The sequence below is a fragment of the Brassica napus genome, chromosome C7, assembly GCF_020379485.1.
Source record: "Brassica napus cultivar Da-Ae chromosome C7, Da-Ae, whole genome shotgun sequence".
Taxonomy (NCBI): domain Eukaryota; kingdom Viridiplantae; phylum Streptophyta; class Magnoliopsida; order Brassicales; family Brassicaceae; genus Brassica; species Brassica napus.
The window spans coordinates 51,815,933-51,941,399 of NC_063450.1; the positions used below are offsets into that span (position 1 = coordinate 51,815,933).

The following is a 125,467-nucleotide window of genomic DNA, read 5'->3' on the forward strand; positions in this document are numbered from 1 at the left end:
AATAATATATTAGCCTAGCCATAGTCTTCTTTCAGACTGGCAATACCTGCTTTAGTACTTATATTGGCGTTTTTCAGTGTACTCATATAGAAAAATCATTCATTCATTTAATCTAATCAGACAATGTAATAGAAATAAATTCAAGGAGATAAAAATCAGAGAAAGCATACAAGCAAAGCAATCACACAAGTTTGATGTCGAAATTAGATTATCAACTTGATTCTTTTAGGCAATCATAAGTTTCATATTCTGTAGGATCATCTCTTTCATGATCAAAAATCATCCTTTGTCATCTTTATATACCAAGTGGGCTTCAAGATTCTTCCCTTTTAGTCTCTCTTGATAGAGGTGTTTGGGAGTCCTTCATATCTTAGCCCAATGGTTCCCCATTCCACATCTATGGCACACTGATTTCGTCGAACTTTGTGGTTTAAAGGATATACCACGGCCACTGCCTTGACCATGGCTCAAATTAGGTTGACACCCACGGCATATGCCATAGTGATTCCCACTGCCAAATGTGTTATAGTGGCCATGGCCACGTCCTTTCCACCCTCCACGGCCATGACCGTGTGGTCTATCATTCTGGAAGTGGTTACCTCTTTTTTTTTTCTTCTGCGGCCTTATTGGTATCAGGTAATGGGGTTAATGCAGGAGGTCTCAATTCACTGTTTCTCATCAGTAATCCATTATTTTTGCCCAGCTAGCAATAGACTCATCCACAGACTTATAGTTATAGTCCTGGATTATGGGATTCCTCCCATCAAATAGGGCATTTGGTAATAACAACGTTCTTTGGTGATCATATCTCGATTTTTAACTCTGTCCAAAGGTCTAGAGGATTCTCTCTATAGTCAGATACTGATCTTTGAGACTCTTAATAAGATGATGGCTAATAATTAATATTGTCATGTATCAATCTTTCTCATTGGCATTATTGCCTTATATGATACATTCACCAAGTCTTTTTGACTTTAGGATAATATTTGTATCCAATGCTCACCGTAAATAATTATCTCCAGAGAGATTTAGGGCAACAAAATCCAGGTTGATTTTCGACATCTCAAATCATATATCACTCAACATTTAGGTATAATTTTCATGCGGCCTTACTCTTAAAAACAATCAATTCAGATTCCAATTTTGTGAGGACAATGAGACTATCAATCTTAAAGGTATTTAATCAATTAGTCAATTTCTAGCAAGTCTCAGCAATACTATTTCTATGTGCTCATAATATTATGGTTTATCAAGACTAGCAAAAACGGATTCAATTAATCATGCAATTAGGGTTTAACAATTAATGGATTTAGCAAGACTAGTAAAAAGATTTATTAATCACTCAATCAGTTTCAAGGCTGATTTTAGCAATACTTTCAAGCATGAGTTTCAATGAATCAGTTTCAAGGCTGATTTTCGCAATACTAGAATATAGATTTCAAGCATGAATTTCAATGAATCAGTTTCAAGGCTGATTGGTATTTAGCATAAACCATGTGTAAATAATTTATCTAGTATCCGAATTTATCAAACCTCAAAAACATATAATCAGATCAATCAATTTAATCGAACTTAGCATACAATCTTAAACCTCAAGACATTAGATTTTATCATGAATCTATCAACCTAGCATACGGATTCTCAATTCTCAAAGACATCCAAATCAGATCAATATAACCTATCATACGGATTATTTAGGGTTTCTATTTAAAACAGATCAGATTACAAAACTATCAATCCTAGCAGATGATATTAAACTTCAAGAATCATGCAATCAGATCATTTGGATTTTAAACAAGTAAACCTCAATCAATCTATCAACCTATCGGATTATATAAGCAAAGCAAGCTAGCAACCTATCGGATTCAATCAATGTTTTAACAGGCTGGTCGGTTTAAACAATTTTAAATCAGATGAACAATTAACCAAGCATGATGAGAAAATAAATCTATCAATCCTAACTGTGATTAAAGCATTAATAAAAACAAGCAGGTCAGATATAATCAAGACATAAACAGATCAGAACTATTAAACTAGCAGGATGAGAATAATAAATCTAGCAACTTAACGGTCAAACAATTCAAGCAACATAGCATCATATTCAATCAGAATTAAAACCTCAATGATCAAAACCGAAAACAATTTTGATTTCAAAAGATTCGATTAGGGTTTTAATATGTGATTTGATAATTATAGTATAATTAATTCTGATACGTATATTATTTAGGGTTTATAGATATAAGGTTAGGGTTTATCGGATTTTAACTTGTAAAAACCGATTTGGGGTTTTAATCATGTATGAACATGATTTAGGGTTTGGGGTATCGAACTTTTAGAGCTTCGATTCACTCAATTAGGATTTTTGATCTATTACTCTATGGTTTTGATTCATAAAGATTAGGGTTTTAGGGTTTCATTCTTTATCAATCAATCCATGTTCGATTATGGGTTCTTAGGTTTTGAATTACCTTTTAACCTTAGATAATTGTTGAATCGGACCACCAAAGGAGTTGAGCCGCGAGCTGGACACGAACGGGACGCGAGCTGGAATGGATCGAGTCGCTTCTATCGGGTCGCGGACGTCCTTTGTTGCTTGATCGGGAACGCCTTGATCGTAGGACGCGAGCTGTCTGATGCTGTCGCGAACAAGGAAGAGGTCGCGTGCTGGAGCTGCTCTCGGGTCGCGAACGTCTGAACTAGGATCAGGAACGCCTTGAGCTGAAGATGATCGGGGACGCGAGCTGGAACATATGCGGGAACAAGAGACGCGATCGGGGTTTAGGGTTCGTCGGATCGCCAGCTACGGTTAGGGTTTTTCGATTTGGGTATTAGCTTAGGGATTTAGAGTTTCGTGCTGATAACGTGTTATAAAAGTAATGGAAAAGTCTATGTTTATTCATAACATTGAAGTTCATTATATAAGAGATTACACTGTGATAGATAAATGGAAAGATTACAAATCATAATCTCTTGGTTATGAGCCATCCACAATCTGGTGCATAACATTTCAAGTTTTTTTTACATTTTTGATAAGCTCGAGAATTTTATTCTCTTGTAAACTTGAAATTAGTAGACTTAGATCTTGCTAAACCTAGCAAGATATCTGACAATAACCTCAATAGGTCGGGAAGGAAATGAAAAAAAGAAGTAAAAAACAGAAACAAGGGTAAAAAGATCAATCATATGTTTGGTTTGGTTTGTTCTTCTTTTTGTGACTAGACAGTGTAGTGGCCTGGAGTTTCAATGTCCAAGCCCTTTAGCTTCGCTACTGATTCCACATGTCCCTTGAGTGTGTGCAGCTCCCTTAGCCTATCGTTAACATATAAAACATGCAGTTAGTGTTTAGTTGCGGTCAAAGAATCGATAATACTTCAACACTGAGAGAAAGGTTTAGTATACCTAGCGATCTCAGCTCTTCTCTTGGCTTGCTCAGCAATCTCAGACAATTCTCTGTAAGTTCCTTGCTCAGGAATGATGTGAACAGGTTCTTTTGGCTGCAAACCGTGAAGTGTCCTCTGAGCAACAGCCCATTGAGCCTCCCTCTCTTCTTTTCCGAAATCTTTCTTGGTCGTTAAAGCCGTCCTGTTCTCAGTCATGTTGAGCCAAGCCTTTCCACTCAAGATGTAGCGAATGGCAAACTTGAGAATGTCCAGTGGGAAGTATGTTATAATACTGTATAGCCATATCACTCCAGCCCATCCCCATCCAATACCTCTAACCTCTGCGAACTCCCAGTTGGCGTAGACCGCAATCAAAGTGGCAACCTGATGTTTAAAAGTAACATAAAAACAGTGAGAAAAATCCCTCAAAATGTTTAGTATCGATCATGATCTTCTTACAAGTTGTGCAATGAGGAAAGCAATCATCAGCAATGCTCCAGGACGTTCAACAAAGGACCAACTCCTTGATCTTGTGACAAAGATTAGAGCTTGACTAATGATACTAACTTGTAAATACAATGCACTCATTAACTCGTGTTCATTACCCTTGATGGACCTCACACCAAACACGTTCTGCGAACCGAAAGTGAAGGTTAGTTTACAACTCTATACAATTAGCAAAGAAGACATATATATATTATATTATTACCGAGAAAAAGTCTGTCTCGTTTGCCAACCAGAAGAAAACAACAGTCATGACGGCTAGGTAGCTTCCAAGCACAACCCCAGTAGCAAAAATTTCTCTAAGTTTCCAGCTGTCAGGTGTGGGAGATGGCGTGACTCTGTCCTTTGAAATGGTCATGATGGTACCTATAAAAAACACATAAGATATATAAGTAACTTGTATAAATAAGAGATTCGATTTTTGTCAAAATAAATAAGAGTTTTGAGGATTTAAACAATAAGGGACAGTGTTGCTCACCATCGTTAAGAATGGCAATGATCAGAACCATAAATGCTGAGAAGTCAAACTTCCATATCAAAGCAATAAGCATGAAACCAAGCACGATACGGATTGTGATTGAGACCGCATATATAGTATAGTTCTTCATTCTCTGGAAAATAGCTCTGCTGGTGAGGACAGCACTGATGATAACGCTGAGTCCAGGCTCAGTGAGAACGATATCTGAAGCACCCCGAGCAGCGTCCGTAGCATCATCCACAGCGATACCAATATCAGCTTTCTTCAAAGCAGGAGCATCGTTGACACCATCACCAGTCATTCCAACAATATGCTTCCTCTCTTGCAGCTTCTTCACGATTTCGTATTTGTGCTCTATAGTGTCCAAAACAAAGAAGCTTAGATCTAAGCTTAGATCCCTAAGCATTGACATAATTAAAAAGAGAAAAGAAGAAGAAGATAATAACCTGGGAAGACTCCAGCAAAACCATCAGCCTGTTCGATCAAGTCCTCAACAGGAATGTTGGCAAGTGCTGGGTCCTTGTGATTGCCTAGAAGAGCCGAGGACGGGTACATGTTTGTTCCCATTCCAAGTCTGCGACCAGTTTCCTTTCCAATAGCAAGTTGGTCACCTGGTCACATACATCGTCCAAGAGAATATTAGTGGGGACGGGTTTCAGACTCAAAACCAATTGGTAATAAATATATTAACACATATTTTATAAGATTATTTCCAACTTTTTCTGATGTGAGATATTTTTTCCCTAATAAAAGATTGAAGAGTGAGGCGTGATTATTAGTATTACCAGTGATCATCTTGACGTTAACACCAAGATGCAAAGCCCTTCGAATGGTTTCGGCACTGTCATGCCTTGGGGGATCAAAAAGTGGCAACAAGCCAACAAACTCCCACCGTCCACCTGGGCTTTCCTTTGTTTTCTCTGGCACCGTCTAAAGAAGGAGACATGAACACAAACTAATGAATATATGTTACTTGAAAAAAACATGCATCATCAAAGCAAACAAGTTAAGTACCTGGCGAGAAACAGCCAAGGACCTGAGACCACGCTCGGCATACTTTTCGATAATATCGAGCACCCTCTTGCTAAGGTCATTGCTGGCTTTGCAAAGCTCGAGGATCTGCTCGGGAGCACCTTTACTGACTCTGTGCCAGTTACCACTAGAGTCGATGTAAGTTAAAGCAGTTCTCTTATCAGTAGGATTGAATGGAAGGAAGTGAACCTCCCTAATTCCAGCTCTGGCCTCCTTTGGATCAGCAAGCATCCCAACCATGGCTGCATCGATGGCGTCCTGGTTCTCAATTCTTGAAGCCATAGCCGCAAACAAAAGAACTTGGTCTTTCTCCACACCCTTGCAGAAAACCTCCACCAAGTTTTTATCCACACTCAGTTTGTTGAGAGTCAGCGTCCCGGTTTTGTCACTGCACAGCACATCCATTCCAGCCATTTCTTCAATGGCCGTCATACGTTTGGTGATGGCACCTTGCTGAGCAAGCTTGTGAGAGCCAATAGCCATGGTGACAGACAAGACCGTGGGCATAGCAATAGGGATACCACCGATCAATAGGACCAAGAGGTTATCAATACCGTCTCTGTACTTTCGGCGCTGGATAGGGTACATGACGAGAATCTCAATCACCATACCGATGGCAATGGAACAGATACAGAAGTTCCCAATGGCTGTAAGAACCTTCTGGAAATGTCCAACTTGGTTTGTGCTGTCCACAAGATGAGCAGCTTTACCAAAGAAGGTGTGGACACCTGTGGCGATTACGACGGCTTCGATCTCTCCTTGTTTACAGGTTGAGCCAGAGAAAACTCCTTGACCAGGGTGCTTGGTCACTGGGAGGGACTCTCCGGTAAGAGCAGACTGGTCCACCTTTAAAGGATCACCTTCGAGAAGACGAGCATCGGCAGGGATGATGTCTCCAAGTTTAATGCTAACGATATCTCCTGGGACAAGAATAGCAGCTTCTTGTTCACTCCATTTCCCATCCCTAAGAACCTGAAAACAGAGAAACATCACAATTATAAAGTTTCAAACCAATAGATAGTTGGAAAAATAATTAACTAATATATAAAATAATAGAACCAATCTAGTTATCGTAAATTGATTTTAAGTTGGACGTCCGTATAATAAGTTCGAATTTAATAATACCAACTTCACAAATAATTATCCTATGACAAACCTTGGTTTTAGGAGCAAGACCGGCCATGAGAGCAGCAGCGGCATTACCGGCGTTGTTCTCTTCGATGAAACTGATGGTAGAGTTGATGACAAGAAGACAGATGATACCGACAAAGTCTTGCCAATCCGGAGGCCTACCGTCACCGTTGGCCAAAGCAATAGCCATGATGGCAGCAGCTTCCATGACCCATGAAAGAGGATTCCACATAAACCCCAAAAACTTGAGAATCTTGCTTTCCTGTAAATATTCATTGTGCATAGACATTTTAGTAAGCAAACAAAGACTAAAATGAAAATAGCAAAAGAAAACAAAAAAGAAGTTAAAAGACCTTTTTCTCTTCGAGCTTGTTGTAGCCAAAGATCTGAACCCTGGCTTCCCCTTCCTGAGTCGTCAAACCTTCCTTAGTACATTTAAGCTGCTGGAAAACTTCCTCTATTGGACATTTCTCCTGCAAGAAAATCAAACAGTTTGAAGTTAGTCAGACATTCACGTGCACAAGAACATTGATAATATATCTTCAGAAAGAGAAATGTTTTGTCTTAAAAACAAAGAACTTGGTCGGAACTGATTCAAAATTTATAATAATGCCCCCAGTTAAAAAAAAAAAAAAAAAATCCATTGGGCATGATGATCATAAACAGAGAGATAAAAAATTGTTACCAGATCAACAGTCTCGTTCTTTATATTCTCAAGACTCGACATCTCTCCCTTCCTTCACTTCAAAAAAACCCTCCAAACGACGACGGATAAGTAGCACTTAAATGACAACTGTGACCACCGTTTCACTCAATCATACGGATTCCGGGGGAGAGAGGAGTAATAATAAGAAGGTATTAGGTGAAGCTGGCTGTGTGTTGCAAAGTCGATATGAGTCTTATTTATATACAACTGAAAACGACGAATTCCTCAGCCGTTTAGTTAATTAGTCTCCATTTGTCACCCCTTCTCTATAATGATAATATTTATTTGATATCGTTCATATTCATCATTAAACCCCAAATCAGTATAATAGTTGTAAGTCAAAGAGTGTTATTGGCGGAGGTGTTAAACTCTCTGTAGGATTTTAAATAATTGGCACGAAACAACATACTTCTTGCTGCTTACCGTATCCTCTTATTAATTCTTTTTATTACTCTTGCCACCTATTTGGTTCCATGTATTTTATTATTTACATAATTCATTATGAAAATTTCAACTAGAAATATATATTAATTTACAAATTCATTCTGCCACCTGTTTGCAAGATTTTTTTTTTTTTTCAAATTTCAGTTTGATAATATCTCTTTAAAAAGAAATTGTAAGTCAAAGAGTTATTCTCACCAATGAATAATTGTATCAGGAAAGAAAATATTGGTGGAGGTGCACTGCTATGGGATTTTAAATGAAGTTGACAAAGAATGCAATATGCTTCTTGCTGCTTAACATATATTCCTCTTACTTTTTTGTGTGCACAACTTCATTCAATAATATATTCCTCTTACTAACTATTGTATAAATAAATATATTTGTATTGTGCTCCCTATTGGTTCTATATGTTATATTCGGTGTATCATTCATTCTAAAAATTTCCAACTAGAAATCTCTTATATATTAATCGAAAAACATTACAACATTGTTTTGTAACCACGTGTCACCCTGAGAATGAAATTCAAAATTCTTAGAGAAATATGTTGGTTCATCTTAACTTATATTATACTTTTTATTAAACTAACTATTAAACTGATAAATAGTGTACAAAAGAATATTCTCGCACTTTCCTTAAATAAAAGCTACAGAATTGCCTAATTTGATTAACGTATATACGACAATCAATGATTATGAATAATAAATATTTGATAATATTTTTTTTGTATCTTAGCTCTTATTGTTTAATTTTATATTATTAAAATATATTAAACAACCACATTAATCATATAATAAAAAAAAAAATTTCTTATATGTTATATTTTGAATTTTTAAAACGACTATAAATTACTAAAAACGTTAAATATCTCACACTAAAATTTTGTGATCCAAGGTTTAACTTTTTTGGTAATAACAAAATACAAATGATCATAAATCATATAAATATGAAGTCTCATTTACTAGACATTCATATTATATATTAATATAGTTTAAAATTAAACTATATAACATAGAAAAATACTTAAATATGATAATTTCTAAATTTGTACTGAAAAAGTATTGAAACTTTAATATTTTAATTTTAAAATTTGCATTCAAAAAATCTCACATTGAAAATTTTGTGTTTATCATATGAGTATGAATTCTTAATAATAAATATTTATATTAAAATATACTATATATATATATATATATATATGTCCATGTCATTTTAATTTAGTTATATACCATATAAAATAAATAAAATGATTGTTTTGATTTATTTACAAGAAGTATCAAAAATAAACAAGATGTATTGTTTTAATTTACGTCTTTAGTCTAATTTAATTATATACATAATACGTAAATGAATACAAATACATAATAATAGATAAAATTTAGTTTTATATATAACATTCATTTCGCGCAATTGCGTGGGTCTTAATCTAGTATATGTTTATTTTACGAGGTTATTTTTAGTGATATATGTTCATTTTATGAGGTTTTAGTGATATTTAGCATATTAAATTCAAATTTCGGGCATCGATTTTTATGCGGGTATAATATGCTACTCAATATGTTGGATTGTCCCTTTCAAGGTGCATCATGACAAGGTCAGCAATGCAAATGAAGTCACATGTTGACATTTTCATAGCATCATGGAAATCTCTCTCATGCTTTTGACATTTTTCATTAATCATATTCGTTAATTTCTGGGAATTTCTGGGAAAGTCACTTTCGTGATCAAGGTGATGGTTAAACTATTTTGCATCATCATGTAATACGATATGCATCACAATTTATAATAACATTCTTGTACAAAGTGAAAATATGAGCACACTATTGTTGACATATTTATATGAGGAGAAATTATCTAATTTGTACTTGCGGTCACAAAAATCTGTTTCATCAGTCACTTGACGTATATATAGTTTTTTTGGAAAGAACGTCAAATTCACTCAGTTAAAAGGATTTTTCACATTTGAGTACTACATTTTTGAGATACTGAAGAAATAATCAAAAGAATTTCAAAAGATTAAAAATATTCAAGAATCATTTGGTTCCCGCGTTGCGAACCAGTACCGAAGGCAGTCCCCGTACTTGCCTCATGCAGCCTGCACCAAAGACCTATTACAATAACAATATTGGGGCTATAATTTTGAAAAGACAGAATTACTATCTTTTTTTCATCTCGGGTGAAATAAGATCGGAAGGGAGCTAGAGCTTGAAGAATACCTATAGATCGGAAACGTTGTCAGTGTTTTGCAGTATTTTTAAGTAGTGTTGGTAGTGACTCTACCTCGCCATGCTTTCTTCGATTTATTTCCCTCCAAATTGCGTAGACTGCTGTGGTTTGAAAGACGTACTGGATTATGAACAAAATTAAGCCTGACATGTCTTTTGTCTGCAGTAGATGTACAATACGATCCCAGTTGGTTGTGTATTTCTATGCAAGCGTTCCTTTGGTGAGATTTTTCCAAATGTGAACTGAATAAAGGCATGTGAGAATAGATGATCTCACGATGGGTTGAATGTTTGAGTCCATTTTGTTATTCGATCACTTGTGGCCAGACCGACGTTTCTTCATCGCAAGCCACCGGAGAAAAGAATATTTGGGCGTCACATACTGAAACCAGACTTCCTCTGACCAGCTACAGACTGGATGCTCCTCTCTAAGTAGTCCCTAAGTGTCCTTAGATGAGAACTTCTTATATTTATCATCATTAAATTTGACATATTTTAACTTGTTGAGAAATTAATCCTTGAATAAGTCCTGCAAATGAGAAAGAGAGACAATTAGAAGAAAAAAAAAACGTTAAATATGTGAAATTAGAAGAAACAAGTGATCATGAAGGTAGTGATTAAAAAAAAAAGTGATCATGAAGGAAGCAGTAAAGTAAAGTAAAGAAAAAAACACCAAAATAGAAGAAGGTTGAAGTTGTAACAAGTAGTTACATGAAAAGAAGAATAAGAATAGTTGACATTAGTTTGGTTAGTGAGCTAACTAAATTCAGATGTGATTAGAGAGTTTCTAAAAGAGTTGTTAGAATATTGACTGCATTAGTTTGTAAGAATATCCTAGATTCTAGATGTCTAAATTAGAGTAAGTGGGCAATTAAGCATGATGACATTTGATAGAAACGCTACTATAAATGTAAGAGAAATCTTTATAAGGTGTACAAAATGAATGAAAATGTGTTGAGAAACTTACACTTGCATTAAAAAAGACAGAAAAACAGGGAGAATCAAAGTGAGGAAGATAGAATAAGAAAAATTCACCAGATTTCACAAGAGTTGAGTATGGTTCAACAAACAGAGCCAGAAATTTGACATAACTTTCTTGTCTTTCATCTTTTGAAATAAAATTTCTGCAAAGGCTGATTATAGTAAAAATTTAGTGAACTAAAACGAAGGATGGTCCATCTAGTAACATGGCGAAAATGCTCGAATTTTTAATTTGTTATGCTAAACATCGAAGCTAATTAAGTTATTAGTCGAACGAGACAATCAATATATAACTTTTGAAAATGAATAGATACATTTACCCGAACATTTGATTCTCGAATATCCTCTAAACCGTCCAACAAAATAAGATGTCTCTGTTTACTTTAATGTTATGAAAGTAAACATTTTTTGGTAGCTGGGCTTAAAAAGTAAACATATTTAGACTAAATCAATGTCAATTTTTTTACCAAAAAAAAATTAATGTCAATTTACAGACATTTTTTTGTTGATTAATGTTATAGCTCTTCTTTCTTCAGACATCTGATTTTGTTTGCCAAATTTGCATTTTAAGATATAACTCTACTATGTTTTTGACTAAAACGTAAATATACAACGAATATTTTTTATGCATGAATTCATATAAATTGTGCTTGCGGTCAAGTAGAGCTAGTTTTTTTCTGGTTTCAAAATATATCTCTATTCCCTCCACATATGTTCAGAGAAAGTCGTTGTTTCCACTGATCCCAAATACATATATATTACTTTGTTATCCGACTGTAACAGCTAAAATTTTTGAACAATATATAACTGGGGTCCAAGTTCAACATGTCAGTTTTTTGAGAGACTTACATAAAGAGACACTTTTTGTCTTCTCTTTTCATCTGATGACACATTGTACATTTGAAACACATTATATGGACAGCTATCCTTTTTGAGATAAAATTAGTCTTGCTTTTATGTAAATAGAAAGATACAATTTTTGAAAAAAACAACGGTGAACTAACCAAATTTGGAAATGTGTTGAACCAGAGAACTACTATCGTTAGACTTTACTTATTTTTCAATAAATAATAATAATTTTATATTGTAATCAACTATTTATTTCCTTGATATATTTTAGTTATCATTATTTTATATTTCAATGTATAAATAGATATATAAATATACATAACAAAATACAGTTTTTTTTCTTTCTATTTTGATACCCATATATACATATGCATTTTAATATTTTAAAATTATAGAATTTGAGTTTATATTTTACGTGCAATGTTTTGTGGATACATTTTTATGGACAACATTTTGTTATCTGTGGATATGTGTTTTGTAGATACTTCTTCTAAGTTTTCATGGATGGACAATATTTGATTGTCCATAGATCTTTCAACATAAATTTTAATCAAATCCATATGATTGTGTCCATAAGACATGCTATACAACACTAGTTGTTGTAACACAATCCACGACATCCTAGAACACCATAATCTCAATGAAGAAATTGTTGTAATTTATCCACAAAAATCCAACCCATCTCCAAATAAATAATAACAAAGACACTAAAACCACGTTCAAGGATAAACAAAGATGTCGTGAAGTATGATTTCAAAAAACAAGTTACGAAACTACTGTGTAGACAAACCAGATACACTAAAAAAGATTTGTTCGTTAGACATAAAGAAGATATGAATATAAGGCAAACAACAAACCGACAAATACTGTGTTGTAGACACTTAACAGATACTTATGGATGGATATGTATGGACACAATGCTTGTGGTTACGGTGAACAGTTGACAGGGAATAAACTATTCTTCTCCGTTCTCTGCTAATTTTAGAACAAGGAGACGAAAGTTGAGATTTATCCTTAGAAACAAAACAAAGCTAAAATGGTTGCAGAAATTGCACCTTGCACCTTGCATGTCAAGTGTTTGTGGACAAGAAAAGTTGTGGACATGTTAGATATGAACATACACATTGTGGATGGTAAAATTATGGACACGGGAAAATGTGGACACATGAATCAAGGTTTTGTGGATGAAGATCTTGTGGACGAGGTCTTATGTTCAAGGTTTTGTGGATGAAGATTCGGCAGCCACCTCCACCAACCACGGCCATTATATCCATACTCACGTCTTCCACCATCGTCTCCATAACCACCACCGCCTCCACTGCGGTATCCACCGCTTCTTCCACCACTCCCTCCACCGCCACCGCCATCGTTTCCACGAGACTGTGCCTCGTTCATGGTGATGTTGCGACCGTCAAGATTATGTATGTTCCTCCCTTCAATAGCATCCATGTAGAAGATCATCTGGGAAACAACGGAAGAACAGTCGGCGGTGAGGGAGAAAAAGTGTTTGGAAAGACCACGAAAGGAAGATTAGGGGATTAGGGGCATTTCGGATCTAGAAGATTTTGGTTCAGTTTCTCTAACCTCTGATGTCGGAAGACCACAAAAGGAGGATTTTGGTTTCAAAAAGATGTCGAAGGAGAAATGGACAAAAGGTTCACTTTGTGAGTTTTTTTGTCAATTTAGGGATTTGAAGAGATAAGGTTATTATTTATTAGTTGGTAAGAAAAAAGAAGAATAATTGCTTTTGTTTTGAAAAGGCTAAAAGAAGATTGGTTATGTCTTAGTTAGAAATACCAACGAAAGAGATTATCCCATTAGTGATGGAGGTTATCTTGGTAATATTTCTAGAAGAAAGTGTGTCAACTAGAAATGTGTCTTTTAATGTAATTGAAAACTCAAATTGTGTCTTTCGGAGTAAAATTTTCCAGTTTTTTTAGAGAATGTTACATAAAAAGACACATTTCGTCTTTTCTTTGCAGCAAAAGACACATTATGGTTTTGGCACACTTTACTTGTACAATTTGGTAGATTCGAGACCAAAATGCTCATGTCTTATTTTTAGAAGGAAGCAACGATTAAAGTAGTTATTACATTTTATATTAATAAATTAAACGGTGTGTTTTGCTAGGATATGGTAGTTACAAAGTTGTGAATAGGAAATAGTGGTTAGGCGTATATGTTAAGGACGCATTGTTATTGTTGTGGACGTGATTGTTGTGGTTAGGGTACAAAAGATATGAAGTTTCTAGCACATATAGTATGGATGTGATACAGTGGATATGTCAAATATCTTAACTTGATAAGCATACATAATGTTTGATAATATAAAAGACCTAGAAACCGCATATATTACAAAAGCATACATAATGTTTGGAAAGAGGATATATGGACAGGCGTGATTTTTCCAAGTCCGTAACCACAAATTTCATATCCATAACCACACAACCTCATTTACGGTATCTATCGTCACCACAGTCTCCACCTATGTAACCACTTTCATATCCACCGCTTCTGTATCCATGACCACCATAACCTCCACTCCGGTATCAACCACCATCTCCACCTCCGTATCCCCCCTACTCTCCCGTCTTCCACCTCCACCGTATCCACCACCATCTCCTCATCTCGAGCAACCACTTTAGTATCCACCATCTTCATATCCATAACCACCTTCCTAAGTCACCATAGTTAGTCTCGTCAGAATTCAGATCTCCTCAGCGACTCCACTACAATCCCAGATCTCCGCTCAAGCTTCAAAAGCTCGCTGCTCTCAATTTTAGTCTCAATTCTAACTTTCTTGACGGATTAATTGCCTTAGTCACCGAAGCTGGATTTTGGAATTCACTCTCCTCTGTGACTTCACTGAACTCTCCAAATCTCCTCCACTCAAGCCCAGAAAACTCGCTGCTTTCCGCTTCTTCGATAACAACATATGAATACATCAAAAAAGGATAAGAGCTTTTCAGTTTGGTGAATTCAGTAACGGACCAAACACCTTTTCCTCATTTATCATTTTAATCTTCTCCATCATCACCTAAATCACTCTCCTAAACCGAGCTCCAATAGATCCCTCTTGATTCAAAAAAATGGATATGTGTTATCTTCCTTATCTCTTAAACCTATCTCTGAAATCTTCTTAGCTAATTCTAAATCTTCAATTCTTCTTACAATCTCATTGTTTGTTCTTTTTGAGATTTGGTTCACAAAAAAAAAACTTTTGATGGTTCATGATGACAAAGATACGAAATAAGTTTTGATTCTTCTTTTTTCTAATTGGTTTATTTATCTCAGAATTGGTAGATGTTGTAGTAAAGTAGACTAAATGTAAATTATGGTATTACACATATACTAAGTGTGTCAAAGACACAAAGTGCCTTATTGTATAATTGGAAAGTCAGATTGTGTCTCCCAGCATAATTTTCTCGTTTTTTCGCCATAAGTAATCAAAATTTTATAGTTTGTTATCTTTTTCATGTGAAAATTGCTTACATTTTAATAGATGAAAGTACTAAAACGTTAGAAAAATCAAGTGCGAAGGAAAATGTAACTTAATCCAGTAACTTTCAATCTAAGGAGTGTTCATGCCACTTGACCACAGGCCTGCTTGACCAATGCCGTTTCAGAAATAAAAAATGTACCTCTTTTTTTTTATAAATTTTTTTATAAAAAAAAAATGTATCTTTAAAGAGAAAAAGACAAAAATAGCACTAAATCAAGTTTTTGTTCCCAAACTAGCACTTAAGGTCAAAAGTCACAAAAATATCACTTAATGTTTTATCAAAAGTCACAAACTTAGGGTTTAAAGTTAAAGGGTGGGGTTTAGGATTTAGGGTTTAGGGTTTAGAGTTTAGGGTTTAGAGTTTAGAGTTTAGGGTTTAGGGTTTAGGGTTTAGAGTTTAGGGTTTAGGGTTTAGAGTTTAAGGTTTAGGGTTTAGGGTTTAGGGTTTACGGTTTAGGGTTTAGGGTTTAGAGTTTAGGATTTAGGGTTTAGAGTTGAGAAATGAGGTTTTGGGGATAAGATTTCAAATTTTGAAAAATAAAAAAATTAAAATTTTCAAAGGATAAACTTAGAAATGTGCTATTTTGGTCATTTTAGTTTTTGAGTGCTGTTTTTGTGATATAAACTTAGGAAGGTGCTATTTTGGAGATTTGCTCATCTTTAAAAGTCGAAGAAATAACAAAAAAAATGTTTATTTTGCTTTATTAAAAAATTTAACGTTCTTTTCCCCTGAGCCAGATATATTTAAAAAAAAGAGAGGGGGGGGGGGGCATGTAACTAGCACTACAAGAAAACACGCCGAATTCCGACGGAGGTTCCGACGGACTTCAATGTCGTCGGACGTTTGTGACGGATTGCCGACCAATTTCTGACGAAAACCAAAAATTTGAAGTCGTCGGAATTCCGTCGGCAATTTCCGACGGAATTCCGACGAAACATGGCTCGTCGGAATTTTCCGACGACATTCCGATAAAACATGTAACCGTTGTAGTCGTCGGAAATTCGTCGGAATATACCGACGAACTTCCGACAACATTCCGATTAATAGATATAACCGTTACAGTCGTCGGAATGTCGTCGGAATATTCCGACGAACCATGTGACCGTTGCCGACAAATATATATGACCGTTGTATAGCCGTTTGAGATTGGAAAATACCGACGGTATTCCGAGGGACTGCTTTACATCCGTCAGAATTTCGTCGGAAAGTCGTCGGAGGGCCGTAAGCAATTTCCTATAAATACAACCCCTCCTCATTCAACTCATTCACACTTCATTCTCTCTTCATTCTCTTTAGTCATAACAATTCCGTGAAAATCATGTCTTCAGAAATTTATTATCGTTCGTGGATGGATAAACCTCATTTGGATCGAACACCAATTTGCTTACGAAAGAATACGTTCAACAGCAAGCGGATGCAAAAAGTGGTATGTTATGATGTCCCTGCTCTACTTGCAATAATAATAAGGTTATAAAAAATTTTGATGTTTGGACTCATTTGTATATGAAAGGGTTTTCACGTAATTATAAAGTTTGGTACCTTCATGGGGAAACTGGTTATGAATATGGTAGTACTAGCGAACCTCAGCCTGTTAGTGAACTTCAGCCTGATATTAGGTTAGAAGAATCTAGAACAAATATAGATTATGGTGTAGGTACTGAGCAGATGGTACATGATCATTATAGAGGGGAAGAACCAAATCTCGAATCTAGGAGATTTTTTGACATGTTGGATGCAGGAAAACAGCCTTTGTATTAAAATTGTAGAGATGGCCATTCAGTCTTATCATCTGCAACTAGATTAATGGGTATTAAGACAGACTATAATTTGGCTGAAGAATGTATGGATGCGATTACTGATTTTGTCAAAGGTATTCTACCTGAGGATAACTTTGCACCGGGTTCATACTACGAGGTTCAGAAACTTGTTGCCGGTCTTCAACTACCATACGAAGTGATAGATGTATGTATTGACAACTGCATGATCTACTGGAGAGAGGATGAGACACGGAATGTATGCAAATTTTGTGGGAAACCTCGTAACAGGAGACGAGGGGAAGAGTTCCGATCCCGTTCAAAAGAATGTGGTATTTGCCTTTGACGGAAAGATTGAAGAGGTTGTATCAGTGTGAGCGCACAGCAAAAGCAATGAGATGGCATGCAGAGCATTCCACAAATGGTGAGATTAGACATCCTTCAGATGCGAAGGCTTGGAAACATTTCCAGTTAACATATCCAGAATTTGCGGAAGAGAGAAAAAATGTTTATCTTGGATTATCTACTGATGGTTTCAGCCCATTTGGAAAGCATGGAAGACAGTATTCTATATGGCCAGTTATTGTGACACCGTACAACTTACGGCCGAGCTTGTGCATGCGACGAGAGTTTTTGTTTCTCTCAATTCTCATCCCCGGGCCAGATCATCCTAAAAGATCACTAGATGTGTTTCTTCAACCACTGATATATGAGTTGCAACAAATATGGGCACATGGTTTTGAGACATACGATGTTTCGTGCAAAGAAAACTTTCAGATGCGGGCAGTACTTATGTGGACAATAAGTGACTTTCCAGCATATGGTATGTTATCTGAATGGACAACACATGGGAGGCTATCATGTCCATATTGTCAAGATGACATAGATGATTTCCAACTAAAGAACGGAAGGAAAACGTGTTGGTTTGACTGTCACAGACGATTTCTATCACCTGATCATCCATACCGCAGGAGTAAGACTTCGTTTACGAAGAACAAGCAGGTGTTTGATGGTCCACCTGAGGAAGTTAGTGGAAAAGATTTGTTGAAGCAGTTTAGATATTTTGATGCAGAAAAGACGCCAGATGTAGGTGGACATGAAAACATTCGAGTCAGTGCGGTTGGAGAGCTACATAACTGGCACAAAAAGAGTATTTTCTTGGATCTGCCATTTTGGGAGAGTCATCTATTGCGGCATAATTTAGATGTCATGCATATTGAGAAGAACTTCTTCGACAATCTGATGAACACAGTCCTTAACATCCAAGGTAAAGCGAAGGATAATTTGAAGTCAAGGTTGGATTTAGTCGATATCTGTGATCGTTCTGAACTTCACGTTGATGAGAATGGTACGGCCCCTTTTCCCATTTATCGGCTGGATGGTGCTAGAAAAGAAGAGTTCTTTGATTGGATTACAGATAAAGTAAAATTTCCTAACAGATATGCATCAAATTTGGGGAACTGCGTTGATAGAAGCGAAGGAAAGTTTACTGGCTTGAAGAGTCATGATTGTCATGTAATTATGCAGTGCCTCCTTCCGTTTGCTTTTTCAGCATTATTGCCACGTAATGTTCATAAAGCAATTGCAGGTATCTTATATTTTTACAATTTAATTTATTTTTATATTTAACAATTATGCTTATAAAAACTTAATACTTATGAAAATTATGTCTTTTATCTATGTAGGGATAAGTGTTTTCTTCCGCGACTTATGCAGCAGAGTAGTGACTGAAGAGGGTATTAATAATTTGAAGACAAACGCACCAGTCAGCATGTGCAACCTTGAGAAGATATTTCCTCCATCATTCTTTGATGTAATGGAACATCTTACAATTCATCTCGCAAGAGAATTGAAACTTGGTGGTCCTGTGCAGTACAGATGGATGTATATTTTTGAGCGTTATATGCATCATCTGAAGAAGATGGTCAAAAATCAAAGCAGGGTGGAAGGATCTATAGTGGCACAGGTGATCAATGAAGAAACTGTAATCTTTGCTGAAAATTATTTTCCACCAGAAGTGCATACAAAACACCGAAGACCTGCTCGGCATGATGATAGTTGGGTTGGCCCGCCGTGCTTCTTCGTATCCGGCATCTTCTTCGCAAGTTCCGTATGCCGATCCCATGATTCTCGAGGAGCTACATGACAAGGATGAACGGATTGGGGCATTGGAGGAGCAGAACACCACTATCCTTTCTGAGAATGCCACTATCCGTTCGGAGAATGCCACTATCCTTGCTAAGTTGGCATCCCAGAAGAAGTTCAACACCGAGATAATGCAGAAGCTAGATCGTTTGATGTCTTCGAGTTCTTAGTTTTTTTTTGCTTTTTAAAACTTTCTGAATATTTTTTTTTCTATTTCGGTTGTATGAATTTTAAACTTTCTGAATGTTTTTTTTTCTATTTCGGTTTGTATGAATTTAAATTCAATAATATTATTAGTTTTAAATTTCAGATTTTATTTATTTATTTATTAATTTTTAATATAAAAAAAATATAAAAATGCAAAATTTATTCGTTTTTAAAATTGATATATTCCGACGAATTATGGGCGTCGGAATATACCGACGGACTATGGTTCGTCGGAAAATACCGACGGAGAGGATTTCTCAAAAAATACCGACGGAGAGGATTCCTCGAAAAATACCGACGAACCATTGTCCGTCGGTATATTCCGACGAACCATAGTCCATCGGTATTTTACGAGGACTACGTTCGTCGGAATAGTCTGAGGAACGTTCTCCGTCGGTATATAGTTTTTCCGATGAACTCTGGTCTCGTGTGTCCGCATCGGAATATCGTCGGAAGTTCGTCAGAATGACGTTTCTCGGTATTCGTCAGAAAGTCGTCGGAAGGTCTGACGAAATTCCGACGAATATTTTTTTTTCCGACAAAAAGATACCGACGGATTTGTTCGTCAGAAAATCGTGAGAATCAGTCTATTCTGATGAATTTCTGACGATTTCGGCCATCAGAATCCCCCTGTTTTTTGTAGTGTAGCCTTTTTCAGTTTTTCTTATCTCGATAGAATCCAGGACGGCATGGTCGTACATGGTGCAGGATTATCTGGGTACGTCTTAATATGTTTACTTTCACAAAATTAAAGTAAACAGAGATATCTTATTTTGTTGGACTGTTTAGGGATATTCGAGAATCAAATGTTCGAGTACTATGTATTTCTTCATTTTCAAAAATTAATATATTGTTTCTCTCCTGGTTGACTAATAACTTTGTTAGTTTGATATTTAGCATATTAAATTCAAAATTCGGGCATTGTTTAACGTGCTACAAAATGGATCATCGATCCTCCGTTTTATTTTTTTTTAGCAACTAATAACTTTAATATAAAAAGAGCATAAAAGCCCAAGAGATAGTTCAAGCATAAAGCTGGGTTTTAGCAATTGAGTCAACTAACCCATTAAAGTCTCTAGGAAAAAACGAGAAACAACAGAATTGAAAAGATGAAGATAGATAAACGATATCCGACAGTACTCCAAAGAGCTCTGTAGGTCCCCGTTTCTGGTTGATTGCTCTCATGAGCACTTGTGAATCTGATCTAAGCCAGATTTTGGTGAAACCGAGGGAGGATGCGTGGAGAAGGGCTTCTCTAACAGCTAAAGCCTCGGCCATACATGCAGACGAGACGTGAAGTTGGTTAGATGAGCCTCTGTTGATCTCCATATCAGACGAGTCGAAGAAAATCCAGCCAAAGCCCGCCTTAGTTGATGATGCGATCCAGGCCGTGTCGGTATTACATGTGATTGTGTTTGGTGGTAGCTCTTTCTCCGGCGTTGATCTAAGATTCAGCTTCAGGGCCTTTTGGGGAGCGAGTTGTGCTGCTTCCCATTCTCGTGCTGCTTTGATGGCTTTGATTAGCGCTTCCTCCGGCGTCGAAATCCTTTTCTCGAAGAGTAGCCGGTTCCTTTCAACCCAGATGATCCAACAGATCCAGGGAAAGATGTTGATCGAGATACCAATCGGGGGAAGGTTTCTCCAATGTAGTTAGGCCAGGAGGTTCGCCGAAAGGGAATCACAACTAGAAGAATCGAAAGGAGTTTCCCATGGACCTAAGCTCCACAAATCCCGAGCGAACCGACATTGAAAGAGGAGGTGGTATGTAGTTTCAATGGCTCCACATCTGCAGCAAGCGGTATTCTCTCTCATTCCTCTTTTTTGTAGATTGAAGCCCGTGGGTAGGGCCTCATGTAGGCTCTTCCATAAGAACAACTTTATTTTTGGTGCTGTTCTGTTTGACCAAACTAACTTTCTCCAGTCGATACTGTTTGTTATTGCAGGAGACGAGACTTCAGCGATGTTTTGTGTCAGTGCCATGTACCCTGTTTTCGTCGTGTACTCCCCCGACGATTTGAGGTTCCATATGTAGGTGTCGTGTGTCCCCAGACGGCTCGGCCTTTTTTGGAGGATGCGCTCTGCGAGTTCCGGTAAGGTTCTATTTATCTTCGCGACATTCCATTCCTGTGTCTCTCTAGATAGGAGGTCAGCCACTAAGAGATCTTGGTCTTGTAGTGTAGATGGTCCAAATGGACGGGTGTTGCTGCCATTATCAATCCAAGAGTCCTTCCAAACCTTAGTACTCTCCCCGTCCCCAATAGATTTCCCTAGGTGGCTGATTAGAAGGTCTCTCCCCGCTATGATTCCCTTCCAGCCATGGGAGGAACCCCCTTGAGATGGAACTGATAGGAAAGATTTACTGTGACAGTATTTCCCTAGGAGAATACGAGAGAGTAGACAGTGTGGTTTAGTAAGAATCCGCCAAGCTATCTTCCCTAGTAGAGCGATGTAAAATAGCTCCACGTCTCTGAAGCCTAATCCACCCAAATTCTTAGGTTTCGTTAGCTTATCCCAAGAGATCCAACAAATTTTTTTGTTTCCTTTGTTGTCATCCCACCAAAACCGTGTGAGAACTGACTGAATCTTCTTGCATAGGCTTTTAGGGAGTTCAAAGCAAGACATAGCAAAGGTTGGAATAGGAGAAAGGACCGACCGGAGCATTGTCATTTTGCCGGCTGTGGAGAGGTAGCATGAAGACCATGATACTGCTTTTTGCTTCATACGATCCACTATGGAGAAGAACAAGTTCTTTTTTTTCCTTCCAAAATGTTCTGGTAAGTCCAAGTACTTCCCCACTCCTCCCTCTTTGTCTATTCCTAGTTGCAGTTTAATCATTGAGCGCACCTCCTGGGGAGTTTTTGATGAGAAAGAGATTGACGATTTAGCAGAATTGATCTTCTGTCCTAAGGCATACTCATAATCTTGTAGAATTTGAAGTAGAGTAGCACAGCATAGAGGATTAGTTTTAGTGAAAAACATTGTATCATCTGCAAACAGTAGATGATTAATCCTTGGGCTGTGGTTTGAGACTCTGATTCCTGCTAGCGTGCCTTTCTGTTGTGCTTTTTTGCAGAGGCCATACAGCACTTCCCCACATAGGATGAAGATATATGGGGAAAGCGGGTCCCCTTGGCATATTTCTCGCTGTGGGGTGACGGTCCCAACTGCTGTGTTGTCTACGAGAAAGGAGTAAGATACCGTTGTGATACATTGCATAACCCAACTGATCCAGACCTCGCAGAAACCCATCATTTCCAGTACCCGCTTGATGAAAGACCACTCGAGGCGATCGTACGCTTTGCTGATGTCGGTCTTTACTGCCATAGTGCAATGAATCTCCGCAGCCGAGATCTTCAGGTAATGTAATACTTCATGTGTAATAAGAACATTATCTGAGATAGCTCTTCCTGGTATGAATGCAGATTGATTTTCCGAGATTTAGTCTTGTAGAATAGGTTTGAGTCTTATAGACAGTAGCTTGGAGATCACTTTGTAATAGATGTTACAAAGAGCAATAGGCCTATAATCAGCTACACTTTTTGGCGCGTGTATCTTGGGTATAAGTCTCACATGAGTAGCATTGATCTTGTCTGGGAGACAGCCTGATGAAAAGAAACCTCTAATTTCGTGGACCAATGCAGGTCCCACCAGATCCCAGTTTGTTTGGAAGAAGCTAGCTGAGAAGCCATCTGGACCAGGAGCTTTATCTGGGTGGATTGCAAAGAGGGCTTCTTTGATCTCTAGTGGTGACGGCAAACCGGTGAGGGAGTTGTTCATTGCTTCAGAGATACAAGGTGTAAGGGCTCTTATTATTATATCTGAGGGATCCTGGTTTGAAGAGGTGAAGATATCTTGAAAATAAGAGGAGATAACCTCCACTATCTTGTCGTCCTCATAAACCGGGATACCTGCAGAATTCTCAATGACTGAAATCATGTTTCTTGCTCTGCGACCCTTTGTAGAAGCATGAAAAAACGCCGTGTTTTGATCTCCAAGGGCTAGCCAAAGTTGGCGGCTACGTTGTTTCCAGAACTCCTCCTCCGCTCTATACGCCTGCAGGAGCTTTTGGTTGATGTTTGAGATGAGGACATCATCTGCAGTTGAGCTTCCCATTGCTGTATCAAGAGCCGCTTTTAGATCTTCAATGGACTTCTGGCTGTTGATATAGTGAATTCTGCTCCAGTCCGCAATTGCCCTTCAAACTCGGGAGATCTTCATCATCACAGGGCTGTTGTCATCTCTGTTCCAGGCCTTCTCGACGAGTTTAAGTACCTATGGATTGTCTCGCAATCTCCTATCATACCGAAAGATTCGACGTCCTTTGCGGAGAGATGCGTTGAACACGGATAGAACAGGACGATGATCAGACCCTTCATATTGTAGATAGTGGCAACGTCCGTACGGGAAAAGGTCTGACCATGAGCTATTTGCCAAAGCCCTGTCCAATCTGCAGTGCACCGTGTGTGAGTGTCTAACTCCGTTTATAAGTTTACTAAATTTTACTATAAAGTCAATCAGCCTTTATGGAAATATTATTTGAAAAGATGAAAGACAAAAAGTTACAATATGTCAAGTCCATGATGAAACCGATTTATATATTCTTTTTTGCGACCGTACGAACTAATTAGGTCATTACTCCTCCAATAAATACCTCAACAGAATAATATATAGCATTACATAATGATATAAAACAGTTTTACTATCAACTTCATGATAGTGATATTTCTGGAAATTAACGAATGGTATTATATGATTAATGAAGAATGTTAAAAGCATGAGAGAGATTGCCATGATGCCATGAAAAATGTCAACATGTGACTTCGTTCCCACTGTTGACCTTGCCATGATGCACCTTGGAAGGGGACAGTTTTGCATTACCGCCCGTTAGGGCCACGGAAATTATAAACCCACAGTTTTTTTCATATAAAACTAAATTATTACACCTATCTCAGTAATTTCTTTTTTTTTTTTGTAAAAGCTATCTCAGTAATTTATATTTCTACAACCCAAGTTGAATCCAAGTGATCAATGCAGAATCAGACATAGTGAGTAGCACGATTTTCTTCCTAACCAGCCTAATAACATACGAACCTAAACCATTAAAACTGAATTTGTAAGGAGATTTATATATTTCTAGTTGAAATTTTCAGAATGAATTATGTATGGAATAAAATACGTGGAATCAAATAGGTGGCAGAGAATTAATATGAGGAATATACGTTAAGCAGCAAGAAGTTTGTTGCCTTTTTTGTCAACTTTAATTTAAAATCCCACAGCAGTGTAACACCTCTACTAATTATTTCCTTCCTGATATGATGATTTATTGGGAGCAATAACTCTTTGATTTACAAATTTTAAAAAGAGATTTTGCAAATATTTATTTTTCCCTATATGAGCTTCATCAAAATATCATAACAGAATTTTTTTTTAACCAAAACAGAAAATTTGCAACTCTTTATTTGTATGTGGTGTGTGTGTATAATACTACCAATTAATAACTAAAGAAAAAATATAATTCATCGTTGAAATATTTTACCACAGTGAAATCAAATAAGTTTCTCCATAATTTCAGTAGAAAGGAGACCCACAAGTATTACACTGGGGGTTAATGAATAGTAATTTGAACGATATCAAAGGCAATGATGTTACTAATCAGAAATTAAGGAAACAAGAAAACAAATATTAAATTCATTAAGGAGAAGGCGTGAGAAGTGGAGACTACTTATTGGGACCCAGAATAACTAAACGGCTGAGGAATTCGTCGTTTTCAGTTGTATATAAATAAGACTCATATCGACTTTGCAACACACAGCCAGCTTCACCTAATACCTTCTTATTATTACTCCTCTCTCCCCCGGAATCCGTATGATTGAGTGAAACGGTGGTCACAGTTGTCATTTAAGTGCTACTTATCCGTCGTCGTTTGGAGGGTTTTTTTGAAGTGAAGGAAGGGAGAGATGTCGAGTCTTGAGAATATAAAGAACGAGACTGTTGATCTGGTAACAATTTTTTATCTCTCTGTTTATGATCATCATGCCCAATGGATTTTTTTTTTTTTTTTTTAACTGGGGGCATTATTATAAATTTTGAATCAGTTCCGACCAAGTTCTTTGTTTTTAAGACAAAACATTTCTCTTTCTGAAGATATATTATCAATGTTCTTGTGCACGTGAATGTCTGACTAACTTCAAACTGTTTGATTTTCTTGCAGGAGAAATGTCCAATAGAGGAAGTTTTCCAGCAGCTTAAATGTACTAAGGAAGGTTTGACGACTCAGGAAGGGGAAGCCAGGGTTCAGATCTTTGGCTACAACAAGCTCGAAGAGAAAAAGGTCTTTTAACTTCTTTTTTGTTTTCTTTTGCTATTTTCATTTTAGTCTTTGTTTGCTTACTAAAATGTCTATGCACAATGAATATTTACAGGAAAGCAAGATTCTCAAGTTTTTGGGGTTTATGTGGAATCCTCTTTCATGGGTCATGGAAGCTGCTGCCATCATGGCTATTGCTTTGGCCAACGGTGACGGTAGGCCTCCGGATTGGCAAGACTTTGTCGGTATCATCTGTCTTCTTGTCATCAACTCTACCATCAGTTTCATCGAAGAGAACAACGCCGGTAATGCCGCTGCTGCTCTCATGGCCGGTCTTGCTCCTAAAACCAAGGTTTGTCATAGGATAATTATTTGTGAAGTTGGTATTATTAAATTCGAACTTATTATACGGACGTCCAACTTAAAATCAATTTACGATAACTAGATTGGTTCTATTATTTTATATATTAGTTAATTATTTTTCCAACTATCTATTGGTTTGAAACTTTATAATTGTGATGTTTCTCTGTTTTCAGGTTCTTAGGGATGGGAAATGGAGTGAACAAGAAGCTGCTATTCTTGTCCCAGGAGATATCGTTAGCATTAAACTTGGAGACATCATCCCTGCCGATGCTCGTCTTCTCGAAGGTGATCCTTTAAAGGTGGACCAGTCTGCTCTTACCGGAGAGTCCCTCCCAGTGACCAAGCACCCTGGTCAAGGAGTTTTCTCTGGCTCAACCTGTAAACAAGGAGAGATCGAAGCCGTCGTAATCGCCACAGGTGTCCACACCTTCTTTGGTAAAGCTGCTCATCTTGTGGACAGCACAAACCAAGTTGGACATTTCCAGAAGGTTCTTACAGCCATTGGGAACTTCTGTATCTGTTCCATTGCCATCGGTATGGTGATTGAGATTCTCGTCATGTACCCTATCCAGCGCCGAAAGTACAGAGACGGTATTGATAACCTCTTGGTCCTATTGATCGGTGGTATCCCTATTGCTATGCCCACGGTCTTGTCTGTCACCATGGCTATTGGCTCTCACAAGCTTGCTCAGCAAGGTGCCATCACCAAACGTATGACGGCCATTGAAGAAATGGCTGGAATGGATGTGCTGTGCAGTGACAAAACCGGGACGCTGACTCTCAACAAACTGAGTGTGGATAAAAACTTGGTGGAGGTTTTCTGCAAGGGTGTGGAGAAAGACCAAGTTCTTTTGTTTGCGGCTATGGCTTCAAGAATTGAGAACCAGGACGCCATCGATGCAGCCATGGTTGGGATGCTTGCTGATCCAAAGGAGGCCAGAGCTGGAATTAGGGAGGTTCACTTCCTTCCATTCAATCCTACTGATAAGAGAACTGCTTTAACTTACATCGACTCTAGTGGTAACTGGCACAGAGTCAGTAAAGGTGCTCCCGAGCAGATCCTCGAGCTTTGCAAAGCCAGCAATGACCTTAGCAAGAGGGTGCTCGATATTATCGAAAAGTATGCCGAGCGTGGTCTCAGGTCCTTGGCTGTTTCTCGCCAGGTACTTAACTTGTTTGCTTTGATGATGCATGTTTTTTTCAAGTAACATATATTCATTAGTTTGTGTTCATGTCTCCTTCTTTAGACGGTGCCAGAGAAAACAAAGGAAAGCCCAGGTGGACGGTGGGAGTTTGTTGGCTTGTTGCCACTTTTTGATCCCCCAAGGCATGACAGTGCCGAAACCATTCGAAGGGCTTTGCATCTTGGTGTTAACGTCAAGATGATCACTGGTAATACTAATAATCACGCCTCACTCTTCAATCTTTTATTAGGGAAAAAATATCTCACATCAGAAAAAGTTGGAAATAATCTTATAAAATATGTGTTAATATATTTATTACCAATTGGTTTTGAGTCTGAAACCCGTCCCCACTAATATTCTCTTGGACGATGTATGTGACCAGGTGACCAACTTGCTATTGGAAAGGAAACTGGTCGCAGACTTGGAATGGGAACAAACATGTACCCGTCCTCGGCTCTTCTAGGCAATCACAAGGACCCAGCACTTGCCAACATTCCTGTTGAGGACTTGATCGAACAGGCTGATGGTTTTGCTGGAGTCTTCCCAGGTTATTATCTTCTTCTTCTTTTTCTCTTTTTAATTATGTCAATGCTTAGGGATCTAAGCTTAGATCTAAGCTTCTTTGTTTTGGACACTATAGAGCACAAATACGAAATCGTGAAGAAGCTGCAAGAGAGGAAGCATATTGTTGGAATGACTGGTGATGGTGTCAACGATGCTCCTGCTTTGAAGAAAGCTGATATTGGTATCGCTGTGGATGATGCTACGGACGCTGCTCGGGGTGCTTCAGATATCGTTCTCACTGAGCCTGGACTCAGCGTTATCATCAGTGCTGTCCTCACCAGCAGAGCTATTTTCCAGAGAATGAAGAACTATACTATATATGCGGTCTCAATCACAATCCGTATCGTGCTTGGTTTCATGCTTATTGCTTTGATATGGAAGTTTGACTTCTCAGCATTTATGGTTCTGATCATTGCCATTCTTAACGATGGTGAGCAACACTGTCCCTTATTGTTTAAATCCTCAAAACTCTTATTTATTTTGACAAAAATCGAATCTCTTATTTATACAAGTTACTTATATATCTTATGTGTTTTTTATAGGTACCATCATGACCATTTCAAAGGACAGAGTCACGCCATCTCCCACACCTGACAGCTGGAAACTTAGAGAAATTTTTGCTACTGGGGTTGTGCTTGGAAGCTACCTAGCCGTCATGACTGTTGTTTTCTTCTGGTTGGCAAACGAGACAGACTTTTTCTCGGTAATAATATAATATATATATGTCTTCTTTGCTAATTGTATAGAGTTGTAAACTAACCTTCACTTTCGGTTCGCAGAACGTGTTTGGTGTGAGGTCCATCAAGGGTAATGAACACGAGTTAATGAGTGCATTGTATTTACAAGTTAGTATCATTAGTCAAGCTCTAATCTTTGTCACAAGATCAAGGAGTTGGTCCTTTGTTGAACGTCCTGGAGCATTGCTGATGATTGCTTTCCTCATTGCACAACTTGTAAGAAGATCATGATCGATACTAAACATTTTGAGGGATTTTTCTCACTGTTTTTATGTTACTTTTAAACATCAGGTTGCCACTTTGATTGCGGTCTACGCCAACTGGGAGTTCGCAGAGGTTAGAGGTATTGGATGGGGATGGGCTGGAGTGATATGGCTATACAGTATTATAACATACTTCCCACTGGACATTCTCAAGTTTGCCATTCGCTACATCTTGAGTGGAAAGGCTTGGCTCAACATGACTGAGAACAGGACGGCTTTAACGACCAAGAAAGATTTCGGAAAAGAAGAGAGGGAGGCTCAATGGGCTGTTGCTCAGAGGACACTTCACGGTTTGCAGCCAAAAGAACCTGTTCACATCATTCCTGAGCAAGGAACTTACAGAGAATTGTCTGAGATTGCTGAGCAAGCCAAGAGAAGAGCTGAGATCGCTAGGTATACTAAACTTTTTATCGTAACCTTTTTAAGTATTACCGATTCTTTGACTGGGACTAAACACTAACTGAATGTTTTTATATGTTAACAACAGGCTTAGGGAGCTGCACACACTCAAGGGACATGTGGAATCAGTAGCGAAGCTAAAGGGCTTGGACATTGAAACTCCAGGCCACTACACTGTCTAGTCACAAAAAGAAGAACAAACCAAACAAATGATTGATCTTTTTCCCTTGTTTCTGTTTTCTATATTTTTTATCCTTCTCTTCACGACCTCTTGAGGTTATTATGAGAGAGCTTGCTATGTTTAGCAAGAGCAAGTCTATTAATTTCAAGTTTGCAAGAGAATAAAATTCTTGAATCCACCAAAAAAGTAATATTTTGAAACTTTATAAATGAAAATGTTTTTTTTTATTTGTGTCTATTACATATCAGTATAAGCTCTTTATATATAAAGCTCAAAAGCATAAACGTACAAACCTATAAAATTAAAAGAAAACACCCAAAACATAAATATGTAAATCTGTTGAAAAAGAAAATAAAGATGAAATCTTTTTTTACAGTTTGTCACTTCCAAAGAAGAGCAAACCAAACAATTGATCTTTTTCCCGTGCATTTGTTTTTTTTTTTTTGCTTTTCCTTGAGGTTATTGTGTAAAATCTTGCTATGTTTAGCAAGAGCTAAGTCTTTTATTCAAGTTTGCAAGAATAAAATTCTTGAACCTACCCAAAAGTAAAATTTTCGAACCTTTTATTAATGAAAATCATTTCTAAAAATTTGTGTCTAGTACATCAAAAGCTATATACATAAATCTCAAAGTAAAAGATAAAAAAAAGAAGTAAATTCATAAATATAAAAACCTGTAAAATTAAAAGAAATAACCCAGTAACTTAAATGTGTAAATCTGTTGAAAACGAAAATAAATATGAAGTGACTGAACTTGCAAAAAGTAAAAAGACATGCACAATATTAGTCATCGATAATTCTGAATGCATGGTCAAATGACTTATATTGTACATGCGTCCTACTTTTTGCAAGTTTAGAATAGAAACTTTATTGGTTGAGATTTTTATTCTAATTTTATCATTTATTCTTATTTTTATTATAAATTTTTGCAAGTTAAGAGTAGAAACTTTATTGGTTGAGTTTTTTAATATTATCATTTATTCATATTGTTATTGTAATTTTTATAATCACAAATTGGTTGATATCTTTGAGTAAATAAATTCAAAAAATCGTGTTACTCCATATTCTTTTTTTTTTGTAACTGAACTCCATATTCTTCCAACTACATTAAGATAAAGTGATAGTGAAGCTGTAAAAAGTAATGGTAAGAATTATTATTACAACTGATATTCTTTACATTTGTTATAGATAGATGATATTATTAATATCTAGAAAACCCTTTATCAAAAAAAGATATGACAAAACAAAATATATAGATAGATAATTTTGCAAGAAGTTAATGGTACATAAACAAAACAAAATACATAGAATCATATATAGATACAAATCTGTTAATGTCTAGTTTACCAAACAAAAAACATCTGTTAGTGTAGATAAACTCAAATATAAACTCAAATATATTAATACTCTCTATATAAATACTTGGACATCATTCATAATGAATACAAACCTAAAGCTCACTCAATACCAACAAAAAAACAAAAAAACTCTCTCAATTCTTCACCACGGTGAGTCGATCAGTAATTCTAGCTTTTCTCTCAGCCTTCGCAGTAATGGCCGTTGTCTCCGGCACGGTGGAAGACACAATCCGAAGGGTTGTCGATGCCTTGGCTGACGCCTCTTTTGAAGAGTGGTCAGCTACTTTTATTGAAACTAGTGATAAAATCCGTGGCGACGTTCTCGGATCAACGCTCTTCATCCCAGACATCTCGGCCAACTTGTCCGGTCGCGAAGACAGACACAAGGTGGCTGCGTACCACATTGTCACAGAGAGACTTGATTATTTTGATCTTCTCTCCAAGCCAAATCAAACGCGACTACCGACTCTTCTCAAGGACTAGTAACCAACAATTCAGAGTTTGGTTTTAGTGTCAACAGCGTTCTCGTCACAGAAACTGAGGTCTTTGCCGATAGATACATTGCCATTCACCGCATTGCATCACCCCTGGATTTCAAAACTTACGGTCGCACTGACTCTAAGCCTAGTGGCCACCCTTGAACGCCACCTTGAACCTGAGAAACAATCTACTTCAAATGAGGGTAAAGAATTGGTACTTTTCTTGCAGGATATTCGATTCTTGTTCGCAACACAACTGAAAGTGGCTTAACTCTCGACTGTGTCAACGTGACGGAGCTAGACAAATTTGTTGTCATCCACTACATCATGTTTCCCCTCGATTTCACAACATACAGCTGGTTGTCATCAACTGAATAGATTTATTTATTGGAATTATTCATTGTCTTCGTTTTGTGCCGTTAAAAGAGGTGTCAGAATTAGATTTCATCTTTAAACATGGGGTCAATTGTACATGAATCAACCAATTTTTTTACACTAACAAACTCACATATAAACAAAAGAAAGAAAAAAAAAACTAAAAATCATGGGTTCATATGACCCCCTCCTCTTTAAATAATTCCTCCACTGTGTACAATAGATGTACCTTCAACTTTTGGTAAGTAATGTGACTATGACCAAGCATAATTGTGCTTTCAATTACTCTTAAAACAATAACTGAGAGGTGGAATGGATTTAGAATATGAAATGCGAGGAAGAGAATGAAATGAAGCTTATAAAAGTTACATAATTTCACATTTTGCCAATAATAGCTAGAGATAATTGAGATGTATATGGTGCATAAACATTAATTAAGGACTAACGCATTTGAAAAACTTAAACAAATACGTAAGACTGATGATATTTGAATTATTATTTTTAGCTGTTTGTATTTTTTTTATAACACTTTAGCTGGTTGTATAAACACAAAAAATATAGTATTAATGTTTAAGATATATATAGTATTGGGAAGATGAGGTTTTCATATTCTTTAGGACATTAACAAATAATATTGTTGGTAATAAAAAAAAAAAATTAAATTATTTTTAAAATAAATGTTTAATTAGATTACGAAACCATTCTTCTGAAAAAAAACATGATGTTCAAAAGATCATTCCCCAAACAAAATTATACTTACATAAATTGACTTATGGGGGGTTAGTGGGAGATGAATTTAGGTAGAGTTGATTGATTTTAAGAATCAAGATATTTGTTAAATTTATAAAAAGTTCTAATGAGTTTTTCATATTTAAAAAGTCTATGAAAGTGTTCTACTATAATGATTTTGAGAATCTTGAGTATATATGTAATATTTTGAAAATCTTGTGTTATGAGTTAAAAAGTTAAGAAGTCAAGTTCCAATAACACTAGATTTTGATTGAATTGAGAATCTTTAAAGTCCAAACTTTTTTAATAACAATGGATTTTATATGTCACTAAAGAATCATCAAACCAATAACACTTGATTTATTTTATAAGAATATTAGAATCCATTAGTCAACAACTATAGACTTTTAAAATTCTTACAATCATTATAAATGTTTCTCCCGATAACACCCCATTATAGTAGGTTTTTCTCTATTCATTTCTTCGGTAACTAGAGAAATGAATAATTTGGATAAATAAATTTCTTCAGTTAATTTAGTTGAAATCCAGCTTGCTAAAGTCTCAAATGAAAGGATATCTCCTTACATAACATAATTGGGAGGTCATTAAATAACATAATTGATAAGTCAATACAATTATGATTCAGGATAGTACTATTTATAACTGGATTTAAAATCCACTAAAATAAATAATCCCAACATTAAAAAAAAAACTATTTGATACCAATAGTACTTTCCTTGCATGGAAATGTTCCAATAATGCAAACTTCCCATTAAAAATAAATAAAGTCTTGAAAAGATTTGAGAAAACATAAAATAAACAGAACGCAGACGCACATCACTAGTGCCACAACTTCATGCAGAATCCAGACTTGACAACCGCAGACGCACCATCCCCAACCGCAGAACAACGCTTAGCCAAAACGCGGTCGTTGAAAGTATGAACAAGCTGCTCAGCTAAATCCACAGGATCATCAGCAAAAGTATCAATGAATATCTTCACAACTCTGATCTCTTGTGGCGTCGCTCTTAAACCATACCAAGTCAGAAACTTCTGTCTGAACTCTTTCTCAATGTGTCCTAAAGACTCAAGCTGTCTTATAACACTCACACAATGCTTAAAACCACTCTCTGATCCTCCGTTTGCTGAGTGATGATCACCGTTTTCTTTAACTGACTTCCCGTTTCTAGCTTGACGGTTCTTGGTTTGGTCTGACCTGAAGGGAGTGATAGGCAAACTAGCATCTGAACTGTTTCTGTTACTGACAAGAGTTGTCGTAGTAACCGGAACAGCAGCTTCTTGTTGTTCCTCATCCAACAACACACTCCCTTCAACGTTCTTCTCAGTCTCCACAACAACGTTAGAATCTTGTTTGTTGTGATTCTGAGGAGCAATGTAAACGTTGTTGGACTCAGCTTCAACGGAGGAAGGGTTAGAAGACAACGTGCTGCAGTTTGTTAGAGGGCTTTCGCTTCTTTCAACTACTTCTTCAGGACTACTACGAGTCAAGACATTGATCTCATCCACTCCCACTTCTCTAGTTCCGCTGAATGACACAACTTTGAAGCAATACTCAGACGCTGGAGCTAGGCCAGAGACAACGAATCTAGCGTTTGGAGTGAACAACGTGCAAGTAGACTTCTCCTGATACTCTTTCTCAGTGACCTTACGATGCCAGATACTGTAATGAACAATGTTTGCAGGTGAGGTGAGATCATTAGAGGCTAGAATCACAGTGAGTGAAGTGGCATTAACGTCCTCGAATCTGATCTTGGTTGGTGTATCTACAGACACCTCATTGCTCAAACCATAAGAAGGTTTAGTTTCAAGTGGTTGAAGAGAATCAAGAGCAGAAGAGCAAAGCTTCTGCACATCAGGTCCAGATCCTAGTCTGTTGACAATCCCTCTACCCATTTTCATAGGGAGACCAGAGAGAGGACCCACGTCAGCTTCAAGACTCTTCACAGCTTCATCCACCACCTCACAGACGTTTGAGAACTTAGTGGATCCCTTTATAAGCTTCTGGACTAGTAAAAGACGGTAGCAAAGAACGTCTACTCTTCTGGTTTCTTTAGCAATGGTCAGTTGCTTCTTCCAACACTCAAGCAAGCTGTTTGGTTTACCACAAGAGACGCAGTAGAAGCAGCAGCAACTCTCTTCACCTTCCTTGTCTTTAGCAAGACCGGACTTATCACTCTTGAAAGCACATTCAAGATGACAAGAGAATCCGCAAGATTCACCTTCAAACGGAGGATCAGAGCTGCAAGTTAACCAGAGACTAGGATCTTTATTATCATCATACTTAAGACAGATGCAACAAGAACACCTTCTGCAAAAGGAGTCTTCCTGTCTCATTACAGCCCTGCAAGCCAAATTGTTGCAGCTCCATGAGGCGTTGTTGTTGATGGTTGGAACAACATAACGAGTTGGGTTATCAACCTTCCTCGGCCTCTTTGAGTTTCTATGAAGAGGCAAAGAATCAGAAGAGCCTCTCTTGTTCCCATCATGGTCTCCGGAGTTTTTCTTGGATATGGTTTTTAGAAGAGTCTCTATGAGCTTGACTTTGGTCAAGCCGGTGTACTTTCTTTCTTTGCCCATTTCTGCGCAGAGGATCTGTAGAATGTCTTTGCGGCTCCATGCTTGCAACACTTCGGTGGCTAGATGTGGTTGCGTTGATAGTTCGTAGACAAGATGTATCTTCTCTTCAACACTCATTCCACTGGATTTAGATGAGTCACCTCCAGCTCCTGTTTATGGAAGAAGAAGAAAAGGGTGTGAACATTACAAGTTTTGACTCTTGAGTGAGGGTAGTTGAGAACAATGTTGTAATCAGAAACACACACAAAAGCATGCAAGACTATTATAGGAATCTGCCTTAAAAAGCTTGTTTCTGACTCTGATCTTGCACAAATGCTGATACTTTATGCAAACAAGATGCCAAAGCAAAAGACCATGTCCTTTAGAATACAATAAAAAAAAATGGACCAAGATCTCAAAAACAAAGAAGGATGAGAATAAGAGAACCAAAAGGATGATTCTTGTTAGGTCTAAGAACCCACATTCATCAAAGAATAAGAGAATCAAAGGATGACATATAATGGAATCTTATTCTATACAGAAGGAAAGCCATTTAGTCCTTTGACCCAACTATTAAACTAAAAAAAAAACAATTCATCAACCAATGATAGTGGAAACAAAACAAACAAAGAATATGGAGTTAGAACTTAGAACCAACCAAGAAGAAAAGTGAAAGACAACACCATCACTATCACCAATGAGAAAAACATATAAAAGCTTCACACTTTGATGAACAAACAAAAAAATTTAAGAACACAGTAATCTAAGATCAATAGCTATGTTAGTGAATACTACAGTCACATTCAAGAGAGAGAAAACAAAATAAAGTCTCCAACTTTCAAAATTAAAAAAAAAACACACACACAAATTTGAACAATACAAATCAGCATCCAAAGTTTCATAATTATTAGAACATTTTACATAGGGAACAACAACACAAAGAGACACAGATATCGATAAATCTTAAGCAACCAATGAAACCAAAAGTTATACTAAAACATTACATACCATAACCAGAAGAATCCATAGAGCCAAGAACGTTAAGACAAGTGATCAAACCCACATTACCATAAGAACCTGTGATGTCAAGAACATGAGTTAGAGAAACCCAAACAGAGAGATCGGTGAAAAGACAAGAAAGATGGGCTTACCAAACAAGAGAAGCTATACGTAGAGCAAAGAAACGTGTGTTTTCTCTCTCCCTCTTCGGAAGAAACAGAGAAGGGAGAGAGCCGATGTGTCCTGAGCAAAGGAAGAGAGAAGATGAGAGAACTATATGAGAAGAGGAAGGAGAGAGAGGTCTCTATAGAGAGATGAAGAGATTGAAGTTTATTGGTGGGACCCAAAAAAGGGTTAACATAAAATTTAATTTTTATAAATATTTTTTAAACCCTTTTGATTCACGTTACTTCTGTGGTTTCGTTTTGGGGTAAAGTTCTTTACTTTAATTTTGACCATATTATATCTTGACAAATGGTTATCACCACCAACTACTTCAAAGTTCAATCTAACTAAATTATTCAACCTTATACATTCAGTTTAAATTGTATACTAAATAAGTAAATATGAATACAGTGACCTATTTACGGATAATTAATAGCTAAAACGCTCACTAAAACCACTTCTAAAATATGTAGATCCACCAAAAACTGTATAAATATATTTAATAACATAATTTAGATGTTTAGAAAATAATCACTATTTTTACTAACTTTTCGAACAATTGTAATTTTTGGGGAAAATGTAGTTACTATATAAAAACAAAAATCAGTGTATGGATTTATTGTATGTATTTTGGAAACAGAAATTTGTTTCAAATAAAAATTTATATTTAACTAAACAAGAGTGGTCCACTGATAGGCAAATTTTTGAGAAGTTAAATTATTTGGGTTCCAAACAATTCCACGACATTGAATTTGAATAACCATGCAGATATGTTGATATGATTTATGTTTTTATCTGAATAATTGAACAAAAATTATTAGTGGACTGCATTTAAAAATAAAATAGTCTACGCTTTTTTATAAGTTTGAAATATCTCAGGTTAATAAAAAAACTTGTATTCTAAAACTTTTTTGGTTAAAGATCTATTCCAAAAATCTAAGAAATGAAAAAGTATTCTTGCTTGTCAATCATGACAAGATCATACAAATGCCATGGAGATTTTTCCTTGGATAAATAGTTTTGACTCATTTTCCACGAATAGTTATGTGACACTATCTTAACTTAATTTTTTTTATATTAAACACTATGACACATTTTAGATTATCATTGGCATCTCCAATGTATTGTATACGTGTGCGTGTTATGGGAACAGTGGCTATCATCACAAACTGGGAAGACTTGGTTTTGAAGCGGAGAACGACATGTGCCTAACAATGTACAATGGCAACAGCTATGGTAAATAATGAAATATAGTATCAATATATCATTTGCATTTATTTATTGGATCACAAGTGGTCTGGTCTAGAGAATGATAAACAATTTGGATTCTTTTGGGTGTACCATATCATACTTAGCGTTTCGTATATATTTAATTAGTCTGCAAGAACGCATTGAACTTATAATAAACGACTAACCGTTAATAAGTAATGATTTAGCCTTTCGCGAAAATAAAAAGATACCTGATCTATTTTCTTGGTTTCTTCTCTTGTGAATGCACGCCTGGCATAGTTGCAGACTTGTATAATATGATTAATAGGTTTTGGGTTTGTAAGTCCATACATTCTTCGAGTTTTGTATTTGAACCATGTAATTTTTAATTAAAAAAAAAGAATGCGAGTAAACCCTTTTCAACGCAAATGAAACTTATGACTTCTAAAACTCATATTTGGGGGGTTGGTGATTCCGTGTATGGATGATCACCTTGAACCACGAATTTAGTAACGTAAGGCGGCGGGCCTGTTTATTTCCATTGACAATTTTGAGTTTGATTATTCAAACAATAGCGATTAAGCTTAACTAAGAACATAAATATTATGCTGAGATTATTTGATTAAATATCTTAAACCTTTTTTTAAACTAAATCTTCTACAAATTCGAAATGTAACTTTTCTCTTAGTGGCATTATATGATATATCATCACAATAATATGAGTAAACAAATTTTTGGTTTTAATAAATACTTTCTGCTGAAATTACATCAAATAAAATAGACTATTTAAATATAACATTCTCTTCATCGTTATTAATGGTTGAAAAACAATTGACTCTGCTAAATAAGAGAGGAAGACAATAAACAGAGAAATGTCTATAAACTGTAATTGTACGTTGATTGGTAGAATGTAACTGCATACTTATATTCGTCGTCCATACAAGTATTAACATCAAATGAAGCATAGTATTCTATTACAAGCTGTAATATAAAGCACTTCATTTAAACAATGCCACATAAAAAATCAATTACATTTATTAATCGAGCGCGTAAGCGAGAGACTATTAATGAAGTATATGCTGGATCGGCTTGCATAGTCGTGAGTTGAAACAACCGTTTTCGTCTACTTTAAATCCAAAACTTTTACTACAGTTAAGTAATACTGTTATATAATACTTATGAATGTATTATATATGTATCAGGGCAACATTATTGCAGGAACTTTAATTTTAGTCCTTAGAATTTTTTATTATTATTATTATGGTAAGGACATTGTTAAGAAACTTTATGTAATGTGATGATTATTGGTGGGACTTTAACATATCCGACAACTTCTTCTTCTGCGTGTAAAATAAAAATTATCCTTGATCCTTGTACAATTTTTCCCGCAAAATAACAACAAAAATTGCTAGCAGACTAGAGACAAGTGTAACACAATGTCACCTTCTTGAGATAAAAATGGAACAGAAACAGCAACTCAAAAGTCTAGCAGACATCTAAAGATTGGTATCCTTCTGCAACATAACTTTACAATTTTGTTCACAATCAAATCTTTGTTGAGAGTACACGAATCATATAACCTAAAGTCAGCTTGCCCAGTTGAATATTAAAGAAAAGAGCTTACCCGTCGTTTGGACGCGGAGTTCTCTTGTACTTAGATTTTGTTGATCTTGAAGGCGCCATTAGCTAAGCCTCTTCTATACAACCTTTTCAAAACTGAAACCATGTTTAGTTTTACCAAAGATTCAAAACCCAATAGCACTATAAATCACAAAAGCTCAATCCTACATCTATCTGTTAATACAGCAAGCAGAAACCTAATTGATTCTACAATTGCTTCATCTATCAGTTTCAACAGTACTTCCGCTCAAACCCCGAAGAAATGATTAAGATATAGCTTTCTCCGAATTTGAAATCAATCTCCTTAAGCAACTCTAGGTTAGTTTATACTCGGCAAATTCGAATCACACGACCTGAAACCTCTCGATTTTAAGCTTCAAATTTCAAATCGAAAGCTCACAAATTCAAAGAAACAATGAATTGAGCTCAATTGTTTCAATATTTCATGAGAATAAACAAAAGTAGAAATCGAAACTAATTGATCAGAACAAAAATCAAACAAATTCGGTATACTGTTATCGTTTAGATGTATTCATCGACGAGGTAGATCAAAGATTCAACAAAAATTCAACGGAAAACAACATACCTTTTTTTATCGAAAACGGAGGAGAATCCAAGGATGTCGAGTCTGGAGACAACAGATCGGTCTTGTGTTGCGAACTAACCGAGAGGATTTCGTTTGCGGGATGAAATCGTCGGAACACCTATCTCCAAATGCTTCACCGTCGAGAGCGAAGCGAATCGGGAGAGGAAGAAGCACGACTTCAATCCATGCTCACAAGCTGCCAGCTAGCACGTAAGGACCAAAAAAAAAAGTTCTTAGTTAAGGTCGTCCTTCATTTTATTGCTTATTTTTTATTTTCTTTTCAGCCCAAAATATCTAAGGACGCGGCCCAAAGACAGCAATAATGTTGCCCTCAATGACCATCATCTGTATAGGTGCTATGCGGAAGTAATGCACAGTACATCGGTACGAGCTGGATATCACAAATTAAAGATCCTATATGTGCGAGAAAATGTTAGACTTAATGGTGGAAGAATTAAATACTATGGATTGGCAAGTGACAACATAACATATAAAGGAAAACATTAAAATATAACAATTTTAATGTTATCAGCCCATGTGGTCCTTAATGGTTTGCTTGTGAGTTGTGATTGCTTTGCCCCAAAAATCATAAATCATTGCATGGGGTAAGTACGAAAAGAGAGCTAGAGGTATCATTTACGTTTCATAATATTTAGTCTTTGAGCAAACTATAATATTATGTTCGAAAAATAGTTTTCATCTTATTAAACATCAAATGAAGCATAGTATTCTATTACACTAGGGATATATGGTTCTATTCTATATGTATCAAAAGCAAGAATGCGAATCCAAACCGGCTTTATTAAGTTTAGATCAGATTGGTTTTTACAAAATGATCAGTCTCAGGAACAACTCTGGTTGAGCCTATTTACGATCAGCATGACCTATTAATTTGTAAATTAATTATTAAATCTTCTCGCAAAGTTCCTGCAAATAAAGGCCCAGATTGATATATTATACTATATGCTTTTCAGTATTTTGATCTCACTAATATCATCATTTTTTTGAACGAATCATCATATTAAAATAGGAAATGTAGTTAAAATAGCCTAGTGGGTTTATTATATCAGGCTAGTGGTTCGTCATACCAAAGTTGGGAGGTGTGGAATTGTTTTAATTGAATACTAAAAGGTCGGGTATATTTTTTGTTTTACATCTTTTTAAGTCTTTTCAATTGGTAATTTAAATATAGGTCTAATGGCATAAAGCATAATAAATAATATTCTAAATAATGATAAAGATAAAAGAAATAATAGCTGGACCATACTTTTATCAATGGGTCACACTGCTATTTTAATAGAATAGATACAATCATCATAGATTTCATAAGTGGCGTGTGTTTTGGCATAACATACACTAGACAGTTTACTTACGTCGGTAGAAACTTGAAAGCCGAAAGTTTGCTCTTTATTTTCTTTTGATTGTGTTGAAGAAGAGTGTATAAAATATGCTTACAACAAATTCTTCAGCTTAATAATTAAAACTTTATCACAAAAGGGGCTCAGACTTGTAAATGGGTACATATATGGTCCATCCGATCAACATAATCATGCACTTTGTAGCACTTTTATGGCAATTTAAAGAAATCGCACCAACCGAAACATGCCACATTACTAATAAATGCATAAAATTAAAGAAAGTCAGATTTCTATAGCAAACTGTCGTGAAATCTTAGTGATCTTTAGTTTATTGCTTTCTCGGCAACAAATCCACTTATGTTATGGACACATAACACAAAGTTACAGAAAAATATGGTCGCAAAGAAGATTATCTATGTGCGGAAAGGTCAGATGATCATCTCTTTCTTTCCTAATCCATTTAATTTTTTTTAAACGTAGCTTCATATCGTATATTAATATGGAGAAGAAATGTTATTCTCGTAGAGGTTGTATACAAGACAATGAGGACGATACAAATAGCAAAGTTTGGAGTTTAAATATTTTGCTAGTGTATCTGCTGCTTTGCATCTTTTCTTGGAACCAAGTTGAATTGAACATTACAGTTTGAGTTCTCTTATTACATTTTTATTGAGACAATACAATCAACTAGGTTAAGATCCGCGCCTAGCGCGGAATGAATATTATATATAAAAATATATATTAAATAATTAAAAGTCAGTAACTATTAAATATATAATTAAATTAGTACGAATAAATAAATTAATTTTACTAATCCAAAAAATATTTTTTCTTATATTTTTTCTTATATTTAAATGATACTAACATGCATAGTATATTTTAGTATATTTTTAGTATTAATGTCTATTAAATGATGATCTCTAATCATATAGTTTTTTTTTATCATTTGTATCTTTTATAGAAAAAAATTTAAATTACTGATAACAAAATTTTCATTGTGGGATTAATAGTTTTAGTAACTTCTATATTTTTTTAAAATAAGTTGTCAATGTTCGTTCAAAAATTTTATCAAAAAAAAACTTTCAAAGTAAATTTTGAAACATATTTATGTATTTTATATGGTTTATAGTTTAATTTAAAACGATATATATATATATATATATATATATATATATATATTAATCTTAATAATTAACTAAATTAGACTTTTTACTTATATAATTTTGTAATCATTTGTATTTTGACATGACAAAAATTTTAAACCATGGATCACAAAATTTAAATGTGAGACTTTTAACAGTTTTAGTAATTTATAGTCGTTTTTAAAAATTCAAAATATAACATATACAGAAAAATCTAAATTTTTATTATATGGTTATTGTGGTTGTTTAATTTATTTAATAGTTTAAAATTAAACATAAACAAATATGATAGAAGATACACTAATTTTTATCAAATCTTTATTATTCAAAATCATTAATTGTCATATATACTTTAGCCACATTAGAAAATTCCGTAAATTTTATTTAAGGAAATAATAAAGTACAGTAATGATGAATTTATTGTTAGTTTAATAAAAAACTTATTATATAATTATGGACCAACATATTTCTCTAATGATTCTAAAAATCATCATCATAGTGATGACACGTAGTTACAAAAAAAAAATTGTAATGATTTTCAAATAATACACAGCGAAGTGTAAATTGATACTTACCCTCGTTTATAAATAGAAACAGAAACAAAAACTTTCACGTGATTATGTGAGGCCTTGCGAAACTACGAAATCTAGGCCTGCTTTAAAGAAAACAATTAAGGCCAACCAGCCCAATGAACTGATCTTGTTATTCCTAGAACAATGAGACTCTTTTTCTAATGCTCAAGTATTTGCCTCACCTCAAAAGCTCAAAAAAGCATGCCCAAGTTAACACACAAGTCTTAAAACTGTATGGTTATGTAATGTATAGCCCATTAGAAAATAGCATTTTCAATAAAAGTATAACAAACTAGTAATTTTGGGGATCGTTTCTGGCCAAAATATTTATAAATATGAACTTATAAATTTATAAAGAGACTAAGAGCCAATCAATTTCAGTCATTTACAAAGTACAAAAAAATTTATTGTGCATACAAATTTATTTCGTTGATAAGATACAAGCCGAACATATACGGGAAAAACTATATAAATTAATTATAATATTTTATTAACTTATAGAGTTACTCATTACAAAAAAAAAATATTTTTTTAGATCTTTTTTATTTTAGAATATATTTTTATAAAATAAAAAATAGTTGATTTTACCACATATATATAAATTAAATTGTAGAAAATTTTGAATTTTATATATTGTTTTTTTTCTAAAAGAATTTTTTTTTATTGTTTTTACTATATTATTTTTTTTAAATACTTAATATTATAAATCAACCAGAATTTTCCTAATTCAAACATTACAAGTTTAACTTCGCTCGCCCACTTAACCGACGCCATCCGCTAGACTGCTCCGAAATCTTTAGAAAATCAATCCCCGTTCTCAGCCGTTGATGTTTACCACAAGAAGGTGGAGTTTACCTTGTTGCCTCGGATGCCGGACTTCTCGTGACATCGCAGGAGTAGCTAGGTATTAATAATATCCTCAAACTTTTAACTGGCCATGAAGCTCTAGACTCGATGATTAGAGGAAGAAGGATAGCAAACCTTGCGGGAAGCCACCCATACCATACTAATCGAAGGACAGAGAGGAAAGGACACCATGAACCGCAAGCAGAAATAGCGCCACCCAACCTCCGACAAGGCGAGCTGTGGTGAAAGCGTAATCAGAACCCGAGACTCAGTACCTGCAAAAATGAGAGAGAGATCCTGCTAAGAAGACCAACGGCGGTCCAAACACTGGATGGCTACTCTCTAATTAAATCTCCCCGTCGAACAGAGACCCATAAGACTCGAATGGAGTCCCCCGTCCAATGCCATGACCCGAGACTAGAGAACCTAGCTCGGTCCTCTTTGCGCTACATCACTAAGCTTCGCTCTGGAAGCAAAGAGTAGTGAAGAGCAGCACCAAAACGCTCAGCAGCCATTCGCGAGATGGAACGAGCAACAACCGGGACTAGAGGATGGGGCGGACCAGCAAGTAAAGAGCATCAACGGAGGCCAAACTGTCACAGCCATAGACCACAAGACAAGCTCAAACCTCTAAAGATGCACGTGCAAAACCACAAAGAGACCGCAACCACACGGCCACGATGCTCATTGTGAACGCGCCAACGATGAACCACCGTCGTCTCCACTGAGAAGAAGCACATCCCAGAACCAAAGGCGAGACACCAAGCCTTGATTCTAAGAAGCCAAACACACACCACTCCACAAAAAGCTTCGAAAAAGACACACAATGAAGAACCGGAGGAGAGAGCAGGAGAACCACCACCACGCGCCATCACCGCCACGACAGTGACCGGATCTGCAAATGGAAAGAGAGATCCGCCACTGCCGCACTCTAAAACGCCGACTCCACTCCTCGAAAGACCTCACCGCCTCGTTGTAGTTCCAGGCGTTCACCACCTACCATCGGATCTAGATCCCCTCGAGGTAGATCTAGGGTTCCGGCGAGCGACGTTCCCCCATAAGCTCAAACATATCGACGACAAAGATGGATCCAAGGAAGAGAAGTAAAAGAAAGACAGAGTTGAGGGGAGAAGGGACCGCCGGCGCGGCGTCTAACACCACCGGCCGAAGGCAAACGACGATTTCTTTTTTTTTTGTGGCTAGGGAGGAGATATGGTAGAGAGAGTTTTTTTCCCCTGGTTGGATTTTTTGTGTTTTTTTCCTACTATATTATTTGTTGTATATGAAAATTGTTTCTATAATTTAAATGTTGTTTTGGATATAGTTTTATCAAATATTATCAAAATATATTGAAGCATTAAGACATAAAAATGAACTCCATTGTGAACATAAAAAAATATAATGTTTTATTTGCACTTATATAAATATTTATATATATATATATATATATAAATATATATTGTGATTTTATTGGGATCGTAAATTTATATGCAATTTTCTAAAAAACTATTATCTTAACGATTTGTGTCATACTTTTAATTATTCAATTCAAAACTTATAAATTTATTATGTTTACCAATTTTTGAAGTATTAGTTTATAGAATTTATATTGTAATAGTATTAACATACAAACCTTTAGTATTTGTTGGGTTCGTCTCTTGGATGGTAATCTGTTGTGTAGGCATCTACTTGTTTCTTCTCTATGGTGTGAGGTATCAAGACGAAGCTATGGGTTCGATCTTCGGCTCTTCTCTTGCGAGGACGTGACCACTCTCTTGCTTTGTAGATGGTTGAGTTTGGGTCCGCGAGGGTCCGCGTGCAAGAGCTGCTGATCCTTTTAGACGTTTTCCCCGCTTGGAGTTTCAAGGTTCGACCTTGTGCCTTTCCTCTCTTGGGTTGTTCGTGGTCTTATTGCAGACGCGGTAGTGGTTGTTATTGGCTTCTTTTGCGCCTCGGTTTTTGATTGTTTCCGCCGGTGTTGTTTCTCGTGAGGTTGTGGTTGTGACCTTGATGGATTGTGGTCTTCTCAAGTCTCTGTTTTTGAGTTCAACTCGTGTGTCTTCAGGTTCTTGGTTATGATTGGCGACCTGGTGCTGTTATGGATTTCGGTTCGAGTTCCTTTGATCTTTAAGTATTTCAAGTCATTATCCCTTGTTTGTGTTAGTCTCTAGAGTAAGGTTTCTATTTATGTTTTTAATATGGGTCTCTGGGATGTTCGATATGTAAAATCGCCGGCTATGGTCTTCGGAAGAGTTGCGACTCTTGTCGACTTTTGTCATGTAACGATGGTACTTCAGTTTTTAAATAAATTCAAAGATGACAAAAAAAAATGTGGTGGCTGAAGAGTGAAATGGATGAGCCAACTGGCTAAGCTTTGTCCACGTGGAAGTGTTAGATTCATATGATTCACAGTTGACTGTTACTCATCCACCAATGATATATTGGAAACCTATTGCCCATCAATTTCACTACGTGGGCTTTTTATTGCCTCTAATCTAACTTTGCATTTTTGGGCTTATCATAACTCCAACTAATTTTGTTTATAAACCACTTTGTAAAATAGCAAAAATGTTTGATGACAAGAAAAACTGAAATTATAATAGTAATATTATATTATTTGAATTTGTATTTATAGATTGAGAAATTAAGAAGTATAGGTGTAATCTATGCATCTTTTTTCTGGTGCAATAATCTATACATCTTCACAGTTCACACTTTTTATTTTTTGGATGTGTATTCGTAAAGGGAAAATTTGGTTAAGGAATGTTTAGCATGTGTTTTGGGATGAGAAGTTACTGCCATAATCATAAAATTTGGTTTGCCTGATCAGACGATCACAACAAAATAAGTCGTTATTTTTTTTCTTTGATACAATGACATATAGTATGATAATCTTGTTCACACTTATTGATCAATCGGTTTTCTTAGAAACGTGAAACAAAGAAAGAAAGAACACGTGTGATGTAATATTTCATTTGGTCTTGTTTTCTTTCTTCTTAGTGGTGAATGAATCTATGTGGAGATGTTATCAGTCGTCTTGGCACAATCACGATATTGACATCGTTTGGAACAAAGCGATGATAATTGAGTGGCGAATTATCATGTCTGTGTGGGTCTATGTACAAAAAAAAAATGGTTCTAGTAGCTGCTAGGGCATGTTGCAAACATTAATTTGGATTTCAGCATAACTTCATATTCGATTATCAAACAGAAAAACGTCACAAGACTATTTACCAACTTTATATTTTTGATCATCTCACGGTTTCTAAAATCTATATATAATAGCAAACTTGCTTTTTTTGTTTTTGTTGACATCATCATTTTTTTTATAGAAAAATAAAAATTTAATCTAACGATGGAAATTGCTTTGTTAAGTAATCTAATGGTCAAGGCTTGGTTACATTTAAATCTATGACATCATTGGTTATTATTTCAAACGGTGTGTCTTTGCGTTCTATTTTTTGGAAAGACGCAACGCTTCTCAAAAGATGCAACCGTTTCAAAATAAATTTTCTTAACAAATTTATATATTGTTTCTTTATCACTTTCCTTCGTCAACATTCTTACTATCATTCAGTTTTATTGTCCCACATAATTTTTTCAAAAAAAATTCTCTTATTTACCTTCTCATCAGAGACATTATTACAACTTGACACAGAAAGAAATAGAGAAAGCATTAGGAAACGTTAGGAAAACAGAGGGTGCGATTTGTAAGGCGATTCTAAAGGCCACTTTACCAAAAATATAGATAGTCTCTCGCGGCTCTGTCCGTAGGAGTTTTATTTTCATTGCTCCACATTCCTCTACACAACATGTCTAAGGCCATGATGATACTGCTATGGGAGATCGAGGGATTTTATCCTCTGGATTTTTTCATTTCCCTTGAAACTGGTTAGTTTCCTCTGATCTTGCCATTGGAAAGCTTGTGGCATCATCCTTATTGGCTTTTGATGGTGATTTTCGACATGGTGCTTCTCTCCTCTCGGGAGAGTTTTTTTCCGACACAAGTTTCCCGATTCCGGTGGGTTAGTGACGGTGTTTGTCAGCCAAGTTTCAAGTTTGGCGGTTTATCTCTCTCCCTTCAATCGGTTGTTGTCGTCTCATCCGTCTATTGTTATGACGGTTTGGTTCGTTTCCATTCGAAGGAATTTTTAAAACCGTTGTTGCCGTCATTTCGTAAGCCAATCATATTCATAGTCTTTTTGTTTTCGTTAAAGACCTACTTTAGTAGTTTCAACTTTCAAGAGATGTCTTGGGTTGATTACGTTTAGGTGTATGGGTTTGCCTGAAGTTAACAAGGTTTATGGAAGTTACTGCTATCGTTTCTCGACTTTGGGTTGAGTTCTTTAGTTTCATAAGAGCAGCATTATCGCTGACTCTTAGAGAGTTGTAAGGGGTGGAGGGCCCACAAAAATCAGAAAACTCACATTTTCTTCCTCTTCTCTCTGGTGAAGCTTTTTAACTGTTCGCAGGTCCCACTGACACGTGGTGGCCCGCGATTGGTTCACTTTTAATTTTTTTAATAATAAAAAAAAAATTAGAACCCACCTTCTCTCCCCTATGCGTTAATGCTGCTCTAAGTGTGCACAGGATGAAACCAAGGTGTATGACTGATAATTGGTCCTGATTGTGGTGGTTACCATATCATGGGCCCCAGTCATACTCTTATTGCATTTGTCAGCACATAGCATTATAGGATCTCAATAAATAGCTAGCATTATAGGATCTCAATAAATAGCTCCCTTAAGCACCACTATCACCGCAAAGATTTGACAATGACATTGGCAGGTCTTGGTTTTGGCAGAAGATATTGGATCTTCTCATGTTTATTGGTATGCCACGGTTGGAGACGAGTAGACTATGGCAGAATACGTGGGTTGTGATTATCTATATCACTTTCTCATCGTTGGCAAGCAAAAGGTGTTTGGATCAAATCAAGTTGAACGCTAAGAATACTTTATCATCAAAAGCTTGGTATCACGGTGCTTCCACAGAACGAGCATTAGAAGCAATGTGCCTGAGCTATGCGAATTGGATCGGAGAATTACAAAAAATGTATGCAAATTAGCATATCCATCACACAGTAGTAGGATGTATATTATCCTCAATAAATGGGCATAATAACAGCTTATGTAAAAATTTGTTTCTGGTTTTGTTAACATTTTGTAACTTGTTTTGATTGAATGAAATTTTTAATTGGCAAAAAAAGAAAAGAAAAAACGTTTGTGAAGCAGAAGTTAGAAGTCCAGATGATGATAAAGATAATTCACGGTTGGAACATGTCAAACCACTATGACAAGGAAGATTGAGGTGAGTGGCGATTTGATGGAGAGTTCATATTAACTTAGGGCATCTTCAACCCACAACATCATTTTAGTGTGAAAACCACAACATTTTAATTAGTGTAGTTTTGGCACAAAAAACTTTTCCTTCTCTAACCACAACTACACCAAAACTATATATTTGATTTTTTTTATATTATTAAGTTAGAAGCTTTATTATTACTTAATATATATAATAATAACATACATTATGTAACTATATTCACAAAATATATCACACTACAACCTCTATTTTTAAAATAAGTATTCTACTATTTTAACACATAATAATATTAAATAAGAAATTAAATATCAATAAATAATAGTCTTACTATTATATATTTTTATATATATCTTTTCACTTACATTTATTTAACTAATAAATATATTTACATTTATATACACTTACATTTTAAAATTTATCTTATTTATTAATTTTTACTGTTTTTAATTTTAATTTTTTTTATTTAATTTTTCATTGTTTAAATTAAACTTTGCTATGTATTTTTAAATTAATTTTATATTTGTTCTCAAATAAATGAATATTTGATATTAAATAAACTTTAATAATAACACAATAATTATGGTATATGCATTGTTATTTAAAATATCTAATCCAATTGCAAAACTATTTAAATAAACAGTTTTGAAAAGAAGAAAAAGTTTTACCCTTGCTACAGTGTAACACCAAATATAGTATAACATAGTAGCTGAAAAGAGAATCCCACTAAAATGAAATTGTTTATGCCGTGTGGTTGGAGAGAGAAGATATCAAATTTTACACTATTTTGGTGTTATGACGTCTGGTTGGACTTGACCTTAGACTGCAGTATCTTGATCAAAACCAAGGAGGAGAGCCCTGATTTGCAATTGTACTTCCTTGACAAGATCATGTGCCTGTTTTAGAACAGAGAAATGAAGACGGGTATTTCTCTCTCTCCATATAGAAAATAAATAACTCCCTGAAAATGATTTCAAAACGGGTTTAACTCCTCGCAGCTTAACAACCGCACCAGCGAGATGACTTCATCAAGGTTCCTACAGATTTTCTTCATCATGTACCGTGGAGTTTTATTTGGTATGGAAACAAGTTGTCTGTTTTCACCACCACCGTGGTCTTGATGTTTTCTCTCGCCATCTCTCCTTTTATGTGTATCCCCATCCTCTTTTCTGTATCCCCAACCCACTAATATCTTAATTTACCGTTCATATGTGGAGTTAATCTCAGAAAACATATCTTTCTCAAAAGCCCATTGATCCTTCTGGTACTATTTTCCATCTAGAGTTTTCGAGTCTGTATGTCTATAGTATCCATGATTTAAAACCACTTTTTCATTTCGTTTTGCAGTACCTCCAAATCAAAAGGGCAAATGTTGTGATGTTAGTAATAAAATAACTACTAAAACTAAAAAAACTAAAAAAACTTAAGCAAAAATTGAAAAAACATATCTCTAAATTGAAGAAAAAACATTTAGAATTGACTGGTTGTATGTTTTTTTTTTGTAACTTAACTGGTTGTATGTTGTACTTCCATATTGGTTCTTAGACAATTCTAAATTATCGGTTTAAGCTAATATTATAATTGGATTTTTATGTAGGGTTCATTTTGGGGATAAAAGGCATCAATTCATTGAAAATCTCTTCCAATTGTTACTTTATTTTTTTTATTCTGTAATATAGTGTTCTTAAAAACATCTTTTATTTTTGAGAACTCTATGCAACATATATTTGGCACTCTATTTCCATTAAATAATATTTCATGCACCTAGCATTTTCTACCTAATTTTAATTTAACTTTTTTCATATTTTTAGGTTAGAATAAGGAGGAAACTCACTTTTAATTTTCTTATATAACATTCGCTATAGTAATTTTTAACTAAATTTTTTAGATTAATTTATTTTAAATATGAATTTCTTACATAGGGTTGAGATTAGAAAGCATCCATTCATTCTTACATCTCTTAGATTAATTTATTCTGTTAAAGTTTTTTTTACAGTTGTGTCTTCAAAAATTGTCATTTTTCTTGACAACTATATCTTGATGAACCTAACAAATTGTATTGTGACTATGTATTTTGAAGATCAATAAAGTTCTAATTTCGTCGAAAAAAACCTAACAAATTGTTTAAAAACTATATACAATTTGTATGGCACTCAATTTTAAACATTATATATTTGCATCAGCCATCTGCTTTTTTCTAAATATATATAATATTAATTAATTCGACCCAGAAATGGGAAATCAGAACCATGCTTATTGGTTGCCCAGAAAAACATTAGTAACTAGCTTACAACGATTTAGAAAATATTTGTCTGCTATTTAATATTCGTTCAATCTTATATTATAGAGGTAAAGTTATATGCTGTAATAAAAAAATCTTCATATCTAAGAAGCTATTTTCCAGTAATAATAAGGTCAAGATTAATTTTTATTTACAATTGTAAATGGATTTGTTTACAAATTGCTATTTGTTCTAAAAGTTTTTTGGCAGATTATTAAAACACCTCTATGAATTTTTTGTTATTCTTTTGAGCATCTAACATTGTCAACATTTTATCTTCGTGTTTTCAAAAATTCCTTAATTGATCAGTATTTTAAAATAAAATGTAAAATAAAATAAACTTAAAACAACTCAAACTAATCTTTCATATCCGAATAATATATTTTGCAAATTTGTGTATGATAAAAAATATAGTTAATACATGTGGGAGAAAAATGAAACACAACTAATAATTTTATAAAGAAAAGATTTATAAAAGATATAAAAAATATAAAAAAATATATATTTATTAAAATTAAATAAATACAATTTTTAGTAAAGAATCCAATAGCCCGCGCGAACGCGTGGATTTGTTTCCTAGTGACCGTAAACTTAAATAGCTCGACCGAATAGTTGGGGGTGATCAGTGAACAACTTTGACATGCGAGTGGTTGACCATATATCTTATAACATGTCTGCGCTGTGAACCTTCTTACTAGACTTCGTTATAAATCTTTAAATAATATATTATTTCTTTGTCTTTTCGAATGATACATTACTCTATAGTATCTGGTATACAATATTATACTACAACGCTAACAAAAAAACAAAAGATTCAAAGTTCCCGTCACATTCGACCTAACAACGACTTGACCGGCTCAAAGATTTCCATGAGTCCCAAGCCTCCAATGCCATAGTGGTCGAGATATTTGACCTACCAATAGCTTGACCGGCTCGAGATATATGTATGACTCCTACTTAATTAAATTCATTTTGCTTTATCTTTTTTCCAAACATATAATTGGTAAGAACTTAAAACTTGAGAGTTGAGAGCATACGTAAAGTGTATATTCCTCAACTTGATAATATGCAACCAACAATAAACCTTTTTTGTTATTGTGTTCTCTTTTGTATTTAAACTATTAAATTAAAACCAGTATATAATTTTATTTGACATTTTTATAAAAAATGTCAAAAGCATGCGTAATGGGTAGGTTGATAACAAAACACGGGAGACAAATAACGTAAATCAAACCATGGTTAAAATCAAAACGCGGTAGGTCAATTTGACCGGTCTGGTTTGGTGAGCGCCCCTAATAAATTCCACCATCACGAAAATTAAAAAAAAAAAAAAATTGTATTTATAAAATCTCTCCTCTTCTTCTTCGTTCTCCATTGTACTTTCTCTCTCATAAGAGTCTCTCTCTCACCTTCACCACACCAACCTCCGATTTACACAGAGAGAGAGATCTTCTTCTTCTTCTTCAACGTAAACACCATGTCGTCCTCTTCCTCTTCTCCATTCGATCTCATGTCCGCCATCATCAAAGGAGAACCCGTCGTCGTCTCCGACCCGGCGAACGCCTCCGCCTACGAGTCCGTCGCCGCCGAATTGAGCTCCATGCTCATCGAGAATCGCCAATTCGCCATGATAATATCCACCTCCATTGCTGTCCTCATCGGCTGCATCGTCATGCTCCTCTGGCGGAGATCCGGCGGCTCCGGGAGCTCGAAACGCGCCGAGACGCTTAAGCCGCTGGTGCTCAAGCCGCCGCGCGAGGACGAGGTCGACGACGGGAGGAAGAAAGTCACGATCTTTTTCGGTACACAGACCGGAACCGCAGAAGGGTTCGCTAAAGTGAGTTGCTTTTGATTCAAAATTCAAATAATTTGAAGCTGATGATTGGATTCGATTTTTGACAGGCTTTGGGAGAAGAAGCTAGAGCGAGATACGAGAAGACCAGATTCAAGATCGTTGATTTGGTATTATTATACCCTTTTTAAAAAGTTTGATGCTTTTTTTTTTTTTTTTTTTTGATTCTGATTTAAATTTTTTGTTTGTTTAATAGGATGATTACGCGGCTGATGATGATGAGTATGAGGAGAAGTTGAAGAAGGAGGATGTTGCTTTCTTCTTCTTAGCCACGTTAGTTTTTTCTTTAGCGTCTCTGGTTGAAGTTGTTTTGTTCTCTCATTCTTGTGGCTGATCTTGTTTTTTGGTGTGTAGATACGGAGACGGTGAGCCTACGGACAATGCAGCGAGATTCTACAAATGGTTCACCGAGGTGAGTCTTTTTATTTTGCTTTGCGTGGTTTTGTTTAGTTTATGTTTTTACTTGTTTCTGAAGTTTTAGACATGTGTGTTACAGGGTGATGACAGAGGAGAGTGGCTTAAGAACTTGAAGTATGGAGTTTTTGGGTTAGGAAACAGACAATATGAGCATTTTAATAAGGTTTTTAAAATGGAATCCTTTTTTTTTTTTTCACGCTTATTCCAGTTTCCTTGGCTAATATTGGAATTGTTTTTGTAAATCTGTGTTGCAGGTTGCCAAAGTTGTAGATGACATCCTTGTAGAACAAGGTTTGTTTGTTTGTTTCTTTATTTCACCATTCCTCTTGATGTGTTTGTGTAGGCTTGTATTATAGTTTTCTAACTTGATGACTTTGTTTGTTTCAGGTGCACAGCGTCTTGTACATGTTGGTCTTGGAGATGATGACCAGTGTATTGAAGATGACTTTACCGCTTGGTATTTACTTCATCTGTACTCTCTCTTTTAACTGCTCTGGACATATCTGTTTTTTTGTTTTCTGAGCTCAATTTTTTCTATCTCTTGCAGGCGAGAAGCATTGTGGCCAGAGTTAGATACAATACTGAGGGAAGAAGGTGACACAGCTGTTACACCGTACACTGCAGCTGTGTTAGAATACAGAGTTTCTATCCACAACTCTGCAGACGCGTTGAATGAGAAAAACTTGGCCAACGGGAATGGTCATGCTGTGTTTGATGCTCAGCATCCTTACAGGGCAAATGTTGCTGTGAGAAGAGAGCTTCATACTCCGGAGTCTGACCGTTCCTGCACCCATCTTGAATTTGATATTGCAGGAAGTGGACTGACGTGAGTTTTACTGTTTGTACATAATCAGAGGAAACATACTTGAAATAATAACATGAATGTGTGTTGTCAGGTATGAAACTGGAGATCATGTTGGTGTACTGAGTGATAATCTAAATGAAACCGTAGAGGAAGCGCTTAGGTTGCTGGATATGTCTCCTGATACTTACTTCTCCCTTCACTCTGATAAAGAAGATGGAACACCAATCAGCAGCTCGCTTCCTCCTACATTCCCACCTTGCAGCTTGAGAACAGCGCTTACACGATATGCTTGTCTATTGAGTTCTCCTAAGAAGGTTGGTTTGAATTCACATCTTGATTTTGTCAGTCTCGTTTGTCTTCACAGAGGTTCGAACTCAATGGTTTTTTTTGTTTTCTTTCAGTCCGCTTTACTTGCTTTGGCTGCTCATGCTTCTGATCCTACCGAAGCAGAGCGATTGAAACACCTTGCTTCACCTGCTGGAAAGGTTTGTGCGACGCTGCTATTCTTGATTTTCCATTTGTAGAGTTTTCTCTGACCAGTATATTTATTGTAATCCTTTCAACACCAGGATGAGTATTCAAAGTGGGTAGTAGAGAGTCAAAGAAGTCTACTCGAGGTGATGGCAGAGTTTCCTTCAGCCAAGCCGCCACTTGGTGTCTTCTTTGCTGCTGTCGCTCCAAGGTTGCAGCCTAGGTTCTACTCAATATCATCATCTCCCAAGTGAGCACTTCTCTCTCATTGACTTGGTCTTTTGTCTTCAAATGGCTAACTTTGAGACGTATCTGGTACTGACTCATTGTCTTTGTTTACTTGCATAGGATTGCTGAAACTAGAATCCATGTCACATGTGCACTGGTCTATGAGAAGATGCCAACAGGAAGGATCCACAAGGGAGTGTGTTCAACTTGGATGAAGGTAAACATATCACATTGTGATCTTTTTGCCATTTTTTTATCGAAAATTTTGTTAAATTTGGGTGCTTTTGTGCATGTTGTAATGACAGAGTGCTGTGCCTTATGAGAAGAGTGAAAACTGCTGCTCAGCACCAATATTTGTTAGGCAATCCAACTTCAAGCTTCCTTCTGATTCGAAGGTACCGATCATCATGATCGGTCCAGGGACAGGATTGGCTCCTTTCAGAGGTTTCCTTCAGGAAAGGCTTGCGTTGGTAGAATCTGGTGTTGAACTTGGACCATCAGTTTTGTTCTTTGGATGCAGAAACCGCAGAATGGTAATAAAACCATTCTCAAAAACTCTTATCAAAATCATCTGTTAGTTCAGTTTCTCTAACTCTTCTTGTATTTGCAGGACTTCATCTACGAGGAAGAGCTCCAGAGGTTTCTAGAGAGTGGTGCACTCTCAGAGCTAAGCGTCGCCTTCTCTCGTGAAGGACCAACCAAAGAATATGTACAGCACAAGATGATGGACAAGGTATGATCCCTTTAATAACCAGATCTTTGCATATTTTATCAGATTCTTGAGCTGACAATTCATTCGCAATGCAGGCTTCTGATATATGGAACATGATCTCTCAAGGAGCTTATGTATATGTTTGTGGTGACGCCAAAGGCATGGCAAGAGACGTTCACAGGTCTCTTCACACAATAGCTCAAGAACAGGTGCGTATGAGACCCAAAACATGAGTTCTCATCACATCACAAACAGAGTGTTTATTGATTATGTATTGTCTTTGTTTTTCAGGGATCAATGGATTCGACGAAAGCAGAGAGCTTTGTGAAGAATCTGCAAATGAGTGGAAGGTATCTAAGAGATGTATGGTAACGAAGCTGTCGAAGCCCCCACACACACTCACTGTGTACTTTATTATAATTATGTATACGGCACAGAAATGCCACATTATGATGATCATGAAGTTTGTGATCCTCAGAGGAAATGAATGAACCTCCTTTTTCCAATTCTTAATTTAGTTTCTATATTTTTTTTCATTTACTTTTGATGATTTTATTTTTTGAACTCTTTGTTATATAGCCACCAGATAAAATAATGAAAAAAATTGCATAAGATTTGATGTGATCCTTTGGTATGAATATTTATTTATGTAGCAGCATACGTTGCACGGAAGCTTCATCGGACATCTGCTTCCCGCTTCGGAACCGGAATCGGAAGCTTGTGGAAGCTTACGGAATCTCGCTTCCAAAACGCTTCCAAAATATTCATTTTAAAAACACATTAGAAGCTTATGATTCCGTTTTGGAATTACGCTTTCGTTCTTTAAAAAAAATACAAGGTTGAATATCAATAAAAATATAATCGTAGTTATTAATTTCTGTAAAATCAAAATTTTAATAGTAATGAATAGAAAGGATATAAATATATAAATATTAAATTAATACTATAAATTATCTTTATGTATTGAAGTTTTTATTAAACATATATCATATATTCAAATATATTGTGTCTATTATTTATGAAGCATTAACAATAAGAGAAAAAGACAAAAATAGCAATAAATCAAGTTTTTGTTCTCAAACTATCACTCAAGGTCAAAAGTCACAAAAATAGCACTTAATGTTTTATCAAAAGTCACAAACTTAGGATTTAGAGTTAAAGAGTGGGGTTTAGGATTTAGGGTTTAGAGTTTAGAGTTTAAGGTTTAGGGTTTAGGGTTTAGAATTTAGGGTTTAAGGTTTAGGGTTTAGGGTTTAGGGTTTAGAGTTTAGGGTTTAGGGTTTAGATTTTAGGGTTTAGGGTTTAGGGTTTAGAGTTTAGGGTTTAGGGTTTAGAGTTGAGAAATGAGGTTTTGGGGATAAGATTTCAAATTTTAAAAATTAAAAAAATTAAAATTTTCAAAGGATAAACTTAGAAATGTGCTATTTTGGTCATTTTAGTTTTTGAGTGCTATTTTTGTGATATAAACTTAGAAAGGTGCTATTTTGGAGATTTACCCTAACAATAATTAATATAATAATTTCTTTTAAACTTAATTTATGTCTATTTTCACAGTTTTAATATGAAATCATTACAAAATTATTACAAATGAATAAATAATTTATTTAAATTTATAACATATAATTTTTAGTCCTAATTTTTTTAAAAAAAATCTTATATTTTAATATATATATATATATACATATATATACATACATATGGATATACGCTTCCAATACGTACCCGCTTCCTAATTTTTCAAAAAATCTCGCTTTTGCGCTTCTATACGCTTCCGCTTCCGCGTACCCGCTTCCGTTTCCATGTAACATAGGTAGCAGCAACATTTTGGACAAATACAATCTCTATGTTCTTATAGATTGCTCAATAAGCTTGTTTGAAATCAATTTGGCATAATATATATAGCGCAGGTGGCACACCATACATGTATGAGAACTTACATGATCTGCTATTTGCATGATATATTCTTGAAAATACACGTGCCTATACTACTAACACATGCATATAGCACACTGAATTTTTTTTCAAAAAAGGTTAATTGTTGTCATCGTCAAGACATGCCACTTGAAACCTTCTAGCTGGTTCGGAAGTGCTTTTTGGTAGTTGAGATGAATGGAATGGGATGGGATGGTATGGTAGGTGGTGAGCTGGGAGCATGTAGTTGAAGATATAATAGCACGTGATGTGAGTTACATTGATACGTGCGAAATTAAGTTGGTGGAGGATCCACTTTCCAACAATAAACAAACATGATGTTTCTCTTCCTCTTTCAACTACTTTTTTCTTCTCTTCTTGTTGTGTGTTTCTCTCCACCTCATAAATTAGTCTTTTTATTACTATTAAGTCAGGCTACAGAAATTACTAATCTTCGCAAAACTATTAAAGTGTAATAAATAAGGGATTATGAATTTCATAAACGAAAATATGCCACGTTATAGGAACCGATCATCGGCGTTCATTGACATGGTAGCTAGTAGTACCACCATTTTGTTGACAAAAAAAAAACTACCATTTTCGTTATTTTTTATTTTAGGAAAATTGCATGGTATAACATCAAAAAAATCCAAAATTCACTTACTAACCAAAATACACTCTCTCACATTTTTTCTCTCCTCATATCTCTCTCTACCTTCTTTCTACAAAACCAATTTTCCTTTTTTTTAGCTATCTCACAAATAACCTCTTTATTCACCAACAGTAATGATATTTTGATCGTCGGCAATACCCCTCTTACTTCTCCAAACTTATCTTAGTTCCAAGAATAATCTTTTCAGCGTTATGTTATTTCTTCTTGTTCTTTAAAATTGATTTATTAAAGTGTAAACATTCATTACAATATGATGTAGTCCTTAGAAATATACGAAATATCCATATATTTTGACTTGGAACAATTAAAGAGTTGAAATGTGAACTCTTCTTACTCAACGGCCGTAGTTTTTCTTGACCTTGTAAAATTGAAAACAAAATTCAACTCAAACAATTTTTCCTTTTTATTTAACCTTAACTTTTTCAATAACAAGTAGACAGTAGAATTTAATTATATACTGTAAACTATTTTCTACAATACTATATTCGTCATGGCTAAAGTAGCACGTGGGTTTTTAGCACTAATCGAAATGGGTCATTTAGTTTCTCTGAATGTGGCCAGCTTTACTCAAATGTGTTTTGGGCCGCAATTTGGGGGCCTGGAAATGATGGTTAGAAACGACAAGCATTCCCTCCCGGAAAACCGGCATGGAGTTTGGTTTCTCAAAGAAGTAAAGGGCTTGCGGCCTTCTTTAGTTTCGAGGTATCAAACGATTCAACAACAGCAAAGCTGAAATCTCACAAGTTGGGTTAAGATGCTCATAGAATACAACAAAACTGACGATTTCTAAGTCCACGGGCACAGGCTAGTCTTGTTCAGCGTCTCCGAATTCTACTTCATATTCTGGCACACCTCGGACATACAAAACGTTGTTGCATCTGTTTGAACAAAGGCAGTAAACTAAAACCAAGAGATCAAAAAAGTTAACACAACTAACAGAGGTTAAGATGATCAAAAAAGTTAGCACAACTAACAAAAGTTAACTTTCAAAATCTTGTAGAAACAAGTTCTCAAAAAAAAAAAACTGTGTACAAACTATACAATCTAGAATTGTATCCCGAGCCTCTTGGTGAACATTAATTGTTATTTGGTCAAACTATTAGATTAAGGAGTCTTCCACCATTTATGTTTTATAGACCATAGTGGAGAAAAACGAAATGAAAAGTTTCAAAAAGAGAGCATATAAATCAATGACCAAACAGAGCGGCTAGAGCAGGTTCATATGTTGTCTCATTTTCCTCCTTTGAGTGACTTTGTTTCTCCACTTAAAGCTTTATAAATCACTGATTGACTCTTAGTACTATTCTTTAATAGTTCTTCAAAACATATTTAATGTAATCCAAGGAAATATAAAAATAAAACTTGAAATTTCAATGTTGAAACGCTTACAGAATGAAAAGGGCTCTAGCTTAATTGAAAAGTTAACCGCTATTTCCCAACTCCTCAATACCAATAAACAAAAAAACTCTCCCTCAATTTTCCACTCGATGTGTCTCCACTCTCCGATTAATAAAAGTGTTTCTCTTCGCCATTGGTTAATGCACCCTTTTCGAAGAATGGTAAGGTTCTTAAAATGCAAGAGATCAAGCGTATAACTTTATGCCTCCACTTTCCGTATACGGCGCTAATTAGAGTAAGCATAATGAACATACCAAATCGATGAAGGAAACCTAACTTTGAACAATACAAAAGCAAACACAAGTAGTTTTAAAAGATCAAAACGTGTTCTAGAAAATTCAATATTAATCAACTTCATCATAAGTTTTTTTTTTGCTAAAAGGACTTCATCATAATTAATAAATTTGTGCATATGTTAACAAATATATTAATGCTGACCGTGTATTACAAATATATTTAGTGTAAAATTATTTGAATGATTATTAATACACGGTCAGCATTAATATATTTATTAACATATGCACAATATATTTGTTAACATATTGTGCATATGTTAACAAATATATTAATGTTGACCGTGTATTAATAATCATTCAAATAATTTTACACTAAATATATTATTTGAATGAATTTAGTGTATTAGAGATGCATAGGAGAACGAAACTGATTTGGATTGAGACTATATGAAATGATTTAGGATGCGGTTTTAGAAAATGCTACATGCACTTATATACCATAAAGGAGTTGTATTTTAATGATAAATGAAAGCGTCGTGAAGTTGAAGAAAGTGGAAGAAAAGCATGTGTCACCAATAAACGATGGAATAGGTGTGGGTTGTGTAAGTAGAAGTTAGGTAAAAAGTTAGTTTTGTATTGGTATGTATTCGGAAATAAATAATGATGCATTTTAAACGAAAAGATTGCATTACAATTCAACCATGGACATTCAGATTTCAGAGAAAACCACTATTTCAGTACAGTAAAGTTTGCCTTAGAATTCAATCATAGGACTTTCGTATATCATCACAATTTCAAATAACTAAAACTGGAAAATTTAATTATACTGTAAAAATATTCTACAGTACTGTCTGTATTCGTCATGGCTAAGGTGGCACGTGGGTTTTATTACACTAATCGAAAAGGGTCATTGGTTTCGAGGTATCAAAAGATTCAACAACAGCAAAGCTGAAATCTCACAAGTTGGGTTAAGATGCTCATAGAATACAACAAGATCTGGCGATTTCTAAGTCCACGGGCACAGGCTAGTCTTGTTCAGCGTCTCCGAGTTCTTCATCTTCTGGCACACCTCGGACATACAAAACGTTGTTGCTGTTGGGTTCCTTCTAGACGGAGGAAACCCATTGGGTTTGGTTGGTGATAACCAAACTTGGAAGTTGGGCCATTGGTATTAGTCCATGAGATTAGTATTAGGCCTTGGAGGTTCTTAGGGTTAGTGAGACACATATATATAGTCTCTTGACCTAATTTTTTATGTAGAGACTTACAAGAATCAAAAAGACAAAAGAGAGAAAAGAGGGAAGGAGGCAGAATTTCGTCTGGGTTTGTCAAGGCAGATTTGGAGGGTCCAACGGATCCTGATCGGTCTGATATTTTGTGGGAAGCTTCTTCAGTCAGTGAGTTAAAGGTTCACCGAAGGGATTTAGATTTCAACGGTTGGATCTTCTATTGTCTGGGTTTTAGTAAAGCTGGTAGTCACAGTTCTTCAGCAGTGCTGTCTTGAGTGTTTGGTAAATCTGACGGTGAGATCTTCTCTGATTGAGCTGAAATTTGGCAGAGGTGTTGTTGACTGGTTTATCTTGGATTTGTACGGTGGGATTAGTCTCTGGTTGCCGGAATCCTTGTGAGCTGAGGTCGTTTGGTTTCTGCTGGTTTTGAAGCTTTGTGTTGCTCTCTTGTTGTTGTTGTTCTTGTGTTGGAGATAGCTCTTTGTAGCTTGAGTCTCTGTTCTGTTCAGGTTGTTGAACAGGGAGGACGTGGTTGTACTCACATACATTTATATAGTGGATTGTTGAGTGGACTACGGTCCCGTGGTTTTTCCTTCTCACATCGAGGAGGTTTTCCACGTAAAAAGTGCTTGTCTCATTTAGTTATTGCTTATATTATATCCTGCTATCGCCGAAGTATTTTTCTCTCAGATTCTCACAAGGTCAGGGGAAACACGATTGTTACATTCCGCTGCGCCTCGTGTCCGCTTTCCCCAACAAAGTGGTATCAGAGCTTCTGGTTTTAGAGCTTTGGGTTTGATAACTTCGGGTTATTGTTGATTGTGAGAATGATGGAAAATACGAGCAGGATGATAAGCTTGAATGGTGCTAACTATCATCTATGGAAGGGCAAGATGGAGGATTTGCTCTTTGTTAAAGAATTCCATGTTCCAGTCTTCGAGGAGAAGAAACCTGAGAAGAAGACGGATGAAGAGTGGAAGCTGCTGCATCGCAAAGTGTGTGGGTTGATAAGGCAGTGGGTAGATGATAATGTGTTGCATCATACTGAGACTGAGACAGATGCTCGTTCTTTGTGGAAGAAGCTGGAGTAGTTGTATGCTAGGAAGACCAGAAACAACAAGATGTACATGATCAAGAAGTTGATTGAGCTGAGGTATTAGGAGGGAACTCCGATGACGGATCACTTGAATGCGTTTCAGGGATTGCTCAACAAGCTGTCTGATATGGGCATCAGGTTTGATGATGAGATTCACGGTATGTGGCTTCTCGGTACTTTACCGGATTCTTGGGAGGTTTTCAGGATGTCTCTTTGTAACTCCGCGTCAGAAGGTGTTATTTCGATGGATTCAGTGAAGAACAGTGTTCTTAATGAGGAAGCAAGAAGGCAGCCGAATGCTAGTAGTTCGCGTTCAGATGTCTTTGTTACTGAGTCAAGGGGGAGGAGTTTGAGTAGAGATCCCAAGAGAGATAAGAACAGGAGCAGGAGCAAATCTAATAAATTTGCTAACATGGAGTGCTATTTCTGTCACAAGAAAGGGCACATGAAGAAGGATTGCTGGAAGTTGAAAAACAAACAGCAAGGTAATCAAGAAGAAAAGGTGGATCGGGTGACTGTCACCGAAGATCAGTTTCTCATTCTTCTTGAGGGTGATGCCATTAATGTCGCATGCCAAGACACCAGTTGGGTGATTGATAGTGGAGCCACTACTCATGCAACATCACAACGGGATTTATTTTCTACCTATACTACGGGTAATTATGGTTCCGTGAAGATGGGAAATGATGCAATGGCCCAAGTTGCTGGCATTGGCGATATATGCTTGGAGACTAGTCTTGGGACTAGGTTGGTGCTTAAGGATGTTAAGCATGTTCCTGATATTAGGATAAATCTGATATCGACGGGACGACTTGATGATGAGGGTTATTTCAGTTTGCACGGTGGTGGTAAATGGAAGCTCTCTCGCGGTTCTTTGATTGTGGCTCGAAGTGAGAAGTCATCATCCTTCTATTGGATGCAGGCTAAGGTCTCCAAAGACGCTGTTAATGCGGTGGAGAATGATGGTGCCATGGAGTTATGGCATAAGAGACTCGGTCACATGAGTGAGAAGGGAATGTTTGTGTTGTCTAAGAATGAGGTGATTCCAGGAATCTCTGGTTTGCACCTGCAGAAGTGTTCGCATTGCTTTGCGGGAAAACAACACAGAGTGGCTTTCAAGTCTTCTGCGCCTTCTAGGAAACCCGAGGTACTGGATTTGGTACATTCAGATGTGTGTGGTCCAATGAGGACAAGATCTCTTGGTGGCGCATCATATTTTGTGACTTTCATTGATGATCATTCAAGGAAGTTGTGGGTATTTCCTATGAGGACGAAGGATCAGGTGTTGGGATATTTCAAGCATTTTGTGGTGTTGGTTGAGAGACAAACGGGGAAGAAGCTGAAGTGTATCCGCAGTGATAATGGTGGAGAATATTCTGGACCATTTGATGCTTATGCAAAGAGCATGGGATAAGGCATCAGTTCACGCCACCTAAGACTCCACAGTTGAATGGGTTGGCTGAAAGGATGAATAGGACAATTGTCGAGAGGATGAGATGTTTGATCTCACAGTCAGGCTTATCGATGACTTTCTGGGGAGAAGCTTTGAACATGGTGGTTCATGTACTGAATTTGTCACCGAGTGCTCCATTGGATGGTGATATTCCAGAGAGGGTTTGGACTGGTAAGGATGTCTCTTACAGTCACTTGAGGGTCTTTGGGTGTAAGGCATTTGTTCATATTCCCAAGGATGAGAGATCGAAGCTTGAGATGAAGTCACGGCAGTGTGTGTTCATCGGTTATGGCCAGGATGAGTTCGGGTACAGATTTTATGATCCCGTTGAAAGGAAGCTCGTAAGGAGAAGAGATGTTGTGTTCATGGAAGATCAAACGATTAAGGACATTGACAAGTCCAAAATTCCAGCTCAGTTTTATGAGAGTTTGATTGATTTAGAGGCTACTCCTTCTACATCGGTCCACGGTGAGGTTGAGGTTTAGGATAATACACCCAGTGCAGATGCTCCCGCACATGAAGATGGTAGTGGTGATCATGGTGACAATCTTGGTGAGACACCAGCTGCTGAGAACCAACCTATTGTTGTAAGAAGATCCGAGAGAGCTCTTAAACCGTCGACAAGGTATGATCCTAGTGAGTATGTATTACTTACTGATGGGGGAGAGCCTGAAAGCTATGATGAAGCTTTGGAGGATGAACACAAGGATATGTGGTTTGGAGCCATGGATGAGGAGATGGATTCTTTTGAGGAGAACCATACTTTTGAGTTGGTGGAATTGCCTAAGGGCAAGAAGGCTCTGCTTAATAAGTGGGTGTACAGAATTAAGCATGAGGACGAAAATTTGCCACCTCGACACAAGGCTAGATTGGTTGTGAAAGGCTACAACCAAAAGAAGGGAATTGATATGATGAAATCTTTTCTCCTGTTGTGAAGATGTCATCCATTCGGGTTGTGCTTGGATTGGCAGCGAGCCTTGATCTAGAGGTTGAGCAAATGGATGTGAAGACTGCTTTTCTCCATGGTGATTTGGAGGAAGAGATCTACATGGAACAACCGGAAGGCTATGTGAAAAAGGGCAAAGAAAATTTGGTTTGCCGCTTGAAGAAAACCCTTTATGGATTGAAGCAAGCACCAAGGCAGTGGTACATGAAGTTCAAGTCTGTTATGGGGGAGCATGGTTATGCAGAGACTGATTCAGACCATTGTGTATTTGTGAAGGTGTTTGGTGAGGATGATTTTGTCATCTTGTTGCTGTATGTCGATGATATGTTGATTGTGGGCAGGAACATGGACAAAATTAAGGAGCTGAAAGAGCAGCTCAGTGAGTCCTTTGCCATGAAAGATATGAGTCCAGCGAAATAGATTCTTGGTATGAGAATTGTTCGAGATAGAGGTGAGAAGCTGATTCACTTATCTCAGGAGAAGTACATTGAAAAAGTACTTAAGCGGTTTCACATGGACAAGTCTAAAGTGTTGAGTACTCCTCTTGCTCCATACTTAAGACTGAGCAATCAACAAAGTCCGAAGACATATGCAGAGAAAGAAGATATGGAGAAGGTTCCATATGCTTCTGCAGTGGGTAGTTTGATGTATGCCATGGTCTGTACAAGACCAGATTTAGCTTACGCCGTTGGAGCTGTCAGCAGGTTTATCTCCAATCCAGGAAGAGAACATTGGAATGCTGTGAAGTGGATTTTGAGATATCTCAGAGGGACTTCTGATCTGAAGATTACATTTGGGGGTAAGAAGCCTTTACTGGCCAGTTTCACAGATTCTGACATGTCTGGAGATGTTGATTCTAGCAAGTCTACTTCGGGTTACTTGGTAACATTTGCGGGTGGAGCTGTGGCATGGCAGTCAAGGCTGCAAAAGTGCGTTGCACTATCTACCACTGAGGCAGAGTTCATTGCTGCAACTGAAGCTTGTAAAGAGTTGTTGTGGATGAAGAACTTCTGTGAAGAGATCGGTTTCAAGCAAGAAAAGTATGTGTTGCTTTGTGATAGTCAAAGCGCCATCTGTCTCGGGAAGAACTCTACATTTCATTCGAAATCAAAACACATTCAGAGGAGGTATCATTGGATACGAGATGTGGTTGCTTCTAAAGAAGTGGAACTTGAGAAAGTTCATACGGATGATAATGGAGCTGATATGATGACAAAGTCTTTGCCGAGGGGGAAGCTTGAAGTATGCCGAGGGATAGCCGGAATGGCTGTTTCCTCCACCTAGTCGGAGGGGGAGTTTGTTGGGTTCCTTCTAGATGGAGGAAACCCATTGGGTTTGGTTGGTGATAGCCAAACATGGAAGTTGGGCCATTGGTATTAGTCCATGAGATTAGTATTGGGCCTTGGAGGTTCTTAGGGTTAGTGAGACACATATATATAGTCTCTTGACCTACTTTTTTATGTAGAGACTTACAAGAATCAAAAAGACAAAAGAGAGAAAAGAGGGAAGGAGGCAGAATTTCGTCTAGGTTTGTCAAGGCAGATTTGGAGGGTCCAACGGATCCTGATCGGGCTGATATTTTGTGGGAAGCTTCTTCAGTCAGTGAGTTAAAGGTTCACCGAATGGATTTAGATTTCAACGGTTGGATCTTCTGTTGTCTGGGTTTTAGTGAAGCTGGTCGTCACAGTTCTTCAGCAGTGCTGTCTTGAGTGTTTGGTAAATCCGACGGTGAGATCTTCTCTGATTGAGCTGAAATTTGGCAGAGCTGTTGTTGACTGGTTTATCTTGGATTTGTACGGTGGGATTAGTCTCTGGTTGCCGGAATCCTTGTGAGCTGAGGTCGTTTGGTTTCTGCTGGTTTTGAAGCTTTGTGTTGCTCTCTTGTTGTTGTTGTTCTTGTGTTGGAGATAGCTCTTTGTAGTTTGAGTCTCTGTTCTGTTCAGGTTGTTGAACAGGGAGGACGTGGTTGTACTCACATACATTTATATAGTGGATTGTTGAGTGGACTACGGTCCCGTGGTTTTTCCTTCTCACATCGAGGAGGTTTTCTACGTAAAAAATGCTTGTTTCATTTAGTTATTGGTTATATTATATCCTAATATCGTCGAAGTATTTTTCTCTCAGATTCTCACAAGGTCAGGGGAAACACGATTGCTACATTCCGCTGCGCCTCGTATCCGCTTTCTCCAACAGTTGCATCTGGTTTGAACAACTTTCAACTCAAACGATTTTTACCTTTTTTATTTTTTTTTTAACCTTAACCTTTTGCTTACAATTCAACTGAAAAAATTGATTATACGTTTATACTGTAAAACTATTCTACAAAACTGTGTTTGTCATGGCTAAGTGGGTCATTTAGTTTCTCTGAATGTGGCCAGTATATTATTCATATCTGTTTTGGGCCGTAATTTGAGGTGTGGAAACGATAGTATAAAACGACGCGCATTCCATTCCATTTACAGAAAACCGGCAAGGAGTTTGGTTTGTCAAACATCTAAACAGCTTGTGGCTTTTCTTTTTTTTTTTTTTTACTCAACAACTACTTCTCATTAGCCAATTCAATGTTCTACAACTGACTTATCAACCTCCATACAAGCAAACAACCAACTAGGCACAATAGAATACAGCTTAGGGACAAAGGACGTAAACGTAGCAGTCTCCTTCGCTATTCTATCTGCAACTTTGTTACCACTTCTTGGGTAGTAAACCACCTCCGCCTCATTCATTCCTGCAACGGATGCACCTATCTCTTGAATGAACGGTCTCACTCTCGGCCAGGTTGCTTCCTCTCCACTCAACATCTTCGAGAGAACCTGAGAATCAGTTTCAAAGGTGACATTCCGATAGCCAAATCCAGTCAGAACCTGAGCGGCCCAACGCAGAGCTTCCGCCTCTACTTCTAGTTCAGACCCCATTCCAGTGATTCTCTTAGCCCCCGCCCACATCAGATTTCCCATACTATCTCTCAGTACCCAACCAACTCCTCCCTCCCCAGTCTCTTGCTTCCATGAGCCGTCAGTATTACACTTGAGCCTTGTAGCCTGAGGTGGAGTCCATCTCTTGGTTGGTGCTTCCAAAGTGGGCGTTTTGGCCTCCACTGGTTTAACCTCTTCTCTGCTCCTCCACGCTGTCGCGTCCTCACGTGCTTTCACCACAGTAGCAGACGCTGTATACTCTCGACTCCTAAAGAGGAACTCATTCCGGTTTTTCCACAATCTCCTTAGCAGCCAGGGGATGAGGTCCTCCTCTATCTCCTCCTTTGGGTACTCTTTTTTCAGATTTAAGACCCAATAAAAGTTAGAGAAGAAGGAGTCAGACCATCTTCCTGCTGGTGGGATGTGTACATTTGCCATAGCCCAAACTAGACGTGCATACAGACACAAAAAGAGTAGGTGGTTCACTGTTTCCGCTTCCTCTCCACACCTACTACATCTCTTGTCTTTCGCTATATGGCGATGCACCATATTATCAGCAACTGGTAACGCGTTACTGAGACACCTCCACAGGAAATGACGAATTTTGGGGCTTGTTTCGATACTCCATACTTGTTGGTAAATGCCATCCAGACTGGGTTGTAGCACTATAGAGTCCTTCTCCTTGGCATCCAGCACATTAACCTGAACCCAATAAGCTGATATCACCGTGTAGTGACCTGACTTGGTATACTCCCAAGAATAAGTATCGGTGCCACTTCTTCCTGCTGGGTGAATTTTCTTGATCTGTTCTCGAGTCTCTGGTGCAAACATCTTATCCAACAGGACATGATTCCAATCTCGACCACTATTACACCTTAGGTCGCTTACCATTAGTTCCTCCGAGACTCGCAGTCTATCATCTTCACTGCACATACGCATAGATAGGGCCGGTGAGGCTGGTTTGCTCCCAAGCCACATGTCCTGCCAAACCTTGGTATCTCTCCCGTTACCTATCATCATTCTTGCTCCTTGTTTAACCAGACCTTGTGCTGCGTGTATACTCCTCCAAGCATAAGAGGGTCTAGAACCGAGTGGGGCGCTCAGGGGATCAGAATTTTTGAAGTATCTACTTCTAAAGATTCTTGACACCAGAGAGTTCTTGTTGGTTAACAACCTCCATAACTGCTTCCCGAGAAGGGCTATATTAAAAGCCTCCAAGTCTTTAAATCCCAAACCGCCACCACTCTTTGGTTTACATAGACTCTCCCAACTTTTCCAATGCATACCTCTCGATTCATGACTATTCCTCCACCAGAAATCCGATAGAATGGACATTATCTGCTGGCATATTGATTTAGGAAGCAGGAAACAAGCCATAGTGTATGTAGGGAGAGCCATCGCAACTGCTTTAAGGAGGACTTCTTTACCGGCTGGAGAAAGGAACTTTGTTTGCCAACCATGAACCTTCTTATTCAAATTCTCCTTCAAGTAGCTAAGTATGGATACTTTAGAGCCTCTAAATGATTCCGGCAAGCCCAGATAAAGCCCGCTCCCTCCTGTTTTCTCAATACCAAGCCGCCTTTTGATCTCCTCCCTTTTACTTGCTGGTATGTTTTTTCCAAAGCTCACACTCGATTTGTCGTAGTTGATCCTTTGCCCTGACGCCAAGCTATACTGATGGAGGATATTCACTACCGTATTCAGCTCATTCTCATCTATACCTTTGCAGTATAGCATACTATCATCGGCAAACAATAAGTGTGAAACAGGAGGGGCTCTTCTTGCTACCCTGAGACCATACATGCTTTTCTTTTTCTCTGCTAGCTTTAACATCTGAACAAGGATTTCTGTACAGATGACAAATAGGTAAGGAGACAAAGGGTCCCCCTGCCTTAACCCCCTCATTGGTATGATCCTTCTGTAGGCCTCCCCGTAGATCAGAACTTGGTACCTAACTGATGTGACACAGCTCATAATGAGTTTCCTCCATGCATCTGAGAAGCCCAGTCCTTGCATCGCCTTGTCCAGGAATGACCATTCTACTCGGTCATATGCTTTGGATATATCTGTTTTGATGGGGATGAATTCCGAGGAGCACTTATTGTCTGAACTAAGGGCGTGCAGCAGCTCATGTGCAACCAGAATATTATCTGAGATCAGCCTCCCCTCCACGAAAGCTGCCTGTGTTTCAGAGATCACACTTGGTAGGACTTTCTTCATTCTCTTTGCCAAAAGCTTGGAGACTATCTTATACGCCACATTGCAGAGGCTGATTGGTCTGTATTCACTCATACTCTTGGCCGTCAAGGACTTTGGGATCAGACAGATGTTCGTGTTATTCAGCCCCCCTCCAGATCACCAGACTCAAAGAATCTCTGTATCGTGGCTGTAATATCGTCGCCGTTGGTTTCCCAAAACTGCTGGAAGAAGAATCCGTTCATCCCATCTGGTCCTGGACATTTAGTTGGATTTATCTCAAACACCGCTTTCCTAACTTCTTCCTTCGTTATTGGGGCCATCAGAGCATCATTTTGGCTAGGGGACAGCATGGTTGGAATCTCTGACCACTCCTCTAATTCAAACCCCACACTTTCCGACGCAAAGAGCTTTTTTAAAATAATTCTCAGCCACTCTCCCAAGATTTTCCTCTGAGAACCACTCATTACCTTCCCATCTATGAGGATTTTGATCCTGCTCTGGGCTCTCCTGTTTTTGGTAACAGCGTGAAAAAACTTGGTGTTTTTATCCCCTGATCTTAGCCAAATCAGGCGGCTCTGCTCCATCCAGAACAACTCTTCATTATAATACTCCTCGTCCAGTTCCTTTTTGAGTTTTTGGAATTCCTCCAGTCTGTAGTTCTCCTGTCGTGAGCCTCATCGATCTTGTAATGGAGCTCCTGGATACGCACAGCCGAGTTTGGCTTCGCTTGTCTTTTCCAGTTGGAGATGGCCTTCCTACAAACCACAATCTTGGACATCAAACCTGCTTGACCATTCGCGTTACTCCTCCAACTGTTGTTCACTACCTCCACAAAACCATTTCTTCTCACACACCTATGGTCATATCTAAAAGAAAACCTCTTCTTCATTTGTAAACCGTCCAAGGAGGTGAGAATAGGACTGTGATCCGAACAGACTCTCTGGAGATAGAAGGTGGTGGCTTGTGGGAAAACATTTAACCATTCTTGATTTGCTACAGATCAATCCAATCTACATTGTACTAGATCATTACACCTTCTCCCCGCCCACGATAAGGGATTGCCTTTGTATTGTATCTCCCATAGTCCCCAGTTTAGCAAGAGCTTCATGAAGTCTTGGCCCTCCCTCTCTGCACGTTCTGCTCCACCTTCCTTCTCTGACTGATCAAGGATCTCATTAAAGTCACCGGTTAGCATCCAAGCTCCACTTCTCTCCGCTCCTATCCTCTCAATCCTCTCCCACACTTCTCTCCTTTTACCTTTGACCGGATCTCCATACACACATGTTAAGAAGAAGACCTGATCCTGCCACCTCACCTTCAAGTCAATCACTCTACTGTTGGCTTGTAACACCTCTACGGCGCATGAATTCTTCCAGAGCACTGCCAGTCCACCACTCTTCCCTCTCGCATCTACCGTAACTAGGCCATGAAATCCCAATTTCTCCACTATTGATTCCATGTACCTCCTTCCACTTTTGGTCTCACTGAGGAATATTATCTCAGGGAAATGCTGACCATGCAATCCCTGTAGATGTCGAACTGTAGGGGTATTCCCCAACCCCTGACAGTTCCAACTCAATATCCTCATATGGACCTCGAAGGGTTGGAATTACCCATCAACCCTTGTTTCAATTTGATTCCACTTGCCAATGCTACCCTACAGGCAGAATGATCTGGGAAAAGTGCTGCTCCACGAGCAGATTGAACTGGTGTGAACGCTGCTACAAAAGCAGAATGATCAGCTTGGGGATCTACATCTCCTCCTGTCCCCACTTCTGTTCCTCCCAGTCTGAGGAAGACCGAGGAGGAGGATGCCTTTTCTTTCTCAAAGGAGTCGCGCTTAGCTTTCTTTGATTGTCTGTCTTCGTTGCTACCACTCTGCCTTCTCCTTTTCGTAGCAGCAGAAGACTCTTGCCTTTTGTTCTCTCTTGGGGTAGAGAAGATTGGGCTGCTCAATCTCTCAAAGACCGTAGGTGGACTCCTACTTCCTTTGCTAGATTTTCCATCCACTTTCTCCCCCTGAGATCCTCCACTCAGTATTACTCTTAAATCATGCTCCTGCGATCTATTCTGGCTGCGGCCTTTACTACCTCCTGGTCCGTTTCCATCCTCTGAACTACCAAGTCTTTTGAAGACTGATCTTGGTTCTTTAAGTACGTCCGAGCTTCCTTTGCCAGTGGAGATTGATTTCGCAGTGGATTCTTCTGTACTTTTCGTCGCTCTCGAGTCCCCCCTGTCAGCTTTCTGCTTCCACATTACTCGGGGCGACGATGCTACTCTTTTGCCTTTCCTTTTATCTTCCTTGCATGGACCCGAGTCTCGAGCTCGCCCTGCTCTTGTACTTTCTCTCTGAAGAGTGTTGCCTATCTGTACCCCTTTCCCAGGACCTCTCTGCAGAGCTTCTTTGGCTTTAACTTCTTTTTCAAGAAGTTTCCTCATTAGATTTTCTTCCTTGCTCCTCTCCCAAGTCCCTCTACTTGGATCCTCGAGTGTACTAAATTGCAAGGGGCATCTTGACTGATCGTGGGTAAGGCGCTTACATGTGTAGCAGACCTTAATCAGCTTTCCGTACTCCAACTCAGTTGGAATAGTTACTCCTGATCTGAATCTCGCAACTCTACGGAATTGAAGCGGCTCTTCAGTGTTGATATTAACCTTTGCTCGCACATATTCCAAAGAGTTTGAGTTTTTTGCGTGAAGCTCCACTGGTCCAACTTCCCCAAGAGGTCCTAGCAAGCTCTCCACAATTTCTCGTTTCAGCATATGGATAGGAAGGCCACGAACTCTTATCCAGAAGGGGATGCGTTGCTGGTACTCCGGTGGTGGGTTGGGGTTCCACTGGTCCATGGACACCATCCATCCATTGACAAACCAAGGTCCTTTGGATAGGACATGCCGAAGATCGTTCTCTGAGGTAAAAGTGAACTGTACTCTATGCTCTCCCACCCCTCTTCCTCGAACTCTCTCCTCCATACCCCAGATTGGGGGAAGCGCCTTCACCAGACCTCCAACCTTATGCACATGGGGGGTTAAGGCAGCGAACTACTACGCTGAGTGTGTTTTCTTCGATCAGGTCCTCTACTTCCAAGTCTGGAATATCTACCATCTCGCCTTCCTCTAGCAGTTCCAACTCCTTAAGTTCCTCCAGGAGAGATGGTTCTTTTCTCTTCCTGCTCCGATTCATCTCGACTTTAGGGTTTTAGATCTCAGGGTACCCCAAAGCTTCGAAGAATTTTGACTGAGAAGCCACACCGGCTTAATGGACACGACTATGACCGGATGAGTCTCCTTTATGAAGGCCGGTCACTGAACGCGAATGACATTCGCCTTAATCTCCCATTTCTTTGAAGACGACTGAACGGTTTGGGGTTTGATTGAGGTGGATCTTGGACAGCTCGACTGGATCTGAGCAGCTGAAATAATCGGGTGACAATTAGAACATATGGTGATAGATTCGAAAGGAAACCCTAATGGCCATCGCCGCCGCTTGTCTACTGATCTTTCTCTTTCTTTTTTCTTATTTTTCGGTCTTTTGCTTGTGGCTTTTCTTTAGTTTCGACGTATCAAAAGATTCAGCAACAGTAACAGCAAAGCTGAAATATAAATATCACAAGTTGGGTTAAGATACTCATAGAATACAACAAGATCTGGCGATTTCTAAGTCCACGGGCACAGGCTAGTCTTGTTCAGCGTCTCCGAGTTCTTCATCTTCTGGCACACCTCGGACATACAAAACGTTGTTGCATCTGTTTGAACAAAGCCAGTAAGTTAAAACCAAGGGATCCAAAAATTTAACACAGCTAGGTTAAGATGATGAATGAATGTTTGTTCAGTTAAAAGCCAAGTCCAATTCTTAAGTCTCACTTCAACTTTGTTGAAAACATATAACGGATTTACATATATAGGAAACAATAATGAAGAAGTGGTAACATTGAGAATGAAGTTAAGAAAAATGTGGTTATAGATTACCTGATCAAGATCTCTCCGAGGTTTCCAGTCAACTGTCCATCGATGTATTCTTCAGTGTTTCCAAGCTGTACAAAAAAAAAACAGTATAGCCAAACTCAAATGACTAAACTGAAAAGAATGATAGGCTTATCTGTATAACTAAATTGATTTCTATCTTTTAACATTACAACATCAATCTTTGTTCAAAACTTCATCCTAATTTAGCATCCTCATAAAAACGCTAAAGGAAAGTACCTGCAAGTTCATGTAGGAGTCAACAGAGGCGAGGAAACCTGTAAAATAGATAAGAAACATTACAAGCTTTTGGTTATCATATCAACACTCATAATGGGTAAAAGAAAAGATAATTACCTTTGTATTCCATTCCCCATTTGAGCTTGACGATAACCGTCTTTCCGGTTAAGTTGTTCAAGAACGGCTTCGGGTTTACCGGTATGGTCTGCACAAATCTCACCAATACACAAAACAAATTACTAAACCAAGCTTCGAAGAAATCATGATAAGAAAAACCTAAATCTTTCGAAGTCGTATCAGCTAAAACAATCATGGGTTCGCAAAATCAGAGCTCAGAAACACCAAAGTTCGCAGCTTTTTTGAAAGTTCTAATGCTACTTGAACAAGTAAAGTTACAACCTTTAAGCTCAACCAAGGAAAGAAAAAAAAGAAATCGAAGCTCAGATTAACGAAACTTACAGCCATGAATGATGGAACGAAGAGACGTATCGAAGAGTGGGAGGAAACAAATTGTCTTCTTAGCTTCGATCTCTGCTTAGGGTTTTTCGGTTTCTAGATTCGTTGCTATGAACAAAAGTGTGCCTCTTGTGATATTTCTCAAGAGGCCCATGATTAGAGTATTACGGCCCATTAATAACCATAATTACTATATGTGTTTATGTGTCCATCCAAATTGGGTTGGGCTTGTCCAAAGCATGTATATTTATCAAACTTTACTAATGAAAGTATGAAACTACTTTAACCTTTCTTGTTTTTTTGGGATTAGACGTGTGTTGATTTATTAAAACGTCCATTAAATGCCATTGACTTTGATCTTTACACTAGCAAAATTTCTTTCGGCTTTCCTATACGACCAACATAACAATCAATTAGCCGGCTTTGCCTTTGACCAGCCAATTAATAGTTTAGATCATTTATATTCCATTAGAATTCTAATATAGTATGATTTATTAATCCAAATCAAAATGATTACCACGAGTTGTTTACCTATATGACAAAAGAATTTGGGTAAACCACCCATTAAATTCCTTTTATTGATATGTATCCACTTAGTGTAAAGTATTTTCCATTTTATGTCAAATAAATAAAAAAATTTCTTTTTTAACATTTTACCCAAAAAATATATGTTTCTGTCAAAAATTAAATAAAAGTTTTCATTTATAATGATAAAGAAAAACGCATATAAATTTGGCATGCTATTAAAAAGGTTATCAATATCATGCTTTTTGTTTGTTTGAACAAAAAGAAAAACTTTTAAGCGAACTGTGTGAATCATTATACTTTTTGCGTTTAAAGATAATAGTAACATCACACCATACGGAATTGTTATAAAAAAAGGGAAAACAAATCAAACTTTGTGATCAAGCAATGTTGATATGAGTAGCCTAATTATGACTTGAGCCTTGCAGCGTAAGTTGAAAAAGTGGAGTCTGTGGCTCTAATTGCTTTGCTTTAGTTATGTTCTTTGGCAATTGATTTCCTTTCATTACTCTTCCACTTCTTCAAGTTTGTAAAGTATACTTAAGAAAAATCCAAACTATATTTGGAAATCCAGATTAAGAAAAATCCAAACTTAATCTGGTCGCCTGACGAAAGTTTGGCATCACTTTCTCGCTAACTTCAGTTACACGCACCGATTAATACCTCAACACTTGTTTTACTTTCTTTTGTAACCAATCACCATGTCTTCTTAGTCTTCCTCTTTACTAATCTCGAAATATTTTACAAATAATATGCTTCATACAGTTTCTTGTGTAGACTTTCTTCTTTTTGATATAAATTTCTATTCCTATTTAAAATTTATGTCTACTGAGAATTGGTCATCACTTTATTTGGTGTTTCGTTAACTATCGTATATGCATTGATAAATTTTCCTTCTAATACATGAGTTACACATGCCTAACTTATAAACTAATGGAATGATATGCTATATTCTAAGTCGTACATTCTGAGATTGTATATACGTTTTAAACATTTTTATATATCTTTAAATAAAGATCTAAAAATCTGAAGCAACTAATTAAGTAGCTATAGTAAATTAGAAAATATTTCATTTCTACAATATGCTATTTTATAACAATTCATAAACTGATTTTAAGCCACCCTAAACAACAGCAAAGATGTGTACATTTACATCATCTTATATATTAAAACAGAAGTCACAACTTTGATTCATGTGTGATTTTTTTTTAAAAATGGACCTAATATACCTATTCATAGAAACTCATGTTACATTTAATATCTAACTTATCATTTAAATTTTGGGCCTACCAGAAATTTTTATTGGGCTATCAATAATTGGATTTAAACAATAGATGATCCATATGATTTATAAATAGTATAAATTAAATATATATAATTTAATGTTGTAATACTATACCTCTATATGAATATTTGTCGATATTAACTTTTAAAATTATAAAGAATTTTTTTAAATAACAAAAATCATATTATCTGACAATTTTATTGGATTATCAATAATTTGATTTAAACAATAGATGATCCATTAGATTTATAGATAGTATAAATTAAATAGATATAATTTAATGTTGTAATACTATACCTATGTAATCTATATGCTAAATATTTAAATATTTGTCGATGTTAATTTTTAAAATTATAAGGATTTTTTTTAAATAACAAAAATCATATTATCTAACAATGATTAATATTTACTACCTTAAACCAAGGAAAACAAAATTTAAACTATATAGTTTATTTTAAAAATTAAACAAAAACTAAATGTTTAATTATTTACTCGACAATATAAATCTATGAAGCGAAAAGTTTAATTTTTTAAAATCTTTCTAAATTTGTGAAATTTTACAATATCTTTGAATATGATAATAAAACAATATTTTACTAATCTTTATATATATAGTTACGATTTTAATAATGAAATAATAATCTGAATATATATATATATATATATATATATATATATATATATATATATATATAAGAAGATACAAATACATGTGAAAGTTTGAAACAATCTATTCAATGAAAAAATATACAGCAAACTTATTATGTTTTAAAAATTGATAGACACATATATATTATAATATATATCAATATAGAATTGAAAACAAAATATTTATATAAAAATAAATGAAAACAAAAACCCGCGCGGTTGCGCGGATCGAGATCTAGTTTTTATTAAATCACAAATACGATATTCATATTTCCAGAGTATTATGATGGCTATCGCCTCTCATCAGGAGGAACTTTTGAACTTCGAAACTAGTTGCACTATATTACGCATTAGAAAAGTATAAACTATTGTCAACTAGTTTTATATCATATCTCTGTTTCATAGAAAGTCAAATTAGATTGGGAAATTTTTTTATTTTTTGACTATATCTATCACTATCATTCTAGACAATAACTATGAATCACACAATTTTCTTAGAAGAAATGAAACTTAATCAGATAGACAATAACTATGAATCACATACAATAACTAATCTTATATGCTGTGAATATTTTTAGCTCATGTATAAGTATGATATATTAACCCACAAATAAGAAAACGCACGTGCTGGTTTTGATTTATTAGCAATACATAATATCTTGGGGTCAATTCTATGTAAGATTGTTAATTTGTTATTAACAAAACAGTTTGTCAGATAATTATATACTAGGTGGAATTCTGTTCGGAGACACGTAAAACATATAGAAGATTTGGTTGTAAGTTTGCTGACAATAATCGGTGAGAACACTTTTTTTTGGTCAAAAATCGGTGAGTACAAGTTAACCAATGAATTTGGAGATTGCATGTAGTCCAGGAAACTATTACAAGTTATATGTTTCTAAAGTATGTAATTTTAATATGCGTTAGGGATAATATATACATATGACGATTTTGATATAGAAAATGATAGATGTACGGAAACAGATTTTTCGAATATAAAAAGGATGCTTTGGATCAATGGTGATGTTGGTACTTGCAACTCTGATTCTAGAGTGGGATTCGAATGTAAACAAAAATGTTATATACATTTTCTTTGTTATGACAATGAAAACAGAGTAGTAAATAAAGTTTATTTGGTATAAAGTTGTAAGGGCATGAAAACCCTTGAACAATAAAAAGTTTTTTTAACTTTTAAGGGCGTATTTAGCCAACAAACTAGGAAAAAGGAGACAAAGGTGCTTATAATTTGTTTTCAAATGATACAAAGAGGGTATAGCAATTAGTCGAGATAAACAATTAGTTATGCATCAAAATAGCAATTTGAAATTTCACAAATAATTAAATTTTATATAACCACATAAAATTGGACGAGTCAAAAAACGACAAACATTATGTATATAAAACACCTAAAGAATTATATAACCCGTAAAATAACCTTGCCAATTAAAAAAAATCTTGTAAGTTGTAAGTTTATTTGACCACCCAGCCCTCTAGGAGGCCATGTATATATAAATACGTGGTGACAAAAACTTGATACTTTCAAAATCTTCATTCAACCTTTCTCTATTTCCTAAAAAGACATGGAAGCTTCACATAACTCCAATCTCCAAACCCCTAAACTCACAAAACCATTACATGATCTCCTGGAACTAGAACAAGAGGAAGAAGATGAAGATAAAGAAGAAACACTCTCTCTCCGAGACCTTCCCCTGATCAACGACAACAAACCTAGCTCCACCGCCACCACAACCACCACTGAAGACCACGGTGAACCGTCGACGGAACCTTTTGAGTTCTTGACCTCAACTTCCTACGACGTTTCTCCGGCAGAAAACATTATCTACCGAGGCAAAATCATCCCATTAAATTACAAAAATGCCCTCTTCTCGCCTCCTGAACACATCAGCCCACGAGTTCGGACAAGATCCGAGTCCTTGTCTGCTATACAAGGCAATAAGCTAAACCCTCCCCTAGCACGCGACAATGTCGGGCCTATGAGAACAAGCCGTTCTTTAGATGATCGCAAGCTCACACGTCGTTTAACCACCGCAGATCCTCCACCAGAAAATGTTTCTTTGACAAAAGGTAAGGCTAAGACTGAAACAGTGTTGTCTGGAAGTGGAAAGAGTGTAAGACCTAGATGGTATGTGATCATGTTTGGTGTAGTTAAATTCCCACCAGAGATCGAGCTGAGGAATATAAAGAGTCGCAAAACTCGCCGAAATGTTCCACCGGTTATGTTTCCGTCTCATCCTGACCGGAGATCTCAAGAAAGGTCGCCGTCTCCTTCTTGGAGGTTTCTCAACGCCTTAAGTTGCAAGGAGCCCACAAGCGTCGCTGCAACGGCACCGCTTTGGGTTCCGCATGCGTAAACTACTGTATTATCCCTAGGAACCAGTCCGTGTTGTTGCGTGGTTGCTTGCTTTGCCGTTGACTGAGAAGGAGAGAATTGTCTTTTCTTATAAAATTTTGTAATTCTCATATTGTAAAGTTTTTTTTTTTGTGTGAAAGAATGTCGATATTGTTATTTATTTGGTGAAACAATATCGATAATAGTTTAGACCATAACATTTCGTCATATACCATTTTTATGTTATATATATATATTTTTTTTTTCTTTTGTATTCAGCTCATTTGTTTGAATGATAAAAATATATATTTAAGATATTATTTTCAAAAGTTTTAATTGTTTAGTTGGTGGGAAGAATGAATGGTGATGATCCAGAAGAGGCACGAGAAGGACGTGACCAAAATTTATTACCTCACTTTTTTCTCTGCAACTAGTTGAGTTCTGTGATGTAGACATAAAATTATATATTTTTAGCATTTATTTGTGCTTCGAAATCTATGGTTGATAAAAGGTATGATAATAATACAAATTCCATCTTAGAGATTGTGACCTTCACCTTCTATTTGTTCAGATACTTCTAGAATTGAATCATTGCTTTTTAGACTTATTTTCCTTACAAATCTTTTTCACCGTATTCATGTGTGAGACCATGTTTATCTCAGGTTTCTAACCGGGTCTTTAACAAAAATAGATGATTTAATTAAATCAAAAATAATTATAAAGTTCATTACCGATCTTTAAGTGAGGATTCTGGAAATCGATTTTAATTGGGGTTTCACAACCACGTGTCAGCAAAGGAAAGGCACCAGATTTTTTTTCTATTTTCTTTTCTCTTTTTTTTTTTGTTTTCTCATCTTCTCCGTCATCCGACGAAATCCACCACCTCTTCTCTCGGCTTCTCCGTCAGAGACGATCGACGACTTTGTCGGTCATCACGGCGTATTCTCCGTGTTCTCCGTCAGACGAGCACTCGAAACCCACCAAGAGGACAACATGATTTGGATGTTGATTACCGTCAGAAGAGGACAGCATGATTTGGACGCTGATTACCGTCATAAGAGGACAGCTCTCCCACAAAACTCTCTCTTTAATTCTTCTATTTTAGGTTCTCTTCTTCCCCTACCTCTGGTTCCTTATCAACATCTATTTGTATCATCTTGGTAGTGTTATTCTCTGGTGAATGAATTTTTGAAGCTTAATTAGCGAATTGAATCAAACATTCCTATGCTAACAAAAAAAAATCCGAAATAGAGGTTCTTGTTGATGTTTATAAAGTTTACAAAGTTTGTATAATATGCTTCTCGGTTTTGTATTGTGTTTTGGGTTAGATAACTTCAGTCCACGACTTGAATTACTTGTCTCAGATGCTGTGAAGAGGCAGATGACTAAGGACGGTGAAAAGCATCAAAAGGTACAAACTTTTTTAAAACCCAACAAGATTCGATTCTTTACTCTTTATTATCATAGATGATGACATGGTATTGGTCGATAAGATTTCAACCTGACGTTACCATATCATGGAGAGACTATTTCATTAGAGGTAAACTAACTTAAACTATGTCCTGCACTTCCTTTGGCCATTACTTCCTGTGTGATTCAGTATATATGGTAGTGAGAACTTTCTGCAACTTTTACAATGCAAAGTATCAAATGTGATGACATTTTTTGCTCACTCTTGATTCAACTTTAGAAATACAGAGTTTGACATGTTTTGAATATGAGTCAGGTTCGAGTTTTTTATATAAGTTTGAAGGTTCGTAATCTTCGCTTTTGTAGATTTAGTGATATGGGTTTATTATCAGTCTCATGTGGGTTATTTGCTTTTGAATATAAACTATTTGGCATCAGTTACTTACGGATGTTGGTTCTGCTCTTTATGGTAATACAGGAAGGAGAGCTACTTGTGCTGCTTACAGATGGTAGAAAGCTAATGGGAACACTCTGTTCTTTTTGATCAATTGAGAAGAAGAGGAAGCCCGTCTCTAAGGTAATCTCAACACACTCCATTCTCTTTATCTTTATGATGCATTGTATTCAAATTCCAAGTCTTGTGATGTGGGTTAGAGTTAAAGCGGGTTTAGGAATTTTCAGCCATTTCTGATACAGATTATTTCATTTTTGGATGATGCATTGTATTTCATTTGCATTGTATTAATAATTTTTTCTTTTTAAGAATCCTTAATTAAGAAACTCCCATTGGACCATTCAAAATGAGAGTTTCTTAACTAAAGTTTTTAGGTTACTTTTATTAATTAAAAAGTCATTAAGAAATTCATAGGGGTGATAGGGTTAATTATGCTCTGATACAGCTTAATATAAGAATTTTTTTTTCCATCATAAAAATATATTAGGCACGATAAGTGAGTTACAACCTGGTTACGAACTTACAAACACACTTCGACTACATGCCAGACTTATACAAGAAAAAACAAAAATTACCTTGCATGCAAGCTCTTAAAGAAGACAAATACGTTCCCTTACTATTACAAAAAAAAAAACCCAACATTATCGAGAAAACATAGATAGAGGTTTCAACTTGCTTATCATTACACCGATAGGCCAGGCTACAGGACCACCCGGAACCACATAAAATTGACTGACTTGTATTTTGATGCTCTTTAAGCGATGGTAAATGCATTTCTATATAGCAAGTAGTCCTTGATTCCACCCTTTACTTTCTTCAAGACTTCAAGACCAATATATTTTTATTTTTTCTACAGCTTCCAACAACACCGATTCCTCAGCTGGTAAAGTAATATTTTCCACTTTGTGGAAATCTATACATTCTATAGCCCAACTCAAAAAAATTTCTTTTTTTCTTTTGCATTTTCTAAGGTGATAATAGCATTGAAGGATCTTCTATTATGCATCGCCATCGTTCCAAGATTAGGGTTTGTTATGATGGCACCTTCTGAAACTGACTCTCTTTGGCATTTTTCTATTTCACTTTTCAAAAATGAAAGAATCATTCACTTCACTATTAAGCTCATCTATTTTTTTTTTCTTCATTAAAAAAAACGATTGTTTTGTTTGAGAGAACTGTAACAATTCACCTGAAGAGGTTAAAATGAATTTAAACAGTAAGAAAGAGATGACGTATCTTGGAAGCAAACTGTCTGAAGAGCAACACTTTTTTTTTGTGTGAATTTGATTGTCATTATGTTGAAGGTTTAATCTTGTGACCTTTACTGTCGATATTGATAAGTTACTTGCGGAACTCGGATCAATTGGCTGTGAAGAATTCTCTATCTAATCACTAAATCAAAGAAGATATATCTGATTTTCAAATTTTTCAGAACGAATCAATCAATGGCAATGATCAAGAAGCCGACAGAGACATGCATGAGGAAGAGAGGATAAAGTGCGAGAGCTTTTCTTTGCAGCGCTCATGAAAGGATAAGCAGCCCAAGAGCTCCAGGCAACGATCATTTTGAGTATCACATTGTCCTTCAACATGCAGATCACAGCTCCAACGTCGGGTGGGAATAGACAGTAGCCCAAAAGGCTTAGGCTTTGGAAGAAGATTATATGTCCTCCCTGAAAAAAATTCATATTGTTCAAGACAGCGAAAGTGAGATGCTTAAAAAAAAAATCAAAACTTGTAACGAGAAATAAAAAGTATGTGGCTTTTACTAATATACGAATCAAATGTGTGCTTACCAGGAGCAGGACATTTAGTGTGAGGATCACTGCTCCGGCTGCAAGTAGTGCAAATGCCACGGCAAATACTTCGGACTGGAAACTAGAGAGAGAAAGAATGAGAAGAGAAGAAAATGCAATAAACAGAAAAAGAATCTTTATTCTACCAGATGAAAACACAGACGTGGCTTATACCCTTATGCTTAAGTGGTAATAAAAAGCAAGCAAGCAAAGGCAGACAAAACACAGTCATGTCTTTTCCGATAAATCATGCATACATCAAGTACATTCAAACACAACAAAAAAAAAAAATAACAAAACAGCCTTGTTTAAACCTTTTGATTTCACATTTTCTTATCCAGTATGTTCATAAATCTCAGTACAGTAAACCATTTTTAAGCAGGAACATATGAAAATACCGGCCACAACATGCCACCCGTTTGGTCACATAAGCTTAAGTGACATGAGTTCAAGGCTAAATTATACAGTATGGCTGATCGTATATCGGATCCAAACATAAGATGCTGCTAAAGTAAGACAAGAAACTCAAAACTACAAGTAACACAGCATCATATCTGTTAGTTGTTGCTCATCAAAACTAACAGCAGTATAGAGACTAGTCTAGTGATATCAAAACTAAGAGCAACACCACAAGAATCACCATTATAAAGAAACCCTCAATGACTCCAGATAACTATGTACCAAACGCTCAAATCACATTACACTAAAGCTAAGATCTTTATGATTCCTGCATCCGCAAGACTTCCAAAAGGAGAAAGCTTTGGATCAGAATCTACACTTCTTAACCGAAGCAGACCAAGAAAGAGTAAGACCGAAGAAGACAATGAAGAAGAAAGGGCCCCCAAAGATCCCAATCCCTAAGCGCCTTCCCAGGATCTTCCCTATATGGATTCGGAAACACCACCAGCTTCAGATTACTCACTGTCCTCCCCACATCTCTCTTCACTGCGTGTTCGCCGGAGATCCGAATCCCATGGTCTTGGAACCTTCCGAGCTGCTGCTGAAATCACCTGACGGCGGAGGTAGCGGTGGGAGGTTGGATTGAACGAACGGTGAGGATGTAACGGGTATTGAGGGACGAGCAGGGAGGACGCTTCCGTCGTTGTTGATCATGTTCTCGATCTCGTCGATGGCGGCGTCGTGTCGTTGTGAGACATTCTCCTTTTCGGTTCCGACGTCTTCGCTTCACCGGAGAAGATAAATTGATCTGATCTGAGACGATAAAGATGAAATAAAAAAAAAATTATATTAGAAAACGCACTGGAAACGACACCGTATAACTCTCTGCGCGCGCGTAACGCCGTCTTCGGTTAATTATGTGCCCTGTTATGTAAAGCGGTAGGCCCTAGGCGCTAGTCGGGCTGTCGGGTTGGGCCTAGCGCCTAAAGAAAAAATCGGGGATTAATCGGAAATTATGCGGGGCAGAATTTTTAGATGGTTTACTATGTTATAAAACATGTTAATCTTTAATTGTGTATAACATTAATACATTTTCATGTTTATGATTGTATAAAACACACAAATAGAATATATAAATTTAATATAATGTAATTTTCATCAAAATTATGAATATAAATGATATTTATAAAATTTTAGATCAAATAAACAAATAAAAATATTATTAAAACTAAAAAAAAAATTAAAAAAAAAAAAAAAAAAAAATTAGGCGGCCGCCTAGGCGGCTAGGCGGTCATTTAGGCGGCTAGGCGGTCATTTAGGCGGTCTAGGCGGAAAAAATCGGATATCCGATTTTTTAAACCGATTTGGCATAAATCGGGGCGGAAAAGTGACGCGTAGCGCCTAGGCGGCTAGGCGGCCGATTTTTAGAACATGGATTATGTGTAATGGTAGTTCAACTATAAATGGAATTTTAAGGAAGTGGGATTTATATAAATGACATTTGATTTTAGATCATCTATATTATACATCTCATCTCTAATCGTGTGATTAATAGTCTTTGATGACCAAGTAATATTTGGAAATATTTTTATTGACTGTAAAACTTCTATGATAATCTTTTGAGTATACAGAATACTATGAGTTTCATACTGACGTTTTACAACAATTGCATTTAAATAAGAGGCATTATTTCTTACAATATGACTAAATTAAACTTATCATTTTTTTATCTGGAAAATATATAAAGAACTATTATTGTCATAAAACTTATTTCTTTTACAAACAAACAGAGACATCTCTTACATATATAGGTTTTAAATATACACACCTTTTGTTTTATTGGACATATATACATAACGAAAGATACAAACCAAGCAACAAAAGAAGCAACATATAAGAGCATTCACACACAAGTATAAAATATAATAATTCTATACGCTTGTTGCACATTCACTAGGTACTCCCTGTGGGAACTTCTCAGTGTCAGTACAGTAAGTGTAGATCATGTAATTCTTCTGAACCCATTCAAGTCTAGCTTGGCTCGTCGCATCCATTTGTTGAGTGTACCAACTAGAGCTTGGTTTGTTAGTGCTACAAGACGATCTTCCGTTAGTATGGACACACCCATCAATATTAATGTTCCTGAAAGAAGCCGTGAATGGAGCTCCGGACCAATCCGTTTTAACCCGACCACCTCTTGTTGCCCAATCGTCAGCGTTCCATAAATTCGCGTACATCCTCATCGGCTGGCTGTTTGGAAACAAAACACCGATTGACTCAGAGTTTTTAAACTCTCTAATCGGTGTATCATCGACTGTCAATCTGAGACAAAAAAAAACAGATTAAGGATGAGAAAAAATCTTAAACCCTGATTAGGGATTAATAAACTTTACTTGTGGAGCAATAAAGGTGAGATTTTTGACTCTACATGATTCTTTGAGGGTTCCAGAGGATTGAGTAAGTGTGGAAGTTTGCCGTTGGGTCGAACCAGAGATAGAACTGTTGCTCTTTGTCACCTTTACCTTGAGTGTAAACATTAGTGTGTAGAGTATAAGGATCTCCACTCGTATTACCCAAGAACTCAAAACCTATCTCATCCCAAGTCGATCCTTCCGATTTCAGCTGGAAGTAAATATATATAAACAAACATTCAGTTATCAAGATAACTTTTGTAATAGCTTGTTAAACTGTATACTTAGGTCATTAATTATGGCGTGTAACGGTTTTAAAGTCTCATAATTAATAATGGATGAATTAAAAAGAAAAAAGATAACCATGTAATATCAATTATCAATCCACATCTCATGAAAACTCCATGTTGAGTAACTTACGTAGAAATTCGTGACTATTCCTGCTGAGTTACCAGGAACGAGTTTGATTTGCATATCTATCTGTCCAAACAAATACTCTTGTTTTGACTGAAAACCAGAACCAGATAATTTGTCTAAAGAGAGAGTAAGAAGCTGTCCGTTGTTGAGTATCTTCACATGGTCGCTTCCCCATGCTACGTCAACGTCGCTGTTGAAATCCGCGTCAGAGAATGAAAACACCGCCATGAGAAGAGTCGTGAAGAAGAATATTTTGAAAGGATACATTGTTGTGAGTACGTGTGGGTGTGTGTTATTGGGTTTGGTGAGGAATCTGAGGAAGAAAGAAGAAGGACGCGAACTATATATATAGGCATATAGCGAACTAAAATCGATTTGATTTTTTAAAAAAAAATAATCGGAATATTCCTATATTCCAACTCCTAAATTTCACCATATCTATACTTCTATACAATTAAAGTTGATGTTAATAATAATCGCATATCTATATATATTGGTGTCCCTATTACTATATTCACATTCACAACTCAGTGACTCACAAAAAACATGTCTTCCAAAAAATATTTTACACTTCTTAAGGATGTAAAACTTCCTTCTACCAAGACACTTAGACACATAAATAATAATGCTATAGATTTTACACATCCGAATTGCCTTTATGCCTTATCTAATTTTTGTATACTTATATAGTGCCCAATGTGTAACTGTTGGAAATTTATTTTATAAGAATTATAAATGATTTCAAAGCGAATTAAAACTTAATAATTTATTTACATTTTCATCAAACATTAAAAATATGCAAAATTGTCTAGGTTATATACTTTTGTATATTTATGCATATATACAAAATATAGTTTACTAATCCATTTTTATCATATAAAAAAAGCTAATACCAAATGTTGAAAATATATTTTACAATAATATTTATACAGTGATTTTGAAGGTAATACAGAATTTATAATTAAGTTTAAATATATGATCATAATCTACAGTTAGAATGTACATGCAAAAAATTAAAAATCTTTTATATTTTTTCTAACTAATCCAACACACATGCAATAAGACAAATATATAACAAGAACCCACTGACAGAGTATATGATCTGAACAATAAACTAAAGTGATGCATGCAATGTCTGTATTAAAAACACAGGATTTAATATGTGTAAAATGTTAAACGATATAAGATATCAATCATATAAAATAAATAATGATGGATTTAAAAATTAAAATGCGCATGTCATTTTCTATTATTTATACATTTGTTCTTCTCGCATGGTATCATAATCAAACAGATTGAATGTCAAAATATTCATATGATATCCGCGCATGTCAAGCTATATTTTTAGTTTTTATTATTTATACATTTTTTCTTCTCGCATGGTATCATAAACAAACAGATTGAATGTCAAAATATTCATATGATAGAACCGCCACTTAAATATTGTTAGTAGAGTTTTTGCAAAAAAAATAAAATATTGTTAGTAGATAGCTAGCATGAATCAGTGTATGAACACCAGTAGTGTAAAGTTAAAATTTGTCAAACACAATTTAATTTCATTATTACACTGACATGATTTGAGGTAAGTACAAAATATCGGTTGGTTTTAAATAGTAGTCTGAGTTTTGAGCAAGTAATAGTATGGATAGATAGACCATATATAAGAATTAAGATAGGATAGCTACGTAATTATACGAATACTATATTACTATTACAAGAAGTTATATACATAAGAACATGATTCACTGGATGGATTTTCTTTTACACGGAAATTTTGATTTGGACCGCCTAACCAAACGTCAACTTGGTGGTCCTACTAAGCTCTACAGCTGTGCCATTATGAGATAGTTTCCAAGTGTAAATTTGTAATGGCTTATCATAACTCTTAATCAGAGGCCTGAACAGGTGTCACCTTCTGGGTGGAGGAGGAGGAAGACGGGGGAGGAAGCGATGGGAGGTTGGACGGAACGAACGGTGAGGGTGTAACGGGAATTGAGGGACGAGCAGGAAGGACGCTTCCGTCGTTGATCATATTCTCGATCTCGTATCGATGTGAGACATTCTCCGTTTCGATGCCGATGTTCAGCTTCACCGGAGAAGACAAATTGATCTGATCTTATAGTGAAGGGACTAGGGGAGAAAAAATTGATATAAGTGCACTAACAAGAAACGACATATACTGCGTACAACGAAGTCGTTTCGTTGATTATGTGTTCGGTTTAACTATAAATGAAATTTAAGGAAGTGGCAAGGTATAAATGACTTGTCATCATCGTTAAAGGGGGTCTTTAAACTTAACGTCAGACCGTCTATTTTAGATCTCATTTCGAAGTAATGGTGTGATTAGTTGATAACCCTTTGATGACAAAACTAATATTGGAAAGGTTTTTGATTGAATGTTAACTTCTTTGATGAGTTCTTTGAGCAATCAGAATACAATAAAGTCTAGCACTGACATTTTCCAGTAGTTGCATTTAAATGAGGAGCATTTAAATATGGAAAATTATTTTAAATAGTCATTTTTAATTTTTTTGTCACAAAATAGCTTTTAAAAAAAATGACTCAAATAGTTTTTTTTATTTTAAAATTTTTAATATTTAACTTTTTATTTTTTAAAATTTGAAACCATATCCCCAAAACCCACCCCTTAACTCTAAATCCTAAGTCTAGATTAGTTAAACCTAGGGTAAACATACATTTTTACCTTTTAATAAAACTTATTTTGGTCTTTTTTTTCATTGAAGATTATTTTCGTGACAAAAACTTAAAAAAACTATCATAGGGAATTTCTCTTTAAATGTTTAACACGTTTCTCATATCTCTTACCATATGAGTGAAGTAAGTATCATTTTTCATCCGAAAAAAAATAGAAAGTAGTAATATCATTTTTCATAAACATGTTATTTTACAGACAGAGACATTTTTAGACTCTTACATATCTAGATTTGTAAATATACACACCTTTTGCGTTATTGGACATAGATATACACTCGAAAGAATCAAACCCAACCCAAGCAACAAAGAAGAAACATAGAGCATTCACGTACTTTATAAATAAAAAAAGTCTATGCGCTTGTTGCACATTCGCGAGGGATTCCCTGTGGGAACCTCTTACGGTCCGTACAGTAATTGTAGATCATGTAATTTTTCTGAACCCATCTGAGTCTAGCTTGGCTAGTTGCATCCATTTGTTGAGTGTACCAACTAGAGCTTGGGCTACAAGACGATCTTCCGTTGATATGAGCACACCCGTCGATCTTAATGTTCCTGTAAGCAGCCATGAATGGAGCTTTGGACCAATCCGTTTTAACCAGACCACCTCTCGTTGCCCAATCGTCTGCGTTCCATAGACTTGCGTACATCCTCATCGGCTTGCTCTTTGGAAACAAAACACCGATTGATTCAGAGTTTTTAAACTCTCTAATTGGTGTATCATCGACTGTCAATCTGAGCCAAAAAAAGGACAAAACAGATTAGGGGTCATTAAAAATGCTTGAACCCTGATTAGGGTTTGTTTAATAGACTTTACTTGTAAAGCAAGAAAAGTGAGATTTTTGACTTTACATGATTCTTTGAGGGTTCCAGAGGATTGAATAAGTGTGGAAGTTCGCTGTTGGGTCGAACCAGAGATAGAATTGTTGCTCTTTGTCACCTTTACCTTGAGTGTAAACATTAGTGTGTAGAGTATAAGGATCTCCACTCATGTTACCCAAGAACTCAAAATCTATCTCATCCCAAGTCGATCCTTCAGATTTCAGCTGCAAAAATATATAAAAAACAAGAACTTAATAATCAAGATAACTATTGTAATAGCGTGTTAAACTGTATGACTGCGGTTTTTAAAATCTAATAATAAAATGGATGGAATTAAGAAAAAAAACATGTAATTATTATCAAACCATATCTCATGAAAAGTCCATGTTGAGTAACTTACGTAGAAAGTTGTGACGGTTCCTGCTGAGTTACCAGGAACTAGCTTAATCTGCATATCGATTTTTCCAAACAAATACTCTGTTTTGGATTGAAAACCAGAACCAGAGGACCTGTCTAAGGAGAGAGTAAGAAGCTGCCCGTTGTTGAGTATCTTCCCACGGCCGTTTCCCCAAGCTACGTTGACGTCGCTGTTGAAATCAGCGGCGGAGAATGAAAATACAGCCGCAAGAAGAGCTGCAAAGAAGAATATTTTGAAAGGAGACATTGTTGTGTGTACGTGTGGGTGTGTGTTATTGAGTTTGGTGAGGAATGTGAGGAAGAAAGAAGAAGGGAGAGAGGTATATATAGTGGGAGGAGAAGAAGAGTTTAATTAAATAAAAAGAGAAGAGAGTGGGTGAACAAAAGGAAGCTAATGTCAAGACATTGCATGCAAGATGTATCACAGCTGGAGTCTTGAGTACGTCCATCATTTGGTTAACAGATAATTTTACAATCCTTAATTAAAAAAGGAGTTATATTGATGTATAAACATAGTCAAAATTTGAATTTCATTTGGGTAAGTCCACAAATTATAGGAACTTGTTTGAAGTTTGGAATTGATATAAAATTTTAGAGAAAAAAAAAAGAGTTTGGAATTGATATTGAAAACCGACTACTACGATATCAAAATTGATGCGGATAAAAAAGAACGATGTAAACCAAATAAAGCAATCTCTAATACTATAAAGTATTTTGAGAAATATACAAAATATTAATTAATATTCTATTTTTAATTCTTCTACTGATAGATGCTAGTATAAACTTTTCCTTTGGTTAATACTTGTTTACCATTTTCTCTCATGGATTTTTTGTTGTTGTCAAATCAGAGCTTTAGGCTAAGGAAATTAAATAATCGTTTGAGATATAATTGCTGCATGCTTTGTATATATATAGTAGCATTATTGTATATAATTCTAGGGATTTCGAAATCCAAATGTGTTTATACATCTCTCCTCCTACGAAGACGCCTAGAGTGAGGAGATAAGATAAGAGGTCTAGAGGGACATTACGTGTGTAATGGTTCGACTTCAAATTCTGGAATTTAGTTGAAAGCTTGAAATCCTAAGAGAGAATGTGTATATTCATATATTTTTCCTTGAAATATTTTGAGTTTTTGTTTCCTCATAGTTTGGTATGTATCGAATTACTAGGTCGTAAATAACTGGACCCATGTTTCTGAAATAAAACAACTTGAGTTGATTCGTTTCGAACTTCTTTATGTAGGCATTTAACATAAAGCTTTATAAGCTTTACATATTTTGGAAATACTATCATGATGTGACTAAAGAACAATATTGTTATTAAGTGTACATGTGTATTGAGCAATAGACGCAACGAAGAAAAGTATGAGCTTAGTTGTATGGGTTCAAGATTTGATTGCGTTAGCAGAGGTGCAAGTAGAAGCAGAGCCACGCTTTCTTTCTCTTTCTTTTCTTCTCAATCATAAAAGGTCGACTTCTTTTGGTTGGTCACTTATTAATAAAGATGTTTCTTTGCAAAATACTATAATCCATATATATATGCAACCATACCTATGAGTATACTGTATATTTGTTTTTTTTCTTTTAATTATATAGAATGCTACAGTTTGATGTAAACTTAGTATAATAAATTAAATGATAGAAATAAAGCTGAATTTGAACAAAAAAAAGAAAAGAAATAAAGCTGAATTATATACGTAATATATGTATCTTTATCACTAAAATGGAACCTAGTGTAGTAGGTTTACTGTGGAGTCTTCAGACCAATATGGTATACTAATCTATTTTCAAGAACCGTATAACAATTTATTTGCATGTGGCGTGAAGGATTATTGAGTAGTTTTGGTTTAAGTGGTTTTCTTTTGTTGATCAAACTCGGAAATGTAGTTTGATTGGTATGCATATTTGACAAATTAAAACAGCTATTACAGTGCATCTAGAATTATATATAGGAAACAACTAATAAAAGAAATTGAATGTTGTCTATGCGGACAAGTACTGATATTTATTGGAAATGACTGATGAATATGAGGGTGGTCCAAACTCAAAGGTTACTATTTTTTTCAAGCACCAAAGCTATTTTCATCCTTCTTTGTTTATTTCAAGGAACAATCAACGTTTGATAGTTCCAACTTTTTGCTAATTTCGTCTTCTGTTTTTACGCCAAAGGTACTAATAAGTTGTCAATTTTAAACAAAGCTTCATAAATTTTTCACATTATTGCCATAAAATATCATAAAACTATAGATTATGACAAATGTAATTGCTACTACGAGCTTTTGATAATTAGTTAAATGTAGGCGAAGGTGGAGTATGCAACTCTTGCAAATATATATTATTTTGACCCTTTTTGTCTGGCATGAGTAACATAAATCAATAGAATGAAGTCAAGCATTAACATAATAGAACCACTATTAAAAATTGTGTAGTAGAGAGCATGGATCAATATATGAACTCCATTAATATAAAGCTAAAATTTGTCAAACACAGTTTAATTTCGTTATTACACTGATATGATTTAAGGACAAACGACAGGTTGGATTTAAATAGTAGGTTGAGTTTTGAGCAAGTATAGTATGGATGGACCATACGAATTAAGATAGGATAGCTACGTAATTAAAACGAGTACTATTACAAGAAGTTGAAGTTATATTACGTATGAACATGATTCATTGGATGAATTTTCTTTGACACGGAAATTTTGATTTGGACCGCCTAACCAAACGTCAACTTGGTCCCACTAAGCTCTACAGCTGTGCCATTATGAGATTAGTTTCTAAGTGTAGTGGCTTATCATAGTTCTTAATCATGAGGGGCCTAATCTCACTGTTAATTCAACTCAGCATATATTTCATTTTAACGAACCCATATCTCAGACAACTATGTATGGTCTTGTCCATTTCGGGCTCCATTAATGTTGCAAGCTCGTGTTAATTATAGAAAATTATAGTTGTGTAATTCAAAATTTTGGGTAAACATTTTGGGTAAACGTCCCTGTGAACAGCTTCAATGGTTGGGATTTGGGAACGATGATCGGTATTCTGTGTAGGGTAGAGCGAATTTGTGGAATGCGCCGGATTGGTTGGTCGATGCGAAGCAAATGATGTAATATCTGAATTAGAAAATTTTGTTTGATTGGTGCTTGTATTCGACATTGTTTACCCATTTAGGGGTTAATTAATATATATATCATCGCAATACTAAAAGCCAAATATGGTGCAAGAAGAAGCATGCCACATCAATTAAAATAATCCACCAATCAGAAGTTTTCTTTTTGATATGTCATTGTTTCTTCTGTCAAAATGAAAACCAGTGGGTTCGTGTGGGCTGAATCTATTTTTAGTAGCCCAAATTGACACACTATAGAACTCGAACATACTTCGTCTTCTCCGTTTCAGCTTCATGAAATTTCCGTTATCGACCCATCTCTTAACAATTAATTGTATTCATTACTATTGACTTTATGAGTTCGTTTCGCTTTGCTTTGTTTCTCCATCTGTATAAAACCTCCGGTTATACTTTAATCCACCCAGAAACACTAACCTCCATTGAAGAAGCTGGAGCTATGGCAATGAAACCCAACGGAAAGTCTCCCCTCTCCACCAGAAAATCTGGCTTTGTATTACTGCAGTTCGGTGCCGGAATGGTCGTCTACTGGATCACAAGATGAGACCTTCAAATATTTGGAGCCAGAGCTCGATGGTGACAACGGAGATGCCATGGAAATAACGGGATAATGAAATTCTTCTTTCATTTCTTCTCCTGAAACATTTTCAAAGAAGAAACAACTCTAAAAGCTTAGTTTTTGGAATTTCAGATCCTTAAGGTAATTGATTTGTCAGCCAAATGGATTTCATAGATTCCAATGAATAGTTGTCCTAAACACAAATTTATGGATGTCAATTGTGAAGAGGCTCTTTTTATTCAGTTTGCTTACTTACTTCTCTAACAGGTTGAGCGAAGCTCACTGGACATCCTACTGTGTTCTCAGTGCACCACTACTTAGTTGAAGTCAAAGTTTTCCCCTAACATTTTTCCTCTATTCTTATAGTGACTGCTATCAACATGGGATTGGGTAACTCTTTTCAAATATTCGATGGTTAGTCTCTGCTGATTTTTCCACTACATAGTCTCATATTAAATATTACGTTTGCTATTCTAATCGTGTACTTCAGACATTAGCTTCGTATAGATCTTAGCATCCTAATACCTACTAAGAGTTGTGAAGCTTCTTCTACATCTACACTAATGCATGTGATTGTTTATCGTCGTTTGTAGATTATGGCTCTTTCAAGTGATTTCCCTGGAGTGTATACAGAAGTAAGATTATTACGTCTTCTTCCTTAAAATACTCAAATCTAGCCCTGTTTTTTTTTTACTTTTGTTGTGAAAGTACTGATTTATGTTATTCATAGCAGTAGAATATGATCAGTCCATCATATAACTTTGATTCATAAAGATTATAAGTGGTATGCTTTTCAATTTTGCAGGCTATTATAATAAGAGGCCTATAAAGAATATAAAAGTACAGAACTTATTGTTGTATGTCTTTGGGATGGCTTTTAGTGTTGTTGCTATAGTGATCCAGATTTCGATGCCATCGCAAATAAGTTAAGACAAAACTCATCTTCTTATTTCTGTACGTATTCAGTAACCAATTCCCTCAAGCTTCATGTAAAATAATTCAAGAAACTGCCACTTATTTATAGTGTTGGTATCAGAGAGCTCATTATTATTGGATTGCTGCATTATTATCCCACTATGTCGCATCTGCTCAGGTATTAAAGGGGTCGGTTTATCATTTTCAGGAGATCCTTCCATGGCTACTCATTGATCACAGTTCTGATGATTCTTAACCACACTTTCAGGTAAAAGCTGCTTTTAAGGCTAAATTCTTCTCTTAACTCTTAATCTCAGTTTATGTGTACCTAACACATTAAAACATTACTCCCATGTTTGTTTCTCAGTGGCATTGTCGTGTCAGTGGTGATGAAATATGCAGAGAATACTGTAAAGGTAATTAACTAGTAAATGCATTTTCATTCGCCAGCATATTCCCTTAAGTAGTAGTCACTTTTGTATATGGGGTTTAACCTCTGTCAATTTGTATGTAGGTTTATTAGACTTCAGTGGCACTGCTTCTCACTACAGTTGTCTCTGTATACTTATTCAATTTTCATGTTTCATTAGCCTTTCTCCTGGGCTCAAGTAAGTTAACCGCATTTGCCTCTGTCAATACAATCAATCTAACATTTTCACATAAAATCGCATAACATACGAACTGATGTTTACTGTGTTCGCACTTAGCAGGAGATTGATATGGTCTATTGGAATCTGTTAAGATGAATGTATATATAGTTACGTACACCTTTTTTTGTTCAACTATTGATATATAAACCAAAACAGAGGAGTTTGCACATGAGACAGAGAGAGGGAATCTCTATCCTTATTGGCCAAAACATATTCTACGGACTATCATCAAAGGTCTGCACTACTACCAGTTAATTTTGATGGTTGAGAACACCAGTTTTGAGTTTACATGAGTTCACGGCCTTTAAAATGTCTGTTCCAAATATCTTGAAGAATTAATCAACTTCACTTTCATAATTTGAAGGAAAGTCAATTACTTTTCAAAGTAAATAAATCAATCATATTTTTGTACAGCACAATTTAAGCGTGTGATTTTGGGCAGCGATCCTGAATCTCTCATTGTTGAATATACCAACTCATTCTTTGTATTTGCGGCTTAAGATTTTGACTATACAATAATTGGGCGGAAAAGCAATTTGAAAGCGTGAACGGAATGACGTTTTCTCTAGAACAGGAGTCATGGGTAAACATGATTTTCAGTCTGTGATCAATTACTATACATAAATAGAAAATGCCATTTTCTGTTCTAAAATATTTTTTTAATTAGCCCTTTTCCTAAACATATATTTATAAGCTCTAAAATGAACTGTAGTCTAGAGTCATATTATACTCATTCTGTTTCAATTAATTGGTGTTTTAAGATTTTTGTTTTGTTTCATAATAAAGATGTTCTCTTTATTCAAAATATTATATTATATTTTTTATTAGTTGAATTAATTTTTAATAATATTTTTATACAATCAAAATAAATTTCATCTTTAAACGAAAAAGCCTCTGACATATCAATTTAAAAATGAATCTAACGGTATGAATTTTGAATGGGTTGAGTCTTAAATGGAGTGCGTTCAGATGTATTGATTTTTCCATTTTAACATTCCTATATGGATGGTTGTAAAGAAAATTGCTAATATATTATTTTGATCTGGCATTAGAGCATTTCTAACTTCACTCCATTTTTTTCCTGCAAAATTAAGTAAAACTAATTATGGATTAAAACACTTTCTAACCTTATTTTATTTGTTACTCCAAAATAAAGTTAACTCCATAGATAAAATAATCTACTTTTGTTTGTTCATTATTTTATTATAGAGTAAAAAATAGAGTAGGATTATAATATTTTTTACTCCATACTCATTTTTACTATATTTTAAAAGGAAAAAAAAATATTTACATTAAAGATACTCTTAGAAGTTCGACGACTCATATAAATCTAACACACACATATATATATATATATATATATATATTATATATGCATGTTATATTAATATTAAGGGTTTCAGACATCAGTAAACAATTAATAATATGAGTTTGTTATAGTATATATTGTATTCATTCTATAAAATATATATTTACATTCAGATATAAATTATGAAGTAATCGAAATTCAATTAAAATATAGGAAAATAAAATATAGGAAAATAACCCGGGCGTAGCCCGGGAATGTCTCTAGTATATATAACAAAAACAAATTATGGGTAAACATCTCGTTCGGGCTTTAGTTATTTTCTTTTGAAACTGTATGTTATTGCCGATTGAAAATGCAATCCTAAATTATTAACTAAACTTTTTGAAAAGGCGAGAGCTGCAATTTGTTATAGATTGATCTAAGATTGGTGGATGTATAACCTTTTTCTGTAATCCAGAAACAAACTTTTGTCGATATGATCATATGAACGAGAGATTTTGAGTTTAAGGAAACAATATAGACGGGGTCAGCTATAGAATCATATGTTATAGAACGTCTATCACCAGTCACCACCACTGCTTGTTTAAACGATTGGAACTTTTCAAAACATTGTTGAACATTATACACTAGATATGTTTAATATGTTTTAATATTTCAAAGTTACTACTGTCTTGTAGTTTTTGAAATCTTGCAATATTTGTAACATAATATAATTTGTAAATTTCGTTATTGTTCAAGTGTCACAGAAGATGAGACTGATGAGTGATGACGATGGATTCGTCAATGCATGCAAAATTATAAGAGAGAGAAAGAGAGGGAGAGAGAGAGAGAGAGTTGTCGTCTTACCTCACAACCGCACAATTATTTAGAACCAAACAAATTATTCATATACATTTGTTACAGAACACATCGTGCCTACCAAATATCTTCGTATGCTTTCTTCCTAAAAGAATTGGCTGAATGTCATTTTCATTAACCAGCTGATCTCAATGGATAAGCGTAATTAGTAATCGTCATCAATTATTTTGGTTTGTAGGTCTCTAAATGTCATTTTCATACTTGGTTATGGCCAGTAATGATATACTAATAATGTTACAATGGTCACTTTTCTAAACTCTAATCCGCAATATTGTTATTATCCACTTGTTTTAACAATTTCACTAGATGATGCCAAAAAAAATTCACTAGATAATCATCAACAAGTTCAAACTTATCAATATCTATATATATATATGAAAGTTGATTATTACAATACTTGAATCGCATGAAAAAATCTGTATACAAACTCATATAACTAATCATATAAAAGTAAAGAAACGAAAAAGTAAATCGTTGGGAAAATCATATTAGCAACTAATTATTGTTCATAGTTTGAGAGATTTGTTTTTGCCATTAGTTGGATCAACAAGATCCGACCCATAGCTAACCACTTAGTGAAGTTGAATTCAGGTGAGGAAAATCGCAGAAATATACATTTAATCTCTTGACTTGACTGAAGATACTTCTTTTGAAAGGTTATAATCCCCACTAAGAAAATGTTTATTAACTAAAATATATCAAGATAAAACGATATAAATAACGCTAATTCAACCGTGAGGGTGTGTAGTGTAGGCGAAGATGAGGGTTTCCGTGAAGTGTCTATGTGCACACAGAGACTGCAACGCATGTCTTCCCCATTCATAGGACACAGTGTACGGCTAGATCAAACATACACAACGCATCAATCCATAACATCACTTCAAAGCGTTTAATTATTTTATGGTGCCTTTTTTTAGGTGCACAAATATGGGTTTAGGACTGTGTAGCCAATACCACAATATGGGTTTAGGACTGTGTAGCCTCATTGGTTGGTGCCATTCGTCCTCATCATCTAGCCAATACCACAATTACGGATGCTGTGGTGTCTTATATATATGATATCCTCTTAAGTCTTGCAAGAGATAGTACCTTTATTTGTACATTATTTACTCACCTCTTTTGTAGATCAGATCATGTGTGTGTAGAGTCTATTGGCTATCTAATATACATCTTACTTCATTAAATTTTAGTATACATTTTCATATAGAAGTTGGCCTGGGCATTTCGGGTATCGGTTCGGTTCGATTCGAATATTTTGGGTTTCGGGTAGTTTGGATAGGGGCTAGAGGATCCATTTAGTACTTGACCTATTTTCGGTTCGGTTCGGTTCGGTTCGGATAGTTTCGGGTTCGGTTCGGTTCGGATAGTAAATGTAGGAGCCGGAAAATATCCGGAAAAAGTTCGGTTCTCATTTGGATCCGGTTCGGGTTCGGATAGTTCGGGTAGTTCGGATAATTTGGATAAAATATCGGTTATTTAGGGTAAAATATCAAATAATTAGGATGATTTAGATAAAAAGTTTGGACATTTCAGATTATTTTGGATATTTCGAATAAAACTATCCGGATAGTTTCAGATACTTTCGGGTAGTTTGGATACTTTATAATAATTTAGTTATCCTCAACTATTTTCAGATAATTTTAATAGAATTTTAAATTAAAAATATATATTTAGTGATGTTATATGTATATGTAATTAATATTTTTATATATTCGGGTACCCATTCGGTTCTCGGTTCGGTTCCGGTTCGGTTCCGGTTCGGTTCGGTTATTTCAGATATAAAAATATAGGAACCGTTCGGTATTTGAGGATATTGGTCCGGTTTCGGTTTCGGGTATTTCGGTTCTGTTCCGGTTCGGTTCTTCGGTTCCAGTTATTTTGCCCAGGCCTGATAAATAAAATCGCACCAGTCCATAGGCCCAGTTTGCTAAGATAGCCCACATTGGTTCTGCCGTTCTGGAAACCTTCGTACCTTCATGTACTCCTGAAGCGCGACAATACTCTTATGTTCTAAATTGTTGTCACTTGTTTTTGTTTGAGCCTTAGAGGTTGTATCCTCTTAACTAGTTTCATATTTAATATATCTTGCATCAATGTAATATAACTAGTTATTGAACCTCTCTCATGTTTAAGAACTATACAACTCTAGTGAAATCAATTAAGTCTCATCAAGTTTTAGTAACCGAACTCTTGTTTCCATAATTTATTACTTGTTATTATTTAAACAAAAAAATCTTATACAAACACCACGTACACATAATATGAGCAACAAATGAATAAAAGCAATAGATAAAACTCATTCGAATTACAAAGGCAATGCCAAGTAACTTATTTCAAGAATCAATAATTTAAGTGCACACGGCAGGAACACCTTTAGGAAACCTTCTTTTATCGGTGCAATAGTTGTAGACCATGTACTTACTCTGTGCCCATTTCATTTTTTTCTGGCCTTCCAGGTCAACCTTTTGAGTGAACCATGGCGAATTCGCGGGGCAAAATGATTTTCCATTAGCCCATACACATCCTTCCACATTGTAGTTTCTGTAAAAGGCAGTGAAAGGAGCTTTTGACCAATCTGTTTTCTCCAATCCTCCCCTCGTGGCCCAATGCTCTGCTTCCCAAAGACTCGCGTACAGCCTCATTGGTTGGTTCTTTGGGAATGGAACTCCCATTGACTCGGAGTTCTTAAACTCTCTAATAGGAATGCCATCAACTGTAAAACTGAAAGAAAGACAACACAATATACCTATTAGGAATCATATATAAAAAATGTAATAAGACCTAGAATAACATCTAAGAGACATGTTACAATTTACTAATTTTCCATTGGTCTGAATTGGAAGTTAACGGTTGGAACATTAACAAAAGTATAAGTTCATTTATATATATCCTAAAACATATAAGATTAATGCATGATGTACTTACATAATCCTTTGGGGATTCCATGTGATGCAGTAAGTGTGAAAGTTCTTTGTTGGGTCGAACCATAGATGAAACTGCTGTTCTTTGTCTCCAGAGCCTCGTGTGTAAACATTAGTATGGAGAGTATACGGATGGCCACTTATGTTTCCCAAGAACTCGAAATCGATCTCATCCCATGTAGTTCCCGGTGATTTAAGCTACACAAAGTCATCATAAAACACACAATAAATAAATGTGTTCAAGCGTATATCAAAAGATGACAAGAATGGTCAGAAACAATATGTTACTTACATAGAATGTTGTGACTGTTCCAGCAGAGTTACCAGGGACAAGTTTCATTTGAACCTCAGCTTTACCATAGAGAAACTCCTGATGGGACTGAAAACCCGAACCAGAGGATTTGTCAAGCGAGAGAGAGAGAAGCTTTCCATCTCTGTCACGAACCTTTCCACGGCCATCACCCCAATGTATCTGAACATCTTTATGGAAGTTACCAGCATACACAGCAACAGACTCTGCTGCAAATAGAAAGAGAACCAAGAACGTGAATCTTGTACCACAAGAAAGCTTCATTTTCTAATAGATTTCTCGTGGGGACTTGATATCTCAGTTGTGTTTGTTTATGGAAATTGAGTTAAGTGACTTGAGTTTATATAGCTGCTGGAAAATGGGAAAGGAAAAAGAGACGGAAGTTTCATAGGTTTGATTATTGATCGTGTATGTGCTGTATTCTTGTTGGCTCATTCGGCCTCTTGTTGGTTGTTACATAATAATCCAATAGAATATAATTTGCATGACTCGTTTATTGTTACAAAACAGAGAAAAAATAATGTATGTGGACAATTTGCATATCGGATGCTGGTCCCGCGTTTCGAAAGTAATGGGGCCATTTTGTCAACACGGCTTCGACTTTTGACATGAGCGTAAACCCTCCCCGCCGCATAGAGGGTCCAAATATATAAATATCTGCATTTTAATAATATCTAGTTTTATATTCTTTCCACTATGAAAGAGAAAGATTTTTATTTGGTTAATTTTTTTTCTCTTTCATCAAAACGAGAAGAAGAAGAAAAACTCCATAGCCACCGATCTCCCTCCGTGGTTGGTCGTGCTTCTCACCGCCGCTACGTGAGGGAGGATCTGCTCCTCCTCTCTAGTTTGAGCTAAATCTTGTTTAATTTTGTCTTGGTTTTTTTTTTTTTGAAGTTCTTTTGTGAATCGGATCGTTTAAGTCTCCGGCGACGCCTTCTTCCTCAGTGGTCGTCCGGCTCCGTCTCCGGAAAGCGGTGGCTCTTTTAGCATCGGCTTTGCCGGCTTTTGTCTCCGGGAGGAGATGGCTTCTCTAGCATCTCGATCGCCGGCTTTGTATCTCCGGGAAGAGATAGCTTCTCTAGCATCTCGATCGCCGGCTTTGTATCTCCGGGAAGGGATGGCTTATTTAGCATCTCGATCGCCGGCTTTTCTCAGGTAGATCTACGATCAAGAGCGCTTCAATTGTTCTTCTTGCCTCTCTTTCTAAGTCTCAAAGGACTTTCTCTTCCACTCGGTTGTATGTGGCGCTTGAAAGTTTCTAGAATGATTTCGAACGATTGTAGGCGGTTGTTAGCTTTGTCAGTTTCGTAGATCCTTCAGTGTGTTGGTTCATTGGCTCGAGCTTTAAGTATTTTGTTCAGGTGGAACAGAGAGTATCCGGTTAGTCTATGCCGTCGACGTTGTCCATAGAATCGTCGTGATAGCTCCGGAGGTTTCGATTACGACATGGGTTGACGGTTCCGTGTTGGTAATGGTATCTTTTGTGGGTTTTAGGCCCAAATTTGGTTTTACAAGTGATCGGTTTGTCTTTGTGGCTTTTATTTATGTTTGATGAAGTCTCGGATTTGGTTCTATTGTGCGCTTTCGACCCCTTAATAAAATTCTAGACGACAAAAAAAAAATATTATTTCCACTACTTTCAATCATTTGTCTTATTCACATTATAATTTCATCGTGATTACGAAAACATGGTACTGTATATTCCACAGCTAAACCGTTGCATAATATATTTTGATCCAGATGATATGATATTTCAATCTCTTAATGAACCACTAGCCAAACTAAACAACAAGAAAATATGTTCGGGTAAATAAAATAACATTGGACGATTTGCCGGTAACGTTACGTGTAATATAATTTAATTAACTGAATATTTATAAGTTTATAACATAAGCTTGGAAGACGAGTAAGTTAGGATATTAATTTGAGAATTAGTTTGACAAAGTAGTCCCTAGGAAACTTGGACTACCATACCAAACAATTAACTAATTCATGAGATTAATAAACCAACGGTGATCCATTTTCAAGATCTTGGCCCTTTCCTAACAATATTCATGTACATCATTGTAGCCTGGCCAATATAAAAATATGAAAGCTCATGACCCGTTTTTGACGTTGAGTATATAAATCCATCACCTTTCCCACACGTTAAGACTTAAGAGGCACATGATTGATGATTTCTTGCTATATTGTTTTTGTTTCTACTCCATTTTGCGTAAACGAATCTCATACTAAATTTATCTCATGAAATAAGTGTCGATAGAAATGAAATCACATTGGACCACATGTTACATCTAGAATTATTTTCTCAAAGGAAGCAAACATGTAGGTTGAAACTTGGACAGTCTCGCCGGTCCTCCATCTAGAAAACTTGTTGTTATTTATTAATGTGCTTCCCAAGAAGTATAAAATTTCTGGTGCTCTCAATAATTTATGAATTTCACAAATCAAGTGGAGCCAATTAATTTAAGCAACGAGAACTCTTGTTTCATATAAATTATTATTCATTATTATTATGAAAATCTTGCTCATACACCACAAACACACATACGAGCAACGAATGAATCAAACAAAATAAATAAAACTCATTTGAGTTACAAAGACAACGCCAAGTAACTTATTCATGAATCAATAGTTTAAGTGCACACTGCAGGAACACCTTTGGGAAACCTCTTTTTGTCGGTGCAATAGTTGTAGACCATGTAGTTACGCTGTGCCCATTTCACTCTGTTCATGCCTCTTTGGTCGAGTTTCTGAGTGTACCATGGGGAGTTAGCAGCGCAAGATGATTTACCATTAGCCCAAACACATCCTTCCACATTGTAGTTTCTGTAGAAAGCAGTAAAAGGAGCTTTTGACCAATCTGTCTTCTCTAATCCTCCTCTTGTAGCCCAATGCTCAGCTTCCCAAAGGCTAGCGTAGAGTCTCATTGGTTGGATCTTTGGGAAAGGGATTCCGATCGACTCGGAGTTCTTGAACTCTCTAATGGGAACGTTATCAACTGTAAAACTGAAAAAAGGAATAAAACAGTAAAAATCTTGATTCATGAACACATAGTCTCAAAGCATATGAGGTTGTATAATATGTATATGATAAAACAGTGTTTCACCGATTTATAACATTTGTCTTAATTTTTGTAAATTCAAAAATGTGCGTCTTTCAGATTCTTTTAGTCTTTTATATAGTTTTTTCAGGTTTTTATATCGATTTGGAACATAATCTTTTATACAAGGGGTCAAAAGATGTGCTTACATAATCCTTTCGGGGTTCCATGTGATGCAGTACGTGTGAAATTCACGGGTTGGGTCAAACCATAAATGAAACTGTTGTTCTTTGTCTCCTGACCCCTTTGTGTAAACATTAGTGTGAAGAGTATACGGATGACCACTAATGTTTCCCAAGAACTCAAAGTCAATCTCATCCCACGTAGTACCTGGTGATTTAAGCTACACAAAACACCAACACACTCGGTAACTATATCTATTCAAGCATATAACGAGAATGGTTAGAAACAATATATATGTTACTTACATAGAAAGTTGTGACTGTTCCAGCAGAGTTACCAGGGACAAGTTTCATTTGAACCTCGGCTTTGCCATAGAGAAACTCATCATTCGATTGGAAACCGGATCCAGAGGACTTGTCAAGGGAAAGAGAGAGAAGCTTTCCTTCATTGTCGTGAATCTTTCCACGGCCATCACCCCAGTGTATCTTCACATCTTTGTGGAAGCTACCGGTACCGGCATAGACGCACACTGATTGTACCGCAAAGAGAAAGAGAACCAAGAACGCAAACCTTGTACCACAAGAAGACTTCATTTTAGTTTGTAGATCTCAGATGTTTATTGTTGATGGAAAATGAGGTAAGTGACGTTGGTTTATATAGAAAATGAAACGGAAAGAGAGAGAGAGATGGACGTTTCATGGGGTTGATCACTAGTGGGTGGGTGCATGTGCTTTTTGGTCTCGTTGGGTCACAGCTTTATAATATTAAATGAATTATTTGATTCTTTTTTGTCGGCAAAGCTAATCAAATTAGAATATTAATTTTGTTATTTCTTTAACTTTACAAACCGAAATGATCTTTGGACATATGTATCAGACTGACTGGTCCCAATGTTTTGGGTACGTCAACACGTCTTCGACTTTCGAGCACCGCCCACAGAGATATTCGTCCGTGTTTTCTGTTTGTAATTTTAAACCGAGCCCACGTAGACCGTAACAGCAAGACAATATACATTGAAAAGTGAAACAAAGAACGTGATTTGGGGGAAAGAGGAATGTGAGATGGACCAAACCAGAATTTCAGACCTCATCCATGGTTACTGCTTGGATCGGATTAAATATGTTCGCAAAATGGAACTGAAACTAATTCTTCATGAGAAAACTCATCAATATAGTTAAGGTTTTGTTGCCTCAAGATGGATTACATATAGTCTCTACAGTCATAGAACTATACATTCCACCGTGACTTTGATGATTTTGTACCTCATTTGGTTTCTCAAATCCATCATATCTAATAACATATACATTAATTAACACAATTATAACTTCTATCTTGTAATATTTTTGTGGGTAAAAATGTTAAGCTTATCTAATTTTAGATATTTATAAAACATATAATGACAGACTAGTAGTAGAAAACACAAACAGCAATTGAACATTAAATGATTGGAACATTTGATACCCCAACCCGTGAATCTTTGAAAACACGTGAAAATTTCTAAGTAAAAGATCGAGTCAAATTTTATCGGATGAACATGAGAAATACTATAACTTTATAAATGAAATCCGATACTATGTATTAAAAATTATGTAGTTTACAATAAAATATCTTTTACAGAACCTCTCAACATTACCCACGTTTAAAACACCCTTGCCGATGATCTTTATAGCCTCGCGCTCATGTCTACATAATCAACCTTACCTGCATCGCAAAAGGAGGCATGAGCATACAAAAATACTCAGTGAGGACTCTCAATACCGCCCACTATAGCCCAATACTCAAACACTCAATCAATACTAACACTCCAGCATCCGGTTCTATTATTCATTTACTTAACTAGTTCCATTACTTTAACATTTCTTAACCTTTCGATCCGAAGGTCCATAATCCTGCGGCCGAAGCCAAACCTGCGGCCGAAGCCAAACATGCGGCCGTAGCCAACCTGTGACCCGTCGGTCCATTACATTCCCTTAACCTTTTCCTTAACCTTTTCCTTATATTACATTTCAATTATTCTTTCCTTAAATGCATTATAATTTCCTGACCTAGGTTTTCAAGATCAAACATTCATTTCTCACATAAACATCCTAACATAACTCGATAATCCATCGCATGCATTTCTCAAGAACACGATGAACGAACTTTCCTTAATCAATTCCTATCATACATTTCTTAAGAAAATGAAGAACGAACTTTCCTTAAACGAATTTTATCAAACATTTTCCTATGACCACGATGAACAAACTTTCCATAAACAAATTCTATCCAAGCATACACACGTTCTTACTGAATCAAACTAGACAAAATAATTCTTATTGGACTGCCACGAATCACGTCCTCACCTGGATTGATCTTAAAAGACCGAAGACTCTGAACCTAGTTGTGTTTTCCAGCGAAGAATCCTGCGATCCTCCTTTCTCGATCCTCACCGCCTAAACTCTCTCTTTAAGACTGCGTTCTTTCTCTAGACTCCCTAAGACTTGCTTTTTGAGTTGTGTCTAGAATGAGAGTTGGAGGTCCCTTTTTATATTGCTCTTGGACTTGCTAACCAAGCCGAAAATTTATTGTTGTTTTCCTTATTTGGCTTGGTCAAACTTTGCCATCAATACTCGAAGAATCTATGCGCTTATTTCCTTATATGAATCTCGATATCCCGATCTTTCTCCCGTAAAATTCTCCCAAAGATGACCAGTCAAACTTTCCTTAGTTGGAACTCGCATTGTCCAGTAGTCGAACATTCATTAATTAGCCATGCAGTCTCGACCTTTCCTTACGTACGCTCTGATCATTTCATGATCGTTCTACAGTCACTCAGCCCATTTCAATTTCGTTCCATAAGCTCACTAATGATCCGAAACTTGTCAAAGTACAACTTATTCTTCCAACCTTCATGGATATAAGTGTTTCCACACTTAGAAAAATAGACTCCTTGATGAATCAAACCTCTCACGATTTATTTCCTTCAAATTTAAAAAATACTTCGGGAGCGGGTCGTTACCGGGGGGGGGGGGGGGGGGGGGGGCGTTTGAGGAGAAGGTAGATAAGAAGGCAGGACTAGGATCGACAGTACAATCGACAACAGGGTTTGCTCACAACAAGAAGACAGTGAGCAACGTATCTTCCCCTTTGATGGCGGAAGGACTCGCTCTAAGAGAAGCCCTGAAGCATTGCATAACTAATGGACTGGACTCCATCCGTATGGAGTCTGAACATGGAGTCTGAACATAACCCGACATGAGCCACTAACGGAGCTGCACGGTGTCCTGTCGGACATATCCAACCTGAGTTCCTCCCCATATTTGTCTGTCTCCTTTTCTTGGATTCCTAGGAACCAAAACCTTGTTGCTAATTCTCTAGCTAAAGGTGCTTTATGTATGGTTTAGGCTTTTATGGCCCTCGCCTAACAGTTTCAATGAAAGTTAATGCAAGTTGTGTTTAAAAAAAACAAATGATTGAAACGAAGACAAACACAATTCTCACATTAAAGAAGTTATAGAACGAGACGGGTTAGGAGCAATAGTGACTCTGAGAAGAAGCAGTAGAAGCATCTACTTCTAGCAGGAGCCGGTCCTAGAAATATGTGGGCTAGAAATCAAAAATAATTACTAGGCTTATTAGATTCGAACTCATGATTTCATCAAGCTAACAATGGTACAATTATCAAGTAGGATGAAGGGAGTTTTGACACAAAGGCGGCCAAATTATTACATAATATTTTGTGGCCGGCCCTGCTTCCAGCTATTATAAAGTAGGCTTGGCCCGCTTCTGTTGAAGTCCCCACAGGTGTTCCAGCTAACAATGGTACAATTATTAAGTAGGTTTGGCCCGCTTCTGTTCAAGGCCGGCTCTGCTTCCAGCTATTATAAAGCATAAATATATATATATTTTTTTAAGTTATCAACGGCTCAGATGGTTGAAGTAGCTTATGTTTCACTCTAAAATAGCAAATTTAAACCAACCAGAGACATCCATTATTTATTTTGTGCTTCGAATCCAAATTTTTTAAGAAGTTTTCAGAACCGGACCTAGAAAGAACCAAGCTACTCCAGAACTAGACGAAAAACCAAATAGTTGCCGCGATAAGCTATCGAAAGAAAGACCACCTTAAAACAATGAATACTACAGCTCCTATAGCTGACTGATAACCCAACGCTCCCGATTGACACTGAGATAAGTGCCATCTTCTAATAGTTCTTCACATCAAACAACATTCCTATCACTTCTGTCAATGAAGTAAACCGGATGACCAAGAACACGAGCGGAAGCAGCATGCAATTACCGGGAGATTATGTCTCGGCGGCACACTCTTAATCTTGCTTCACATGATAACAAACTCTATTCTCAATTTTGCTTGTGATCCCATACGTCTATAATTTCTTCACACTGCCATAACAAAGAAGGCTTCTTTACCTCCTCCAAAAATTCGACAAGGCTAACAAATAGTCCGAACATATTATCTTTTTTTTTTTTGGTCAGAAAATTATGATATTTGGATAGATCTAAAATTACGTGGCAGTTTTGCTGGTGACCTGGATTTTAAAAAAAAATACTGATAAAAAAACAAATTAAGAGAAGAAACAGAGTGGAACGAGTAATGTTATCAGATCAGATAAAGTAAGTCACAACCGTCCTCCGTGGCTCGCCGTCGCCGTTGAGATGACCACCGTTGAGTTAAATCCATTCCCATCTCGCTCCGTCTTCCTCGGTGTAGACGTCGGAACCGGAAGCGCCCGAGCCGGTTTACCCTTCTCCCCCTTTTAATCGTCAATTCTGAGAATCGTGTAGTTCGATCAAAATCCATAAAGATCGAACCTTTTTGTCTAATCCTTAAATGGGTTTTGTAATTCGACCTCGATTGTATCGGAACAAGTCACTAGAATCTGTTTAACGTTTTAAAGTTGTATTCTTTCTTATAGGTTTGTTTGATGAAAGTGGAAAGCTTCTAGGCTCTTCTAGTAGTCCTATACAGATTTGGAAAGATGGAGACTGTGTTGAGGTAAGACTTACTTTGTTTTCGAGCTGATGTTAAACTCTGATTAGTTGATGTTTTGGAACAGCAATCTTCAACGGATATATGGCACGCGGTTTGTGCAGCTGTGAGAGCTGCTTGCTCTCTTGCTAATGTTTCTGATGTTGAAGTCAAAGGGATAGGCTTTGCTGCAACCTGCTCTCTCGGTTTGCACTTTTGTAGCATCTGAGACTTAGGGGAGAAGGTTAACAAGTAACGTTTGTTATTGTCTTTGCAGTGGCGGTTGATGCTGAGGGGTCTCCTGTTACTGTGTCTTGGAGTGGTGATTCAAGAAGGAACATTATTGTTTGGATGGACCATAGAGCTGTGAAGCAGGCGGAGAGAATCAACTCGTTTAACTCGCCGGTGTTGCAGTACTGTGGCGGAGGTGTTTCTCCAGAGATGGAGCCACCAAAAGTAGGTGGAAGTTACTTTAACAACGTATTTTGTTTCAGCTTGTTTGAGTATAATCTCTGCTTTTGTAGTTGCTATGGGTGAAAGAGAATCTTCAGGAGTCTTGGTCAATGGTGTATAAGTGGATGGACTTGAGTGATTGGCTCTCCTACAGGTGCCTCCAGGACTAACCTTTTGGTCCTCTTGAATCTTTTCATTTTTCTGATTCCTTTTTGTTTCCCTCTTAGAGCTACTGGAGATGATACTCGTAGCTTGTGCACCACGGTATGCAAGTGGACGTATCTTGGCCATGCACATATGCAGCAGCAGATGACTGAGAAGGCTTCTCGTGATATGGAAGCGTGTGGGTGGGATGATGAGTTCTGGGAAGAGATTGGCTTAGGCGATCTTGTAGATGGGCACCATGCTAAGATCGGTATGCATAATTTTTTTTGTTGTTGGAAATGATCTAAGAGGAACTGTGAAACCTTTAGCTATCAATTGTTAACTAGGGAGAAGTGTGGCTTTTCCGGGACATCCACTTGGTAACGGTCTAACCGCAACAGCTGCTAAGGCAAGTACTAAACAACCACTTACATCTTTGGTTTTTATTTTCATTCAATTAAAAACTTATTAAAAAAAATTCTTTTGTTTTGATTCTTAGGAACTGGGTCTATTGGCTGGAACACCTGTGGGGACATCACTCATTGATGCTCATGCAGGTGGTGTTGGTGTCATGGAAAGTAAATCAGATTCAGACTCCTTGAAGAAAGGTACTCTTTTGCTATTTTAGTCTAGCGTAAAGTGGTGTACTAGTCTCTAAGAGTTGTTATGTTTCAGATTCGGATGTGGATACCTTATGCACTCGAATGGTTTTAGTATGTGGCACATCAACGTGCCATATGGCTGTTTCACGTGAAAAGCTGTTTATTCCCGGCGTGTGGGGGCCTTTCTGGTCAGGTACATTCTCGTTTAGTCTCTCTCTAATCCTTTCTTTCTAATTTTGATAGATGAAATCTCACTCTGGTTTATTCTCTGTAGCTATGGTTCCGGAGTATTGGCTTACGGAAGGAGGACAGAGTGCCACTGGGGCTTTACTTGATCACATAATCGAAAACCATGTTGCTTCTCCCCGTCTTGCAAATCAAGCTGCTTCCCAGAGTATCAAACCTTCCCACCTTTTTTCCCCTTCTCTTGAGAAAACATTTGGTTGAATGCTATTGTCTTGGTCTCTCGCAGAAGTTTCTGTGTTTGAACTTCTGAACAACATCTTAAAGTCGATGGCGCAAGAAGATACAAGTTCTCCATTTGTAGCTGCTCTTACCTCAGAGATGCATATCCTTCCTGACTTTCATGGAAACAGGTGAATGAAATAGAAAGCACTGCTCTGTCTCTTAACTTTATTGACTCAAAGGTGTGTTACAGGTCTCCCGTTGCAGACCCAAATTCAAAAGGAGTGGTATTTGGAATGACTCTTGACACATCAGAAAAGCAGCTAGCTCTTCTATACTTGGCCACAGTACAGGGGATTGCTTACGGCACACGTCACATTGTAGAGCATTGCAATGCTCATGGTCACAAAGTAAGTATTCTTCACACTCTGTTTCTGTAGGCATTCACTTCCATGGCCTCATAATTATCTTGTCTTTGCATTTGATATTAGATTGACACACTGCTTGCTTGTGGAGGCCTTTCAAAGAACCCACTGTTCATCCAAGAACATGCTGATATCGTTGGTATACAGTACTAACCACACCCTTTGTTATCACTTATTCCATAATCAAAATGGAATCTCATTGGATGGTGAATTTGGCAGGTTGTCCGATTATTCTACCACGAGAAAGCGAGTCTGTTCTTCTAGGAGCAGCCATTCTTGGAGCTGTTGCTGCCAAGAGCTATCCTAGTCTCCATGATGCTATGAAAGCTTTGAACGCAGCTGGACAAGTATATATGCTTATCTAACTTCATTGCTTTGTCAGTACTCAAATTCATGAGTTGATCATGTGGTTTATGGCGTCACTTGTGATGGCATTGCAGGTGGTTCATTCATCATCAGACCCTAAGGTTAAGAAGTATCACGATGCAAAATACCGCATCTTCCGTGACCTCTACGAACAGCAGTTATCTCATCGTTCCATCATCACCCAAGCTCTTTCCTAGTGTCCTGTCCTAATCAAACATAGTCTGTATACATTTCATCTTTCTTTGCTATTTTATACAATTTATAAAATTTGGTATTTGTACAATTCATCTACTCTTTTCTCTACATCTTACTAATCAATAATTAATAAAATATAGTATTAAGGTGAAATGCAACAAAAAAGGTATGACAGTTTATTTGTTTTAATCTTCTTAATTCTTTAGTAAGTTTTCAGAATTCCTAAATATTTTTTGGTAAACATAAATTATGGTATTTTATAGGAATCTTATACATGTTGCTGGCTGACTTAGTAAAAAAAAGGGAATAATTATCATCTATTTAAAATAATATTATACTATTAACGAAAGTTCTTTACTGTACTCCACAAAAAACTTCTTGCCTCCAAGACTTTTTGGGGGTGGCCGGTCTAATACATATTATATATATATATATATACCTACTATGCATAAAATAAAATAAAAGCATATATAAACTACTATAATACATGCTTAATTGTTCACAAAATCTAAGAGTTCAGAACAAAATTCAAATGTGGCTATCATAATCGAACATGTACACCACTAATCATAGAGTTGACACTTTCCTCCGTAAAACCTTATTATACTGTATAAAATAAATAAATATCACTAAAAACCATAAAACATTATTCTCTTCACGATTTGAAGCTTATATAAAACCAAGCAAACACCATTAGTTCAAGCTTCACCCGCGATGGCTCCTCCTAAACACATTAATGGTGTTTCGGTTGCAGTCGCGGCTCTCATTCTACTTGTAGCATGTTTTCATTGCGTTGATGCAAACTACCAACAACAATTCATGGCTCCACAAAACGCAGCAAGGGCTCGCTTAAGACTCAGACCGCTAATGTGGGACGCTAAACTAGCCCGTTACGCGCAATGGTGGGCCAACCAGAGACGCGGTGACTGCGCCTTGATCCATTCAAACGGTCCATACGGTGAGAATCTATTCTGGGGCTCAGGCAATAGATGGAGCCCGGCTCAAGCCGCCAATGGATGGTTGTCGGAAGCAAGGAGTTATAACTATTACTCTAACTCGTGTCGGGCCGAGATGTGTGGCCATTACACGCAGATTGTATGGAAGAGCACGCAGAGGATTGGTTGTGCTCATGTGATCTGTAATGGTGGAGGTGGCGTGTTATTGGCGTGCAGTTATGATCCACCGGGGAACTTTCTTGGTAGGAGACCTTATTGAGTATGATTTATTTGTATATCTTGAAAAACTCATACCAAAAGAGGTTGTTCTTGCGTTTTTAACTCTTATTCTTTTTGTATACAAATGATATTTTGGATTGGTTCAAGTTGGAAAAGCCCACAACGTTTGTTTTCCGACGTTTCTTATGTATTTTTCTGTGAGGGCCATTTGTTTTGGTTAATAAGACTAACGAAGAGATCCAAATCTCATCAAAATATTTTAACCTAACTCCGTAAACGAAAACAAGAAAAATTATCATAAGAATATTTGTTTTTTATATATATTTTCCTCTAACATCTTTTTTTATTAATCATAAAATATCTAATAAATTAAACTGAAGAAAGCACATATACCTATTATTATCTCATCTTTCTAAAGCCCACAATAGCAAATGGGTATATGGTTTTATAGACCAGTGGTGATAAAGAGGCTCTACACTTTCACAAATTCTCATAATTCGTATAGTTTATTATGTTATATTCTAATCCTATTATAATTGATCAAACTTAATACTTGCATAAATAATATTTTGAAATAACAATTTTACTACCCAGCTCTCCCGCAATATACACATTTACATGGATAATTCTATATACACATCTATCATGGATAAGATTGACAAATTGTAGTTTGGGATAAAAGTTCTTATGTTTATTGATGTCAAACGATGAGTATATATACTCACAAAGAAGTAAAACCAAAGCTAAAAGGATAAAGGAAAGCCTAAAGATAACACTTATCTAAAACAATAACAATTAGGAGATATAGAGTAATTATCTCCAATACCCCCCTCAAGTTGGAGCATGGATATTGTTAATGCCTAACTTGAGAAGAAATGCATCGAACTCATTGTGTCCTAATGCTTTGGTTAGAGTGTCGGCAAGCTGCTCTGTAATGGGAATGTAAGTCACTTTGATAACACCCTTGGCTATTTCGCGACGAACGAACGAACAAATGATACCCATATGTTTCGTTTGTTCATGAAGAATGGGATTAGCACTGAGATGAATCGCTGACTTGTTGTCACAGCATATTGTAACTGCATCGGTACGAGGGAGTCCCAGTTCACGAAGAAGTTCCTTCAGCCATATAACTTCTTTTGTGATGGAACGCAATGCTCGAAACTCTGCTTCAGTAGATGAAAGAGATACACCCTCTTGTTTCTTTGTTTTCCAAGTAATCGGTGATGTCCCAAACTGTATAATCCAACCAGTAAGTGAGCGTCGACTTGTAGGGCATGCCCCCCCAATCCGCATCACACCAGCCAGTTAAAGAAAACGCAGTGTTAGCCCGAAAGAGAACACCTTGACCCACTGTTCCTTTTAAGTAACGAACCACTTTCAAGCCAGCAAGCCAATGTTCCTCCTGTGGTGTATGCATAAATTGTGAAAGAATGTGTACCGCGTAGGCAAGGTCAGGACGAGTTGCAAGAAGATATATAAGTCGACCCGTAAGGCGACGATACTGCTCTGGATCTGCGAGCACCAAACCTGTAGCTTTCGCAAGCTTGTGGTTTTGATCCATCGGTGATCCAGCCGGTTTGCACCCAAGCAGCCCGCATTCTGTTATTATATCGTGTGTGTATTTGCGCTGAGACAAGTAAATTCCTGAATAGCTGCGAGTAACTTCCAGACCAAGAAAATATTTGAGAGCTCCAAGATCCTTCATATGAAAACAAGTTGATAGATATGTCTTGAAAGAATTGATCGCTTCTGGCAAGTCTCCTGATATGATAAGGTCGTCAACATAGACAAGTATCCGAAGTGTAACCTTGTTGCGGAAGAAGACAAATAAGGAGTGGTCCGAATGTGTCTGGGTGAAGCCATAGCTCAGTAGTACATCAACCAGTTTAGCAAACCAACAACGAGGAGCCTGTTTAAGGCCATATAATGATTTCCGCAAGCGACAGACACGAGTATCGTTAGGACGAGCAAACCCAAGAGGTATTTTGATGTATACTTCTTCTTGGAGATCTCCATGAAGAAACGCATTATGAACATCCATTTGATGGATTTCATGGTTTTTCTTTGCTGCGATATTGAGAAATAGACGAACCGTTGTCATTTTAGCCACCGGTGAGAATGTCGCAGTGTAATCAAGACCTTTTTTTTTATTATTTCCCAAAACAACCAGACGAGATTTATGTCGTTCTATCGTGCCATCAGCACGTAGCTTGATTGTATAGACCCACTTAGTACCGAGTGCCCTTTTTCCTTAGGGTAGTTCTTGAAGATCCCATGTGTGGTTTCTTTCAAGAGCATCCATCTCAGACTGCATAGAATTTCTCCACACTTCATCTTCCATGGCTTGACGGAAGTTCTTTGGCTCGATATTAATTGTCAAGGCCATAAGGAAGCTGAGATGTAATGTAGAAAAACGGTCATATGTTAAGTAGTCAGACAAAGGGTAGTTCGTACCTAAGGATGGCTGAGGAGCAGATGAAGGGAGAGAGGGAGTGAAGATAGGGATTGTTGTGACCGTGTTGATAACAAAGTCGCGGAGTCGAGTAGACGGTTGTCGAGTTCGTTGGCCTCGTCCCAGAGGTTCAGTACCAATATGATCAGTTTGATCATTATCAGTAGGGGCTATCGGTTCTGTTTCAACAATATTATGTTCTGTTGTCGAAATTGGAGGAAGACACTCTGTTTCGGAATCATCATCATGCGATACTATTTGCAATGCTGGTGATGTCTCAGTAGTCGGAGTAGTGATAGGTGAGTTGTCTTGATACGGGAAAGCATCCTCTATAAATTCCACATCTCGTGATATGAAAACAGTTTCTTGTTCGAGATCGAAGAGCTTCCAACCTTTAGTCCCCGCGGGATAACCCAGAAACACGCACCTCCTGCTCCTTGAAGCAAACTTATCTCCTTTCGTATTTTTGTTATGGGCGTATGCCAAACATCCTATCACCCGTAGATGAGATATGTCCGGAGGCTGACCATGAAGCTTTTCGTATGGTGTCTTGTTTTGAAGTATCGAGGACGGCGTTTGATTAACGAGATGTCCGGCTGCTAGAACACATTCTCCCCGCAGATCAATTGGTAAGTTGGCTTGGAAACGTAACGCACGAGCAATGTTGAGAATGTGTCGGTGTTTACGTTCTGCACGTCCGTTCTGTTGAGGCGTGTGCACGCATGAGGTTTCATGAAGAATCCCTTGATCTTTGAAGAATCGTGTTAAACACATAAACTCTGTTCCATTATCACTTCGTAGAGTCTTGATCTTTTTAGAAAATTGTCTTTCTATCAATGCTAGGAAGTCCTTGATTTGTTGTGAAACCATCGTTTTATCTGGGAGAAGATATAACCAAACAGCTCGAGAATGATCATCTATGATCGTGAGAAAGTAGCGAGAACCACATAATGATGTTATCTGATATGGCCCCCAAAGATCACAGTGTATTAAATCAAAAATCTCGTTTGCATTATGAAAACTGTCTGGAAAAGTAAGACGGGTTTGTTTAGCCATAAAACAAATATCACACGTTTTAAGAAGAAGATTATCCGCAGTAGAAGAACTCTGAATGTCTGGGATCATTCCAGTAACTCGTGAAGATGGATGTCCAAGACGCCAGTGCCATAACATTGATTTTTCAAGAACCGTTGTATGTACTGACGCCAATGACTCAATTCCTCGAAACCGGTACAATCCCTCTCCCTCTCTTTCACCCGCTTCAATCAGCATCCTCGAGGTACGGTCCTGCAAAATCATCAGTTTGTCAGTGACTTGTCCAACAAGGAAGTTATCAGTAACGAGTTGTCCAAACGATATCAAATTTGTATGAAATCCGGCCACATAAAACACATTCTGAATGTGTAGAGTCGGAGTCAGTTTAATGATGCCCTGTTTTGAAGCCATTGCTTCGGAGCCTGCCGGTAACAAGACAGGTATATGAGGAATATCTCGTGTATTCTCCATCACGTGTAGTTGGCCGGTCATGTGATGGGTCGCGCCTGTATCCAAGATCCAAACATTATCATCACTCTTACCCTTTAGATGATCATCTATCTTGCCATTGTTGATTAACTTCTGCACGATACTCCATTGGTCGTCTGTGATTCCACTTAGACCTTGGCGATCGGCATCTGTAATGGTCAGATTGGCTTGAAGTGTTGACTGGTTTGTCTTGGCTACCGTAGCTATATTGACCTTTGGTTGATTATTTCGATTCTGATTAGTTAAAGGGTTTTGTTTAGACGATGTATTGCGAGCTGAGTTTGTGTTCTTCTTGTTTCCTTCCCACCATTCTGGATATCCAATTACTGTAAAGCAACCTGATGCTTCATGACCTGTACGTCCGCATACCGTACATTGGCGAGATGGATCTTTGTTACCAGGACGAGAGATATCTTTTGTAAACGTTGTATTTGAGGAGTTAGAAGATCGAGTTTGTGACGCAAAACTCATGATAGACGTCTCCGGTGTTTTTGTTGACTGAATAATTTCATTATGGGAGATTGTTTGATACACTGTATCAAGATCCGGGAGCAAAGAGATCGCACATATCTGAGCCCGTATGACGCCGTGTGTTGCATCATCTAGTCCGGCCAAGAAATCATGAACTCTCAATGTTTATGTTTCTTTCTCTCTTGCTGTATTTAGATCGCATTCACACTTGCCACAGCTACATTGCTTCGAATTCATGCATTCGGCGATCCCATCCCATAGTTTTGTTAATCTCCCGAAGTATTCATCAACGCTTGATCCATCTTGTTTGCAGTTGGATAAAGCCGTCCGTAGTTGTTGTAAACGTGCTCCACTCTTGATAGAGAATCGTTTCTTAATTATTTCCCAGAGGTCTCTTGCGACTTCACGGGTTGAGATAGAAGATTTAATCTTTGGTTCGATGGTTTGTTTTATCCATCCTACGATGAGATGGTTGTTTGCTGTCCAATCTTCAAGGTGGGATGAATCGGCTGCCGGTTTAGGTAGACTGCCGTCAAGAAAGCCAAACTTCTTTCGAGAGCTAAGTGCCATGCGAAAGTTAATGGCCCATTCATCGTAGTTCAATCCATTGAGAAGCGGCTGTGAGATTATAGCTCCTGGATTGTCGTTGGATGAAAGATCATAAGGTGAGATGGTTTTGTATTTGATTTCGTTGGTTGGTGTAATCGACATCGTATATGATGTTGATTTTTAAGAATAGTCTCTGAATTTGATATGAAAAACAGAGAGTTTTTTTTTTTGTTTTTTTGGAAAGAATGAATTTGATATTTCGATTTGTGGAAGATCAATAAGAAAGTTTATGAATGTTTTTGAATGAAGAAAATTTGATTTTAATTTGTTTAGGCTCTGATACCATGACAAATTGTAGTTTGGGATAAAAGTTCTTATGTTTATTGATGTCAAACGATGAGTATATATACTCACAAAAAAAGTAAAACCAAAGCTAAAAGGATAAAGGAAAGCCTAAAGATAAGACTTATCTAAAACAATAACAATTAGGAGATACAGAGTAATTATCTCCGATAAAGATTCTCTGCAATACTTGAGACCACGATAAATAACTATACTTGTAGCATTGTGGAAGCTCCCTAAATTTTATATCCATAAACTTAAATTTTAGTCAGAAATTTTCTAAATCCAAAAATGTAGAACCATGTATACATAAAAAACAATTCGAATTGGACTTTTCTATATTTCAGTTATATAAGATAGTGAGTTATCTTAGTTTCGTGTCTTGAACCAACATAACTATTCTCAAGAATTTAATAAATCAATATGTTTATTCAAATTATTCTTGTTATTGGTTAGGCATCCTTTTCTAACCATAAATAAATTTTGGTAGCTTTCTAATTAATCTTAGTTTGGATTTTTAGTGAAAAATATATAAGATGTGTAGATTAGCATATAGTGATGTTAATGGTTTCTAACCAAAAATTTGAAATGGCCCTCACAGTTATAGCATTTAGTGGTAAAAACGGAAATTGGAAGACTACCAAAATGTTGTGGACGGTCGTCGTGAAAGAGAGAAAAGTAGACATATAATCATGTACATATTCACAATTTTCATAATGTCAAAGTCTTGAAACCGCGTCCAAAGAATTAATTGAAGAGTCAGCGAAAAAAATACAAATTTTACAGTTTAACTTGTTTGATTCGCGCCATTTACGAATGAAATTTAATGATATAGTTCTTTACCAATTTTTTTCAAACAATAAGGGGAAAAGAAAACATCATGGATAAGCCATGTGATTCGTGATTTCACTGATTTGGAAGTACCGATACATAATTGGTCGGCAATCCAAATAAGGGTAAGTTAGGTTCGAAGCTTTAGCTCAATATTTATTTTCAGGTAGCCTAATTAAAAAGTGGAGAGTTTTGTAGATTTAGCTTTTGATTTATATAGAATATTATATTTAGGAAATTTGTGAAGTTATTAAAACCAGATTTGGCTCAAAACTCTTACGTGAACAGTGGTCAAAGCTGCTTAGCCATCATCATTTGGCAGTCAAGTTTCAACTCTAACTCTAACGAAAGATGAAAAATCGACATTTTGTGTGTGGTAGAATCAACTGGGGTTGGGAATTGGGACACCATGTTTAGAAGTGTCAAAGGATCAAAGAGCGAACTCTCATGATACTAATATTCCATTATGCATATATATCCAAGTTTTGAATACGTTGTTGAAATATCTGAAATCTCAAAGATTAGTCTAAATATCATCAAACTATTCCAAATCATAAAAATGTATAAAATATAATATTGTAGTTAAGGATGTTTTTATACAAATAAGTGTGGTATCATGTGACATTTGTATTTACTATAAGAAAGAAAAGTGAGCCATCTGTGATGGTTCGGCCCTACCAATAATGAAACAATAGGGGGGGGGGGTGTTTAGTTGAGATTTATAAATGGTCTTTTAGTCTTTATGTCACAGGAGCATTTTTTATTTTGATTTGGCTATGATCACTCGTTACACATTTTGATTTGGCTATGATCACTGGAGCATCAAATATTTTGTAGTTAGTCAAAAAAATATGTTTTCTACGTAATGATTTATTTGGATCATTCGAGAAAAGAGCTTTAATTTCATTGTGTTATAGTAATCAACGACTCTGATAGTATAATTAAGTTTATAGTTTTAGAAGAAAAATAATAGGATATAATATAATTTTGCTTGGTGATAGCCAAATAAATAGTACTAGACCCCAGCGCGTATATGAATTTTTAATTTTTAATTATTTATTTTATTAAATGATGTATTCGTAATATTCGTTCATATTATATTCATTAAGTAAATATTTTTTTTTCCATCTTAAACTATCTATTTTTTTACGAATGTGTGATATCATATAAAAAATATATAAAAAATGAGTATAGAGTTAATTAGATAATTTTAAAAACAGAAATTTTTCTTTCGTGTGCGATATCATATAAATAATGATCCGCCCAGTTAACAAAAATCATGATTATTTTATGTGTAATTTTTTTTATTTTGACAATTTCCTTAAAACTATATTAAATTTTACATATTTTAATTAGAATATTTTTAATATCTTTACCTTTTTATTTGAAATGCAACTCAATATTTTTTTAACAATTATAACAAAATATTTAAAAAATATTTTTAGAATTTGTTTGAAAAATATGAAAATTACATTTTAAATTAAAATTATCCTAAAATATGATAAGTTTTGATGTAAACGAAAACTCAAATTATGTCAAAAATAATGATATTCAATGATAATAACAATTTTAATTGATTATTTTTTAAAAAAAAATACATTTACAAAATATTGTTTGAAAGAAAATTTATTTATCTTTCAAATATAAAATAAAAAAATTATAATTAAATAATAAAAAATATAAATAAAAACCATAAATTTAGCAAAAGACAACTGAGTTATATTATGCTATTTATCAAATGACAAATGAGTTATGAGCAAATAATACCATATAATTTTTAAAAACATAGCATTCTTAAATATTTTTTGAATAAATAATTATTTTTAAATTTAATCAACTGAAAATAATATCCGTACAATTGTGTGAGTCAAATTCTAGTTTTATTGATGCATGTTATATATTAGTGTTGCATATTTTAGGTAACATTTTAATGATGCACGTTTTTAAAAATCTTCATTATTAAAATTATGCACGTAAGGATAACTCATGAGTTTTTTTTTGTTGATTAAATGACATTATGTCCAAATTTATTTAAGGATATTTCATTAAGGTAACTGGAAAAGACAAACAATAAAATAGGAAGTTTAAATTCATTTAAGCATATTTCATTAATGTAACTGAAAAGACAAGTAATAAATTAGGCAATTTTATTCGTTTTAGGATATTTCATAAATGCAACTGAAAAAGACAAGCAAAAAAAAGGGAGTTTAATTAATAAAGTAAAAAACATTTTCAAATGGGTACTTCTCTTTTAATAATGTAGATAAAACCATCTCCAATATAAAATTTCATTTTTTAATTTCAAATGAAATAATTTTGTAATAGAATTGAGTTTACTCCAGTCCTACTCCACTTTTGCAATAAAATGGAGCATTTTAGAGTAAAAATGGAATATTTTGGAGTAAAAATGGAATATTTTGGAGTAAAACTGAAACATTTTGGAGTAAAAATGAGGCATTTTTAAATAAAAATGGAGCAATGAACAAAAATATATAAAAAATTACTTCATTTATAGAATAAATTTATGTTTACTCCATTATAGAGTGAAACATTGAGTGGGTTAAAATATTTATTATTCTAATTTTTGGTCAAAGTAAATTGTGGAATTGGGTTAGAAATATTCTAAGTCGCTAAAATGAAAACATAATAAAGCCAAGAACTGCAATCACCATTTCATATACTCCATCTGTTTCTTAAAGTTACATATTCTAGATTTTTCACACATTTTAATAAAACACATTAAATTTACATAGTTTTTTGTGTTTATCTTTTTTCCATAATTTTAAGCCAATAAAAATTCAACTATAGCAATTAAGTTTTTTGAAGTTTTCAATTAGTTAATAAAATATGCATAGGAAATGTAAAAAATAGATCTTTTTGAAACAAACTTTTTCTCTAGAATATGTAACTTTAAGGAACGGAGGGAGTATTTATTTTCATGCTTTTTTAAGCAAATATGTTTTGTCGGAGGAAATAAAGGTTTTTTTTTGCCACCATCGTGGAATAATAATGGGGCTTTTGAGCAGTGATAGTTTTATTCTTTAACTAATGTAGTGGGGACTTCTCGGAAATGTCTAAAAATTTGAACAAAAAAAAAAAGATTGCATGAAATAAATGTTTTCGTGATCAATATTAAGGTAGAACATTTGAATTGTGATAAATATACATGTGTAAATACATTTCTCAACACAATAAACGTCATTCCAGAAAAAAGATTCTTAATAAAAACAAAACGAAAACGTTATATGTTGATTAGTATTAAATATTAATGCTTTTCAACGTTCTATTTCATTAGTATTCGGGTGTTTGCGAATTTATGAATCATAACTTTTCACAAGCGAAAATAAAATAAAATGCGCCTTCGGATGTTATAAATTTAATATATTCCTTTGAAGAAGGTTTTTTTCATCGGTCCATGATCATGGGTACCTTATGAAAAAAAATATCCTATTTAAAAATTAACTGTTGCTCCTTTAAAATGAAATGTAGATCCTTTTGGGAGTCCCTAACGCGCCAAAGAGAATTCAACTTATCATGATGAACGTATTGATTGCATACCTTAGTCGGTAGCATTTTTATTGGTCTAAACTTCACAAAGATTTTGATTACTTGCTTACTTGGTGAGATCTATTGTATGTTTTCTTTCTTTTAGATTTTACCTTTTTCTGCTAAAATTCAGATTAATTTCATTTCACCATAATATTGTTGCCTTTTACAATATTATGGTGAAATGAAATTAATCTGATTTTAGCAGAAAAAGGTAAAATCTAAAAGAAGAAAACATACAATAGATCTCACCAAGTAAGCAAGTAATCAAAATCTTTGTGAAGTTTAGAAAATTACGATTATTTTTTTGTGGAAAAAGTTCAACATGAAGTTGAATCTGTTATTTATCGTGCGAATTTCACAACGTTCTGAATTTTCGTTTGCCACATCCTACTCAATTCCCATAGGTAAAGGGCCAAATGGTAAATGAAATAGAAACAGTAGGTCGACAAAGTTGTACGTGTAGTGTAGTTGTAATAAATGCAGAAAGCTGAAACTCTTAACTTCTTTTCAAACTCGCACATTTTTGTTTATCGGTGTTTGCAACTATTCTCTTGTTTGCGTCGGCTTTTTTCCATCACTACACGACATTTTTTTATTTTATCCGAGACCAATATTTTGGATCCGATAACTCAAAGACCCGATCATAGACATGTATACATTGTTCGTTTTTGTAACATAAACCGGAACAATATGATATCCGAAGATATATAGGTGCTGTTGGTTTCCTCACCCAGGTGATCCATCTGGATGAAGATGTAAATCGATGTTCGTTTTGTGCATTTTAATGCTACATCCAAATAGATCACCCAGAATTTTTAAAAATTCATCTCAAATTCTCACCCAAATGAAAGTGAGTCTTGATGGTGTATTTGAATGCAAATGCATTTAGTTCAGTCTAAAATGATAAATGACAATGACCTTTTAAAATCAAAATATTATTTTCAAACCGTAAATTTTATTTTTTAGCAAATACATTTTTCCGCCAGAACCGAAAAATACATTTTTCCGCAAAAACTGAAAAATACACTTTCCCGCCAAAACTGCAAAATGTGTTTTTCCTCAAAAAACGTAAAACGCATATTTCCATAAAACACACACTTTTCGGTCAAACCAGTAAAACCACACATTTCGGCTAAAACCGCAAAAACGCATTTTCCCGCCAAAACCGAAATAATGCATTTTCCCGCCAAACCCCACAAAAAACATATTCCCGCCAAACCCCGCAAAAAACATTTTTCCGCCGAAAACCGGAAAAACGTATTTTTCCCACAAAAACCGGAAAAACGTATTTTCCCGCCAAAACCGAAAAAAGTATTTTCCCACGAAAACTGGAAAACGCATTTTTCCGCCAAAACCGCAAAAAAATATTTTCCGCCAAAAACGCAAAAATGCACTTTTCCCGTCAAAAACGCAAAAATGCACTTTTCCCGTCAAAAACGCAAAAATGCACATTTTCCGTCAAAACCGCAAAATGCATTTTCCCGCCAAAATCGCGAAAAAAACTTTTCCTATCAAACCCGCAAAATGCACTTTTTCGTCAAAACACACATTTTCCGCCAAAACCGCAAAATGTACTTTTTTTCCGCCAAAACCGCAAAAACGTATTTTCCGCCAAACCCATAAAAACGTATTTTCCGCCAAAACCGTAAAAATGATATTTTTCCGCTGAAACATAAAAAAAAATATTTTAGTCATTTTATTAACAAGTCCACCTGGATGCGGATGCAAATTAAAAAACGAACGTAACTGCATTCAGATGATTCATCTAGATGCATGGACGAAATGAAGAAACGAACAACATTCAGATGCTTCATCTGGATAAGACATCTAGATGGACCATCTGGATGCATCTTCCATATATACAAACGAACATGGCTATAGTCTAAATCTTGATTTAAACACTTTGCTTTTATAGATCCCAAACTCATTTTAATATCAAATACGTTCTAATGAATATAGATTGGATTTTCTGATAAATAAAAAGAATACTGTTTTGATTGATAAAAAGAAGAATATATTTGAATTTATACGTTTCAAATATTTCATTTTAAAGGGCGTGTAAGATACTAGAGGACAATACAATAAGAATCGGTACTAAACAACAACGATCAGTCACTAATTTCGAACTTACTAAGATCATCTCCAATGGTACACAAAAAAAATACTCTATATTTTACACTAAAATAGAGTAACTCTATTATAGAATTGAATTTGCTCTAATGGTTCACTCTATAATAGAGTGAAATATAGAGTAATGTTGTTTTTTCACTCTGTATTTGGAGTAAAAAAACAACAATATTTTATATTTCACTTTATTATAGAGTAACTCTATTATAGAGTGAACTATTGGAGCAAATTCAACTCTATAATAGAATTACTTTATTTTAGTGTGAAATATAGAGAAAATTTTTGTCTCCCATAAGAGATGCCCTAACACTTTTAAGGAGTATATGATTCGATAACATCTACTAGAGGATGTAACATCTAAAAAGATGTCTACCTAGTTAACGTTCTTTTTTTTTTTGCCAATATGAGACATATATTTTTATTATAGTATTTAGTACTAATCATAACATATGGGTGATATAAAGTAGTTAAATGAAATATTCGAAAGTTGAAAGAAGTGGAATCGGACAAGAGAAGAGTATAACAGAGAAAAGTTTGGTGTAAAAAGGCTGCAAAGGAGTTGTTGGTTAAAAAGTGAGTGAACTCGATAAACGCGTAGCCCTAAAGGCAAAGCGTGCGTTACTCTTACCCTAATTATTTTTAATCTCTGCTACTTTCTCTTCTATCCATAAAAAATAAAATGATAGTGCGAGAAGAGAACAATTATTACGGCGTTCCTAAAAGCTATTCGAATTATTCATAAACGAATAAAATACTTAGTTTTTTCCCTGTTCGGAATTACGCTACGCGTTAGTCGGACGGTGACCCTAGGCCTAGCGAGTTATCAAAAAATCGGGGATTAAGCGGAGCGTACTCGGCGCCTAGTTTTAGACATATATTAGGTATGTGATGAATAAACATTAAAATTGCTTAGTCTAGTGGTCCATGTCGCTGTCTAAAGAAGCATAAGGTCGCGAGTTTGAGTTGTTATCACTGCGTTTTGCATCCTTTTTTCTGATTTTTTAGTTTAATGAATAACAAAATACGATTTTACCCTCATCTTCAACCTATTCTCTGCGTTTTCCAGATCTGAGAATATTTTGTTCTTCATTTTTTTTGCACGATTTCATAGTTTTTACAACCGATTCTTGTGAGTTTCACCTAATTATAATAGATTCATGAGATAAACACCGATTTAGCTCTTAAAATTTCGATTTTTGAAGGTTTTT

At 36.1% G+C, this 125,467-nt stretch overlaps 13 protein-coding genes and 3 long non-coding RNA genes across 20 annotated transcripts; 6 read left to right on the plus strand and 10 right to left on the minus strand.

Moving 5' to 3' along the window:
- Positions 1–2,960: 2,960 nt before the first annotated feature.
- LOC106407430 (ATPase 2, plasma membrane-type-like) lies at positions 2,961–7,399 on the minus strand. The gene is made up of 11 exons (XM_048763238.1): positions 7,211–7,399; positions 6,879–6,998; positions 6,551–6,787; positions 5,377–6,366; positions 5,148–5,292; positions 4,809–4,973; positions 4,363–4,716; positions 4,090–4,250; positions 3,840–4,013; positions 3,400–3,764; positions 2,961–3,309 (listed from the first exon to the last, which is right to left on the minus strand). The coding sequence occupies exons 1-11, from the start codon at positions 7,250–7,252 to the stop codon at positions 3,216–3,218; spliced, it is 2,847 nt and encodes a 948-aa protein (XP_048619195.1). The 5' UTR covers positions 7,253–7,399; the 3' UTR covers positions 2,961–3,215.
- A 12,961-nt stretch (positions 7,400–20,360) lies between these two features.
- LOC125590680 lies at positions 20,361–22,661 on the minus strand. The gene is made up of 2 exons (XM_048764361.1): positions 21,250–22,661; positions 20,361–20,907 (listed from the first exon to the last, which is right to left on the minus strand). The coding sequence occupies exons 1-2, from the start codon at positions 22,659–22,661 to the stop codon at positions 20,361–20,363; spliced, it is 1,959 nt and encodes a 652-aa protein (XP_048620318.1).
- A 2,484-nt stretch (positions 22,662–25,145) lies between these two features.
- LOC106357521 (ATPase 2, plasma membrane-type-like) lies at positions 25,146–29,562 on the plus strand. Of its 2 annotated transcripts, XM_048763241.1 has the most exons (11): positions 25,147–25,336; positions 25,549–25,668; positions 25,760–25,996; positions 26,181–27,170; positions 27,255–27,399; positions 27,574–27,738; positions 27,832–28,185; positions 28,298–28,458; positions 28,535–28,708; positions 28,784–29,148; positions 29,243–29,562. In XM_048763241.1, the coding sequence occupies exons 1-11, from the start codon at positions 25,295–25,297 to the stop codon at positions 29,334–29,336; spliced, it is 2,847 nt and encodes a 948-aa protein (XP_048619198.1). In that variant the 5' UTR covers positions 25,147–25,294; the 3' UTR covers positions 29,337–29,562. The 2 variants fall into 2 exon arrangements, with proteins under 2 accessions (XP_048619197.1, XP_048619198.1); XM_048763240.1 differs by having other exon boundaries at positions 25,146–25,336; positions 27,574–28,185.
- A 3,413-nt stretch (positions 29,563–32,975) lies between these two features.
- On the minus strand, positions 32,976–36,181 carry LOC106411065 (VIN3-like protein 2). Its single transcript, XM_013851744.3, has 3 exons — positions 36,004–36,181; positions 35,861–35,929; positions 32,976–35,022 (listed from the first exon to the last, which is right to left on the minus strand). The coding sequence occupies exons 2-3, from the start codon at positions 35,877–35,879 to the stop codon at positions 33,116–33,118; spliced, it is 1,926 nt and encodes a 641-aa protein (XP_013707198.2). The 5' UTR covers positions 35,880–35,929; positions 36,004–36,181; the 3' UTR covers positions 32,976–33,115.
- A 16,112-nt stretch (positions 36,182–52,293) lies between these two features.
- LOC106410604 (NADPH--cytochrome P450 reductase 2) lies at positions 52,294–56,051 on the plus strand. The gene is made up of 16 exons (XM_013851146.3): positions 52,294–52,789; positions 52,855–52,914; positions 53,001–53,077; positions 53,159–53,216; positions 53,301–53,384; positions 53,476–53,512; positions 53,609–53,678; positions 53,769–54,047; positions 54,118–54,340; positions 54,428–54,511; positions 54,596–54,747; positions 54,846–54,942; positions 55,031–55,258; positions 55,336–55,458; positions 55,533–55,646; positions 55,729–56,051. The coding sequence occupies exons 1-16, from the start codon at positions 52,430–52,432 to the stop codon at positions 55,807–55,809; spliced, it is 2,127 nt and encodes a 708-aa protein (XP_013706600.1). The 5' UTR covers positions 52,294–52,429; the 3' UTR covers positions 55,810–56,051.
- Positions 56,052–57,176: 1,125 nt separating this feature from the next.
- Positions 57,177–59,847, minus strand: LOC111208302. The gene is made up of 2 exons (XR_002660284.2): positions 59,411–59,847; positions 57,177–58,921 (listed from the first exon to the last, which is right to left on the minus strand). It is a non-coding gene; the product is annotated as an uncharacterized LOC111208302 (long non-coding RNA).
- Positions 59,848–60,568: 721 nt separating this feature from the next.
- On the minus strand, positions 60,569–74,307 carry LOC106410289 (probable small nuclear ribonucleoprotein F). Of its 3 annotated transcripts, none has more exons than XR_007326349.1 (6): positions 74,156–74,306; positions 73,814–73,901; positions 73,697–73,734; positions 73,463–73,527; positions 73,100–73,239; positions 60,569–60,610 (listed from the first exon to the last, which is right to left on the minus strand). XR_007326349.1 is itself a non-coding variant. In XM_048763242.1 (6 exons), exons 1-6 carry the CDS (start codon positions 74,159–74,161, stop codon positions 60,681–60,683), a joined length of 267 nt encoding a protein of 88 aa, XP_048619199.1. In that variant the 5' UTR covers positions 74,162–74,307; the 3' UTR covers positions 60,569–60,680. The 3 variants fall into 3 exon arrangements, 2 of the variants coding, with proteins under 2 accessions (XP_048619199.1, XP_013706239.1); XM_048763242.1 differs by lacking the exon at positions 73,100–73,239 and adding an exon at positions 72,597–72,599 and having other exon boundaries at positions 60,569–60,747; positions 74,156–74,307; XM_013850785.3 differs by lacking the exon at positions 60,569–60,610 and having other exon boundaries at positions 73,071–73,239.
- Positions 74,308–78,025: 3,718 nt separating this feature from the next.
- LOC106410287 lies at positions 78,026–79,141 on the plus strand. The gene has a single exon (XM_013850784.3). It carries the CDS (start codon positions 78,191–78,193, stop codon positions 78,980–78,982), a length of 792 nt encoding a protein of 263 aa, XP_013706238.1. The 5' UTR covers positions 78,026–78,190; the 3' UTR covers positions 78,983–79,141.
- Positions 79,142–82,187: 3,046 nt separating this feature from the next.
- LOC125590143 lies at positions 82,188–82,981 on the minus strand. Its single transcript, XR_007326350.1, has 2 exons — positions 82,621–82,981; positions 82,188–82,497 (listed from the first exon to the last, which is right to left on the minus strand). It is a non-coding gene; the product is annotated as an uncharacterized LOC125590143 (long non-coding RNA).
- Positions 82,982–84,935: 1,954 nt separating this feature from the next.
- Positions 84,936–86,129, minus strand: LOC106408547 (xyloglucan endotransglucosylase/hydrolase protein 24-like). The gene is made up of 3 exons (XM_022705824.2): positions 85,851–86,129; positions 85,448–85,641; positions 84,936–85,341 (listed from the first exon to the last, which is right to left on the minus strand). Exons 1-3 carry the CDS (start codon positions 86,112–86,114, stop codon positions 84,951–84,953), a joined length of 849 nt encoding a protein of 282 aa, XP_022561545.1. The 5' UTR covers positions 86,115–86,129; the 3' UTR covers positions 84,936–84,950.
- Positions 86,130–88,712: 2,583 nt separating this feature from the next.
- LOC111207612 (xyloglucan endotransglucosylase/hydrolase protein 24) lies at positions 88,713–90,190 on the minus strand. The gene is made up of 3 exons (XM_048763244.1): positions 89,782–90,190; positions 89,412–89,605; positions 88,713–89,294 (listed from the first exon to the last, which is right to left on the minus strand). The coding sequence occupies exons 1-3, from the start codon at positions 90,043–90,045 to the stop codon at positions 88,913–88,915; spliced, it is 840 nt and encodes a 279-aa protein (XP_048619201.1). The 5' UTR covers positions 90,046–90,190; the 3' UTR covers positions 88,713–88,912.
- Positions 90,191–90,407: 217 nt separating this feature from the next.
- On the plus strand, positions 90,408–95,430 carry LOC125590144. 2 transcript variants are annotated; one of them, XR_007326352.1, is made up of 7 exons: positions 90,408–93,626; positions 93,753–93,899; positions 94,079–94,120; positions 94,291–94,668; positions 94,768–94,816; positions 94,915–95,008; positions 95,111–95,430. It is a non-coding gene; the product is annotated as an uncharacterized LOC125590144 (long non-coding RNA). The 2 variants fall into 2 exon arrangements; XR_007326351.1 differs by having other exon boundaries at positions 94,915–95,430.
- Positions 95,431–99,410: 3,980 nt separating this feature from the next.
- LOC106411288 (probable xyloglucan endotransglucosylase/hydrolase protein 18) lies at positions 99,411–100,920 on the minus strand. The gene is made up of 3 exons (XM_013852024.3): positions 100,431–100,920; positions 100,143–100,336; positions 99,411–99,938 (listed from the first exon to the last, which is right to left on the minus strand). Exons 1-3 carry the CDS (start codon positions 100,710–100,712, stop codon positions 99,566–99,568), a joined length of 849 nt encoding a protein of 282 aa, XP_013707478.1. The 5' UTR covers positions 100,713–100,920; the 3' UTR covers positions 99,411–99,565.
- Positions 100,921–102,937: 2,017 nt separating this feature from the next.
- On the minus strand, positions 102,938–104,319 carry LOC106408546 (probable xyloglucan endotransglucosylase/hydrolase protein 17). The gene is made up of 3 exons (XM_022706386.2): positions 103,983–104,319; positions 103,704–103,897; positions 102,938–103,460 (listed from the first exon to the last, which is right to left on the minus strand). The coding sequence occupies exons 1-3, from the start codon at positions 104,268–104,270 to the stop codon at positions 103,088–103,090; spliced, it is 855 nt and encodes a 284-aa protein (XP_022562107.2). The 5' UTR covers positions 104,271–104,319; the 3' UTR covers positions 102,938–103,087.
- A 3,844-nt stretch (positions 104,320–108,163) lies between these two features.
- LOC106411010 (FGGY carbohydrate kinase domain-containing protein) lies at positions 108,164–111,389 on the plus strand. Its single transcript, XM_013851680.3, has 15 exons — positions 108,164–108,415; positions 108,594–108,673; positions 108,735–108,852; positions 108,924–109,102; positions 109,171–109,253; positions 109,327–109,514; positions 109,591–109,652; positions 109,743–109,851; positions 109,919–110,038; positions 110,120–110,239; positions 110,318–110,441; positions 110,504–110,660; positions 110,742–110,814; positions 110,895–111,022; positions 111,116–111,389. Exons 1-15 carry the CDS (start codon positions 108,334–108,336, stop codon positions 111,236–111,238), a joined length of 1,746 nt encoding a protein of 581 aa, XP_013707134.1. The 5' UTR covers positions 108,164–108,333; the 3' UTR covers positions 111,239–111,389.
- Positions 111,390–111,591: 202 nt separating this feature from the next.
- On the plus strand, positions 111,592–112,849 carry LOC106409984 (pathogenesis-related protein PR-1). The gene has a single exon (XM_013850509.3). It carries the CDS (start codon positions 111,951–111,953, stop codon positions 112,449–112,451), a length of 501 nt encoding a protein of 166 aa, XP_013705963.1. The 5' UTR covers positions 111,592–111,950; the 3' UTR covers positions 112,452–112,849.
- The last annotated feature ends 12,618 nt before the right edge of the window (positions 112,850–125,467 follow it).

Excerpts from the sequence above, each read along its gene's own strand:
- LOC106407430 (XM_048763238.1), bottom strand. The coding sequence starts at position 7,252 with ATGTCGAGTCTTGAGAATATAAAGAACGAGACTGTTGATCTG. Across the intron at positions 6,999-7,210 it reads AGAACGAGACTGTTGATCTG|GAGAAATGTCCAATAGAGGA; the intron begins GTAACAATTTTT and ends ATTTTCTTGCAG. Across the intron at positions 4,251-4,362 it reads CATTGCCATTCTTAACGATG|GTACCATCATGACCATTTCA; the intron begins GTGAGCAACACT and ends TGTTTTTTATAG.
- LOC125590680 (XM_048764361.1), bottom strand. The coding sequence starts at position 22,661 with ATGGCAGTAAAGACCGACATCAGCAAAGCGTACGATCGCCTCGAGTGG. Across the intron at positions 20,908-21,249 it reads AACAGTATCGACTGGAGAAA|GAACCGGCTACTCTTCGAGA; the intron begins GTTAGTTTGGTC and ends CTGGGTTGAAAG.
- LOC106357521 (XM_048763240.1), top strand. The coding sequence starts at position 25,295 with ATGTCGAGTCTTGAGAATATAAAGAACGAGACTGTTGATCTG. Across the intron at positions 27,171-27,254 it reads CCTTGGCTGTTTCTCGCCAG|ACGGTGCCAGAGAAAACAAA; the intron begins GTACTTAACTTG and ends CTCCTTCTTTAG. Across the intron at positions 29,149-29,242 it reads AGAAGAGCTGAGATCGCTAG|GCTTAGGGAGCTGCACACAC; the intron begins GTATACTAAACT and ends TGTTAACAACAG.
- LOC106410604 (XM_013851146.3), top strand. The coding sequence starts at position 52,430 with ATGTCGTCCTCTTCCTCTTCTCCATTCGATCTCATGTCCGCCATCATC. Across the intron at positions 53,217-53,300 it reads TCTACAAATGGTTCACCGAG|GGTGATGACAGAGGAGAGTG; the intron begins GTGAGTCTTTTT and ends TGTGTGTTACAG. Across the intron at positions 54,943-55,030 it reads TGTGTTCAACTTGGATGAAG|AGTGCTGTGCCTTATGAGAA; the intron begins GTAAACATATCA and ends TTGTAATGACAG.
- LOC106410289 (XM_048763242.1), bottom strand. Across the intron at positions 73,735-73,813 it reads ATGGGGAATGGAATACAAAG|GTTTCCTCGCCTCTGTTGAC; the intron begins GTAATTATCTTT and ends TCTATTTTACAG. Across the intron at positions 73,528-73,696 it reads ACTCCTACATGAACTTGCAG|CTTGGAAACACTGAAGAATA; the intron begins GTACTTTCCTTT and ends TTTTTTGTACAG.
- LOC106410287 (XM_013850784.3), top strand. The coding sequence starts at position 78,191 with ATGGAAGCTTCACATAACTCCAATCTCCAAACCCCTAAACTCACAAAA.
- LOC106408547 (XM_022705824.2), bottom strand. The coding sequence starts at position 86,114 with ATGTATCCTTTCAAAATATTCTTCTTCACGACTCTTCTCATGGCGGTG. Across the intron at positions 85,642-85,850 it reads GAATAGTCACGAATTTCTAC|CTGAAATCGGAAGGATCGAC; the intron begins GTAAGTTACTCA and ends ATTTACTTCCAG. Across the intron at positions 85,342-85,447 it reads TGGAACCCTCAAAGAATCAT|ATTGACAGTCGATGATACAC; the intron begins GTAGAGTCAAAA and ends TTTTTGTCTCAG.
- LOC111207612 (XM_048763244.1), bottom strand. The coding sequence starts at position 90,045 with ATGTCTCCTTTCAAAATATTCTTCTTTGCAGCTCTTCTTGCGGCTGTA. Across the intron at positions 89,606-89,781 it reads GAACCGTCACAACTTTCTAC|CTGAAATCTGAAGGATCGAC; the intron begins GTAAGTTACTCA and ends ATATTTTTGCAG. Across the intron at positions 89,295-89,411 it reads TGGAACCCTCAAAGAATCAT|ATTGACAGTCGATGATACAC; the intron begins GTAAAGTCAAAA and ends TTTTTGGCTCAG.
- LOC106411288 (XM_013852024.3), bottom strand. The coding sequence starts at position 100,712 with ATGAAGCTTTCTTGTGGTACAAGATTCACGTTCTTGGTTCTCTTTCTA. Across the intron at positions 100,337-100,430 it reads GAACAGTCACAACATTCTAT|CTTAAATCACCGGGAACTAC; the intron begins GTAAGTAACATA and ends GACTTTGTGTAG. Across the intron at positions 99,939-100,142 it reads TGGAATCCCCAAAGGATTAT|TTTTACAGTTGATGGCATTC; the intron begins GTAAGTACATCA and ends TCTTTCTTTCAG.
- LOC106408546 (XM_022706386.2), bottom strand. The coding sequence starts at position 104,270 with ATGAAGTCTTCTTGTGGTACAAGGTTTGCGTTCTTGGTTCTCTTTCTC. Across the intron at positions 103,898-103,982 it reads GAACAGTCACAACTTTCTAT|CTTAAATCACCAGGTACTAC; the intron begins GTAAGTAACATA and ends TGTTTTGTGTAG. Across the intron at positions 103,461-103,703 it reads TGGAACCCCGAAAGGATTAT|TTTTACAGTTGATAACGTTC; the intron begins GTAAGCACATCT and ends TCCTTTTTTCAG.
- LOC106411010 (XM_013851680.3), top strand. The coding sequence starts at position 108,334 with ATGACCACCGTTGAGTTAAATCCATTCCCATCTCGCTCCGTCTTCCTC. Across the intron at positions 108,674-108,734 it reads AAGATGGAGACTGTGTTGAG|CAATCTTCAACGGATATATG; the intron begins GTAAGACTTACT and ends GTTTTGGAACAG. Across the intron at positions 109,254-109,326 it reads AGTGATTGGCTCTCCTACAG|AGCTACTGGAGATGATACTC; the intron begins GTGCCTCCAGGA and ends TTTCCCTCTTAG.
- LOC106409984 (XM_013850509.3), top strand. The coding sequence starts at position 111,951 with ATGGCTCCTCCTAAACACATTAATGGTGTTTCGGTTGCAGTCGCGGCT.